The sequence below is a fragment of the Salmo trutta genome, chromosome 28, assembly GCF_901001165.1.
Source record: "Salmo trutta chromosome 28, fSalTru1.1, whole genome shotgun sequence".
NCBI classification, from domain to species: domain Eukaryota; kingdom Metazoa; phylum Chordata; class Actinopteri; order Salmoniformes; family Salmonidae; genus Salmo; species Salmo trutta.
The window spans coordinates 35,913,373-36,033,814 of record NC_042984.1 but is presented as its reverse complement, the minus strand read 5'-3'; the positions used below and the strand labels follow the sequence as shown (position 1 = coordinate 36,033,814).

General features: G+C 42.0%; 1 protein-coding gene across 5 annotated transcripts; it reads right to left on the bottom strand.

The window, feature by feature from the left end:
• Positions 1–8,974: 8,974 nt before the first annotated feature.
• LOC115166121 (voltage-gated potassium channel subunit beta-2) lies at positions 8,975–108,500 on the bottom strand. Of its 5 annotated transcripts, XM_029719834.1 has the most exons (16): positions 108,305–108,500; positions 100,875–101,027; positions 100,495–100,548; positions 32,433–32,476; positions 32,119–32,156; positions 31,406–31,485; positions 30,604–30,648; positions 22,400–22,444; positions 19,880–19,923; positions 19,563–19,649; positions 13,941–14,026; positions 13,679–13,799; positions 13,068–13,162; positions 11,976–12,096; positions 11,446–11,534; positions 8,975–9,408 (listed from the first exon to the last, which is right to left on the bottom strand). In XM_029719834.1, the coding sequence occupies exons 2-16, from the start codon at positions 100,949–100,951 to the stop codon at positions 9,319–9,321; spliced, it is 1,116 nt and encodes a 371-aa protein (XP_029575694.1). In that variant the 5' UTR covers positions 100,952–101,027; positions 108,305–108,500; the 3' UTR covers positions 8,975–9,318. The 5 variants fall into 5 exon arrangements, with proteins under 5 accessions (XP_029575694.1, XP_029575696.1, XP_029575695.1 ...); XM_029719836.1 differs by lacking the exons at positions 100,495–100,548; positions 100,875–101,027; positions 108,305–108,500 and adding exons at positions 18,953–18,997; positions 76,028–76,881; XM_029719835.1 differs by lacking the exons at positions 100,495–100,548; positions 100,875–101,027; positions 108,305–108,500 and adding exons at positions 18,953–18,997; positions 46,285–48,755.
• Between the last annotated feature and the right edge of the window lie 11,942 nt (positions 108,501–120,442).

Genomic DNA, 120,442 nt, shown 5'->3' with positions numbered 1-120,442 from the left:
TGGGTTCATCCAAGATTTGTAGCAGACACCAATCGCACTCTAAGCGAGAATCATACACAGAGTAAAAGTAGCACATTTCAGCTGCTTCTCCTAAATTCAGCATTGGCTGTGTTTCAGTAAAGCTACATACAGAGAATTCTGTTGAAGGTTTTCACTTTCACTTAACCTTTTCAAAGGGCTCGTCCCGGATTTTAACCTGGGACCTCTCACACCCGAAGCAAGAATCATACCCCTAGACCAACGAGCCACTTGCTAACGTATATAAGGCATTACTGATGAAAGACGACAGGTAACAGCCAATCTGTCTCTACAGGAAACTTTTTTTTAGGGATGAGATGTGGTTATTTACGTTTCCGAACTTTGAAATAGCGGGTTCATCCAAGATTTGCAGCAGACACCAATCGCATTTTAAGTGAGAATCATACACAGAGTAAAAGTAGCAAATTTCAGCTGCTTCTCTTAAATTTAGCATTGGCTGTGTTTCAGTAAAGACACATTTGGAGAATTGTGTTGAAAGTTCTCATTTAAACTTGTCCTTTTTAAAGTGCTCTTCGGGGTTTTGAGCCCGGGACCTCTCGCATCCGAAGCGAGAATCATACCCCTAGACCAACGAGCCACTTTCTAATGTAAATCAGGCATTACTAATAAAAGACGACTGGTAACAGCCAATCTGTCTCTACAGGAACCTTTTTTTTAGGGATGAGATGTGGTTATTTACGTTTCTGACCTTTGTAATAGCGGGTTCATCCAAGATTTGTAGCAGACACCAATCACACTCTAAGTGAGAATCATACACAGAGAAAAAGGAGCACATTTCGCTTCGGGTTTGAGAGGTCCCGGGTTCAAATCCCGGACGAGCCCTTTAAAAAGGACCAGTGAAAGTGAAAACCTTGAACAGAATTCTCTGAATGTGGCTTTGCTGAAACACAGCCAATGCTGAATTTAGGAGAAGCAGCTTAAATGGGCTCCTTTTACTCTGTGTATGATTCTCGCTTAGAGTGCGATTAGTGTCTGCTACAAATCTTGGATGAACCCGCTATTTCAAAGTTCGGAAACGTAAATGAAGTCTTCTCATCCGTAAAATAAAAGTTTCCTGTAGAGACAGAATGGCGGTTACCTGTATTTAGGAGAAACAGATGAAATGGGCTCCTTTTTCTCTGTGTATGATTCTCGCTTCGGGTGTGAGAATTCCCGCGTTCAAATCCCGGACGAGCCCTTTGAAAAGGACCAGTGAAAGTGAAAACCTTCAACAGAATTCTCCGAATGTGTCTTTACTGAAACACAGCCAATGCTAAATGTAACCACTTTTTAAGAGAAGCAGCTGAAATGTGCTCCTTTTACTCTGTGTATGATTCTCACTTAGAGTGCGATTGGTGTCTGCTACAAATCTTGGTTGAACCCGCTATTACAAAGGTCAGAAACGTAAAGTCTTCTCATCCATAAAAAAAAGTTTCATGTGGAGACAGATTAGCTGTTACCTGTTGTCTTTTATCAGTAATTCCTTATACATGCTATAAAGCTTGTTGGTCTAGGGGTATGATTCTAACTTTGGGTGTGAGATGTCCTGGGTTCCAATCCCAGATGAGCCCTTTAAAAAGGACCAGTCTAACTGAAATTCTGTACATAAATTCTCAGAATGTGTCTTTACTGAAACACACACAGCCAACGCTAGATTTAAGCAGTATTTAAGAGAAACATCTGAAAAGGGCTCCCTTATCTCTTTGTATGATTCTCCCTTAGAGTGCGATTGGTCTCCGATTCAAGTCTAGAATGAGCCCGCTACCGCAAAGGTGAGAAATGTAAATAATGTCTTCATCATACAGTCGAAGTCGGAAGTTTACATACACCTTAGCCAAATACATTTAAACTCAGTTTTTCACAATTCCTGACATTTAATCATAGTAAAAATTCCCTGTCTTAGGTCAGTTAGTATCACCACTTTATTTTAAGAATGTGAAATGTCAGAATAATGGTAGAGAGAATGCTTAATTTCAGCTTTTATTTCTTTCATCACATTCCCAGTGGGTCAGAAGTTTGCATACACTCAATTGGTATTTGGTAGCATTGCCTTTAAATTGTTTAACTTGGGTCAAACGTTTCGGGTAGCCTTCCACAAGCTTCCCACAATAAGTTGGGTGAATTTTGGCCCATTCCTCCTGACAGAGCTGGTGTAACTGAGTCAGGTTTGTAGGCCTCCTTGCTCGCACACGCTTTTTCAGTTCTGCCCACAAATTTCCTATAGGATTGAGGTCAGGGCTTTATGATGGCCAATCCAATACCTTTACTTTGTTGTCCATAAGCCATTTTGCCGCAACTTTGGAAGTATGCTCGCAGTCATTGTCCATTTGGAAAACCCATTTGCGACCAAGCTTTAACTTCTTGACTGATGTCTTGAGATGTTGCTTTAATATATCCACATAATTTTCCTCCCTCATGATGCCATCTATTTTGTGTGCACCAGACCCTCCTGCAGCAAAGCACCCCCACAACATGATGCTGCCACCTTCTTGCTTCACGGTTGGGATGGTGTTCCTTGGCTTGCAAGCCTCCCCCTTTTTCCTCCAAACAAAACAACGGTCATCATGGCCAAACAGTTCTAATTTTGTTTCATCTGACCAGAGGACATTTCTCCAAAAAGTACGATCTTTGTCCCCATGTGCAGTTGCAAACCGTAGTCTGGCTGTTTTGGAGCAGTGGCTTCTTGGAGCAGTGGCAGTGGCTTCTTCCTTGCTGAGCAGACTTTCAGGTTATGTCGATATAGGACTCGTTTTACTGTGGATATAGATACTTTTGTACCTGTTTCGTCCAGCATCTTCACAAGGTTGTTTGCTGTTGTTCTGGGATTGATTTGCACTTTTCGCAAGAAAGTACATTCATCTCTAGGAGACAGAACGCGTCTCCTTCCTGAGCGGTATGACGGCTGCGTGGCCCCATGGTGTTTATACTTGCATACTGTTGTTTGTACAGATGAACTTGGTACCTTCAGGCGTTTGGAAATTGCTCCCAAGGATGAACCAGACCTGTGGAGGTCTACAATTTTTTTCTGAGGTCTTGGCTGATTTCTTTTGATTTTCCCATGATGTCAAGGAAAGAGGCACTGAGTTTGAAGGTAGGCGTTGAAGTACATCCACAGGTACGCCTCCAATTGACTCAAATGATGTCAATTAGCCTATCAGAAGCTTCTAAAGCCATGACATAATTTTCGGGCATTTTCCAAGCTGTTTAAAGGCACAGTCAACTTAGTGTATGTAAACTTCTGATCAACTGGAATTGTGATACAATGAATTATAAGTGAAATAATCTGTCTGTAAACAATTGTTGGAGAAATTACTTGTGTCATGCACAAAGTAGATGTCCTAACTGACTTGCCAAAACTATAGTTTGTTAACAAGAAATTTGTGGAGTGGTTGAAAAACTAGTTTTAATGACTCCAACATAAGTTTATGTAAACTTCCGACTTCAACTGTACATAAAAAAAGATGTTTACTATGTACACATGTTGGCTGTTAACCATTGTCTTTCACCAGTAATGACTGGCACATCCATTAAGTGGTTTGTTGGTCTAGAGGTATTATTCTCACTTTAGGTGTGGGGGCCAGCCGTAATAGCCGTAATCGAAATCTGAATTGTAGGGTAAGCAGCTGGATTGTAGGGTAAGCGATATGACAACCCCTCATATTTATCAGCCTGGCTTCTCCCTGTTTGCCCCTTTTGGACTTCAGCATTATTCTGTCTCCTGAATGATTGAAATCTGACAGGTGCAAACGTTATACAATTTACATTAACGAAACTCAGCATTATCGAATCGGCCCATTCTCGCGCACTCCACAATAGCTGCTGTTATCATTAGCTAGCTAACGTTAGTTAGTTCAGTCCAGTCCAATGACGCTTCATGTTCAAGTGATATTTAAAGAAATAATTCACAAGCTATAACAGCAATAGAAAGGCCAAGCTTACTCGAACGGACATACTGTTAAATAACAAACGATAACATAGCTACTGTACTATAGCTAGATAGGTTAGTAATGGAAAGGGGGGAAGTTACGTTAATGTTAGTGTGCCGGTCAATGTTGACTTTTGCCAGGTATTTCCTTCCAGAATGAATCCTACTTTTGAACCACCCGATCCTCCTGGGGTAGTTTTGCTTGGCTGGCAAAGTGATCTCTCATGTTTTCAAGGTTTGACATGACTTATTAGTTTCTTGTGAAGATGATTGACGATGAATGAGCTAGCTGGCTTTACACGCGCCTTATTTGTGATTGGCCAACATTTGCATATAATTAGCATTTTGTTATTTGACACATGAAAGAGTGTTATTTGACATGTATCTTTTTTGACATTCAAAGACCCAAAATGCATCCTATACTCGATATTCTAAAGGCAGATTCATTACCTTTACAACCATTATCCGTCTTGGCCTTCAGAGAAGACTTTTGAGTCTTTGTAGAAGTTTGTATTGGAATGCTTTGAATTTAAAGATTAAATTATCTCATTTAGCCAATGTAACCACTCACTAATGTAAACACTCTTAACCATACAACATTTAAAAAAGCTGGATGTTTACATTCGGACAATATGCTGTATTTGTATCAACTTTAGCTAAAGAATAGTGTCATAGTGGGTGCCCATGCGATATATAAACAGTCACTTTTCTGTCTGGTGTACTGGAAATCTGGACACTCCATCAATCTTGGCAGCCTGTGTTGTGTTGTGAGCAAAATGTTACATAATCAAAATGTAATTTACAAGGGCACCTTGGTCAAGAGACAACATTAGCATTGTATTTTGATATGAATTGAAATTGAAAATGAACAAACTCATTTACAATCTGATATTTTTGTCCCTTGTTTCATTATCACTTTTTTCTCCAGATTGGATATGTTTACGACTAAATATAAACAATTCAAACCGCTTTGACTATCTTTGCTTTACAAACTTGATAATCTTCAATGGGAACAAATTTCCACACAGTCAATTCATGTTCTGTATGAAGTCAATACATTTATTTTTATTTATAGCATTTATTTTAATACTTATACGTTCTCAAGTTGTAAACACAATTCACCTAAAGTCTGCTTCAATCACAATTCAGTAAGCAATGCTTGTAAAATGAACAGAAGATAAAACAAAGGCAGAAAGTGATAGCTAACAGCCATACAGTATATACAGAATTTAGATTATATACAGTACAGAAAGAATCTGTGAATCCATTATGTATTTTGACATTGCAAATGTACAAATAGCTAGCAGTTTACTATATTACAGATTCCTATACTGCACAGTATTTGTGTGTGTAAAAAATAAGACCATTAAAATAGCTTGTCAATTAGTCCCTTTACATGAAATGCGCAGTAGCGTACTCTACTTAGTTGATTATGTTTGCTCTTATCTACAACATAATGTGTGTCTTCATAGCGTGCCTTAACTAGATGCTCGGGCTGCATTTACTTGTGACTGACCAGCATTCCATCAATCTGCAAAGGATAGAAATGTTATATAATGTAAATGTACTTTAGAACACACCCAAAGAGAGTGATCCGTGGCTAAATAATCACTTTTCATTGGATGAGGCTCACGCATAGCTTGGGTGCCCATCTCTTTCTCCTGGCACCCAGGCTAGCTCCCACACACTCCTTTACTTAATGTTTCTAAGTGACAGTCTGATGTAGAGATGCCTTGTGCAGTAGCTCCCTGGGACTAGGTAGAACCAGGCCTGGTGACCACAAACTCAGAGAAATGCACATGCAACAAATATTTTGTTGTCCTGCCAAAGTCAACATCAGAGCACAAAGGACGAAACATAAGAGATCAGTGTTGGTTACTGGCATACACACACATACACAGGATCGCACTCATGAACATATGCACACACTCACACACATATGCAACAGTACAATTTGAGCGGTTACAGTATATAACCTGTCTTTAAAATAAGATGTTTCCAATTTGTTGCTCAGTCGTGAGCTTTGGTGAAAGCCAAAATCCTTACAGGCGAGGCCTTAGATACATAATCTAAGCATACAAAACATAGGTATGTTACATGTAAAACATAGGTATACAACTCTAAAAAAGCTGTATGTTTACAACCAGACAATATGCTGTATTTGTATCAACATTAGCTAAAGAGTAGTGTCATAGTGGGTGCCCATGCAATATATAAACAGTCACTTTTTTTGTTTGGTGTCCTGCAAATCTGGACACCCCATCAATCTTGCAGGTCTATGTTGTGCTGAACTACGGGCTAAGTTATCCTGGAAGTACATCCATCAGCCTACCTTAAACTATGATCAAACCTAATGCTCAAGTTCCAGTCATTTCAGACCCAGTCATTTATTTCAGTAACTGGTTGGGCAGCAGAGTTGATGTGGGCCAACTATCTCAGTGTCACAACTCTAATGGGTATAGATACTTATGCAAACTGGAGGGTAAGGTGTTACAAAATTGTATTTACTGTAGACTTCACTGTCTTGTTACTAGATGGTATCATACCATCGACCATCCACTGCCATAGTTAGAGCATGTCGTTATAATGACACGATATCTTGCCAAATTGAAATGACATGATCAAATCCAAATATTTAACTCAAAATATTAAGGTGAAGCATGGATCAGGTTTTAATACCAATTGTAGACAGGATGGGTGTTTTCTCAGACAACAAATATCAACGTCAATGCTGCCACTGATGTTTTATGACCTGAGGGTGGCGCCAAAGACCCAACAAAGATACTCCTGAGGTTTGCAGCATTGACTGAATGAGACATGTCCCTCTCTCTTTTTCTCTATTTCTATCTCTATCTCATTTAGAATGAGATACAGCCAGTGTGTTTAGGTCACAAATGCTTTTGAACATTGTTTTAGAATAGGGACACAACATCATTAGGCAGAAAATGCAACATTGCAAACACAGAAAATACTATGTTTGCAGCTGTGTTTCCCAAATATCATGTTCCCACATCTTCAGTGACAGAGGAAAGGAGACTAGGCTGCATGAAAGCGTTCCTAAATGAATCTCAAGCGACGTTGAGACTGAAATGAAAACAAACCGCAGACACTCTAACTGGCAAAAACCACTTAGAAGTCTTGAGTGTTATACAGTACAGTAATATGTGTGTTGGGGTGTTCTCTTTGGCTTTAGACGAGTGAACATGTCTCTTGTCCAACTACAGCAGTGACCACGACCAGGTAAAGTGAGCCACACACACACTAATATAACTGCCCACTGGACCTTCACTATTTCGTAGCTTTGTCTGCTCACAGAAAGCATTTATGAAACTGGAACATTACGCTTTCATCAAACATATATATTTTTGGGAAGGGAGAAGTAGTTTTTGGTGGTGCCAGTTTGTTCTGTTTTGTGTTACATAACTTCATAACACAGGAAGCTGTTTTTAGCACTCTGGGAAAATTGCATGACCAATCCCGGGACCCTGTCTTCTGCGATACAGAGAGTAAAACGTTAAAAACACTTAACCTGTCACGAATCACACCGAAGGTGGCTCCCCTGCCTGCTCGGGCGGCGCTTGGCGGTCGTCGTCACCGACCTACTAGCCGCCGCTGATCCCTTTTTCCTTTTCGTTTGGTATGTCTTATTGTTTGCACCTGTCCCTCATTTGGTCTTTTGATTTTGGTTATTTAAGCCTGGTTAGCCCGCCCAGTGTTGTGCGGGATTATTTTAGCGTCAGGTTGTACTTTTGTCGTTGGATGTGCTGGCGATTTATTACTTATTATTAATTGCATGCTGTGCACCTGTTTTGGGCACTTGGCAATTTTCCCATGCCGTTTGTGTTGACGTTTATCGTGTTGGTTTTTTTGTTCAAATAAACACGAAGTTCCGTACCTCTGCTCTCTGCGCCTGACTCCTACCACCACTCCTAGCAACACTGTGACATAAGCTGATCCAGTCACTATAGGATGTGACAGAGTTTTGAGGCAAGGGGTTTTCTCACTGAGTGCTCTCTGAAAAGCCATTACTGTACATGCCTGGGAGGGCTGCCCTCTTCACACTGAAGCAGAGGGAGGGAGTGTGTGTGTAAAGATATAGAAGTGAAGAAATACAATGAATAGGATAGACACTGCCATTCGGTAGGCTTACAACAACAAAAAACACACAGACTGGCAGATGTACAGTCTTGTAGCTAGGTGAAATTCAGAAATAACTCACAATGGTCCAGGCTGTAAACTGAAGAAAGAGTGGCTGCAGGCAAGTTCTCAACTTTTTGCCAGTTGAAAAGATGGCAGCCCAAGTTGCCTTAGCTGAATGGGTGTGATTTAACCATACTAACTGTTTAAGTGTTAAGTGTTCAATGTCCTTTTTTCAACTCATCATCAGAGTAGTGGGACACATGCCCTTTATATCAGATACAAAATCATGTCCACTCATCATTCTATTTCTATTATCTACGCATGGAATAGTATCAGCTTTGGTAATCTCAACAAAAGTTATCTTGTTCAGTTCAATGCCACCAATGTATTATCTATTTAAAGTTTCAATTTGTAACTTTTTGGGCGACCTGACCAAATTCACATAGAAATGTGTGTTAAAGATCTGTCATTCTCATTGAAAGCAAGTCTAAGAAGCGGTAGATCTGTTCTATGCGCTCCCATTCTTAAGTTTTGTTTTGTGTCTTACTTTCGGTTTTGCACACTAGCTTCAAACAGCTGAAAATACAATATTGATGATTATGGAGAATATACTTCACAGCGGTTTAGATGTTACAGTGATTCTCTATACTATACTTGCTTGTTTTGTCATACATACAGAAATTAAGCGAACTATATGAATTTTTGTGATTTTTGTGATTTCTGCACAGTGCATCTTTAATGGAGTGCTGGATCAATTCATTTTATGGGACCTATACAAGACAAAAACCTTTTCAAAGGGGTTCTGGATTCTGATCCTTTTCAATCAAGAATCTGTTATAGAATAAATAGTTTATGAACGTGCATTTAAGGACTTGCTGTGGGTCCCATCTATTTTTCTAAATAATAATAAGATGGTCAAGCAGGAAATTATGGCAAGGCAGACCTGTGACTTTTTGTGTTTTCCCCTTAGAGCTGAAATAAATGTGTTTTTTTACGCTGAAGCAAATGTTTCAATGAAATGGTGAATACAGTTCCTTGGATGGGAAATGTCTTCAAGTCTTCTCTAAAATCTTTGGGTTGGGAGAAAGATATATATATATATATATTTAGATACTCTGTGGTTCAATGGCTATATATTTCCCATGGTGCCTGGTGTCTTGTTCAACTGAAGCTGGTCGCAGACGAGGAAGAAGGTAGATGCTGACCTCCGCCCAACAATGTTCCTCAGGCAGCCTCTAGGATCTGTAGTCCTTTTTACTATAGGGCTTGTTGCCTAGGATACTATCCATCTCGTGAACGATGGAGGATGACAACTTTGGAAGAACCTGTGAGAGAAGGAGAGTGACATAATGAACACAATGTCCCCATTGGAATTCAAATTCAAATACACATGTTATCAAATCCATGTCAACAATAGTAAACAAATACAAGCAAACAGACTATTACCCCAAAGGGAAATATTTCCCAATAAGGTAAAACATTTAATTGAGCCACAATGTAAAAAAACAAAACAACAACAAAATGTTCTGGAAATTAAGCAGATGTCGCAGATGTACAGTGCCTTTGGAAAATATTCAGACCCTTTGACTTTTTCCACATTTTGCTACGTTACAGCCTTATTCTAAAATTGATTAAAAAAAAAAATGTGCCTCATCAATCTACACACAATAACCTATAACGGCAAAGCAAAAACAGCTTATTTTTTATGTGCTAATTATTAATAAAAATATAACAGAATATTAATAAAAATATGTTCAGACCCTTTACTCAGTTCTTTGTTGAAGCACCTTTCGTGACTTCTTTGGTATGACGCTACAAGCTTGGCACACCTGTTTTTGCAGAGTTTCTCCCATTCATCTCTGCAGATCCTATCTAGCTCTGTCAGGTTGGATGGTGAGAGGTGCTGCACAGCTATTTTCAGACCTCTCCAGAGATGTTAGATTGGGCTCAAGTCCGAGCTCTGGCTGGGCCACTCAAGGACATTCAGAGACTTGTCCTGAAGCCACTCCTGCATTGTCTTGGCTGTGTGCTTAGGGTCGTTGTCCTGTTGGAAGGTGAACCTTCGCAGCAGTCTGAGGTCCTGAGTGCTCTGGAGCAGGTTTTCATCAAGGCTCTCTCTGTACTTTGCTCAGTTCATATTTGCCTCAATCCTGACTAGTCTTCCAGTCCCTGCAGCTGAAAAGCATCCCCACAGCATGATGCTGGCACCACCATGCTTCACCGTAGGGATGGTTCCAGGTTTCCTCCAAACGTGACGCTTGGCATTCAGGTCAGAGAATCTTGTTTCTCATAGTCTGAGAGACTTCAGGTGCCTTTTGGCAAACTCCAAGCGGGCTGTCATGTGCCTTTTACTGAGAAGTGGCTTCTGTCTGGCCACTCTACCATAAAGGCCTGATTGGTGGAGTGCTGCAGAGATAGTTGTCCTTCTGGAAGGTTCTCCCATCTCCACAGAGGAAATCTAGAGCTCTGTAGGAGTGACCATCAGGTTCTTGGTCACCTCCCTGACCAAGGCCCTTCTCCCCCGATTGCTCAGTTTGGCTGGGCGGCCAGCTCCAGGATTAATCTTAAACATTTTCCATTGAAGAATGATGAATGTGTTCTTGGGGACCTTCTATGCTGCAGAAATGTTTTGGTACCCTTCCCCAGATCTGTGGCTTGACATAATCTTGTCTCTGAGCTCTACGGACAATCCCTTCGACCTCATGGCTTGGTTTTGGCTCTGACATACATTGTCAACTGTGGGACTTTATGTAGACAGGTGTGTGCCTTTCCAAATCATGTCAAATCAATTGAATTTACCACAGGTGGACTCCAATAAAGTTGTAGAAACATCTCAATGATGATCAATGGAAACAGGATGCACATGAGCTCAATTTCAAGTCTCATAGCAAAGGGGCTGAATACTTGTGTAAATTAGGTATTTCCATTTTTCAATTTTAGTACATTTGCTAACATTTCTAAAAACGTTTTTCTCTTCGTCATTACGGGGTATTGTGTGTGTTTTTTTTAAATAAGGCTGTAATGTAACAAAATGTGGAACAGTTGAAGGGGTCTGAATTCTTTCCAGGTACTGTATTTACCACTTAGAGGCAATGCTCGTTTAGAAGGTCTTTCTCAGTGTGTGGAGAGAGAGGGAGAGCATGTGTATGTGGTATGTGAGTAAGTATCCATAAGTATGTGTGAATGTGAGTTCTTGCACACCTGGGTTCACACCCATTGTGTGTGCGTGCGTGCGTGCGTGTGCGCGTGTGTGTGTGTGAAAGAGAGAGAGAGAGATCATGTGTATGTGGTATGTGAGCAAGCATGCATAAGTGCAGTATATGTGAATGTGAGTACTTGTGTGTGGAGTATTCACTTCTGACCTGTATTGCTGCTAGATTCTCCATCAGTTGGTCTGTGCTGGAGGCCCCCAGTAGCACAGAGCTCACCCCTTCATTCCTCAGGCACCATGCTGTGGGAGGGAACAACCACACAGGAAAATTAACAATGTGTGTGTGGAAGCACAAAGCACAGTGAAGGACTGAAGAAACACACACACGTCCAGTGCAACTAAGTGACTTCAGATGAGCACAAAGACTCATTCTCAGACACTGTGACGTTAAGCTGAACTAACACATCAAAGATTTGACTACCAGGGACTTGAGCAACCTCCCACTTGAGGTCCTACTAGACAGACAGACTATTGACGACAGTTAGCTCATTTTCTAACTCTGGCAATTTGACATTGTTGTGAACACTGTTAGATAGATTGCATAAGTCAGACTGACTGACGGACAGACCGCTTTACTGACTGACTAACACGTTGGAGCTCAAAAGACACAGACACATGGATGGCTGGACAGGTCAGACAGACAGACAGAGAGAAAAAGAGAGAGCGGCAGGTGTGTGTTACCGATGGCGAGCTGGGGCAGGGTGCAGCCCAGTCGCTCGGCAATGGCCTGCAGCTCTTTCAGCTTCGCCTGCTGACGGCGCCCCTCCTCACTCAGGATCTTGTCCTTCATCCACTGGTAGCCCTGTCACAGCACAGTACACACACACATGCGCGCACACACACACACACACACACACACACACACACACACACACACACACACACACACACACACACACACACACACACACACACACACACACACACACACACACACACACACATACACTCTCGCTCAGGACTACTGTATCCAGAAACCTCTGGGGTGCAGAGATGCCTTTCTGTGAATGGCTGAAAGTCATACATTTATCATACATAACGCATCCAGTGTGTGTGGATCTCTCACCAGTGGCAGAGCAGATGTCTGCTATGTGAGTGAACTACACAGAGACTGTAACTGACTGCCTCTGGTTATCGCACACACACAGCTACCCTCTGTCTTAGACCTTGGTTCTGTGCTTCCACATTTGTGTGCTTGAGTGGACTTAAATAGCCTGTTTCCACCAGTGGAGTGTATGACATAGGAAATCAATGGCATAGACCCCTTCATTGGAGGATTATTAAGCCAAAGATATCACTGAACAGGAGGAGAGCTATAGACAGCATGGTACATCACACATACTGTAGAAAGAGCACTGTGTGTGTGTGTGTGTGTGTGTGTGTGTGTGTGTGTGTGTGTGTGTGTGTGTGTGTGTGTGTGTGTGTGTGTGTGTGTGTGTGTGTGTGTGTGTGTGTGTGTGTGTGTGTGTGTGTGTGTGTGTGTGTGTGTGTGTGCGTGCATTTGTGCGTAGGTGTGTAGAATCTCCAAGGAATGTTCAACTGAAGCTGGCCCATATACACCGAATGGCTTTCCTGACACTCTCAAAAGTCCCCAATCCTCAATTGACACGCATCAGTACAGAGGAACGTCCTACAACAATGTCCTATCAGGATAAACCGTTGTTAGCAGAAAGGAAGGTGGCAGAGTGGCAGGACAAGAAAAGAACACCAACTACAACAGATGTGGGCTGGAGAGGATAAGGCATCAGTCACTCGTCAAGGGTCAAAGGTTACCTTTAGTGAGGCCCGTGAGTACGGGGGTACCCCACTATCGTACTTCCCTGAGATGATCCCACACGCCAGCGGAGACCACGTCATGGCACCCACACCTGCACAGAGACATCGGGATCATATTCATTAGTGCACACCATAGCAAAACGTTTTGCAACGGAAAACGAAAACAAGCGTTTCTTATTAGACAAGTTCAGGTAGGCCCTCTATGTTTCAGTCCTTTTTCTTCCATTTGGTGCCTAATGAATACCCAGCTTTACCGCCATTATGACTTCCAAGCCTTGGTCTTTATGTGCCTTGACAAGCTACTTGGACTGAGAGCATCTCCTAAGAGGGATTCATTCAAAATACAAATACTGTATATTAGCTACATTACAATTATCACAACTTTTGGCTAGCATTAGCCACATTACCAAACATGAATAGCAGCACATGGAGTATGTTTGTGGCAAAAATGGCAGACCTCAGCTCTTTCAGGATCTACCCTTATTAAACGCTGGAACAATAGAGATGGAAAGAGGGCACACCTATCTTTTATCGTTGTAGTAAGTGCATCCTCTATCCACCTTTATGGGTCAAACCGAAGGGAGGCAGACGGTTGCTGTGTAACTTACCTATTTTGTGGAAGAGCTCGGGAAGCTGCACCTCCACCTTCTCCCTCTGGAACATGTGGTACTCAGCCTGCTCACATATAGGGGGTATCAGGTTGAACTGCCTGGCCACCGAGTACGCCTCCTATAGGACAGACAACGAACAGCAGCAAACAGGCTCAGGGACGAACAATGTAATATCGTAACAATACAGTGATGGGAATAAGTAATTTATTATTTTGTGTAATCCATGGTTTAATCGTGTTTCAACCGTTTTCCAACTCACCATGATCTCCATGGAGCTCCAGCGCGACGTTCCCCAGTACATGGCCATCCCCTGGTTGATCACATGGGTCATTGCCCGCACCGTCTCTGCCAATCAAAAGATACCATTCACCCATTGGCCCCGACATTGGAGAAGAGGAGTGGTGGGAACAGGTGAGATTAAGAGAGAGGGTGGAAAGGTATTGAGGAGAGGGATATATGAGAATTGAAAGAGAAAGAGAGGATAGAAGGAAAGTCCACATAGAATTTTGGACAAAGGGTAAAAGCACAAAGGAGCTACCTGGTTAATGTACACATCAGTTTAAATAATGAGCAGTGAAACATATGGGAAGAAAAGGATACTATGTCATTCCTTTTTGGAGTCAATTGACACATTGATTTTCTTTTTTTTTTAGGCTTTTGTTTTGATTTGACACACAAAAGGTTTTACAGTCACAAATCAGGCAGTCAAATACCAATTTTATCTGGGCAAAACAACACTATTCATGCCAGAGTCAAAATACAGTAGGGTCAATCCAAAACCTGGAGTTTTCTTCAAAGCTTTTCATGCTACTTTTATATAAGAAACATTACATTTTAAATAACAGGCTGTTTTAAAAGCATGTTTTAAAAAGAACAGCTCTGTGGGAAAAAAATACTGTAAATCTCATAATCTGGCAGCACAATTTAATTTTAACATGTCATGCTGTCAGATTATAATGAGATTTTCAGTATTTTATGTTGCCCCTATTACTATGTAATTACAGTTATAACTGTAGTAACATAGTAATTACATAGGTGTTACACTGTAACTATATGTAATAAGGTTGTAGCGCTATCAGTTATTACACAATTGGCACAAGGAACGTATAATTAAACATCCAATTGCTGAAGATTGTGTTATATGTTATTACACATTTTCTTGTTCCACTATGTAACTAATGTTTTGTAATTACACGTTTCAGCCAGCATTTTAAAATGTTTACTAATGTAGCTAGCTCGCTAACTATGCACTGTAGTTAGCTAGCTAGCTACATTAGTACATTAGTAAACATTTTAAAATGCTGGCTAGCTCCTTTACCACCCTTTGCTTGTATGCTTTACTTACTAGTTAGTACATTTGACTAATTTTATTTATTTGAGTCTGAAATGGGAAATTGAATTTTAATGGTTTGAATAGGAATCTTTCTGAAATCCTTTAAATAAAAGCCAAACTGAAAACTTTTATCCTGTCTCCTTATTTCTCCTGATTAGCCTATTGTCTGCAAAAGTTATTACATTGTAACTACAAAGTTATCAAAAATGTCACTTCACTTTACATTAAGTTGCTTGCTCCTGGGTAAGTACATTGTAAATACATGTATATAACCCTGGTATTAGATGTGGATTCGATGGTACAAGGTCAGCTTTTGGTTCGAGTTATTAACATGGTAATTCACAGGTGACTTTCAAACATGTAATTACAAAACATGAGTTACATAGTGGAACAAGAAAACGTGTAATAACATCAGTAATTACACATGTGGAATAACCAAGTAGGCCATCAGACTACTGAACATATTTGCACTGACTCCACACAGCCAACCCTTACACACAAGCACACATACAACCACCTATAAACACACACAAGTGCATACATACACACACACAGACACACACACACAGACACAGTCAACACTGCTGCTCTAGTATATATTATTTATTCAACAGCGCGACCAAGATACTACCCATTTTATATTTGTAAATACAGTTGTACTTGACATAGCACATTCATTATCTATACTGTAGATCCTATTGTGTACATATCTGGCTATTACTATGCATAATAACTCTTATATTACATGTTCATTTTTAGAAACTGTTCAAACCTCTTATTATTACTTTTCTCTCCGCCGCCACCTGTAGCGTCAAACCGTAAAATCTACCGATACCAAAACAACTTTCAAACGTGTAGGCTCACCATCTGCAGTGCACTTGAAAAATCTTTTCACACTACAACCATACTTCCATAAATCCCAATGCATTTCAATGGCCATAGACTTGAATGGTAAAAATGTAGCCCTTAACTAGAAACGCCATTCAAACTGTAAAATGTGCAGACTTGTCTGGAATAGGTTGCTTGTATTCAGCGTTTTGATACCATGTATACTTTCTGAACTATCACTGTTTTAATGGTGGTACCTAGGCTTAAATGGGAAGTATTTGGATTCGCCAATACTCTTCAACCGTTAAATATACCAACACCAAAGCAACTTTAAAACGTGCAGACTGGCATTGGTACTATTGCTTGAAGAAAACGTTTTGATACGAATGATACTTTTCATACTACAACCATATTTGCATAAACCAAAATATATTTTAGGGGCTATAGACTTTAATGGAAGAAATACCGGTCGCTGCTAGTTTTCATCGGTTTAAGCTAGAAACGCCATTCAAACTCAAAAACGTTGACACCAATCTGGAATAGTATGCTTGAATACAGCTTTTTGATACAATTTATACTATTTGAACTATAACCATTTTAAATGTCCATAAAAGCTCTATAGGCTTTAAAGCGAAGAATTTGGATTAGCCAATGCTCTTGACCATTAACACTACAAACACCAAACCAAATGCTGACATGTACAGACTGACTCAACTTAGATTGCATGCCAAAAGATTGTTGATGCTCTTTGTACTTTTGGAACTATAACAGTTTCACATTTGCATAAAAGCTACATAGACTTCAAAGGCAACATTTGGATTTACCACTGCTCTTGAACCATTTCAGCTACAAACACCACCCCAATGTTGACATGTGCAGACAGACTCAACTTAGATGTCTTCAACACCGTTTTTTGATACCATTCATACTTTATAAACTATGAAGCTTGTCGTATCCCCATTTATTTCAATGGCGGAATGCAGGCTTCAACATTCTAAACTGAAATAACTGGCACAAAACTTACAGAATGTTCCAACTAAAACATTGAGAGATTAAAAATACATGATATGGCTTATGATGATATAGTACTTTAGCCTACTATACTAGCCTACTATACTAGCCCACTATAACCCACTATAATAGTTCCACACCTACAAACCACTCCAAAATAGGTCACTATAGCTAACACAGCCTATGAAAACACTATTACTACCATTACTACTACTACCATCACTACTGCCGTCACTACCACTAATACTACTATTTCACAACCATAAAGAATTCAAGACTAGCAAGCACACCACATTTACTTCAGTAAATGTCCTTTTGTAGTTGATATTGATTATTGAACTGCAATGTTGTGGGAGCTAGCACACAAGCATTTCACTGCACCTTTTATACCTGCTGAACATTTTATTTTATTTGAGATATAACGCTGACATATGAAGAGAGGAGATTAGAAAAAAACTAGCCAGTTTTAAAATGATGTGTTTTAGAACAGCTGACTAAAGATGCGCATTCAGATAAAAATAAACTCTGAGACAGTTACCACTTGTAGCAAGGTGTTGTAGCAAACAAGTACCATGAAATACATGCACCAGAAATAGGGCACACTTTGTAACTTGTCAGAGATATATCAGCAAGCTAGGCTAGCTAGAGCAAAAAAGTTGGCTAGCTGTCTGCTAAGCTAGCTACCTACCTGCTTGGCTAACACAGAACGTCAACATACTGTTCTCTGGTTGGCTAAACGGACCAGTCTCGTCTCAAGTCTTTAGCTAAGTTTTGACAGGTTGAATTCTCTAAACTCCAGCAGCCGAAATTAGACATTCTAAAACTAGACCATTCAGATCAAGCAAACTTTGTTCGAAAACTGCATAAAAACATATTGTCTCGGCTGTTATAGCTGTACAGGCTTTAACTGTTGAATAGAGAAAAAAAAGGAAGATTTGTGAATAAGGCTTCAGTGGCTCCAAAACCATCATCTAGCCTGGGGTATGTATTCTTTCCCTCCTATGGCACATATTGGAGCAAGTTTTTGTTCCAGCCAAGTATAAAACCTATTCTACCCATTAACTAGTATTTAATCAAGACTCTGATTAGTATAATTGGGATACTGCTTGGCTGGAACAAAGCCCTGATGGGTTGCATGCTCAGGCAAGAGAGACACACTGCAGTCAAGACAGGGTTCACAAAGGAGGCTGCAGCAGCACCAGCAGTGGCCATCTTGCAAAATAAAAGGAAACCAAGCCAGTCATAGGAGAAATGGGAGGGATGAGTGATGCCAACGACAACATTAATGGTCAGGAGGGGTTTGGCATGGGGTACGTTGGCTTTCACAATGTTTTATGACTACTGTAAAGGTACACGTGGCTTGGTACACCTCATATCCTGATTCTCTTTCTATATGGTATGGAACTCTACATAATTGCCTTGATCTGGCATAAGTTACAGTTGGAGAGAGCGAGAGAGCGAGTGAGAGAGAAAAGAAACAGAAAGAGAAATAGAGATAGAAATAGAAAGACACCAAACTGAGTCAATCAAAGGATTCTGGAAGGATTACATCCTATTTTGGTTACAATTGTCAACCGGGGAGAGAATGGACATCTTTAAGTGACATTTCTTCCAACAACAAAAAGTGGAAATTGCTTTTTCAAGATGACTGAAGCTGCACACATTGGCATTATTGGCATTATAAGCCCAGAAACAGTTTATTTATTTCTGACAACTAAACATATCGGTTATACTGATGAACTGATGGAGAAAACATGAGAAAAAAATGCTTTGAAGTGAAAATGAGAAAGGAAACAAGTTATGGATTTTTCTTTTTTTACAATGATTGAGGGATCCATGAAATTCTGTGAATTTCTCCAAAATGTACTTACAAGATGTAACGTTATCAAGTATGAATCAAACAGTCACTCAATCTACTACAGTAGACCACCCTTTTTTGCTAGCACTACGAAAAGTCCAACATTTTATGGATTTAAAGGGGATTTTGAATGGTAGGATAACGGAGAGAGAAATACTTTTATCAAGTCACTGCCATAAAATGCCTTTCGTTTAAAGGGGTGTTGATTGAACACTTTGTTTTGACTAAGGGTACCATGTACCTTCTATGATGAATGTCTTGGACTTTGAGGTGTGAAATGGGTCTCCTGGTGACAAAAAAAAGAGAGTGAAGACGTTGACCAGTCTGTGAATGAAATGACATCTGGAAGTATACATAAGGGGCAGCAGGGTGGGAGCCACAGCCCAATACAGCGAGCCCCATCATGCACTGACTGAGCTCAAGTTCACAATGCTTTACTGACCATTTCAATCAGTGACAGGAATAGAAATTTGTCATCCATTGCCCATGCCCCTGTTCGGTAGGTTTGTGTTTAGACAATCATATATTACTGCAGTTGGTATGCAAAGAGGATGTTTGAGCTGTCAACTGTGTCCTATCTCTACATCTAGGATTTGAAAAACTTAGACTTATGTACCCAATAAAAGTAAATGTAACCTTAAGGTCCAAACCATAGAGCCATTTATCTGTCTGTAGATAATATGTACGCATGAGACTCTAGCCTGACCGAACATTATTACTGCACCGCTGCATCACTGGATGCAAGGTGGTCTTTTTATGGCAAGAATATGTCACGGTGCAGCAGATACTCAGCACTGAACATACCACAGACGAATGTAAACAAACAGCATTCAAAGAAGAGTGCTGCCTACCTTCCATAGGTGTGTTGGGGTCCGGTCTGTTTGCGAAAACGACATCCACATACTCTAGCTGCAGTCTGTCTAACGATGCCCTTAGTCCTGCATTATATAGGGCAAAGACCATCAAGATAACGGTAATACTTTACATTAAAGCCTGAATCCTGTTTGTTTTTAATGCTCACATTTATGCACTGTATATACAGTATGTACTGAATCTAGTGAATGACTGGATTGGATCCAAATGTCATATTGATATCCTGCAAGTATATAGGCTACCACACTGTACATGTAATAATAACTTAGTATAAAAGTGACTAAAAATGGCTTACCTTCGATGATATGTTTTCTGGACAACCCTCTTTCTGTTTCTGCTCTGAAAAGCAAACAACAAGGATATAAAATCATGACGTTTAACAACTCCGTGCTACAATTCACAGTTTCACATGTCATACTGTAACTGATACAGTACAGATGTTCACTGTATTCGATCCATATTTGTGTGTTGAATGTGAGACATATAGATAGATAGAGGGCACACTTGACACACAGCATGTTTAAGCAGGGGCAGCATGTGCCCTCTATCCATCTCTATGATGCAAGACGTATTAACGTATTAAAGTTGAATTGGTGCCTCCTGTCAGTGCTAGGCAAGTCCATTAAAGCAGCAATTCTTAATCGAAACATTGACTAAGTGTTCTCCCTGCAACTGTTTCAGTAAAACCTGAGGGATGGGGCTGGAGAAATCCAACCACTCTCAAATCGATAGACTACGCAATGGATGCAAGGACTGACTATCCATGTTATCAAAATCATAGTTTTAACCATGTTTTTAGGCTATACAGTGGTTGTTTACATTGACTTTTTTTTACAAACATTCGAGTGAAACAAACTTATATTTTGAGTTCTGATGGGGTTTATAGATATAATGCATAAATTGCCCCGGACCTCTCTTATAGATATAATGCAAATCATTTTATAACATTTTTGACATGCGTTTTTCTGGATTTTTTTGTTGTTATTCTGTCTCTCACTGTTCAAATAAACCTACCATTAAAATTACAGACTGATCATTTCTTTGTCAGTGGGCAAATGTACAAAATCAGCAGGGGATCAAATACTTTTTCAGGGGGCGATGTTAGTCTCATGGACGTTACCCTGGCGTCCGAGCTGGGTAACCCCACTTAACCCCTCTCCATTCCCATGGGTGTTAGGGCACTGGACGGGCGCTCTATAGGCCGGGTCACCCACCAGACCATCCCCGTCAACCTACGACTGTCGGGGAACCACAGCGAGACGATACAATTTCTGCTGGTTCCCATGGTATTGGGATTCTCTTGGCTTCAGGTAACACAATCTCTCCATTGACTGGGCTACTGGTGCCACCGTGGGCTGGAGCCCGTCCTGCCACACTCATTGCCTGAAGTCAGCTCTCCCTGCCCCGGGACATCTTCCTAGGAAATTGCCCGGACCTCTCTGTCAGCTCCGCAAAGTACCAGGACCTCCGGGAGGGGTTCAGTAAGGCCCGGGCCACTTTGCTCCCACAGCACCGACCGGTATCCAAGAAGGTCAAGCCTGAGGTGCTGGCACGCCGCTATAGTGCCGCGGCTACACCTCCGGAAGCCGAGACCTTTCCCCCCCGCTCCAAGACCATTAGCCCCTCTGTTGTTCATCCTCTGTTGCCCCGTACCCGCTGTATTGTTCCTACCTTTTCTGTGTCTAGAGTCAAAACCATGTCTGACTGCCCCTTGTCTTCTGTTTCTAGGCCCATCCCTCCCCCCGTGTCATTGATGGCCAGCCAGCGTACACGGTGAGATGCCTCCTGAGGGTTTGACCACGGGGGCAGGGGTTTCCAGTACCTGGTTGACTGGGAGGGTTATGGCCCGGAGGAGAGGTGCTGGGTTCCCGCTAAAGACATCCTGGACCCTTCCATTATCGCCGACTTTCACCGCCAGCACCACAGTCAACCAGGTATCCACCCAGGTGGAACACCAGGTGTCATCCCTAGAGGGAGGGGTGTACTGTCACGCCCTGATATGTTTCACCTGTCCTTGTACTCATCTCCACCCCCTCCAGGTGTCGCCCATCTTCCCCACTTATCCTCTGGGTATTTATACCTGTGTTTTCTGTCTGTCTGTGCCAGTTCATCTTGTTTGTCCTGTCAGCTTTTGTCTTTTCTCAGCCTCTCTTTTTCTTGTCCTCCTGGTTTTTGACCCTTGCCTGTCCTGACCTTGTACCCACCCGCCTGACCACTCAGCCTGTCCCTGACCGTAAGCCTACCCGCCATCCTGTACCTTTGCTCCACCCCTGGATTACTAAACTCTGCCTGTCCCTGACCCTGAGCCTGCCTGCCATCCTGTACCTTTGCTCCACCTCTGGATTATCGACCCCTGCCTGCCTCGACCTGTCGTTTGCCTGCCCCTGCTGTTACAATAAACATTGTTACTTCACATAGTCTGTACTTGGGTCTTACCTTGATACCTGATACTCATGAGGCATTTATACGTTATATTCTTCAAGAATCAATGGGTACATATCATTCATTTATAAGTCCAAAAATGGATGCAGCTACTAATGAATACCCTTTTAATTGGTCCTCAGTGAAAAGGGCATTCTCATAGGAGGGTTCGACCCCGTTTCCTTGTAGGAAAACAATTAAAAGTCATACAGCCTCAATACTGCCTCTAACACAGTAACACACACACACACACACACACACACACACACACACACACACACACACACACACACACACACACACACACACACACACACACACACACACACACACACACACACACACACACACACACACACACACACACAGAAAAAGGCTCCAGTATAATACATACTTTCCTCCCCAGAATATCTTGGTGGTGATGACCAAAGTGGAGCGCCTGTAAGGAGAGAGACGTGTATGAGGGACAGGTGCATGGTGAGCATTCTGACTTGAAAATGGGAGATCCAGTGCATTATGTTATAACTCTTCAGAATGATTTAATTATAATTCTTCTGCACTTAAAACCTCTCTGGGTTATGTGGGACGCACCCTATTCAACAGCCAGTGAAATAGCAGGGCGGCAAATTCAAAACAACAAAAATCTCATTATTCAAATTTCTCAAACATACAGCTGTTATATCCCATTTTAAAGATACACTTCTCGTTAATTCAACCACATTGTCGGATTTCAAAAAGGCTTTACGGCGAAAGCATAACATTAGATTATGTTAGGACAGCGCCGAGACAAGAAAAACCACACAGCCATTTTCCAAGCTAGGAGAGGTGTCACAAAAACCAGAAACACAGCTAAAATTAATCCCTAACCTTTGATGATCTTCATCAGATGGCACTCATAGGACTTCATGTTACACAATGCATGTATGTTTTGCTCGATAAAGTTCATATTTATATCCAAAAACCCCATTTTACATTGGCATGTAATGTTCAGAAATGTTTTGTCTCCCAAAACCTCCGGTGAATGAGCACATCAATTTACAGAAATACTCATCATAAACGTTGATCAAATATTCAACAGTTATTCAAAGAATTATAGATACACTTCTCCTTAGTGCAACCGCTGTGTCAGATTTCAAAAATCTTTACGGCGAAAGCAAATTCCGCAATAATCTGAGTACAGCGCTCAGATATTAAAACAAGCCATACAGATACCCGCCATTTTGGAGTCAACAGAAATGACAAAAATTACATTATAAATATTCACTTACCTTTGATGATCTTCATCAGAATGCACTCCCAGGAATCCCAGTTCCACAATAAATGTTTGTTTTGTTCGATAAAGTCCATCATTTATGTCCAAATACCTTTTTGTTCGCGCGTTTAGTCCACTACTTCAAATGCAGGAAGTGCGTGCAAAATGTCACGACGAAAAGTCTAAAAAAGTTCTATTTACGTTAGTAGAAACATGTCAAACGATGTATAGCATCAATCTTTAGGATGTTTTTATCATAAATCAGTAATATTCCAACCGGACAATTCCAATGTCTTCAAAAAAGAAAAGGAACACAGCTAACTCTCACGTGAGCGCGTGCCTCTGAGCTCATGTCATTTTCTCACTCATCTACTTCCAGGAGCTCTTATTCTCTCCCCATTCACAGTAGAAGCATGAAACAACGTTCTAAAGACGGTTGACATCTAGTGGAAGCCTTAGGAAGTGCAAAATGAACGCTAAGTCACTGTATACTGTATAGGCAAGCACTTGAAAAACTACAAGCCTCAGATTTCCACACTTTCTGGTTGGATTATTCTCAGGTTTTTGCCTGCCATATGAGTTCTGTTATACAGACATCATACAGACATCATTCAAACAGTTTTAGAAACTTCAGAGTGTTTTCTATCCAAATCTACTAATAATATGCATATCTTCCCTTCTGAGCCTGAGTAGCAGGCAGTTTACTACAGGCACGCCTTTCATCCGGACGTCAAAATACTGCCCCCTACCCTAGAGAAGTTAAGTCCCCTTGGCCCCAATGACGATTTGACAGAAAAACAATTAATTCTGAACCTATTTCATCTGGTGTGTTATTTTCTTACTTGCAGTAATTAATTAATAGTAATTGTTGACTGATTATGTAACTGATTAGGTAAACAAATAAAAAGCAAAAAATAAATAGCACTTTTTATGAAAACCTTGATTCCTGCTGCTGCCTCTTATGATTACCAAACAGGAGAAGAGCTGTAGGCTTTAGCAGGGTACTTCTTCAGAAGTGAGGAAGAAGCCTGTTTGTTTCCCCTCAGCGCTCCCATCCAACGCCATTGACTACCCGGCTAACCCTGCAGGCTAGATAGAGCTAGCGTTAAGTGCACTTCACCATTCATAAAATAACAAAATGCAGGAGTAACAAACAAGTCTGGCCACTAGCAATCGCCTTCATCCTCCCTTACAAAGAGCGAGTCTAGCTGCTGAGACAGAAAATGTTTGAAATTCGAGAGAGAGATTTGACAGGTGCGGCGGACTAGACACTGGTGTTGCTGTATGCTCAAGACAATGTGTTCAGTGGAATTTAAATCAGTGTTTCAGTTAGTTGAACCCCCCATTTTCTTTTCATTCACATAAGTATTCAGACGCTTTACTCAGTACTTTGTTGACGCACCTTTAGCAGCGATTACAGCTTTGATTTTTCTTGGGTATGAAGCTACAAGCTTGGCACACCTGTATTTGGGGAGATTCTCCCATTCTTCTCTGCAAATCCTCTCAAGCTCTGTCAGGTTGGATGGGTAGCGTTGCTGCACAGCTATTATCAGGTCTCTCCAGAGATGTTCGATTGGGTTCAAGTACGGGCTCTGGCTGGGGCACTCAAGGACATTCAGAGACTTGGCCCGAAGCCACTCCTGCGTTGTCTTGGCTGTGTGCTTAGGGTCGTTGTCCTGTTGAAAGGTGAACCTTCGCCCCAGTCTGGGGTCCTGAGCGCTCTGGAGCAGGTTTTCATCAAGGCACTCTCTGTAATTTGCTCCATTCATCTTTGCCTCAATCCTGATTAGTCTCCCAGTCCCTGCAGCTCAAAAACATCCCCACAGCATGATGCTGCCACCACCAGGTTTCCTCTAGAAGTGACACTTGGCATTCAGGCCAAAGAGTTCAATCTTGGTTTCATCAGACCAGAGTATCTTGTTTCTCATGGTCTGGGAGTCTTTAGGTGCCTTTTGGCATACTCCAAGCGGGCTGTCATGTGCTTGTTACTGAGGAGTGGCTTCAGTCTGGCCACTCTACCATTAAGGCCTGATTGGGGGAGTGCTGCAGAGATGGCTGTCCTTCTGGAAGGTTCTCCCATCTCCACAGAGGAACTCTAGAGCTCTGTCAGACTGACAATAGGGTTATTGGTCACCTCCTTGACCAAGGCCCTTCTCCTCCGATTGCTCAGTTTGGCCGGGAGGACAGCTCTAGGAAGAATCGTGGTGGTTTCAAACTTCTTCCAATGATGGAGGCCACTGTGTTCTTGGGGACCTTCAATGCCGCAGACATTTTTTGGTACCCTTCCCCAGATCTTTGCCTCGACACATGGCTGCCTCGGAGCTCTACGGACAATTCCTTGTCCTCATGGCTTGATTTCTGCTCTGACATGCACTGTCAACTGTGGAACCTTATATAGACAGGTGTGTGCCTTTCCAAATCATGTCCAATGAATTGAAATTACCACAGGCGGACTCCAATCAAGTTGTAGAAACATCTCAAGGATGATCATTGGAAACAGGATGCACCTGAGCTCAATTTCAAGTCTCATAGCAAAGGGTCTGAATACTTATAAGGTATCTGTTTTTTATCTTTAATAAATTTGCAAACATTTCTAAAAACCTATTTTCGCTTTGTCATTATGGGGTATTGTGTGTAGATTGCTGAGGATTTTTTTTATTTAATTCATTTTAGAATATGGCTGTAATGTAAGAAAATGCAGAAAAAGTCAATGGGTCTGAATACTTTCAGATGGCACTGTAAGTGCAGAGATGACATGTATTTTTTCCCTTGCCTGTTTTGAGACAGGTGCATGATAATGGTCCATTCTAAATCAAAACGAATTTCACACATATGTTATTTAGTATATGTAAAGACAAGATTAAATCAAGAATAGTCTGATGGGTGACAATATTAGTTTATCACTTGTGAATTATATATTATCACTTATCAATTATGCAACAAAGCAAGAAACAATGCCCTTTTTGTATGAGTTTTTGTAATCATAGTCGCACACCTCATGTAGCCTAGCCCATAGGCCTATATGTTTTGATAAGGTTTGTATCACAACTAAAGTGGACAAATAATGTCTTCAAATGAAGCACATTAATCTGCTTTACAACGGGTGTAGAGCCTAACTGGCATACATAAGCAGGGCGTGAGTTTGAGGTTTGGGAAAGATAATTATCACCATAAAAATGCACCTTTATAATAAAATCATTACAAGCATAATTGCATTTGTGGTCACTTTTAATAATGGTGTTTTCAGCTAATGGAACATTTGCGCTTATAGCCTACTACCATGTGCGCATTGCTGCGCTTATAATGTGAAGAAATAGCCTAATAGTTTATTAACATTTTAAGTTAAATGTTCTGATCTGTTGCATCAGCCTCATTGCTAGTGGTTGTATTTATTTGGGATTTATCGCACCCCACAACTGTACCAGACTATGCTTGGAATATTTATTTCTCGCACAGAATATAATAGGTCTACTTTTGTACTATGGGGGATAGTAGATTAACATGGGTTAGTGCTTTTGCTGTTCGTTAGGCCTACTCATCTTTTTGTTGCTGACGAAAAGTAAATGTGGACAGTTCTTCCAATATCTTCAATATGCACCTCGGAATTGGATAAGGACGCATGCAGTTGCGTCCCGGATGTGTCTGTCTTCACTTGTAGCTTGTGAGAAAGACCCGGTCACATGAAGGAGAGCAGTGTGAGTGAGATGAGAGGTGCTTTCGGAGCAGGCAGCACTCAGGGAGAAGGGCTGCAAAAGGCATGTTTTTTTTAGGGTGCATTATGGCCACACAAAGTGGATGCCGCCGGGAAATTCAAGGCATTATCAAGTGCTTCTCAAATTGTGAATGAGAGACTGAAGATGTGTGTACAGCCTGCACAAAAAAACTAAGCAGAGCTCATGCCTTTCAAGCTACTTTTTCAAATAATCATTGGAGTCGCATCATGCAGCCTTACAATGTATTAAAAATCAAAACATATAGCCCAACGTTTGTAGAACAACTAAAGTTACATTAATAACTCTAAAGTAAGCATATAGGAATACCTATTTGTTTGTTAACCGCTCAACACAGAATGCATGTGCTCACTCCCTCCAATCTTTGGAGAATATATCATTTCTATTTTATTCAGCTTTCTTCAATTGTATTCTTCATACTATAAATTAATATAAAATAATGGCATGGAATTCTAAGCAAATCTTGTCGGCTAAATGAACTGATGTAGCTCACAGCCATATGGCATAGCCAGATCAGGACCTAACATAAGGACAACTCAGAGTATGCTATTCTGTTCTTCTGAAATAGACTACATTTTCTTCATATCATGTTTCTTTAGACCTGTCTAAAATAAATAATGGATTTATTGTGAAGGTGTAGGCTACATTACATGGATTTATTAGACTTTTTAAAATGTAAATGTTCCAAAGGTCTGCATCAGTGGCTTGTAGGCTATGTGTTTATGTTAATTAACCCAATCAACGGATCAGAGAATTAATCTAGTTCTGAAAGCATAAGCTACAGCTAGCTAGCACTGCCATGCATACAATGTGATGACTAGAGAGAGAAAAGAGAGAGAAAGACAATAGTTGAACAGTTTTGAACAAATTACTTTCTTCAAAAATGAAGGAGAAGCAAGAGAGAGAGAGAGAGCTATGTTGTTGTATTTTTTCACTTTCACTTGCTTAGCTAGCGAATGCAGCTAGCTAGTTTAGTCTACCCAATACCTGGCTCAAACAGACAGGGATGCTGTGTTACCTAGCTGGCTATGGCTATCCAACACTGGAACTTATCCAAGTCAAGGTAAGCTTTTGTTTTTATTGATTTCTTGCCAACAGGGCCCGCTGGTGTAACTGCTAAACTGCTTGCTGACTGTACACTGTACTGCATGATTGTAGCTAGCGGGTTTACTAATGTGTTAGTTCTAGAAGCTACAGTGGCTTGCAAAAGTATTTACCCCCCTTTCCTATTTTGTTGCCTTACAACCTGTAATTAAAATGGATTTTTGGGAGGTTTGTATCATTTGATTTACACAACAAGCCTACCACTTTGAAGATGCAAAATATTTGTTTTTGTGAAACAAACAAGAAATAAGACAAAGAAATTGTAAACTTGAGCGTGCATAACTATTCACCCCCCCGAGTCAATACTTTGTAGAGCCACCTTTTGTAGAAATTACAGCTGCAAGTCTCTTGGGGCATGTCTCTATAAGCTTGGCACATCTAGCCACTGGGATTTTTTGCCCATTCTTCAAGGCAAAACTGATCCAGCTCCTTCAAGTTGGATGGATTCCGCTGGTGTACAGCAATCTTTAAGTCATACCACAGATTCTCAATTGGATTGAGGTCTGGGCTTTGACTAGGCCATTCCAATACATTTAAATGTTTCCCATTAAACCACTCAAGTGTTGCTTTAGCAATATGCTTAGGGTCATTGTCCTGCTGGAAGGTGAACCTCCGTCCCAGTCTCAAATCTCTGGAAGACTGAAACAGGTTTCCCTCAAGAATTTCCCTGTATTTAGCACCATCCAACATTCCTTCAATTCTGACCAGTTTCCAAGTCCCTGCCGATGAAAAACATGGGATGGTGTTCTCGGGGTGATGAGAGGTGTTGGGTTTGCGCCAGACATAGCGTTTTCCTTGATTCCCAAAAAGCTGAATTTGAATCTTGTCTGACCAGAGTACCTTCTTCCATATGTTTGGGGAGTCTCCCACATGCCTTTTGGCGAACATCAAATGTGTTTGCTTATTTTTTTCTTTAAGCAAGGGCTTTTTTTCTGTCCACTCTTCTGTAAAGCCCAGCTCTGTGGAGTGTACGACTTAAAGTGGTCCTATGTTAAGATACTCCAATCTCCGCTGTGGAGCTTTGCAGTTCCTTCAGGGTTATCTTTGGTCTCTTTGTTGCCTCTCTGATTAATGCCCTCCTTGCCTGGTCCGTGAGTTTTGGTGGGTGGCCCCCTCTTGGCAGGTTTGTTGTGGTGCCATATTCTTTCAATTTTTTAACATCCGTGTGATGTTCAAAGTTTCGGATATTTTTTATAACTCAACCCTGATCTGTACGTCTCCACATCTTTGTCCCTGACCAGTTTGGAGAGCTCCTTGGTCTTCATAGTACCGCTTGCTTGGTGGTGCCCCTTGCTTAGTGGTGTTGCAGTCTCTGGGGCCTTTCAGAACCGGTGTATATATACTGATATTATGTGACAGATCATGTGACACTTAGATTGCACACAGGTGGACTTTATTTAATGAATTATGTGACTTCTGAAGGTAATTGGTTGCACCAGATCTTATTTAGTGGCTTCATAGCAAAGGGGGTGAATACATATACACGCACCACCTTTCTGTTTTAATTTTTAATTTTTTTTTGAAACAAGTTATTTTTTTTCATTTCACTTCACCAATTTGGACTATTTTGTGTATGTCCATTACATGAAATCCAAATAAAAATCTATTTAAATGACAGGTTGTAATGAAACAAAATAGGAAAAACGCCAAGGGGGGTGAATACTTGTGCAAAGCACTGTATGTTGTCTATGATGTTAGCTAATACGGTGACAACGATGTAGGCTGTGAGTAGCGTTTAGCAGTTATGATATGAATGATTGGTTTGGAAAAAAAATGTCGCCTGGTCACAGACAGCTGATGTGTCCACAAGCGAAGGGAAAAGGTAAGAGGAGGAGAGCGCGTAGATGTGAGAAGGAATTATACAACGTGTAAAGTGATCATGCTGTTCATATGTGGCTGCTATGAAAGTGAATTGTGTTTGCGTGTGATCAGGGATGTATTCATTCCGTCAATTCTATTGAAAAAGTTTCTTGAACGGAAGCAAACGGAACAAAACGGGGATAAACATACATTCATTTGTCCAATAGGAACTCTCATTTGCAACTGTTGGACTAATGATTAGAACCTAGATCAGCTAGATGCAAGCAAGAGTGTGCAAGGTGGTGTTGAATGTGTCACTGTCTATCACCTTGATTACTTAAAATTCTGTCTTGACCTGTGCACCTACGTTGTAAACTTTCATTCATAAGCTAGGTTGTAGCAACCTCATGATGTTTATAGGACATTTTTTGGGATCATGTAGTAGCCTAAACCTATGGATGTTACACTGAGCTGGGTGAATGGAATATGAAAGACAGTCATCCAATATGCTGTAATAGAAATAAGGCCATGCTCATAAAAAAAAAATATATATATATATATATATATTATAATTTCCAACATAGATGGCATTAGCAATAATTTCACACGCACACACACACACACGCACACACACACACACACACACACACACTGGGGCATGCGTGAAAATTGCTCTGGATGACAACAAAAATCCCATAAAACTCTACGCACCTCCAACCTTTCTTCTTGATGATGTTTCCCAATACGACCTCTGCCCTGGAAAAGAAGAACAACAAATTCTTACAACCATGGGAAGTTTAATGAATACCGCTCTTTGGATGTTATTGACAAATGGTGCATGAGGGAAGTACTGAGCACAATTTGTGAAATAGGAGAGCAGTGGGGACTTCTGGTCTATGAGGTCAAGGCTAATGAAGCAGGCGATTTACTGAAATGTGACAGCAGAGAATAATGCTCTGTCTATCGCTTTTTCAGACTTTTTTCAGTCTCTCTCTCTCACGCTCTCTCTTTCTCTCTCCAAAAGGACATTCTCAGCATGTGAAAGGGAAGGATAGAGGGAGGATTGGGTCGAGGACACTGCATCTCTCTGGCTGTTGACAGATGTTACATCTCTGCCCCAAGGACCAATGTGTTCTCCATGAATGGCTCTTATCATTTCCCATCAAGCACATCTTCCTCTATGTGACAGCTCTTATCAAACACAGCTTTGTTAGTGTGTATTTATGGTGTGTGTACTGTATGTGGTGTATGTGTGTTATCAGCAATAATTTCACACACGCACACACACACACACACACACACACACACACATAATGCAGTTGAAGATGTTCTTATGCAGTTGGAGGGGATGGGAGTTCAACCACGCTCTGAAGCTACAGTGACCTCAAAGTGGTTAGCCACTGAGGCCCAGTAAAACAGACGGAGATGGAATGGAAGAGTGGATATGTGTGTGTGGTGTGTGTGCATGTGTGTCTGCACGTGCGTGCATGTGTGCGTGTGTGTGTGCACTCACTTCCCTGCAGCGTAGACCTCCGCTGTGTCAAACAGATTGATTCCGTTCTCATAGGCCAATGTCATTATTTCCTCCGCCATCTACAGAGAGAGAGTGAGAGAGAGAGAGAGAGAGAGAGAGAGAGAGAGTTGACATGGGTGTCTGTGTCTGTCTAATAGAAGGTCTGAAAAGTGAAAAGGCTTTAGTTGATTAGCATAAAGCAATGACACATGGATAACATGCGCTGTGCACACACTCACCTCATACGCTGCTGCTACTGTCTATTATATATCCTTGTTAAGTGCCTAGTCACTTTACCCCTACCTATATGTACAATACATATCTACCTCAATAACCTCGTACCCCAATAACCTTGACTCGGTACTGGTACTCCCTGTATATAGCCATGTTGTTTTTACTAATTATTGTTAGTCGTTATTCCCTGTGTATTTATACATTACCTCATGTCACTATTTCTATTTTACATTTTATTTGTATCTTTAACTCTGCATTGTTGGAAAATTACCCGTAAGAAAGAATTTTCACTGTTAGTCTACACCTAAAATCTGATTTTAATGAATATAATAATCAATCAAGCAACTAAACTGGATATTGACAGGTAGATTCATGGTTGAATTAGGATGTCACTCTAATATCGCACATATTGACTCCACTATGTCACATACACTGTGGACATGGAGAATGGATGTTGTGAGTATGGAGTCTCCGCCTACCTCATCAGTGATCTGTCCTCCGAAGGTAACCCACGTGCCTGTGGAGAGTAGAGAGTGTTAGAACTCTATGGAGTGGTTTCTCGGACCCAGATTAAACCTAGCCCTGAACTTAAAATAATTTCCCATGGAGATTCTCCCTTTCGTTTGCTTTTTACTCCAGGACTAGTTTTAATCAGTGTCCGGGAAACTGCCCCTATGAGTGCGTGTGTGTGTACGCGAGCAGCCATGCATATGCGGAAGTCCATTGTCTGCAGAGAATGTGGTGAACATACGAACATGACATTGAGTTCAATTGAATGGATCATCACACTCACCTAATCCCAGGCAGGACACCCTCAATCCAGACTTGCCTAGGTTTCTGTCAAAAAAGAGAACATGTTAGGCTGTGAAAAATGACTTCACTGACCTGTGCTGTGACAGAAGGAGAAGAGGAATAGCATGAACTGGAGATTCTCCATCCCAAATGACACCCTATTCCCTATATAGTGAACTCCTTTTGACCAGAGTCCTATGAAATACTATTAGCAATAGGTTTCTATATATTGGTTTCTATGGTTGATTTATGTCATATATCACACAGTATATAAATGGAAACACATTGATTCTCTGCAGACTTCTCAACAGACCGCTAGGGTAGTGTCCCATGTGTTCAGATCAAAGCAAGGATGAACAACTCAGGGTCCAAGAGCAGCTTTCTGCTATCTTCTGGTTGAGATAGAGATCTGACAGTGAAGTCCTATAACTGCAGCTACAGCAGAAGACCCAGTTATTTCACTGCAATTGTGAAAGATACAAATGCCTCGTGGATATGCCACGGGGACAAGATTACTCAAAGCATCGTGTCTGTGTGTGTGAGTGATATAGAGATCCCCCATAATCCAGTGCTCAGTGTCACTGAGAGGGCCTTTGCTCCTAACACATCCCTGGATACAGAGGGGGGTGAGTGAGGGGTAGGGGCAGAGACTGGCCTCAGGGAGTCAATTGGAGATGAATATGTGGCTTTTGTTTCCTGATTCTCTGGGTTGCCGAGCTCTTTCTCTAGCGCCCACAACGCCAAGGCCGCAAAGCAATGCTTCTCTACATACACCTTTCCTCCTCCCCATGGTTACCGTGAAGCACATAACGACCAATGTTGCTATGAAAAGGACTGGGCAAATTGATTGATTGATGGTTCCGATGGCTCAGTTGGTCGGAGAGTAGTGCTCACAACACCAAAGTTGTGGGTTCAATTGCCGGGCTACATCCCACATAGGCAACTGAATACTTTGGATACAAACATATGCTAAACATAGAGATGGAAAGAGGGCACTCCTATTTCTGTGAACACTCTACCCATCTCTATGCTGCTAAGGACTTAAGGACTGTTCAGTAGCTCTGGTGTTTTCCTATGGTGTTTTCGGCCAACTCAATGGCCACCTGAGATTGGAAGGTTTGGGGATTCGATCCCTAGTCATACGTAATACCCGATGCCTCTTTACTTGGCACTCAGCAATAAGGAGATGGATTAGGGGTATGGCCCTGTGATAGACCAGCTTCCTGATTTGCTCCATTGTTGGTTATCTCGACGAAGTCATGAGTAACACATAAACCCTATAAAGAGGCTTATGGAAAAGTGGTACTGTGGAATCAGAGTTCATGCAGTCAGTCATAGGGAGACTCAGCTTGCCCTCACTCAAGCCCCATGGTAAGTAAGGCAGCTGTGTTCATTAAGAAATTCACTTCCCCAACACATTTCTTCATTAGCCCAGCATATGACTCAACGCTACTGGCTGTGCTCAGGTCGAGTGTCTCGGCTTGTATGCATTGAGCAGCAGATACAGCAAGCTCATACACTGACAGAGACCACACACATACACTATATATACAAGAGTATGTGGACACCCCTTCAAATTAGTGGATTCGGCTATTTCAGCCACACCTGTTGCTGACAGGTGTATAAAATCGAGCACACCGCCATGTAATCTCTATAGACAAACATCGTCAGTAGAAAGGCCTTACTGAAGAGCTCCGTGACTTTCAACTTGGCACCATCATATGATGCCACCTATCCAACAAGTCAGTTCGTCAAATGTCTGCCCTGCTAGAGCTGCACCGGTCAACCGTATGTGCAGTTATTGTGAAGTGGAAATGTCTAGGAGCAACAACGGCTCAGCCGCAAAGTGGTAGGCCATACAAGCGCACAGAATGGGACTGCCAAGTGCTGAAGCGCGTAGTGCATAAAAATGATCTGTCCTCAGTTGCAACACTCACTACCGAGTTCCAAACTGCCTCTGGAAGCAACGTCAGCACAATAATTGTTCGTTGAGAGCTCCATGAAATTGGTTTCTATGGCCGAGCAGCCGCACGCAAGCCTAATATCACCATGCACAATGCCAATCGTTGGCTGGAGTGGTGTAAAGCTCGCCTCCATTGGACTCTGGAGCAGTGGAAATGCATTCTCTGGAGTGATGAATCACGCTTCACCATCTGGCAGTCAGACGGACTAATCTGGGTTTGGCGGATGTTAGGAGAACGTTTCCTGCCCCAATGCATAGTGCCAACGGTAAAGTTTGGTGGAAGATGAATAATGATCTGGGGCTGTTTTTCATGGTTCGGGCTGGGCACCTTAGTTCCAGTGAAGGGAAATGTTAACGCTACAGCATTAACATTCTAGACGATTCAGTGCTTCCAACTTTGTGGCAACAGTTTGGGGAAGTTCCTGTCCTGTTTCAGCATGATAATTCCCCCCATGCACAAAGTGAGGTCCATACAGAAATGGTTTGTTGAGATCGGTGTGTGGAAGAACTTGACTGGCCTGCACAAAGCCCTGACCTCAACTACAATGAACACCTTTGGGATGAATTGGAATGTCGATTGCAAGCCAGCCCTAATCGCAAAACATCAGTGCCCGACCTCACTAATGCTCTTGTGGCTGAATGGAAGCAAGTCCCCGCAACAATGTTCCAACATTAGTGGAAAGCCTTCCCAGAGGGAAGAGGGGAGGCTGTTATTGCAGCAAAGGTGGGACCAACAACATATTAATGCCCATAATTTTGGAATGAGATGTTCGACAAGCAGGTGTCCACATACATTTGGTCATGTAGTATATAAACATACACAAATGCATACACATACACACCACAAAAAAAGCCTCGTACTCAGACATCACATACTGTGAGTCACACATGCACGTACACGCACACACACATCGTAAAACATCTCATACCATGACAGAGACCAGTGTTGACTCTTAGTTAGCAAGCTGTGCTTCTTGAATATGTAGAGTAATTGGGTTGAGTGTGTGGTTATGCAAGATTATTCAAGTGCCTTCGTAATGTATAGGGTGGAGAGATATGTGTAATGAGATATGAGAGGGTCATTATTATGAGAAATAAGATACAAGAAAGTGTAAGGTATAAGCAGTAGATATACAAGAAGGTAATGCTATGAGAGCGAAAAAGCTTATCTGGGTATGATAAGACAAAGAGTGGATGTTAGTTTTGCGAGAGCTACCGCAGAGGGGAAGCTTTATTTCACTGTTATTTATACAAGTACAGTACCAGTCAAAAGTTTGGACACACCTACTAATTTCAGGGTTTTTCTTTATTTTTACTATTTTCTATATTGTATAATAATAGTGAAGACATCAAAACGATGAAATAATCATGTAGTAACCAAAAAAGTGTTAACAAATCAAAATATATTTTATATTTGAGATTCTTCCATGTAGCCACCCTTTGCCTTGAAGACAGCTTTGCACACTCTTGGCATTCTCTCAACCAGCTTCCTGAGGTAGTCACCTGGAATGCATTTCAATTAACAGGTGTGCCATGTTAAAAGTTAATTTGTGGAATTTATTTTCTTCTTAATGCGTTTGAGCCAATCAGATGTGTTGTGACAAGGTAGGGGTGGTATACCGAAGATAGCCCTATTTGGTAAAAGACCAAGTCCATATTATGGCAAGAACAGCTCAAATAAGCAAAGAGAAATGACAGTCCATTATTACTTTAAGACATGAAGGTCAGTCAATGCAGAAATGTCAAGAACTTTGAAAGTTTCTTCAAATGAACTCGCAAAAACCATCAGGCGCTATGATGCAACTGGTTCTCATGAGGACTGCCACAGGAAAGGAAGACCCAGAGTTACCTCTCCTTCAGAGGATAAGTTCATTAGAGTTTCCAGCCTCAGAAATTGCAGCCCGAATAAATGCTTCACAGAGTTCAAGTAACAGACACATCTCAACATCAACTGATCAGAGGAGACTGCGTGAAGCAGGCCTTCATGCTCGAATTGCTGCAAAGAAACCACTGCTAAAGGACACCAATAAGAAGAAGAGACTTAGTTGGGCCAAGAAACACGAGCAATGGACATTAGACCAGTAGAAATCTAGACTTTGGTCTGTGAGTCCAAGTTTACGATTTTTGGTTCCAACCGCCGTGTCTTTGTGAGACGCACAGCAGGTGAACAGATGATCTCCGCATGTGTGGTTCCCACTGTGAAGCATGGATGAGGAGGTGTGATGGTGTGGGGCTGCTTTGTTGGTGACACTGTCTGTGATTTATTTAGAATTCAAGGCACACTTAACCAGCATGGCTACCCCAGCATTCTTTAGCGATACTCTATCCCATCTGGTTTGCGCTTAGTGGGACTATCATTTGTTTTTCAACAGGACAATGACCCAACACACCTCCAGACTGTGTAAGTGAGAGTGCTGCATCAGGCCTGGCCTCCACAATCACCCGACCTCAACCCAATTGAGATGGTTTGGGATGAGTTGGACTGCAGAGTGAAGGAAAAGCAGCCAACAAGTGCTCAGCATATGTGGGAACTCCTTCAAGACTGTTGGAAAAGCATTCCAGGTGAAGCTGGTTGAGAGAATGCCAAGAGTGTGCAAAGCTGTCATCAAGGCAAAGGTTGGCTACTTTGAAAAATCACACTTTTTTGGTTTTACTACATGATTCCATATGTGTTATTTCATAGTTTTGATGTCTTCACTATTATTCACTATTATGTAGAAAATAGTAAAAATAAAGAAAAACCCTTGAATGAGTGGGTGTGTTAAAACTTTTGACTGGTACTGTAAGTCAATTAAAAACAAATTCTTATTTACAATGATGACCTGAAGCAAAGGAACTAGGCTCCCATTAGTAGGCACAGCAAGTACCAATGGAATTCCACCCCCAAATATCAAAGCCTTCTTCCAATCTCAGACCCCCCCAATATTTCCCATTTCCTCATTCCTTTTAGCTTGGCTACATCCTTAAATGGGCAGTTTGATAGAGTTCACATCCACCTACAAGTACAGAATATGGACAGAAAGAATAAATGAGCTCCAATGCTGAAAAGTTACACAGCTTGACCTTTAAAGGTCCATTGCATAACATTTCCACATTCTTACATATGTGTAGTGGTAAAGGGATGACATGACATGAAAAAAAACAACATCTGAAGCTACGGTATATATTTGCTTGTTTACTGGGGAGTGGCAGGTTGGGCCACCTCCAGTGTATACAAACAAACAGTAGTTCTTTCTCTCTCTCTCACCCCATACTTATTTATCTCTTACTGCCGGCAGTGTTATCAAGCTGTTGCCTTGGCCCCAGTATCAGTTAAAAGAGGGCTGGATAGTGCAGAGCATTTAGCGTTTATCACAGGAGGTTGGTGGCACCTTAATTGTGAAGGACTGGAGCGGAATAAGTAGAATGGTATCAAATACATCAAACACATGGTTTGATGCCATTACATTTGCTCCGTTCCAGCTATTATTATGAGCCGTCCTCCCGTAAGCAGCCTCCACTGGTGTTAACGTAATCACTTCTTAAAGCTAGAATCCTTAATTGAAACAATAACAAAGCGGATCTGTCACGCCCTGATATGTTTCACCTGTCCTTGTGCTTGTCTCCACACCCTCCAGGTGTCGCCCATCTTCCCCAATTGTCTCCTGTGTATTTATACCTGTGTTCTCTGTTTGTATGTTGCCAGTTTGTCTTGTTTGTTCAAGCCTACCAGCGGTTTGTATCTCAGCTCCTGCCTTTTCCAGTTTCTCTTTACTCACCCTCCTGGTTTTGACCCTTGCCTGTCCTGACTCCGAGCCCGCCTGCTTGACCACTCTGCCTGTCCCTGACCCCGAGCCTGCTTGCCGTCCTGTACCTTTGCTCCACCCCTGGATTACTAAACTCTGCCTGTCCCTGAGCCTGCCTGCCGTCCTGTACCTTTGCTCCTACTCTGGATTACCGACCCCTGCTGGCCTTGACCTGTCGTTTACCTGCCCCTGGTTTTACAATAAACATTGTTACTTCACACAGTCTGTACTTGGGTCTTACCTTGATCCTTGATCACCCTGCCTCTGTTTCTGTAAAAATTGATGGGAGGGATGGGCCTGGAGAAATGTAACCGCTGTCAAATTCATAGACAGAATTATGGATGCAAGGACTGACCATACATAATGTCAAATTATAGTTTTAACCATGTTTTGATGCTATACAGTGTTATATACATAATATTCATATACATTATTTACAACCATTAGAGTAAAACAAGCTTATATTTTGAGTTCTGATGGGGTACAGCAGTTGAACTAAGCTCAAGAGGTATTTATAAATTGTATTCTTCAAGAATCATTGGGTAAATTATTAATTTATAAGTCCACAAATGGATGTAGCAACTAAGGATTCTAGCTTTAAAGCAGCACTTTCAATCTCTTTTTCTGCCCACAGTGAGCAAATAATGGAGAATAAATTCCTCCACCACAATGGTGGACAGTCTAAATGAAACTAATTTCTTCAGTCTGTCTTACTCTCTTTTCTTGCTCTTATCTCTTCATTTTCCCTCTCATCCTCACCCGCTCACCAGCTCACCATGACTATCTCTGGCTGTCAACCTCTCCAAAGCTCTGTCGCTCCCCTCGCTCTACCTCTCCCATCATTCTCTTTACCACACGTTTTCTGCCTTTGTTTCTCACTCTCGCCCTCTTTACCTCTCTCAACTGCTGTCCACTCCTCGACGATGTCACCAAACTGGTGTTGAGCAGCGGGCAGAGAGATGGATAATACACATGAAATGAAATCAAAGGCACATCATGAAATCAAAGGCACATGACTTTAGTGTCTGTGTGGGGCCCAACGTAGCTCTGTAGAAAGTACCTAATGGATCTGAGGAAGCACTTACACAAGGTTATGGGGACGTTATGTGTGTGTGTGTGTGTGTGTGTGTGTGTGTGTGTGTGTGTGTGTGTGTGTGTGTGTGTGTGTGTGTGTGTGTGTGTGTGTGCAGGGATTTTTCTGCATAGAAAATGCTTGGGCTGTATTTTAACAATCCTAACGCAATGGTAAATCTTAGTGCTGGTGGTAGCACAAAAGGTCCTGAGGTGTGTCAGAAATGTTCACTGCGGGAAGTAGGAGCGCAATAGCTGGCGGTTTTGCGAAAGGGCTGGGTTTTGGTCAATAAATAAAGTCTAGGTGTGACGAGGACTTGGCCACTCACTGGCCAATCAACGCGTTTCATGGCTTAATTCTGCATGTCATTAGCTCAAATTCTGTGGGTTATTGACAGTCTGTTGTCATCAACTCCAATTCGACTGGGGGCACGGATTATTCTCGCCATACTCCATTGTGGATTGATTTGATACTAGAGTTTATTAAATAGCATAGGCTACAGTAACGATTTATAGCAACAATAAAAAACACAACAGTAGGTTTGGAGTGATGGCAGTCAACACTTTATAATAACTCCACGTAATAATGCATTTATAATGGATAGGTAAAATAGTTTAATCATAATTTATTAATCCTTAATAATTTGTTAATGTTAGTAATGTTATTATTCACACATTTATAAACAACTTTTAAAGGATTTAATATTGATTCATAAGAAATTAGGTCCTTATAATCCATTTACTAATCATTAGTTAAGTCTTTTTGCATGGCCTCATGCAAAGTGATGGTTATTTGTACTTTATAAATACTTCTCCTCTACCCTGCAACTCTTTCCCAGGTTCTTGGTGTACAAGGTTTCATTACCCTAACATATGGAATTGTTTAAGACGGCCATACCATGGATCATTTGGGTATTTGATTTTGAATTTTAGGAGCCATTTAGGGTAAACATCTTTTTTTTTTTTACTTTTTGGGGGGATATAATATTGAATTTGGCAGTTTACTACTATAGCCTATCAAAACGCCTTGAATAACACATTCTTAAATTGCAAAAAAGTCAGTCAAAAAATAAATCATAAGGAATAAGGTTTTGAAGTGTCTGTCCTATATCTAGGTGATATAAGAAAACTCAGGAAAAAGTTTTGGGGGACAAATACAGTGCCTTCGGAAAGTATTCAGACCTGTTGACTTTTTCCACATTTTGTTAAGTTACAGCCTTATTCTAAAATGTATTAAATTGTTTTTTTCCTAATCAATCTACACACAATACCTCATAATGACAAAGCAAAAACAGGGTTTAGAGTTTTTTTGCTAATTTATAAAAATAACATTTACATAAGTATTCAGACCCTTTAATCAGTACTTTGTTGACGCACCTTTGGCAAAAATTATCTTCTTGGGTATGACACTACACGCTTGACACACCTGTATTTGGGGAGTTTCTCCCATTCTTCTCTGCAGATCCTCTCAAGCTCTACCAGGTTAGATGGGGAGCGTTGCTGCACAGCTATTATCTGGTCTCTCCAGAGATGATCAATAGGGTTCAAGTCCGGGCTCTGGCTGGGCCACTCAGGAACATTCAGAGACTTATCCCGAAGCCACTCTTGCGTTGTCTTGGCTGTGTGCTTAGTGTCATTGTCCTGTTGGAAGGTGAACCTTCACCCCAGTCTGAGGTCCTGAGAGCTCTGGAGCAGGTTTTCATCAAGGATCTCTCTGTACTTTGCTCCGTTCATCTTTGCCTCAATCCTGACTAGTCTCCCAGTCCCTGCCGTTGAAAAACACCCCCACAGCATGATGCTGCCACCACTATGCTTCACCATAGGGATGGTGCCAGGTTTCCTCTAGAAGTGACGCTTGGCATTCAGGCCAAAGAGTTCAATATTGGTTTCATCAGACCAGAGAATCTTGTTTCTCATGGTCGTAGAGTCTTTAGGTGCCTTTTGGCAAACTCCAAGCGGGCTGTCATGTGCTTTTTACTGAGGAGTGGCTTCCGTCTGGCCACTCTACCATAAAGGTCTGATTGGTGGAGTGCTGCAGAGATGGTTGTCCTTCTGGAAGGTTCTCCCATCTCCACATAGGAACTCTAGAGCTCTTTCAGATTGACCATCAGGTTCTTGGTCACCTCCCTGACCAAGGCCCTTCTCCCCCGATTGCTCAGTTTGGCTGGACGGCCAGCTCTAGGAAGAGTCTTGTTGGTTCCAAACTTCTTCCATTTAAGAATGATGGAGGCCACTGTGTTCTTGGGGACCTTCAATGCTGCAGAAACTGTTTTGGTACCCTTCCCCAGATCTGTGCCTCGACACAATCCTCTCTCGGAGCTCTACGGACAATTCCTTCGACCTCATGGCTTGGTTGTTGCTCTAACATGCACTGTCAACTGTGGGACCTTATATAGACAGGTGTGTGCCTTTCCAAATCATGTCCAATCAATTGACTTTACCACAGGTGGACTCCAATCCAGTTGTAGAAACAGCTCAAGGATGATCAATGGAAACAGGATGCACCTGAGCTCAATTTCGAGTCTCATAGCAAAGGGTCTGAATACTTATGTAAATAAGGTATTTCATTTTTTTATTTGTAAGAAATTTGCTAAGATTTCAAAAATCTAAAATCCTGCTTTGTCATTATGAGTTATTGTCTGTAGATTGGTGAGTCATTCGTTTTATTTAATCCATTTTAGAATAAGGCTGTAACGTAACAAAATGTGGAAAAAATCAAGGGGCCTGAATACTTTCCGAATGCACTGTATGTTGTGATAAAATCAAATAAAGCAGTCCTATTTTCTCACTTTGAAATCATGGGTAAATGCAGACCAAAAGAGTCAATGATGATCCTGGCCATTCTTAAAAACATGCTGAAAAACAAGAAAAAAGACTGGTTGACCTCACGATCCAGACGAATCCAGTCAATAACTAAATGGTGAAATTCTTACACCTTACTAAGTAGCATTCACAACAACACATGCACACACACACACACACAGAAGGATGCATGTGTCAAGGCTTTCGGAAGGATCGGACCAATACGCAGCGTGATCGTAGTTCCACATCTTTTATTCAGTCGTGAAACTAATGCAATAAACCATAAACTTGAAATACAAAAACAAGAAAGCCGTGACGCAGAGCAGGCATACACTACTCACAAAATTAATCACCCACAAAACACAAGTGGGACAAACATCAACTTAAATATGGCCTCCAATTAGAGACAACGACTACCGGCTGCCTCTAATTGGAGGTCATGCCAAACAAAAAACTAACCTAGAAATACAAAACTAGAAACTAAACATAGAAATACAAAAACGGACAAACACCCCCTGTCACGCCCTGACCTACTCTACCATACAAAATAACAACTTACTATGGCATGAACATCCACACATGCACACAAGCAAACACAGACACACACACTGTATGTGTGGTACTACTTTGCATAATTAACATGGTTTAGTTATTTTATCTGAATTGACAGTGAGGACTAACAGTAGAACTTGGCTGGCCGGCTCTTCAATTAACCTTTCATCTATTTATAGTGGTAGATGACCAATAGGAACATAATGATCATCATCATCCTCATAAACGTAATCACAGCTCATTAAATGTGTGTGTGTATGTGTTTGTGTGTGTGTGTTACACAACATCCCCCCTGTACTCCCTGACCTAAGTAGGTAAAGATGGCATCTGTGAATAATTAATATTTCAATATTTAATCAAAGTTAAGGTTAAGTATGTAGCTACAGTATCAAGCATCAAACCGTTCAAGTGATTCAATTAGGACTTTCTAGACTGTCAGATACAATTACAAAAACGTCTACCCATTTCACAGAAAAATTCAAGACACAATACATATGAAAAACATACTGTACTATAACAATTCTCTATGAGAGGGGAATAGTATTAATACAAAACAATAATATTTAGCATTTGTCTGAAGCCAAAAAGACAGGAAATTCAAATGAGCATCAACAAGCAAATTTGATCTATGCACTAACAAGGTTTTTCAGCATAGTCAGCTTTGACACCTGATAAAGTACTGTATCTTTTTGATACGTCACAGCTCCGAACATAGAAAAGGACACATAGATCAAGACACGATGCATTACTTTGAATGAGAACGTATGGTCTGTAATATTACTTCTATTATGTCTCATATTTTTCTCCTTCAACAAAGATGTTAGCATGTTATCATTTGCCATTTACCCCCTGATGATTGCATTAATTAATTTTGAATGTAATCATCAAAGATTAAATTAAAACCAATCAATAACACCTTTCTTGGATATTCAAACGGAAGTTGATGGTCCTAGTGAATCTTTCTCTGTGATAACTTCCTGACTGATGTCTTGAGATGTTGCTTCACTATATCCACATGATTGTCCTTCCTCATTATGCCATCTCGTTTGTGAAGTGCACCAGTCCCTCCTGCAGCAAAGCACCCCCACAACATGATGCTGCCACCCCCGTGCTTCACCGTTGGGATGGTGTTCTTCGGCTTGCAAGCCTCCCCCTTTTTCCTCCAAACATAACGATGGTCATTATGGCCAAACAGTTCTATTTTTGTTTCATCATACCAGAGGACATTTCTCCAAAAAGTACTATCTTTGTCCCCATGTGCAGTTGCAAACTGTAGTCTGACTTTTTTATGGTGATTTTGGAGCAGTGGCTTCTTCCTTGCTGAGCGGCCTTTCAGGTTATGTTGATATAGCACTCATTTTACTGCGGATATAGATACTTTTGTACCCGTTTCCTCCAGGTCCTTTGCTGTTGTTCTGAGATTGACTTGCACTTTTCACACCAAAGTACTACGTTCATCTCTAGGAGACAGAACGCGTCTCCTTCCTGAGCGGTATGATGGCTGCGTGGTCCCATGGTGTTTATACTTGAGTACTATTGTTTGTACAGATGAACGTGGTACCTTCAGGTGTTTGGAAATTGCTCCAAAGGATGAACCAGACTTGTGGAGGTCCACAACATTTTTTCTGAGGTCTTGGCTGATTTCTTTTGATTTTCCCATGATGTCAAGCAAAGAGGCACTGAGTTTGAAATACATCCACAGGTACAACTTCAATTGACTCAAATGATGTCAATTAGCCTATCAGAAGCTTCTAAAGCCATGACATCATTTTCTGGAATTTTCCAAGCTGTTTAAAGGCACAGTCAACTTAGTGTATGTAAAGTTATGACCCACTAGAATTATGATACAGTGAATTATAAGTGAAATAATCTGTCTGTAAACAATTGTCGGAAAAATTACTTGTGTCATGCACAAAGTAGATGTCCTAACCGGCTTGCCAAAACTAAATTTGTGGAGTGGTTGAAAAACAAGTTTTAATGACTCCAACATAAGTGTATGTAAACTTCCGACTTCAACTGTATGTATTAGAAATGACAGTGCAACATTAAAGTCATTTCAGGACACTTCAAATGTGTAATGTCAGCAATCAGTAATATTGCTTGTACTGAAAGCTTTAACAAGGGTACAGTAACATACACAGTATACTGTACATGTATATTCTGTCTATAGTCAGAATACATTAAACACATTTCAGAGATTCCAACCTACATCATAGACTATGTATCCCTAGACTATGTATCTGAGATGGACTACTGTGGCTGAATTAGGGCTGAGGGGTGGTGTGTGTGTGTGTGTGTGTGTGTGTGTGTGTGCGTGTGTGTGTGTGTGTGTGTGTGTGTGTGTGTGTGTGTGTGTGTGCGCGCGTGTGTATGCGTGTGTGCGTGTGTGTGTTAAGGTTAGGTTAAGGGGTAGGATTAGGGCTAGGTTTAGGGTTTGGTGGTAGGGAAAATCAAAATAAAATTGTGGTGAAACATTTTTACTCCACGAAAAGTCCTGAAATTTCACAAAAATGTGTGTGTGTGTGGTGAGGAGGATGAGATTTAGCTAGGGGTTTTGTGTGACTCACAAATTCAATAGAGGAAAAAAGACAAAACACACAACTGTCACTAAAAGTTAAAGGGCGCTTTATCATCAAAGCCACCTCCAGCTCCACCAGAGCTTAATGACAAAATGCTCGATCCCTCAGTCTTTACCTTAAAAGTAAAATGTAAGAATTTTAAGCTCTATTTCCACTTCAAAGTCTAATTCATTAAGACTGATAGCGCTAATACCGTTCTGCTCGTCTCATTCATAGCAGTATAGTAGTGACGGGGAGTCGTTTGAGCTGTCAGCTTCCTTTTACTGCTGATTACAAGCTTCAGCATCAGGATGAACTGCTGTAATGTCACTAGAACTTTTATTACAAGTACAGTTCTATTGAATCCATCACATAGCATGCATGATTCTAAACATTTCTCCCAAAGGTGTATAATAATTGTGTGTCAGGAAAGGTCTTAAAGTAATGATACTAGCTATAGACTAGTTTTAGAGTATATCATCCCACTTGAATTCAGCTAAAAACGTATTCACTCTCCACTTAGTTGATTGGCATTAAGTTGATTATCCGTCTTATTCATTTCACAGTCAACACTATAATGAGGTCAGAGAATAATGAGAAAGGTAATAGACAGAACTATGAGCAATATTCCATAGCCCCATTACAATCAGTCATCCATGAAATCCGTTCTCTCTCTTTCCTGCACAGCCATATACACGTGCACCAGCACATCAGAGAGCAAGGTAATGTCTCAAACTATTCTACACACTTGAACAGAGAGACAAGGTCTCTTCCACTCATGCCTGCCATTCTTGCAAGGTTGCAGGTCTCGTCATTACAATTTGTACAGACAGTATCTTACGCTCTTGCTAAGGTACAGGGTCAGGGTGTCATATCTATACATCCCACTCTTGACAGAACACAGAGAACTATTTCACCCACAGATGGTACAGTATTGGGGTCTGGGGCCATATGTATCAAGCATCTCAGAGTAGGATTGCTGATCTAGGATTAGGTGCACCTAGTGTTGTGATCGAAAAGGCAAAACTGATCCTGTCAGCACTCGTTCTCCAAGACGCTTCATGCATATGGCTCCCCAGCTCTTGTCCAGGTGCATGCATGGGGTCTTTCCTGGACTCCTACCTATACTTCATGCCAGTGCGTATGCTCTGGTCGCTGGACGAGGGAATGTTGACGGACAGCTGTCCCAGGCTGCGGGCCACCATGGCCACAGCGCGGAACTTGTTCTTGGTGCTCAGACTGGGGCTGTTGGAGTTCCGTTGGTTCAGACGTTCCTCCGTGGTGCGTGTCACGCCACCGCCACGGTGGTTGTCCGAGCACACTAACGACACCTGCATGGTGGTGACCCAGTGATGATGGCCCTGTAGGGCAGCTTAGACTCGACTCGGACGGAAAATAAGCACTCAAACGAGCTTGAGGAACCCACTGAAGGAGAAGACAAAGATGACAACAGAGAGGAAGACCTTCCGAGTCGGGTTGTCAACAAGCAGTTAGCATCCTGTTTCAAGTCTTAGCCCACCTCCCCCAGAAGCACAGGATGAAAGAGAACAAACTACTAGCAGTTGAACTACGAGTTCGATACTGCGTGGCAAACTGTCCGGCAGCGCAGAAAAGAGAGGTGGTCTGCTGCAGCTCAGTGTCCAGTATGTCCACAGTATCCACTGTGGCTTTCAGAGGCAGAGCAGTGACAAAAACAGACTTTTCAGATTCAGACTGTCCGATCTCAAGAACAATCTACTAGTGGTAGTAGTTTAGGAGATAAAGGAGATTCAGACAGAGAGTAGACTGCAGCAGCTCAGTGTCCAGTGTAGTCCAACTCAGCGCAATGATGTGTCTCCCCGTCTGGAAGGAGCACACGCCACAGAGAGAGAGCGAGTGAGCGAGAGAGCGAGAGATCGCCTCAACTATTCTGTTCTGGATCAGCTAATGCTCCTCATTTCACAAACGTACACTGATCAGTAAAACACACACTTGCCCCCTTCCTTCAAGCAGATTTCAGAGAGTTCGTAAGATACTCATTTCATAATTAAATTGGTTCTTTTGCTTATTTTTCCTCCCTACCTCTTTCCACATTAATTCATTCCATACTATTACTTTTATTTTCCCAGGTAAAAAAAAGGCATTCTCATTCACATTTTCGACAAGACTATTGTTTTAGATTATTGTTCAGCTGCTTCGGTACAGACAGACACTATCAATGTCAAACCCTGTGTCCTTTCCTCTGCTGACTACAGTGGAAGGGGGTGAAAGGTGAGGACAGGTTGAAAGTCTAACATATCCAGACTCTGTTAGCACAGGAACAATGCTTGTTATACAACCTGACCTGCATCAAATTAGGAGCAGGTGAAGAGCAATGGACATCAGCAGTTCCCAACATTGTCAAATGAATTACCAATTTTTTTCCATTGACCCAAAGTCAATGAAAGTCGTTTTCCCTCACAATTTACATGGCTTAATGATTAATGCAGCACTTAACATCATTGACATTGTGATTCATGAAGAATGCATCTCGGCCTCCTTGTTTTTTCCTTTTTGTGTTTTGAGTGTGAGTATTTACTGAACTCTACAACAACAAATCAATTCTCTCACGCACCGGTCACCATTCATTTTCGCATGAGCACAGACCCTCATACTGCTTTTCTATTTTGCGTTAGAGAAATAGACATATACGAAAGAGAGATGTCAGCGAATGTCAGCGAACTCAGTCAACCCCTGATTTCAACCCCTGAGACATGCACTGCTTTACTGTAGCTTACAACGAAGGGCAAAATACCCTGTTGAAAAGCCACTGCCCATCAAAAGAGAGAATAAAGGGGGAGTGAACGGTCAGGACTAAAATTAGGGCCATGCATATTGAAACAAAATGTGAACCATCTGGTTGGCTTTTACTCCCTCAGAGCTCCATCCAGCTCCATCACTCCCCTATAGTCACTGGAACTGTATTCATCAAGTGTCCCAGGAGTAGGAGCGCTGATCTAGGATCAGATCCCCTGTGTCCATGTATTCATTATGATCTAGAAGTCCAGGTCCCCTAATCTAAAAGCTCAAACTGATCCTAGATCAGCAAATATACTCTGGAACACTTTGTGAATACGGGTCCAGGTCACCTAATTTAAAAGGCCGAAATGATCCTAGATCAGCACTCCTACTCTGAGACGCTTTATAAATATGGGCCCTGGAGTACTGCATCTGGCTCCTTAGGGGCTCCTTAGGGGATGACTTAACTATGATGTGTGTGCGCGTGCGTGCGTGCGTGTGTGTGTGTGCGCATCTACTAAGACCAATGACATCTCCTCTCTTCCCCTCTCCTCTCCTCCTTTCTTGTCTCCTCCAATCTCCACCTCTTTAAAATGTTACAATTAGCTCATCCTAAAGCATCCCTCCCTGGATCAAAGTTTTCATTGGATGGCACCTGTATAGTTAGTACACACCACTTGGAAGAGAACAGACCTCAGCAGGAGAGCTGTGTGTGTGTGTGTTTGGTTTAACTGTCCTCACAAAATGATGGTAAAACAAGGACAATTCTGAGAAGAAGTGGGGTCCGCAGGTCCCCTCAAGGAAAAGGCTATTTTAGGCTAGGGGTTAGGTTTCAGGTTACAATTAGGGTTAGGGGTTAGGATTAGGGTTAGATTAAGGGTTAAGGTTAGGGAAAATTGGATTTTGAATGGGAATCAATTGTTTGGTCCCCACAAGGAGAATTAAAACAAACTTGTACGTGTAACGGTGACCCTTACACTCCTCTTGTGAGAACAGAAAAGGATATGTGTGTACACTGTGTACAGTATAATATGTGTTAATGTGTCTGTTAATGTGTGTATCATGGAAAATCAGCCTCCACACAGGCGGTAGGTATGCGTTACACCCAGCAGTGACTTGCAACTGACATCTCTACAGGCAGAGGTGTAGCTATTCCTGGATCAGCCTCTAGCTAACTGCTTCCTAACAGGGTTCCTAGGCAAGCTACCCCCCTCCACACACACACACACACACACACACACACACTCTACACTATTTAGGCGGTCACATCTGCCTCTGTGTGAGCACAGTCAATGTCAGCCAGCCAGACAGACAGAGCAGTTAGACTCTAACTGATGGTGCCAGTTGAAGATGGAACAAGTTAGATTCGGGTTCCCACTTGGTTCTGAGTGACGGGCCAATCACACACACACACACACACACACACACACACACACACACACACACACACACACACACACACACACACACACACACACACACACACACACACACACACACAAAGGCATGTCCCCCATGTTTCTGACACACAACCCAGTCACATAGACTGAGAGATGTGTGAGTGGGCTGAGGGGAGCTCATCTCCTCTGGCCTCAGTTTGCAAGACTGACTGGCTGCCCTCTTTGTAACTGCACACGCATGTGTGCGCACATCCGCATGCATGTGTGTTAACCACACTCGACAGTGTGTGTTTATCTTTACCCAACAGACAGAACTTCTCACCCACACTTAAAAACATGATGCATGTTAATCAGCTACTGCGTATGCTGTCTGAGGAATACTGTCAATAGACCAAATACAGTATTTATTTATGCAGTATTTACGCAGCCACAGCATCACATTCACATCCTAGCCATTCAACCAAGACCTCCAATCCTTAGATTGCCCCTCAATGTCATACTCTGCACCTCAATGGTTCTTGACTACTCGTTTGCAGGCCTTTCAAAGTGCTAATCCCAGATTGTTCTCTGCTTTCTGCCTCTCTGTACTTGAAACACGTCTGGAAGATTTAATCTGTCAAGGCCTCACTCTTCGGTTCAGAGACTTAGCATCCCCAGTTTGGTAAGCTGGTGAAATCATTTTAAATCCCTCAATAACGTTCAAAGGGTTCCCCTCGTGGCCAATCTCTCACTCACTGCTTTTCTCTAAGACCCATTTTACATACACGTAGTTTTGAAACCGGTTTTGAAGATACTTATCATGCACGTGGAGGTGGTGGACAAGGTGTGCTTTTTCACCCACCCAAAATAAATGGCAGAAAACTGCCATTGACACATACATGAACACGCACACACACACGCACACACACACGGTCATCACTCCTTTTCTAAAACAAATAATAATGCTAACATATTTACGCCTTTTCACACTGCATTATTTTAGCCCAGAGTTATCCTTAAAGGGATAGGATAGGATAAATTACGCCCATTATGTACTTCCCCAGAGTCAGATGAATTTGTGTATACCATTTTTATATATCTGTGTACGGTATGAAGGAAGTTAGAGGTAGTTTCACGAGCCAATGCTAACTAGCATTAGTGCAATGATTAGCAGTCTACAGTAGCAACTTGCATGCTAGCTGTTCCCATAGACTTCCAGTCATTGTGCTATATGTTACAATATACTTCCAGCCATCAGTAGGTCCTATGATTAAGTGTAGTCTGGCCCAGGGGTGTGAAGGTGAACGGAAAGGCTGGAGCAACGAACCGCCCTTGCTGTCTCTGCCTGGCCGGTTTCCCCTCTTTCCACTGGGATTCTCTGCCTCTACCCCTATTACGGGGGCTGAGTCACTGGCTTACTGGTGTTCTTCCATGCCATCCCTGGGAGGGGTGCGTCACTTGAGTGGGTTGAGTCACTGACGTGGTCTTCCTGTCTGGGTTGGCGCCCCCCCCTTGGGCTGTGCCGTGCCGGAGATCTTTGTGGGCTATACTCGGCCTTGTCCCGGGATGGTATGTTGGTGGTTGGAGATATCCCTCCAGTGGTGTGGAGGCTGTGCTTTGGCAAAGTGGGTGGGGTTATATCCTACCTGTTTGGCCCTGTCCGGGGGTTTCATCGGATGGGGCCACAGTGTCTCCTGACCCCTCCTGTCTCAGCCTCCAGTATTTATGCTGCAGTAGTTTATGTGTCGGGGGGCTAGGGTCAGTCTGTCACATCTGGAGTATTTCTTTTGTCTTTTCCGGTGTCCTGTGTGAATTTAAATATGCTCTCTCTAATTCTCTCTTTCTCTTTCTTTCTCTCTCTCGGAGGACCTGAGCCCTAGGACCATGCCTCAGGACTACCTAGCTTGATGACTCCTTGCTGTCCCCAGTTCACCTGGCCGTGCTGCTGCTCCAGTTCCAACTGTTCTGCCTGCAGCTATGGAACCCTGACCTGTTCACCAGACGTGCTACCTGTCCCAGACCTGTTGTCCCAGACCTGCTGGAACCCTGACCTATTCACCGGACGTGCTACCTGTCCCAGACCTGCTGTTTTCAACTCTCTAGAGACAGCAGGAGCGGTAGAGATACTCTCAAAGATCGGCTATGAAAAAGCCAACTGACACTTACTCTTGTGTTACTGACTTGTTGCACCCTCGACAACTACTATGATTATTATTATTTTACAATACTGGTCATTTATGAACATTTGAACATCTAGGCCATGTGCTGTTATAATCTCCACCCGGCACAGCCAGAAGAGGACTGGCCACCCCTCATAGCCTGGTTCCTCTCTAGGTTTCTTCCTAGGTTTTGGCCTTTCTAGGGAGTTTTTCCTAGCCACCGTACTTCTACACCTGCATTGCTTGCTGTTTGGGGTTTTAGGCTGGGTTTCTGTACAGCACTTTGTGATATCAGCTGATGTAAGAAGGGCTATATAAATACATTTGATTTGATTGCGCTAACGCTAGTCAGGTGTACCTGCTCCAAAACTCCGGTAATTTTTATCCTATAGCTTGTTCTCCATTTTCTTTTTAAATAGGGAACCAACATGTTTTCAGTACTTTTATTTCCATGACTGATCAAAACAAATGTTCTCATGCTCTCTTTTGTCTCACTGTAGAACAGATAGTGAGCAAAATGTTTGGAACGTCAAATCGCAATAAAATTACAGTATCGAGCCACAATAAATATTGAATCGTGAGAATTGCAATACATATCGTATTGGCGCCCAGCCATACATCAGAATGTGCAAGTGTGACATTGTTTAGTCCTGGACTAAAATCTCTCTTAACCTAGGACCAAGTGCAGTTAGAACATGACTAGAACTCTCAATCATCTCAGTCATCCCTTCTTCCTTTTGATGTAAAGCTTTAATATACTAATTTCGATGTAGCATTCAACGCTAGCCATTTGTGAGTTGAATGCAGGCTCCCAGCTAACGATAGCAGTCATTGCGACAGTAAATCTGATGAATTAATAATGAGCGCCTTGACTGCAGAGCACTGGGAGCACCACTGGGGAGCCTGCAAAGATGGAGAGGAGAGTTAAACAGTCTTCTCTCTCGCCTCATTCTGCAGACTGTCTGCTAAATATCTCAAATGTAAAATGTGCATCTGTGTATTTAAATCAAAGGGCCACAGTCAAACAAACAATATTCGAGATGAGCAGTCCATATCTTATAAGACATAGTAAGACACTGCAGTATGCCTAACCAGTTGGAAAGTTGAGAAATTGGTCTGAAAACATTCCTAACGAAGGGTCATGTCCATGGTCAGATACTGCATGCAATCCTGTTTTATATTATTTTATATCCGTTTTAAAAATTACAGCCTACATTTCCCATCCACCCTGTGCAGAGCCTAAAGGAGCTCTGTGCAGATGTTGGTCTTCTACAGTGCAAGGCAGGTCATGAGAATGGCTGGAGGGGGAATTCAATATTAGTCACTGTGACTGGAACTAGCGTGCTACTATAACATGGTCTGTCCCAGTGCTGTCCCAGTGCTGGCCTATGTTCCTTTATCCACAGATGCTGACGCAGTGTTCCTGCTCAAATCACTTTATTTTCCAGGCCAGTTTACATTAATGTGAAATTAAGTCATACACAAACAGACGAGTGCACATACCACATACGTACAGAGACACACATAGAGATACAGGCCCGCACATGGCCCGCCAAGATGTGCACACACACAGGCACATATACACATACAGACAACTGCACACACACACACACACACACTATGGTCTTCACTCCTGTTCTGAAACAAATAATAATGCTAAAATACTTTACGCCTTTTCACTCTGCATTATCTTAGCCCAGAGTTATCATTAACCCTGGGCTAAGGATACAAACACACACACACACACACACACACACACACACACACACACACACACACACACACACACACACACACACACACACACACACACACACACACACACACACACACACACACACACACACACACACACACACAGTGGGAGGGGTGTGCATTGCTGCCTCACAAATTCAGGCAGGGACAGAAATAGCCTTTCCTCTAAAGGGGCCGGGGGAGAGTTGGGGGAAAACAATGCCAGAAATGCTTGTCCTCTTCGCTGGGTTTAAAGAGAGCAGCTTCATTCACTTCAACAAACACACACACACGCACACACTAGGGCTGTGACGATCATGGAATTTTGGGTGACGTTTTTTTTTTCTTCAGGCAAATGACCACGGTCATCGTTACAATTCTTTTAAATACAAGAAAAATACAAAAATGTTCTCCTCTCCTCTTAGGCACGCTTCTCCTCTCCTCTCTGCTGTTCTGCTAGCCTAACAGCAGCAGTAAACAATCTATCATGCGGAGCAGGCATGCACCTACTCAACGTTTGCTAACCTATCATGGATATTTCAATATATTTAACATCACGTAAAATGTATTTCAAATACATGTAGGTATATTTGCATCTTTGCTCAAATGCATGTAATGGCTGACAATTCCAGAAATGCATGGCTGTGACATCTAGTCTACAGGGTGGCTAAAGCGGTTCCTAATTCGGCTTCTTAAATTACTCTTTGCATATTGATCAATGGAGATAATGTTTTGGCAATGATATAATTTAAATTGTGATGACTGAGTAAAACATCTATTTTTAATTTCACCTAATTTTAACATTCTCTCATAAAGAGCACATGTTTAACTTTATAAAAAACATGTTTTCCCATTTCTAAAGAAAAAATAAATACTATGGTAAGTGCCTGTCTTAATTAAATAATGATACAAATATTTTAGTTTACATCGATTTAAACAAAAACTATACATTGTACAACATTCCACAATATGTCAATGTGTAGGTCTAGGTCTTGTGCTTCGAATAAGTGGTTTTACACTTAAAAAAAATATTAACGCAACATGTAAAGTGTTGGTCCCATGTTTCCTGAGCTGAAATGAAAGATCCTATAAATGTTCCATAAGCACAAAAGCTCATGTCACGCCTACTCCCGCTCCCTCTCTCCAGCGCTTGACGTTGCCGGTCTACTAACCACCGGTCCTGGAAAACAACCCTTATTACACACATCTGCTCCCCATGATTACACACTACTGCTCCCCAGCATTACGCACACCTGCTCCCCATCATTACGCACACCTGCTCCCCATCATTACGCACACCTGGACTTCATCATCACCTTGGTGTACCTTTATTTAGCCCTCAGTAGCCTTAGGCATCAGGCAGTATTGGTTTGTTTTCATGTCCAGTACGCATCGCGTTTTGATCATTTGCCTTGCTTCATTGCACCTGCTCATTGACTCCCTGTGTATACGTGACAGAATACTGCCTTGCATTATGGAAGCAGTAGAGGAAAAAAATATCTTCCAGAAGGTCAAGGAACAGGGTCATCTACTCCACCAACACAACGACCAGCTGGCGCAACTGGGTACGGCCATGGAGGAGGTCCTCCACGTTCTCCACCACCTCGACCCCACCAGCGAGACTCTCCATACCCCCATCAAAGGGCCTCTTACCACGGGTCGTCAAGGTGAGCCAGTCCCCCAGCCAACCCAGCAGTCCGCCCAGGTCAGCGATGACCTACTGTCCCTTCAGGAGAAGTATGACGGTACATCAAAATGCCGTAGCTTCCTACTCCAGTGCTCCCTCTATCAGACAGGAGCCCCCACCACCGAGAGGTCCCAGGTTGCCACTGTAATTTCCCTGCTGACCGGACGGGCGTTGGTGTGGGCTACGGCCATCTGGGAGAGAGGAGAGGAGGAGCTGGGTTCCTATGAGAGGTTCATGGCTCTGTTCAGGGCGGTCTTCGACCATTTTCCAGAGAACAGAGAGGGAGGTCAGCGACTTCTCCAACTCCAGCAGGGTGCCAGCACCTTTCGGACTGTGGCAGCCTCTACCGGATGGAATGAGCTGGAGCTCCCCAATTTCTTCTGGAAAGGACTGCTCGAAAAGGTCCAGATGGAGTTGGCATGACAACCTATCCTTGGACGCACTCATCGCTATGGACATCCGTCTGGATAATCTTCTTCGGGAGTGCCGGTGCCCACCTCGCCACTCGCCTCCCTCCTTTGGCTATCCTGAGGCAGAACCTGAACCCGTGGAGATAGGGGACACAACCTCCTCCAGGCATAGCGGCGTCGCCGGAGACTGCTAGGGCTCTGTCCCTAATTGCGGCCAGGAGGGGCTTCAGCGGTGTCCGGTGTGTCCCAACCCAGAGTCCACTAGGGCAGATCTTCCGTCTCCCAGGGTCGGTGTGAGTATTCCATCATCATCGTTTTCCGACAAACCCTTTCTGGTTCCAATTTCACTGGCTGGCTGTCCCTCGGGTGTTGTCTCTACAGCTCTAGAGGCCCTCGCCTCCTCCCTGAACATAACTTCGTACCTCCTCTCCTCTCCTTTTCCGGTCCAAGCCCTGGATAAGCAACCATTGGGATCCAGCACAATCACAGACATCACAGCACTACTCACCCTCACCATGGGACCCATGCACCAGAAAAGCCTTCTTTTCCTCATCATTATCGCACCCGTACACAAAGTTATCCTTGGCCATAGAGAGTAAGAGCACCTCCTCCCAGCTGCCCACTGCACTGAGGCTAGGAAACACTGTCACCACCGATAAATCCACAATAATAAAACATTTCAATAAGCATTTCTCTACGGCTGGCCATGCTTTCCTCCTGGCTACCCCAAACCCAGCCAACAGCTCCGCATCCCCTGCAGCTACTTGCCTAAGTCTCCCCAGCTTCTCCTTCACCCAAATCCAGATAGCAGATGTTCTGAAAGAGCTGCAAACTTGGACCCGTACAAATCAGCTGGGCTAGACAATCTGGACCCTCTCGTTCTAAAATTATCCACCGCCGTTGTTGCAACCCCTATTACCAGTCTGTTCAACCTCTCTTTTGTATCGTCCGAGATTCCTAAAGATTGGAAAGCTGCCGCAGTCATCCCCCTCTTCAAAGGGGGTGACACTCTAGACCCAAACTGTTACAGACCTGTATCCATCCTGCCCTGCCTTTTTAAAGTCTTCAAAAGCCATGTTAACAAACAGATCACTGACCATTTAGAATACCACCGTACCTTCTCCGGTTCGGTTTCCGAGCTGGTCATGGGTGCACCTCAGCCATGCTCAAGGTACTAAACGATATCATAACCGCCATCGATAAAAGACAGTACTGTGCAGCCGTCTTCATCGACCTGGCCAAGGCTTTTGACTCTGTCAATCACCGTATTCTTATCGGCAGACTCAACAGCCTTGGTTTCTCAAATGACTGCCTCTCCTGGTTCACCAACTACTTCTCAGATAGAGTTCAGTGTGTCAAATCGGAGGGCCTGTTGTCCGGACCTCTGGCAGTCTCTATGGGGTACCACAGGGTTCAATTCTCGGGCCGACTCTTTTCTCTGTATATATCAATGATGTCGCTCTTGCTGCGGGTGATTCCTTGATCCAACTCTACGCAAACACCATTCTGTATACATCAGCCCCTTCTTTGGACACTATGTTAACAAACCTCCAAACGAGCTTCAATCCCATACAACATTCCTTCCGTGGCCTCCAATTGCTCTTAAACGCTAGTAAAACTAAATGCATGCTCTTCAACCGATCGCTGCTCTTTTGCACACCAGTATTTCTACTTACACATCATCATCTGCACATCTATCACTCTAGTGTTAATTTGCTAAATTGTAATTACTTCGCTACTATGGCCTATGTATTGCCTTACCTCCTTACCCCATTTGCACACACTGTATATAGATTTTTCTATTGTGTTATTGACTGTACTTTTGTTTATCCAATATGTAACTCTGTGCTGTTTTTTGTTGCACTGCTTTGCTTTATCTTGGCCAGGTCGCAGTTGTAAATGAGAACTTGTTCTCAACTGGCCTACCTGGTTAAATAAAGGTGAAAAAAAAACAACAGAAAAAACACATACACATACACAGAAATTGCTTCTCCTTTCCAACAAACAGCCCAGGGCACCCATTAGCCAGATAGTTCTTCTCTTATGGCCTCAAATGGCTTTTCAGCCTTGTCCTCACCAAGTTCCTTGGTTTTATAAGACAGACCTGGTGGGGACAGTGCCATCTGTGTTACTGAAGGAAGAGTCTCCTGTGATTCCTTTACACAGAGGTATTAGGCTATCTACTGAGGGAATACAGTTCATGGTCAAATGTTGAATGAATGATGAATGAACAAATTCCTGGTTTAGGTCCCGGCCAGACAGCAATGTTGTCAAATAAAGGATCTCAGTGTCTTCTAAAAGATTAATCTACATTGACGAACAATCAATTAAGTTTATCCACTCAATAACCTTCTTTCTTCTCATTCAACAACTCCCCAACATCAGAGGCTAGCCTCATTGACAACAGTAAACTGATTTAACTCCGAATGTGTCAATCAAATAGCTGTCAATCAATATCAAATCAGTAATTGTGGCAGTCAAAAACAGACAAACGTTTACAGACAAAACCCATCACCTGTTCCTATTACCGGGGAAACTAGAGTAGAATGGATTATAACATAGCCAAGTCAGCCAAATCTGACATTATGTTTTTATTACCATGGTACGCAGTCTACACTCCTATTGGCTTGTATCAACTCATGTTCCTTAAAATATGTGGTGGATCTGTGTAAAAGAGCTCTAACATGCAATGTGAGACCAAAAATTGCTTGAAAAAAATCACAAGAAACAAAAACATTTTGAACCTCTATTGGCTTTTTATGTGGATGTTTTGATTCATTACATTACTATTTGGAGGAGGAGGAACAGTGTATATGTAGATGTTTTGATTCATTACATTACTATTTGGAGGAGGAGGAACAGTGTATATGTAGATGTTTTGATTCATTACATTACATGACTAGTTGGTGGAGGAGGAGCAGTGTATATGTGGATGTTTTGATTCATTACATGACTATTTGGTGGAGGAGGAGCAGTGTATATGTGGATGTTTTGATTCATTACATGACTATTTGGAGGAGGAGGAACAGTGTATATGTAGATGTTTTGATTCATTACATTACATGACTATTTGGTGGAGGAGGAGCAGTGTATATGTGGATGTTTTTATTGATTACATGACTATTTGGTGGAGGAGGAGCAGTGTATATGTGGATGTTTTGATTGATTACATTACAATTTGGTGGAGGAGGAGCAGTGTATATGTGGATGTTTTGATTCATTACATTACTATTTGGAGGAGGAGGAGCAGTGTATATGTGGATGTTTTGATTCATTACATTACTATTTGGAGGAGGAGGAGCAGTGTATATGTATATTGTTACATAGGAGAAAAGGTCTAAGAGAATCCGTCCAAATTTAATTCGGAATATTTTCCCCAGAGGCCAATCCACCATCAAAAAAAGAAGAAATAAAAAGAATGGGAAATGCAGCAGGAGCTTTTAACTAAAGAGCAGAAAAGAGGAGGACCTAAACTCAGCAAAAAGAGAAACGTCCCCTTTTCAGGACCCTGTCTTTCAAAGATAATTCGTAAAAATCCAAATAACTTCACAGATCTTCATTGTAAAGGGTTTAAACACTGTTCAATGAATCATAAACAATGAATGAACATGCACCTGTGGAACGGTCGTTAAGACACTAACAGCTTACAGACGGTAGGCAATTAAGGTCACAGTTATGAAAACTTAGGACACTAAAGAGGCCTTTCAACTGACTCAAGAAAAACACTAAAAGAAAGATGCCCAGGGTCCCTGCTCATCTACGTGAACATGCCTTAGGCATGCTGCAAGGAGGCATGAGGACTGCAGATGTGGACAGGGCAATAAATTGCAATGTCCGTACTGTGAGACTCATAAGACAGTGCTACAGGGAGACAGGACGGACAGCTGATCGTCCTCGCAGTGGCAGACCACGTGTAACAACACCTGCACAGGATCGATACATCCAAACATCACACCTGCAGGACAGGTACAGGATGGCAACAACAATTGCCCGAGTTACACCAGGAATGCACAATCCCTCCATCAGTGCTCAGACTGTCCGCAATAGGCTGAGAGAGGCTGGACTGAGGGCTTGTAGGCCTGTTGTAAGGCAGGTCCTCACCAGACATCACCGGCAACAACGTCGCCTCTGTCGCTGGACCAGACAGGACTGGCAAAAAGTGCTCTCCACTGAAGAGTCACAGTTTTGTCTGACCAGGGGTGATGGTCGGATTTGCGTTTATCGTCGAAGGAATGAGCCTTACACCGAGGCCTGTACTCTGGAGTGGGATTGATTTGGAGGTGGAGGGTCCATCATGGTCTGGGGCGGTGTGTCACAGCATCATCGGACTGAGCTTGTTGTCATTGCAGTTAATCTCAATGCTTTTTTCGTTACAGGGAAGACATCCTCCTCCCTCATGTGGTACCCTTCCTGCAGGCTCATCCTGACATGACCCTCCAACATTACAATGCCACCAGCCATACTGCTCGTTCTGTGCGTGATTTCCTGCAAGACAGGAATGTCAGTGTTCTGCCATGGCCAGCGAAGAGCCCGGATCTCAATCCCATTGAGCACGTCTGGGACCTGTTGGATTGGAGGGTGAGGGTTAGGGCCATTCCCCCCAGAAATGTCCTGGAACTTGCAGGTGCCTTGGTGGAAGAGTGGGGTAACATCTCACAGCAAGAACTGGCAAATCTGGTGCAGTCCATGAGGAGGAGATGCACTGCAGTACTTACTTAATGCAGATGGTGACCACACCAGATACTGACTGTTACATTTGATTTTGACCCCCCATTTTTTCAGGGACACATTATTCAATTTTTGTTAGTCACATGTCTGTGGAACTTGTTCAGTTTATGTCTCAGTTGTTGAATCTTGTTATGTTCATACAAATATTTACACATGTTAAGTTTATTTAACAAACACAGTCGACAGTTAGAGGACGTTCCTTTTTTTGCTGAGTTTACATGCACACACACACACACACACAAGTAGATAGGCAGATAGACTAGTAACATACATTACATTAGTAGCGGATGAGGTGAATCACTGCCACCTACTCACAATGCTGGCCTAAAGCACCTATAGAAAGTACTGAATAAACGCAATCTATTATTATCATCACTATTATTCAAATTCAATGGAAACGTTTAATTCAATAGTTTTTCAAGTGTTGAATAATGGATTTCAGCATTGTTAAGTTCAACATGATGAGTCATTGGGACAAAATAAGGCCAACTGGATCTTGATGTTACTGTATAATAACTCGTCATCAGTGTCATAGGCGGTAGGGCAGACGTTGCTGGTGCATAGCCTTTTTAAAAACTCACCAAAGTTGGTTAAACAATTCTTGCTGCAGTGCTGTATGTCATTTCAAATCACTTCTAAGCATAGAGCAACATTAGAAGGAGTACTTGTCTTTAGATCATGCTACAATTTTAACACTTTAGATAAGTAAAAGCACTGCACTGAGCTGATGCCTAAAGATACCCATGTTAGCCCCCAAATACAACTCTGTTTACAACTCCAGGTAAAAAAAAAACTGTGGAATGTTTCCACATCAGTTATTAAAGACATCAGTTTCAATCTAAGAAACAATGGAACTCAATATGAATCTACTGTATGTGTGTATTCATTTGCAGCTGAACATAAGTGGAAATGTGCTGCCATCTGCTGGACTACAGTGCCATTGCAATACGCCAGACCAGTTCTCAATGAGTATGTTTACATGCGCACTAATAATTCGATATTAAACTGATTATACAATTTCAATTTAAAAACTGTAAAATGCTGTTTGGGGAACTGCAAAAATGACCCCAGCCATTATCACACTGGTTGCTATAACTCGATCTATAAACACATAGCCCATTAGCTATACAATTAGCCGCTACACGTTAACTCACATTAACTCAGCACCGGGAATAAAAACTATAATTGAATACTTACAGAGGGATCTGTTAGCAGAAAAAGTATTTTATTAACAAAAGGTAAACAAATATGTTTGCTTAGCAGTACAATTTTGTTTAGCAGTTTCACAGCGAATTTCCTGCATTTCTACACATTTTGCCACGACTTATTACATGTTAATATGATATCTGAGTGAGAGTGACTAACAAAATCAATGGGGGACCACTGGATGTCAGGACCCCTTGGCACATGCCCTGCGTGCCTGTTCGGTAATTCGGCAATGATTACTACAAGTTTACTGTGGATAGCTGGTTAGACTAACTCAACTGATTTAACAATAAAACAAATATGGTTGGAATAATACTGTGAAATTGGATAATGCCCTTTTAATGTAAGAGCTGTTTGAAAAGATTGCCTGCCATTTCAGCCTCTTTTTGTGGGATGGAGTTTTGGCCTACCATGGTCACCATGTGGTCAATTAGTTAATAGACCAATAGGAAAGAGAGTTCCAAACCTCTCTGCCAATGACAGCACATTTTCAGTTTTCCCCTCCCCAATTAGACCCCTCCCAGATAGTCCTAGCAAAATTATTGCTTGAGAAATGGCCCTTTGCTAAGAAGCTATTTTAAGTATTTAATTGTTACCCAGAAATTATTTAATATTGAGATAAAAATGGCTGCATTGGGCCTTTAACTGACATTGGCTAATTGAGTGGCTGCTAACTACTACACACAGCCTATGTCATTGTCACTATATTAGCTAACGTCATAGTCAACATAGCTAATAGAACTAACATTAACGTGCTAATAAACCCACTACAATCATGCAGTACAATTACAAGGGCGGGCCCCGGTGGCAAGTTAATAAAAAACGAAAGAGTTCCAGTGTTGGATAGCCTGAGCCAGCTAGCTTACATAAATTGCATTCCTCTCTGTTTGAGCCGGGAGTAGGCTAAATTAGCTTGCTGCATTAACTAGCTAAGTACTGTAAGTGAAAGTGAAAAGAATATAACTCTCCCTGCTGCTTCTCCTTAAGTTTTGAAGAAATGAATTTGTTCAAAACAGTTCAACTATTGTCTTTCTCATGCTGCAAGAGCTCTGATACATCTGTATATATAGTGTATGTGGACACCCCTTCAAATTAGTGGATTTGGCTATTTCTGCCACACCGTTGCTGACAGGTGTATAAAATCAAGCTCACAGCCATGGACTCTTGAGCAGTGGAAACGCGTTCTCTGGAGTGATGAATCATACTTCACCATCTGGAAGTCCGACGGACGAATCTGGGTTTGGCAGATGCCAGGAGAACGCTATGTGCTCCAATGCATAGTGCCAACTGTAAAATTCGGTGGAGGAGGAATAATGGTTTGGGGCTGTTTTCCATGGTTCGGGTTAGGCCTCTTAGTTCCAGTGATGTGAAATCTTAACGCTACAGGATACAATGACATTCTAGATGATTCTGTGCTTCCAACTTTGTGGCAACAGTTTGGGGAAGGCCCTTTCCTGTTTCAGCATGACCATTTTTATTTTTTATTTTTTTTATTCCACCTTTATTTAACCAGGTAGGCCAGTTGAGAACAAGTTCTCATTTACAACTGCGACCTGGCCAAGATATAGCAAAGCAGTGCGACACAAACAACACAGAGTTACACAGGAATAAACAATGTACAGTCAATAACACATTAGAAAAAGTCTATATACAGTGTGTGCAAATGGCGTAAGGAGGTAAGGCAATAACTAGGCCATAGTAGCGAAGTAATTACAATTTAACAAATTAACACTGGAGTGATAGATGTGCAGATGATGATGTGCAAGTAGAAATACTGGTGTGAAAAGAGCAAAAAAAGTAAATAAAAACAATATGGGGATGAGGTAGGTAGTTGGATGGGCTATTTACAGATGGGCTGTGTAGAGCTCCAGCGATCGGTAAGCTACTCAGATAGCTGATGCTTAAAGTTAGTGGGGGAGATATAAGTCTCCAACTTCAGCGATTTTTGCAATTCGTTCCAGTCATTGGCAGCAGAGAACAGGAAAGAAAGGCGGCCAAAGGAGGTGTTGGCTTCGGGGATGACCTGTGAGATATAATGAATAAATTGGCTACATTTCTCTAAATGGACAATTCTGTGAACTGTCTTGTGCAAGTTTTAAATTGACACAATACCTGTTGGCAAAGGTGTCCGCTGAACATGACATGCAGGAGCTTGCAGAGATTTGTAGTTTTACATGATGTCTAGTTTGATGCTAAACAGCATTTTTGAATCTGAGAGTAAATAGAGCAGAATATAATGATAAAAGTCACAACACAATGCCACAGTTGTCTTAAGTTGAGGGAACGTGCAATTGGTATGCTGACTGCAGGAATATCCACCAGAGCTGTTGCCAGATTATTATTATGTTCATTTATCTACCATGAGCCGACTCCAACAAAATGTTTGAGAATTTGGCAGTACGTCCAACCGGCCTCGCAACACATGTAACCACGCCAGCCCAGGACCTCCACATCTGGATTCTTCACCTGTGGGATCGTCTGAGACCAACCACTCGGACAGGCGATGAAACTGTGGGTTTGCACAACCGAAGAATTTCTGCACAAACTGTCAGAAACTGTCTCAGGGAAGCGCATCTGCATGCTCATTGTCCTCACCAGGGTCTTGACCTGACTGCAGTTCGGCGTTGTAACCAACTTCAGTGGGCAAATTCTCACATTTGATGGCCACTGACACGCTGGAGAAATGTGTTCTCATGAACGAATTCCGGTTTCAAATGTACCGGGCAGATAGCAGACAGCGTGTATGGACACTTTGGAAAAAAGCATTTTAATTAATACTTTCAAGGGATATCTTCTGGGCCCACATTGTACATTTTGTTGTATATGTCTGTTACCCAAAATGAATTAAATTCAATGGCATCGTGTGGGCGAGCGGTTTGCTGATGTCAAGTTGTTGCCCCATGGTGGGGCTGGGGTTATGGTATGGGCAGGCATAAGTTACGGAAAATGAACACAATTGAATTTTATTGATGGAAATTTGAATGCACAGAGATATGGTGACGAGATCCTGAGGCCCATTTTGTCGTGCCATTCATCCGCCGCTATCACCTCATGTTTCAGCATGATAATGCATGGTCCCATGCCACAAGGATCTGTACACAATTCCTTGAAGCTGAAAATGTCCCAGTTCTTCCATGGTCTGCATACTCACCAGACATGTCACCCATTGAGCATGTTTGGGATGCTCTGGATTGATGTCTACGACAGCGTGTTCCAGTTTCCGCCAATATCCAGCAACTTCGCACACCCATTGAAGAGGAGTGGGACAACTCTATGGCGAAGGAGATGTGTCGTGCTGCATGAGGCAAATGGTGGTCACATTAGATTCTGACTGGTTTTCTGATCCACGCACCTACTTTTTTTTTAAGGTATCTGTGACCAACAGATGCATATCTGTATTCTCAGTCAAGTGAAATCCATAGATTAGGGCCCAATTAATTTATTTCAATGAATGTATTTCAATTTTGTGGCCCCCTTTCAACCTGCATTGATATCAGAAGTCTGATGGTACTATAATTCAGAAATTGTTGAATGTTGCGCTTATATTTTTGTTCAGTCTAGTTAATTTAGCCATCAGACTTCTGATACCAATGCAGGATGAAAGGGGACCATAAAATGGTGAACCGTTATTAAAAGAAATGATATCAAAAAGTATTTTGAAAATACAATTTACAGCTCTCGGAAATATCATTGGAGTGTAATTCAGCCCAGTGTAATAAAAATTACAAAATACTCAGCAGTAATTTAAATACATATTTCAAATGCATGTAACAGAAATACTGCCCATATCTGCTAGCTACCTAGTTTAAATATTATCAGTACAGTCACAGCAGCATAACATTTTATTAACACTTGATAGCACTTGATTTAGCCTACGTCATCAATATTTGGTCTGGTTGGTTGATACGCACAGCAGAGAGAGGCAGGATGTGGGGAGCTGCACATGTGTCAGGGCAGCAGCAACACATGTAGTCTACACCCTAGTTCAAGGTATACATAGCTGATTCAAATAACCAACTCATCATCAAGCTTTGATTATTTGAATCAGCTGTGTAGTGTTAGGGCAAAAACCAAAACGTGCAGCCAGGGGGCCCAGGACCGAGTTTGGGAAACCCTGCTTTAGCTAACCACCATACTAAAATATCCGCACAAGCTACTGGCCAGCCAGCCATATATTATCAGTTAGAAATGGTGGGTTGTATTATGAAGTTATTATTTGATACGAGCATTAAAGATAAATCACAATCAGTAAAAGAAATTGAGCTAGTTAACTAGCAGATTTACATCAATCATCAACATCAATGATCAGCTGAACTTTTCCCGATGTCAATCATGTGTTTAGGAGACACTGTAACTAGCTTGCTTATAATATGTGATGATGAGTCAGTGTGTTGTTGCAGAAATGAATAGGCCTATGCTCAAAAATGTAAACATTTTCGCTACAGAGGCATTTGTTATGTTAGGAATTTCAAGATATGAATTATAAAAGTAAAAAAAAACATCAAGCGGTGGGTGCCATTTTTATTTTGAGACCCTGAAAGGTCTGTGCACAGCCCTGGTAAGCACTGCTTTGTATCGGACAACCATCAATGTAAAACCTTAAGAAATTGAAAAATTATGAGGAAAAACAATGATCAAGACTTGACCATTCTTTGCTTTGTCTGACTGTAAATAACATACTTTCAAGAAAAGGAAAAACCAGAGCATCTTTGTAAATAAATACATAATGAAAATTTAGTGAAGGAAAGTACTCACATAACAAAGTTTAACTGCATCTTCCCATGACACACTTTCACAAGTAAGGAGAAACAAAAAGGCACGACTGCCATCAATTATACATATCATTGTGGAGCCGATGACAGCATTCGATATATACTTAGCACTTGTGATAAAGCTCCAATTACACCCAGATGAGTTGATAACAGAAAGTAATTATAGCTTAGTGGGGGGAAACTTCAGAGGACGGCCAACAAACTACTCACCAGACCTGGGTTCAAATACTTTTTGAAATCTTTTACATACTTTATGCATTTGCTTTAGCCTGCTTGGAGTGCCAGATGGGCGGGGTGTGTCATTTTGTGACTATTGCATTGGTTCCATTGCACCAGACAAACTGAATCAGGCACAGCGAAATAATTTGAAATAATTTCAAGTAGTATTTGAACCCAGGTGTGCTACGCACAGGCCAGGCCAAACTCCAGTCAGTCAGAGAGAGCCATCTTCATAAGCAATTTGGCCTGAGTAACTCGAGAGCACAATGACCTGTCACACTCAAGCGATTGCTCACAGAAGAAGACAACGAGTCACGGGGATCATGGGATGTCATGTGTCATACAGTCATGTGATATCCTCGAGTCTATTCTGCATGGCTTCAGGTCAAAACAGCAACTGTCTTTCGATCAATCACCAATTGTGTGGCGACAATGACTTGTGAACAGTGACACTCGAAGTAACTGATCTCTTATTTTGAACAGAGCTGAAAGTAGTTTACATTGCTTGTGATGTCCCCAGAGTACATTCCTTTAATGCACTGGTTCTCAATCCTGGTCCTGGGGATCCCAAAGGGGTGCACATGTTTGTTTTTGCCCTAGCACTACACAGCTGATTCAAATGATCAACTCGTCAAAAGGCTTTGATGATTTGAATCAGGTGTGTAGTGCTAGGGCAAAAACAAAAATGTGCACCCCTTTGGGTCCCCACGACCAGGATTGAGAAGCACTGCTTTAATGAACGCTTGACATGATGGGTTTTTGATCATTTGTCATCTTACGCTCACAACATAATAGGGTCAGCTGACACCTCTGGTGATTATGTGACTCCAGCCGGTCCCAGTTTGCTCCCTCCCCCTTGGCCCTAAACCCATCCATATTTGCAGATGTGCACAGTGAAAGTAATATATTGTGGAAGCTCCACCACTACACTGCTTACACCTGTCCAGAATCTTCAGATCTCCAAACATATAACTGTTAAGGCAAAGGGGAAGTGGTAGGAAGTGAACTTGGATAGGTTGTAACTCTAAAGGGAATGCTGGATGAAACTCTGAAGTCGTGTTCCCATGCACAGACATTGCATGCATCAACAAATGGTTACGTTCCATGTCATCGACTGTGTAATCGACTGACAGATTTCTATAACATATGATGTGGTTATATGATACTTAAATTACCTATCCAGGCATTGTAAGATCTGGCAGGCATCAGCAACGCGTGGGCAGAGGAACGCACCCTGAAGCAAGTTCAGCTGCACTGAGGCAAGTTCACCTGATTTCCACAGTGGGTTTGGTTTATTTGTATCCTATCCTATAATGCCATACAACGCTCCAATGCTGTGCCGTCTATACTCAACAAAACATTGCCATGTAAATTCACATAATAGTCCTGTACGCAGTCTTACCCTCCCACATAATGAGGGTGTCTGCCAGGGTTGGGGTCTATTCTGAATTGAGTTGCGGCTTCCTCTTTAATTCCAATTCAATTCTTGAATAAAAATTTTCACTGAAAATGCAAAATGCAACAATTTCAAGATTTGACTGTGTTACAGTTCAAATAAGGAAATCAGTCAATTGAAATAAATTCATTAGGCCCTAATCCATGGATTTCGCAAGACTGGGCAGGAGCACAGGCATGGGTGTGCCTGGGAGGGCATAGGCCCACCCATTTGGGAGCCAGGCCCACCCACTGGGGAGCCAAGCCCAGCCAATCAGAATGAGGTTTTCCCCACTGAAGTGCTTTATTACAGACAGAAATACTCCTCAGTTTCATCACCTGTCCGGGTGGCTGGTCTCAGGCAATCCCGCAGGTGAAGAAGCTGGATGTGGAGGTTCTGGGTTGGTGTGGTTACACATCTTCTGCGTTTTTTGGTCCGTTTGGACGTATTGCCAAATTCTCTAAAATGACATTGGAGGCAGTTTATGGTAGAGAAATGAACATTCAATTCTCTGGGAACAGCTCTGGTGGACATTCCTGCAGTCAGCATGCCAATTGCATGGTCCCTCAAAACTTGAGACATCTGTGGCATTGTGTTGTGTGACAAAACTGCACATTTTAGAGTGGACTGCATAATGATCATGCTGTTTAATCAGCTTCTTGATATGCCACACCTGTCAGGTGGTTGGACTATCTTGGCAAAGGAGAAATGCTCACTAACAGGGATGTAAACAAATTTGTGTACAGCATTTGAGAGAAATAAGCTTTTTGTGCGAATGGAACATTTCTGGGATCTTTTTTTTCAGCTCATGAAACATGGGACCAACACTTTAGATGTTGCGTTAATATTTTTTTTCTGCATAATTTGAATTGGCCACACCTCACAGGAAGCAGAATGTGAATTGAATTTGAATCAAAGGAGGTAGAATTTAAAGAGCAACTTCCCCTAAAAACCAACTTCTCAGTAAGAAAGAAGCCTTTGTGGCATTGATATGAGACAGAAACATGTATTCTTCTGTCAAAAATGACGACAAAGTGTAAATATGATACTGTGTCGGTGTGGGTTCTATTCCGGCCCAAGCCCTTCTGGTACAAATAACGCAATCTCCCATTTGACTTGATGTATTAACACATTTCAAATATGGACAGTCCAGGATTATTTTACTCCCGATCTCAATAAGAAATGACCATACCAGGCACTTTTGGATAACATAAATAGTAAATAAATAAAATTATAAAAGTACAACATTAGTTTCCATTCATACGAAGTGTTGGATAAATTGTTACAGATTGGTCGTGGTAAATGAGGAAATACTTTATTTCTAGCCTGTTCAAAAAGGACTAAATTGTTTCGATTACAATACCAACATATCTTGACAGACTTTGGATGCAAGCAGCACTAAGTTAGAGAGGAAGAGGCGAAGCGAGAGGGCTCACTCTCGCCAAAATAAGTCCAGAATGAGTCCAATGTGTTTCTATGGGCTTAATATGCAGGCCTAAGCTTGTCGCCTGCATTCCTGCCTTTGGGACGACTACCGTTGTTAGGGTGGAGCAATGAGCATCTCGTCATTATTTACAGATCTGCGACTAAGGTAACATCGAAATCAATTTTTAGGGAGCGGTGATGATGTGACCAACAATGGTTGGAATTGAGATCAGTTGCGCAGGTGAATTTTGCGCATATTGATGGTTTAACGAGACATCAGTTGGCGATAATCTAGTGTCATCGATGGTTGCAATAGGCCCCTTGTTATTTAATTATATTCCAATAGGCTACATTTTGTAGGCTACCTGTTAGCCTATCAATAGTCACATAATGAAAGGTGTGAAAACCAATAATCTACTGTTTGTGTTTCCCTGGCTAAATTGTTAAATTGATTTGGGCCATCAGTTGATTGTAGGCCTCCAGTGTGGATGCTTGCCCACGTTTTATAGTAAGGCTATGTATAATTTGCGGAAGTGGGTAGAGTAATGAAAATCCGTACCTAAATAAAAGTACTGTTACTTAGATTGTAATTTACTCAATTAAAATTTGCCTTCTAAAGAAACTACTCAAGTAAGAGTAAAAAAGTATCCACTCAGAAAAGTACTTAAGTACTAGCTACACATTTTGTTTTTACACCTTATGGTAAACTGTGACAGAACAACTTAGTGCAATGGATTTGACATTCATTTATTATTAAAGCCTGCCAGCACCATCTTGCAGATGTCTCCCAGCACAGGTACTCTTCAATGAAGACTGACATCAAACAAAGTCCATAGGCTGTACAGTTTCAATGACGGTCATTCAATGTTGAATTAATATCTATCAATGTGCACAATATCATAAAGGTATATGGTACTCGAGACATTGGAATAATTTTACAATTTGAATAGCATTATTGCAAATTTATTTCAAGATATAATTTCAAGTACATGTGATGGTGAAAGCATACTAAAAAGATTTACACCAAGTATGATGTTACCTGTTCATTCTGAGTGAAAAATGTAAGTCAAACAGCAATCAATACCGAAATTTCACTATCAATCATGTTACTAGTACAGTACCAGTAAAGTTTGGACACACCAACTCATTCAAGAGTTTCTTTATTTTTACTATTTTCTAGATTGTAGAATAATAGTGAAGACATCAAAACAATGAAATAATAAATATGGAAACATGTAGTAACCAAAGCAGCCACCCATTGCCTTGATGACAGCTTTGCACACTCTTGGCATTCTCTCAACCAGCTTCATGAGGTAGTCACCTGGAATACATTTCAATTAACAGGTGTACCTTGTTAAAATTTAAATATGTGGAATTTCCTTCTTAATGCGTTTGAGCCAATCAGTTGTGTTGTGACAAGGTAGGGGTGGTTTACAGAAGATAGCCCTATTTGGTAAAAGGCCAAGTCCATATTATGGCAAGAACAGCTCAAATAAGCAAAGAGAAATGACAATCCATCATTACTTTAAGACATTAAGGTCAGTTAATACGGAAAATTCCAAGAACTTTGAAAGTTTCTTCAAGTGCAGTCGCAAAAACCATCAAGCACTTTGATGAAACTGGCTCTCATGAGGACCACCACAGGAAAGGAAGACCCAGAGTTACCTCTGCTGCAGAGGATACGTTCATTAGAGTTACCAGCCTCAGAAATTGCAGCCCAAATGAAAGCTTCACAGAGTTCAAGTAACACACACTTCTCAACATCAACTGTTCAGAGGAGACGGCATGAATCAGGCCTTCATCAAATCAAATCAAATGTATTTATATAGCCCTTCTTACATCAGCTGATATCTCAAAGTGCTGTACAGAAACCCAGCCTAAAACTCCAAACAGCAAGCAATGCAGGTGTAGAAGCACGGTGGCTAGGAAAAACTCCCTAGAAAGGCCAAAACCTAGGAAGAAACCTAGAGGAACCAGGTTATGAGGGGTGGCCAGTCCTCTTCTGGCTGTACCGGGTGGAGATTATAACAGAACATGGCCAAGATGTTCAAATGTTCATAAATGACCAGCATGGTCAAATAATAATAATCACAGTAGTTGTCGAGGGTGCAACAGGTCAGTACCTCAGGAGTAAATGTCAGTTGGCCATGTCATGTCATAGTCATATTGCTGCAATGAAACCGCTATGAAAGGACACCAATAAGAAGAAGAGACTTGCTTGGGCCAAGAAACACGAGCAATAAACATTAGATAGGTGGAAATCTGTCCTTTGGTCTGATTAGTCCAAATTTGACATTTTTAGTTTCAACCGTGAGATGCAGAGTGTGTGGTTTCCACCGTGAAGCATGGAGTAGGAGGTGTGATAGTGTGGGGTTGCGTTGCTGGTGACACTGTCAGTGATTTATTTGAATTCAAGGCACACTTAACCGCACGGCTACCACAGAATTCTGCAGCGATACTCCATCCCATCTGGTTTGCGCTTAGTGGGGCTATCATTTGTTTTTCAACAGGACAATGACCCAACACACCTTCAGGCTATGTAAGGGCTATTTGACCAAGAAGGAGAGTGGTGGAGTGCTGCATCAGATGACCTGGCCACCACAATCACCCGAACTCAACCCAATTGAGATGGTTTGGGTGAGTTGGACCGCAGAGTGAAGGAAGAGCAGCCAACAAGTTCTCAGCTTATGTGGCAACTCCTTCAAGACTGTTGGAAAAGCATTCCAGGTGAAGCTGGTTGAGTGAATGCCAAGAGTGTGCAAAGCTGTCATCAAGGCAATGGGTGGCTACATTGAAGAATCTAAAATCTAAAATATATTTTGATTTGTTTAACACTTTTTTTGGTTACTACATGATTCCATATGTGTTATTTCATAGTTTATGTCTTCACTATTATTCTACAATGTAGAAAAGAGTAAAAATAAAGACAAATCCTTGAATGAGTAGGTGTGTCCATACTTTAGACTGGTACTGTATGCAAATCAGACACATTTTACCATGGAATTAAATTAATGTCAATACATTTTTATTTTTTGCATTCTAGCTAAACCTAATCCTTTTCCTAACCTTAACATACTCCTCCTAACCTGCTATGTTAATTCTACTAACCGGTTACGAAAAGTACATTTTTGACAAAAGCTGTGTCCTTTCTAGACAAAACCGGATTTACCCTTCACCCTCCTTCTCTTTCCTTTCCACTTTGAAGGGTATTTTCTATTCTATTCTCCTCCCCCTTGGTTGTGCCTTTACAAGCTGTCAATAAAAAGACAAAAAAAAAACATAATTTCTTGTATATGGCACAAAAAAGTTTACTAAGATGATACACTGACAGAGGTGCTTATAGACCCATAAAAACAGAGTGACACACACACACACAGAGAGAGAGAGAGTGAAAGAGAGCAATGCATGGGAGAATGCTGCGGTGGACTGACCCGTTGTAGCTAGCTAACGTTAGCTAGATTATGGTTGACACTGCAGCTACGGTAGCTAGCTAGCTTAGCCAGTTTATTTAGTGGCAACCTATAGGTAACTAGCTATTGCCACACACATCTAATTAATCTGTTCACTCTTTATGCCAATGACAAGGTGGCTAGACAAACAGAGATCATATGGGGAGCTAAAAAACGGATATTAAACTTTTTCTCCGATTCTGGGTTAGCCAACGCTAGCTAACTAGTCATTTGATTTGCACTCCTCAAAACACAATTTCAACAGCAGAATTATATTTTAGAAATACTTATCTTACTCCAGAAATATATAACAATACAAAGGCAGAAGGTAATTAAAGTGCAACTTACCTTAGATTGTGTCTGGCTGAGAACCAAAGAACAAAAAAATCCTCAGAAATGACTTGAGTAAGAGTACAAGTACAGCCCAAAGAGTGTAAGTAGAAAAGTACTAGTTCCTCCAAAAATTCTAAGGTCAGAAATGGGTCGGATTCAAACCCATGCCAACGCTAGCATATGTGTGCCGTTGTCAGCAGCTGCTGGTGCTGAGATAAACATAAATACATTTTACCTAATGCTTGCCTTGAACATATGATAAAATAATTCATCTAAAAACATGGATTTACCCTAACAAAAAATATATCTACCCCCTACAAATATTGTCAATTTATTACAATCCACATAAGAATTCACAAGAGACGCGCTGTAGCCTGCACTTAGCTTACATAGGCTACTTGAACTGACACACAGTAGACCTCCAGTCTAAGTTATTGTATATCCTACAAACTCCCAGCTGCCCCCTGGCGGCGATTCTAAATATTAAATATCCTTTCAAATCCTCCTGCGCAAGATTATTTTCCTCCTGTGACAAAATTGGTCATATTAAGACCCGACATCTGTAACACCTCATGACAAAGACAAATACTGTTTGACATCTTTGAGTTGTAATCAAACTAATATTCGAAATGGTATGTGTATTCTTTGCATTAATATATTTTGATGAAATATTTGTCAAATTAACGAGATGTTCACGTCTCAGTTGAATTGGTTTGAATTCAATTCAACTTGTTTCAATTCAAATAAAATTCTAATTCTGCTTCCTGTGAGGTGTGGCCAATTCAAATTCAATTCAAATACATTGTTTGAATTTAATTAAACTCAGAAATTCCGAATTGACCCCAAACCTGGTGTCCGCTGTCAGGTAAAGAATGGTAACCATTGCCAGTGTATACACTCATATAAAACGTGTTGTTGAACAACACAATTTATGTGTAATGTCTACTCTGACACATTTTGTGTCACTTCCTGCAATTAATGTGTTAAAAGCTGAAAACCATACAACACACGCTAAATGTGCTTGATTATTGACCAATCACATTGCAGATCCGACGTCATTGTGCATCTAGGCCACGATCCCACACTGTGACCCACACGCAGCACACTATGGGAAGTTCAACTGACAGCCTGGAGTGAGCCAGCTAGCAGGAGGAATAAGAAACAAGAACAAGGTAAATGCACTCTTTATAAGAATAAGGTGTACATTTGATAAGGCTAACATTTTAGCCCTGTTTTATACAAATATTAAGTGTCTCAGTGAATTTGAACCTGTTTTCCTCCATAATGCACTGTAAGCTATAAAAATAAATAGAGTCGCACACTCAATATATATATATATATATATATCTATATATATATATCTATATATATATATATCTATATATATATATATATATATATATATATATATATACACCAATGTTGCGGCATCACTGTGTCTTCTTCAGGGTAATGTCATGAATACTTGAACATAATTAGATATTGTATATAATATTAGCATCAACATACATTATTGTTTAACTGTTTGCTAATATTATGTACAATATTGAATTATGTTTCCATGATAATAGCCTAATATATTCAATATGCTGTAAACTATTCAATGCTTGGTTAATTCTCTAAATAAGTATACATTTCTGAGGCGTCCCACTAAATGTATTTTAATAACTTGAATTAATAATTTTCTGAAGGTACTGGAATTTATCTAGACAGTTTGGTAGCTAGCTAGCAACATGACGGGTAACAGAGCTGCATGTGTCATCATTGTTGGCATCTGAGGTAAGTTCTCCTAGAACTTGTAAGGTTCTGTATCTAAGCTAGCAGTTGGCTAATGTTAACCAAAGTAACTTTTTAGTTCTCGTCATGTTTTATTGTAAAGAGATTTTGTGTTTGTTTGGTTTCCAGCCTGGAACTAGCATCCCTTCTCTGTGCGGTGTGCCTTGGCCTTCTGAACAGAGCAGCCCGCCAGTATTTGAACATTGCGAGGAATGACAACATTGCCATCCACCTGGAGGATGAGGGCCTAACCTGAGCAATTGACAAACTCTTCAAGCTGTACTGGGTTAGCAACTTATCATATCCTATCCAACTTCAGTCTGTTCTCCTGTATCACAGGTACAACATTCTGAGTTGGTCTCTCTGGACTGCATATCTAACTGACTGACATAATAAATAACTTGTTTGAGGTTTTTCAAGAATGATATTTAGCATGTACAAAATTTGTTTAATGTAAGATTCTGTATGTAGAGCAATGTATGAATTGAATAAAGGGCTATTGTTTTTCTACATGTCTTTCCTAGTCATTTACAGAATTGTAAATTGGATTTAAGTGGAATATAACACAACGTGTAAAAAAACAACATGTTTTTTGACACTCCCCTATGTCTAGTTAGGGATGACACATGTAAATTGGGTGAAAAAGAGACTCCATTCCTTTACGTTAACTTTTTGCAAATCCAATCAGTTTTCCACATTGATTCAACGTCATCACATTTTTTAAAATGACTTGGTTTTGGCCATTTAGTTGTTTGTCAATGGCAGAGCTGTCCCTAAGGCTTAACAGGAGAGAATCCTCTAATCCAGGGGAACAGACTAAAAGCTGAGCCCGGGCCGCACCCCGGTGTGCTCACACTCCAATAAAGACCTACTGCTATCAGGCACGATAATCCTTCCCATTGGCTATTTATGGATGCAAACTGTAGAGATAATGGACTCATTATACCTTCACAGCAAACTGCCACCTTTCATTCTGATAAATAGTTCCTTGAGATTGCCGTCATATCAGCAGTGTGTGGCTGATTCCCTCTGTCTTCTCTCTCAGGCTGTATACGTTATGGACAGTAGGCCTTGCTATGGACAGTAGAACAATCTACCATTCTGATCTCATACCTTGGGCCTGGCTTGAGGTTGAGGATAATCTCCACCCTTTTACCTGAAACTCATCCCAATCTCATTGCTAAACTTTAGCCCTTATCTTGCCAAACCTTTAAGAACTTCAACCTCAATATTATGCCTGCCCAAGGCCTTTAGCCCAGTTGAGGAGAGCTAAATAGATCGTATTTCCTTAGGTGCTGGTTTACTAAAGATGTGTTAGGACTGTACCTCATCTCTACCTCATCGCTAACCTGTGGCTCATGCCAGCCTCCCATCCCACTTCCCACTTAGCCCTTACCTGTACCTCATCCCGGTGGTGTAGGACACACACTCCCGCAGGGACACAGCGTTCATCTTCAGAAAGTCCTCCAGGTTCTTGAGCTGGGCAGCGGCACGTACTTCCCTCAGCCGCTGCATCTCGGCCAGCTGGTCACTGCGCTGCTGCCGCTCCTCATTATCCAGAACTTGCTCCGACAGGAAGCAGCTAAGGCCACTGCGCACGCTCTCGCTCATCGACGACAAGGACAGCATCTTACCCGTGCCAGAGTTGCCGGTGTTGCCTCCGCCGCTGCTAACGCTGCTGCTCCGTCTCATGCTGGCTACAGGAGGCCCCTGCCCGCCACTACTGACGCCACCACCGCTGCCAGCTCCATTGCCACCCGGCTTGGTCATCTGGTGGTCAGGGACACTCTGTTGGCGGCTCATACGACGTCCGGCCCCTCCATGCCCGTGCCCACCCCGCACCTCGCTCAGGCTGCTTTTGTGTGTGCCAAACATGCCCAGGCAGCACTGCCAGTGCCCACCCCGGTCAGAGACAGTATAGGTTTGCCACCCGAAGCAGTGTCGTCAAACGGACAGACAGGACAGACGGACTGTACGGATGCAGAGAGTGCAGTGCTGGTGCTGTGTGTGGCCACTGAGCCCCTGAGGCGAGGCGGAGGGGAGTGGGACAAAGCAGTGGCTTTAAATAGCACCTGTTCCTCTGCTCTGAGTGGGTGACAGGACAAAAACACCCCCAGCCCCATGCATCACGGCCTGTAATCAGAGCTGGCAGGCAATCCCCTCCACCAGCACCGCCACCTCTCCCCTCGCCCCATTGTGTAAGAGACACAAACACAAGGGCGCCATTTAAAACTGATATAGGGGCTCTTCCGGGGTGGGTGTGGTCCAGTAAGCAAGGTGAAACGTGTGGTGTTACTCGAGTGTGGCGCTGTCAGAAACTCTCTGGTGGCAGGAGAAACGTGTGTGGGTACAGTGGCATGCAAAGAGAATGTTGGGGGGAAGAGGAGGGCATAGCATTATGCCACCTCCAGCTGTGGCAGGAGGGAGTGAGAGGCAAGTTGAGTGACAACTCTCTTGAGAACTGGCCAGCACCCAATTATCTAAAGCTGTCCACTAACTTGGGATTGTGGGATTGTCAAAAAATAGACAGACAGAGAGAGAGAGGGTCGCTAGCCTTTTAATCAAATCAACTTTCAGACATGTCCGTCTTTGGAGAACTACATTGTAACACCATGTGTCAAAATACAAACTTCAACAGCAAATGCACAGGGCAATGCTTTTGGCCATTGAAATGTGAAGAAATGCTGTGTAAAATGTTTACAACGAGACCCTGCATGTAGCTCTCATGTTCAACCGTGTGTTTACATTACTACTCTCTTTCATAATTAAAGAGGTCACTATAGCTTCAGGCCCTGTGGAATGCTATTTTAAAAGACAAGTTCACTATTTTTAGATTCACATTAATTTTTTATTTAGTCATCCTTCTTTCTGATTCGTTTAAATACCCATTGCCTACTTCAACTATCGTTTGCCACTGCTTACCATAGAACAATGGTTGTGAATGTTTCACGTTTTGTATACATATCACTTCGAAGAAACATCAAATAATTGAGTAAATTTGAGGTGATATGGTCATTAATGTTGCAAATCTAAATGTTATAGTTATAACTGACTCAATTCCCTTCACAACAGACAATCATATCCATTCTACAAAATAGTGCCTAGTGGAATAACACCTCTTGCACAGTTTTCACATTTTGCTGGCTGAAATCTAAAAAGGGATATAATTAGACTGTTTCCCTACTTATCTACACAACCTACACCACATGTTCAAAGTGAAAGAAACATTATATAAAAAATATGTATTAATAAAAAATCTAAAAATGAAGTTGTCTTGATTGTGTATGACTTCACACCTCAGAGTTAATACTTGGTAGAAGCACCTTTGGCAGCAATTACACCTTTTGGAAAGCCATTCTGGTGTGTCTTTGGCTTACAAATTTGTGTAATTGTCCAGCTGAAAAAAAAAACTCTATCCCAGGGTTAGGTATTCAGAAGACGAACCTTTTACCTGGGCTTTGCTAATTTCATATGTATTTTTATCGGTCTCTGCCGATGACAAGCCTATCCATAGCGTTGTGCTGCCTCCACAATACTTGAAAATCCAGAGTGTTTTGAGAGATTCTCGAAAGGTATCAATTCTCGAGAGACATTACTGTAATGCCGGACAGTTGCCCCGCTCTAAGATGGCCAGTGTAAACAGAATTGTCTTGCTGAGCCCAACATTCATACAGTAAAAATACTAATAGCAGAGCAATGTTTCTGAAACAGCTGAAATGTATAGACGTGTGAACGACCACCTTGAATCGGTCTTACATTGCAAAATTTGAAATTGTGTTTTTTTACATTGGATGAAAGCAGAGACATAGCTACACAATGATATATCATACACTGCATTTGAGGAACAATGGGAAAGTAATTCTGCTTTGAAAGTTGATAAACTTGTAACCTCACTTTTGAGAAAATGGCATTTGAATGTTTTTGTACATACTGGAGAGCTCTTCTTTGTCTACACCCATTCAGCATTGTTCACACCCTCTTAAGCTTTAGCTCCACCCATCTCTTTATGGGTTGAGCAGAGTGTTCTGTCCTAACAGCAGTCAAGCACCTAAGCTAACTGGCTAACGTTGGCTAGCTTGCTAGCTACTTCCAGACACAAATGAGAGAACATTTCACTTTGACCATTTTACTCGCCCTAGCAGAGCTGGTTAGGCTGTTTTTATTTTATCCAGAGCGTTGGTGACTGCAACTCTGCTGCTGGCAACAATTTACATTTTTTTGCCAACGTTTACTGACACCGGCCATATTCAATGAGTGTTGAACATTCGTAAATTCTTCAGTTATTCTGCACTCACACTCAGATGAGAGCGCTCTGAAATCAGAGTAGATAGCCAGAGCCAATTTACCAGCTACGTCTATCAACAGTTGTCACAGTGACATTCTATTGAAATGGTTACTTGCATAGTGCAATCTTTTGTTAAGACATGTACAGTTGAAGTTGGAAGTTTTCATACACTTATGTTGGAGTCATTAAAAGTTGTTTTTCAAACACTCCACAAATTTCTTGTTAACAAACTGAAGTTTTAGCAAGTCGGTTAGGACATCTACTTTGTGCATGAATCAAGTCATTTTTCCAACAATTGTTTACAGACAGATCATTTCACTTATAATTCATTGTATCACAATTCCAGTGGGTCAGAAGTTTACATACACTAAGTTGACTGTGCCTTTAAACAGCTTGGAAAATTCCAGAAAAGGATGTCATGGCTTTAGAAGCTTCTGATAGGCTAATTGACATCATTTGAGTCAATTGGAGGCGTACCTGTGGATGTATTTCAAGGCCTACCTTCAAACTCAGTGCCTCTTTCCTTGACATCATGGGAAAATTAAAATAAATCAGCCAATACCTCAGAAAAAAAATTTTGTAGACCTCTACAAGTCTGGTTCATCCTCGGGAGCAATTTCCAAACACCTGAAGGTACCAAGTTCATCTGTACAAACAACAGTACGCAAGTATAAACACCATGGGACCACGCAGCCGTCATACCGCTCAGGAATGAGATGCGTTGTGTCTCCTAGATGAACGTACTTTGGTGTGAAAAGTGCAAATCAATCCCAGAACAACAGCTAAGGAACTTGTGAAGATGCTGGAGGAAACAGGTACAAAAGTATCTATATCCACAGTAAAACGAGTCCTATATCGACATAACCTGAAAGGCCGCTCAGCAAGGAAGAAGCCACTGCTCCAAAACCGCCATAAAAAAGCCAGACTAAGGTTTGCAACTGCACATGGGGACAAAGATAGAACTGTTTGACCATAATGACCATCGTTAGGTTTGGAGGAAAAAGGGGGACGCTTGCAAGCTGAAGAACACCATCCCAACCGTGAAGCACGGGGGTGGCAGCATCATGTTGTGGGGGTGCTTTGCTGCAGGAAGGACTGGTGCACTTCACAAAATAGATGGCATCATGAGGTAGGAAAATTATGTGGATATATTGAAGCAACATCTCAAGACATCAGTCAGGAAGTTATAGCTTGGTCACAAATGGGTCTTCCAAATGGACAATGACCCCAAGCATACTTCCAAAGATGTGACAAAATGGCTTAAGGGCAACAAAGTCAAGGTATTGGAGTGGCCATCACAAAGCCTTGACCTCAATCCTATAGACAATTTGTGGGCAGAACTGAAAAAGCGTGTGCGAGCAAGGGGGCCTACAAACCTGACTCAGTTACACCAGCTCTGTCAGGAGGAATGGGCCAAAATTCATCCAACTTATTGTGGGAAGCTTGTGGAAGGCTAACCGAAATGTTTGACCCTGTCACGTCCTGAACATAGAGAGCCTTTTATTCTCTATGTTTGTTAGGTCGGGGTGTGACTAGGGTGGGTAATCTAGGTTGTTTTATTTCTATGTTGGCCTGGTATGGTTCCCAATCAGAGGCAACCGTTTATCGTTGTCTCTGATTGGGGATCATATTTTGGCAGCCATTTCCCCACTGTGTTTTGTGGGATCTTGTTTTGTTTTGTGTAGTTGCCTGTGAGCACTCCAGAATGTCACGTTTCGTTTGTTCTTTATTGTTTTCTTTGTGCGGTTCACTTCAAATAAAATGTCAAACTGATTTCACGCTGAGCTTTGGTCTGAATGTTCTTACGATGATCGTGACAGACCCAAGTTAAACAATTTAAAGGCAATGCTACCACATACCAATTGAGTGTATGTAAACTTCTGACCCACTGGGATTGTGATGAAAGAAATAAAAGCTGAAATAAATCATTCTCTCAACTATTATTCTGACATTTCACATTCTTAAAATAAAGTGGTGATACTAACTGACCTAAGACAGGGAATTTTTACTAGGATTAAATATCAGGAATTGTGAAAAACTGAGTTTAAATGTATTTGGCTAAGGTGTATGTAAACTTCTGACTTCAACTGTAGCTAGTTAGCTAGGTAAACAATGAACCTTAATCCCAACTCATGACGTTACGACCCTGTATGAATCCAAAGGTAACTAAGCAACCAGGTTCAATGTTAGCTAACGAACATAAGGCTATAACTAGCAAAGCAAATGGCTCTGAGATACGAATAATAAGATCATACACGTAACGTTAGCTAGCAAGCCAGCCAGTTAACGTTAGCTAGCTAGCTAACAGTATGCTTTAACTTCAAATGAAAACGACTTTCTGTCTAAATATTTTAGACTTGTTTTATTGAGTTTTCACCTGTTACATTCTGAAAATTGTCTTTAAGATAAGCTCATGCTGCCCTGAGCCATCATCCAGGCAAGAAGCATGCAACAAGAAGTTGATCAACTTATCAGCAAATTATCAACATTTTCAATCGCAATTTTGCTTTTACCTCATCATAACATCCATAATATTGATCAAATTAGGTAACTTTAATACGCTGAAAAGGTACTTTTCTATTCGTATGAGAGGAATAAACGTTAATGTTAATGTAGCATAGCTAGCTAGCTGTGTTATTATTTTGCAAGCTACATTTAATGTGTGTATGAATGAGAAAATCAAATCAAAGGTGTAGACCTTACAGTGAAATGCTTACTTACAAGCCCTTGACAAACAATGCAGTTTTAAGAAATATACCTAAAATAGAAAAGAAAGATTAGAATAAAATATAATTTAAGAGCAGCAGTAAATAACAATAGTGGGGCTACATACAGGGGGTGCCGGTACAGAGTCAATGTATGGGGGCACCGGTGTCAAGGTAATTGAGGTAATAAGTACATGTAGGTAGAGTTATTAAAGTGACTATGCATAGATAATAACAGAGAGTAGCAGCAACATAGAAGGGGGGGGCAATGCAAAAAGTCTGGGTAGCCATTGACTAGCTTTTCAGGAGTCTTATGTCTTGGGGTAGGAGCTGTTTAGAAGCCTCTTTGACCTAGACCTGGTGCTCCGGTACCGCTTGCTGTGTGGTAGCAGAGAGAAAAGTCTATGACTAGGGTGGCTGGAGTCTTTGACAATTTTTGGGGCCTTCCTCTGACATCGCCCGGTGATGTACAGGGCCATACGCACCACCCTTTGTAGTGCCTTGCGGTCGGAGGTCGAGCAGTTGCAATACCAGGCAGTGATGCACCGGTCAGGATGCTCTCGATGGTGCAGCTGTAAAACCTTTTGACGATCTGAGGACCCATGCCAAATCTTTTCAGTCTCCTAAGGGGGAATAGGTTTTGTCGTGCCCTTTTCACGACTGTCTTGGTGTGCTTGGACCATGTTAGTTTGTTGGTGATGTGGACGCCAAGGAACTTGAAGCTTTCAACCTGCTCTACTACAGCACTGTCGATGAGAATAGGGGCGTGCTCAGTCCTCCTTTTCCTGTAGTCCACAATCATCTCCTTTGTCTTGATGACGTTGGGGAAGAGGTTGTTGTCCTGGCACTACACGGCCAGGTTACTAAACTCCTCCCTATAGGCTGTCTCATTGTTGTCGGTGATCAGGCCTACCACTGTTGTGTCATCATCAAACTTAATAATGGTGTTGGAGTCGTGCCTGGCCGTGCAGTCATGAGTGAACAGGGAGTACAAGAGGGGACTGAGAATGTACCCCTGAGGGGCCCCCGTGTTGAAGATCAGCGTGGCGGATGTGTTGTTACCTACCCTTACCACCCGTCAGGAAGTCCAGGATCCAGTTGCAGAGGGAGGTGTTGAGTCCCAGGGTCCTTAGCTTAGTGATGAGCTTTGAGAGCACTATGGTGTTGAACGCTGAGCTGTAGTCAATGAATAGCATTTTCACATTGGTGTTCCTTTTGTCCAGGTGTGAAAGGGCAGTGTGGAGTGCAATAGAGATTGCATCATCTGTGGATCTGTTGGGGCGGTATGAAAATTGGAGTGGGTCTAGGGTTTCTGGGATAATGCTGTTGATGTGAGCCAAAGCCTTTCAAAGCATTTCATGGCTGCAGATGTGAGTGCTATGGGTCGGTAGTCATTTATGCAGGTTACCTTAGTGTTCTTGGGCACAGGGACTATGGTGGTCTGCTTGAAACATGTTGGCATTACAGACTCAGACAGGGAGAGGTTGAAAATGTCAGTGAAGACACTTGCCAGTTGGTCAGCGCATGCTCGGAGTACACGTCCTCGTAATCCGTCTGGCCCTGCGGCCTTGTGAATGTTGACATGTTTAAAGGTCTTACTCACATCGGCTGCGGATAGCGTGATCACACAGTCGTCCGGAACAGCTAATGCTCTCATGCATGTTTCAGTGTTACTTGCCTTGAAGCGAGCATATACGTTTTTTAACTCGTCTGGTAGGCTCGTGTCACTGGGCAGCTCTCGACTGTGCTTCCATTTGTAGTCCATAATAGTTTGCAAGCCCTGCCACAACCGACGAGCGTTGGAGCCGGTGTAGTACAATTCGATCTTAGTCCTGTATTGATGCTTTATTTGATGGTTCGTCGGGGGGCATAGTGGGATTTCTTATAAGCTTCCGGGTTAGAATCCCACTCCTTGAAAGCAGCAGCTCTACCTGTAATCCATGGCTTTTGGTTGGGGTATGTACGTACAGTCACTGTGGGGACGACGTCCTCAATGCACTTATTGATGAAGCCAGTGACTGATGTGGTGTACTCCTCAATGCCATCGGAAGAATCCCAGAACATATTCCAGTCTGTGCTAACAAAACAGTCCTGTAGTTTAGCATCTGCTTCATCTGACCGCTTTTTTATAGACCAAGTCACTAGTGTTTCCTGCTTTAATTTTTGCTTGTAAGCAGGAATCAGGAGGATAGAATTATGGTCAGATTTGCAGGGCGAGGGAGAGCTTTGTATGCGTCTCTGTCTGTGGAGTAATGGTGGTCTAGAATTTTTTCCCCTCTAGTTGCACATTTAACATGCTTGTAAAAATTATTTAAAACTGAGTTAAGTTTTCCTGCAATAAAGTCCCCGGCCACTAGGAGTGCCGCCTCTGGATGAGCATTTTCCTGTTTGCTTATGGCAGTTTGCAGCTCGTTGAGTCCGGTTTTACTGCCAGCATTGGTCTGTGGTGGTGGTATGTAGACAGCTACGAAAAATACAGATGAAAACTCTCTAGGTAGATAGTGTGGTCTACTCTACCTCAGGCGAGAAAAACCTTGAGTCTTCCTTAGTTATCGTGCACCAGCTGTTGTTTACATATATACATAGGCCCCCGGCCCATGTCTTACCAGAGGCTGCTGTTCTATTCTGCCGATAGAGTGTATAAACCAGCCACGACTCGGTGGAACATAAGATAATACCGTTTTTAATGTCCCGTTGGTAGGATATACGTGCTTTCTGTTTGTCCCATTTATTTTCCAGCGAGCCGGACGGAAGGCAAAGGCAGATTAGCCACTGATCCTCACAAGGCACCCTGATCTGGGCCTGGTCTGTAGTATATCTCCCCCGTCCGACTCATTGAAGAAAAACTCTTAGTCTAATCTAAGGTGAGTAATCGCAGTTCTGATGTCCAGAAGCTCTTTTCAGTCATAAGAGACGGTAGCAGCAACATTATGTACGAAACAAGTTATGAACAATGCAAAAAAACTAACAAAAAAGCATGGTTGGTTAAGAGCCGATTAGACGGCAGCCATCATCTCCGGCACCATCTTTGTGAAACCGTACATGCTTCTGAGTTGTTACATTATTCAAGAGTAGAATATAGTTTGGTTGAATTATTCATGTCACACCCTGATCTGTTTCACCTGTCCTTGTTTCCAGAACCTGCCGGGCCTTTCTCTCCCAGTGCTCCCTCGTTTTCAAGCTGCAGCCTTCTTCATTCCCCTCGAACCACCTGAGGATAGCGTACATCATTACGCTGATATCCGGGAGGGCACTCGCCTGGGCCACGGCAGTGTGGGAGCAACACTCCGCCGTCTGCCTCTGTCTGGAGGTATTCGTGACGGAGGTGAGAAAAGTTTACAAGGCTCTGGTGTCCGGGAGAGAAGCTTCCCGGAAGTTACTCCAGCTTCAGCAGGGCACCCTCAGTGTGGCAGACTATACAGTGGATTTCCGCACGCTAGCAGCGGAGGGTGCCTGCAACCCAGAAGCGTTGTTTGACACATTCCTGCATGAATTATCGGAGGAAGTAAAGGACGAGCTTGCAGCCCGGGAACTACTGATGGATCTCGACTCACTCATAGCTATAACCATCCAGATCAATGGACGGCTACGGGAACGTAGAAGGGAGAAGAGGTCTGATTGAGGTCCCAATCGCTCACTCAAGGATCCCACCTTACATCTGATGAACTCTGGAAGTCCCCGGCGTCTACGCCCCCAAGAGGACCCGAGCTTACCTGAGGTCCTCCAAGAGACCTAGCTCATTTCTTGGAATGAGTACTCTGGTGGGTCTTAAGGACAATTTTGCTTCTTCCCCTACTCGCCCCCCTCTCCATGGCACACTCCTGTGGGGCAACCAGTCCAAGTCTCTCCAGATACTCATCAAGTCGGGGGCAGATGTGAGTCTCATGGACGTTACCCTGGCGTCCGAGCTGGGCATCCCCACTCAACCCCTCTCCATTCCTATGAATGTTAGAGCGCTGGATGGGTGCTCTATAGGCCGGGTCACCCACCATACCACCATTTCAATCTACGAGTGTCGGGGAACCACAGCGAGATGATCCAATTCCTGCTAATTGAGTCTCCGCAGGTTCCTGTGGTATTGGGATTCTCTTGGCTACAGCGACACAATCCCTCGATTGACTGGTCTACTGGTGCCATTGTGGGCTGGAGCCCATTCTGCCACACTCATTGCCTGAAATCAGCTCTGCCTGCCCCGGGACGTCTTCCTGGGGGCTTGGAAATTGTCCCGAACCTCTCCGCCATTCCCACAGAGTACCAGGACGTCCAGTAAGGCCCGGGCCACTTCGCTTCCGCAACACCGACCGGTACCCAAGGATGTTAAGCCGGATGCGCTGGCACGCCGCTATAGCCCCGCGGCTACACCCCCAGAAACCAAGACCTTTCTCCTTTCTTCAAGATCATTAGCCCCTTGCTGTTCGTCCTCCGTTGCCCCATACTCTCCATATACTTCCTACTTTTCATGTGTCTAGATGTAAACCCATGTCTCACAGCCCATCTTCTTGTTTGTCGAGTCAACCAGCGTTTTGTCTCAGCTACTGTTTTTCCCTAGTCTCTCGGTTTCTTGCCCTCCAGGTTTTGACCCTTGCCTGTCCTGACTCTGAGCCCGCCTGTCTGACCTCTCTGCCTGCCCCTAAGCCTGCCTGCCATCCTGTACCGTTGCCCACTACTCTGGATTATCGACCCCTGCCTGCCTTGACCTGTCTTTTGCCTGCCCTGTTGCTGTAATAAACTTTGTTGCTTCAACACAGTCTGCATTTGGGTCTTACCTGAAACCTGACAATTCAAGAGTGTAGCTAATATGTTTTAGAAGAAAATTTGCTTGCATTGTTGACTAGTTTGCAAGCTTACTGGCTAGTCAGTGGCTACTGTGAGCAAGAATGTCACGTTGCCAGCCATAACAAAAGATAAGGCAAGGATGTCATGTAAATTGAAAAGTTTATCTACATACTATGTAAATTGAAATCTTGTGGTTCTGCCTCTCCTTAAATGTTTGTCAATGACAATAGGCACTTACCGTAAAACTTAAATTGATTGCCTGTGCGTTTATTTGCTTAAATTACTGAACACAACAGACGCTTATTAGAGACAGGCTTCTATTTGAGCCAGGCGTCTATTTCCTTAATGCACACAGTTTTGCTTATTTTCATAGTTAATTATTTCATTCCAGCATTCACTTCCAGTATTTTAGTCGATTTCTGGGGGTTTGTTTACTGTTTTTATGCTTGCAAGTTAGCTAGCAGTTCTCAGCTGTTAGCAGCCAATGGCAAGAAGTTTCTTATTGGCAATAAAAACAGATGATTGCCATAATTTTTTCAAGTCATTACAGAATTATTTAATTTAACAAATTAAACAATAAACCTTGTAAACAATTAATGGTAACCCCGTAAACAATTCATTTAGACCCAGCGTTTATTTGAAACTGGTTTATTTGCTGAAATGTGTGCCGTTGCCCGGAGACTCAGCGTTTAATGGAATTTTACGGTATTCAAAATGATTCACAGCTATAATTGCTACCTAAGGTGCTTCCACCAAGTACTAACTCTGGGGTGTGAAGACATAAGCAATCAAGACATACATATTTTTTTATGAAGAAACATTTAGATATATTTTTCTTTCACTTGGAGAAAGTGGAGCAGGTTGAATAGATACATGGAAATCTTTTTTAATTTAATTCCTTTTTAGGTTTAGTTTTAAGGCAGCAAAATGTGAAAACTTTGCAATGGGTGTGTAGACTTTCACTAGACACTGTATCTATCGGAAAGTTTTGTAATGTTGCACATTTCTGAACAGGCCCCACATCAAATATGCTGTAAACCATCAGGACTGTTCACACCTCCTCTGATACAGTACATAGCATGTAAACACTGAACTAGAGAAAACACTACACTCGCCATCCACACCAAATCTTAACGGAGGACATACAGTACAGTAATACCTCTGGGTCCAGGCACAATCTAAATGAAACAAACACATATGTTGTACGATGTCCTTTTTCAAACAAATCTAGAGCATCTTTGTGTTTCTCCCACCATGACAGTCAGCCTCCATCTTCCCGACTAGCAGCCAACACAAGCCCCTACTGAGCCACGGGAAAGAATCTACTAAATTTTTCAACAGCCTCCTCTCCCTATCCCTTCTTCATGACTAAGATAGAAAACAGCAGCAGCTAGTCTGCCATACTGGCTGACTGAGGACTTGCAGCAGTAGTCATGCTGAAGTCAGTGTCCCAGGAGCGGGAAATAAATCGATACATCCATCCTCCCCTCCACCACCCTGCTCTCCCTACCCAGCATGCTCTTGTCCGGACACAGGGTCCCACACACAGTCCAGGCCATGGGCAGCATTTCCATGCAGCATCCACCCCTTCCCTTCCTCCCTCCCTCCATCCCTCCTCCATCCATTCTTCCCAACATTAGCTTGTGTGAGGCTAGCACTTACCCTGTTCCTGGTAGGGGGCCGACTCATGTAGGGGTTTTGCACCACGCTAGCGCTAGTCATTCAGACGACTGATGGTGGCCCGAACTAACAAAAATGAAGATCTCTTGTCACCGCCCCAAAAGAGACAAGAGGAAGAAGCGCAGAGGAGTCAAGCTGCTATACTAATTGTCCAGGACAGTTACAGCAGTTACAGTGGTGTGCCAGCCACTGAGCAACGGACAGCACTACACCCCCACCTTTTCCCCCTCCTCCGCCCCTCACCATGACATGTCAGACAGGAAGTGCTTTTTGTGCCTATCAGAGGACGCCTTACTGTTCTACAAACACCAGCAAAATAATCCCACAAGTAAATTATTCAGGTCGCTTTTGCACTAAAAGCTTTTGATTGTCTGAACCACTAGAAAGTCATTTTTTGTCTGTTCCGATGTATGTGTGTGTATATAAAATGTAAAACACACCCTCACTGGCTCCATGCATACTAAGGGGCTAGAGGAGGATAACCTACAGATAAGGGGCGAATAACATAATTTGTAGGACTGCATTGTCCATCTCTTATGAGGGGCCAATGATTAAAATCGTATCAAAGTGTTTAATTGGATGTTGCATAGTTAGTTGTGGTCTGTGGGCACAGAAGGTGTGTGTGTGTGTGTGTGTGTGTGTGTGTGTGTGTGTGTGTGTGTGTGTGTGTGTGTGTGTGTGTGTGTGTGTGTGTGTGTGTGTGTGTGTGTGTGTGTGTGTGTGTTTGGTTTTACTATCCTTGTGGACCAGAATTCCTCACAAGAATGGTAAAATAAGGAACATTTATTTTGCCAGTCCCCACAAGGAAAAAGGCTATTTTAGGCTCAGGAGTTCAGTTTAGGGTTAGAATTAGGGCTTGGGCTAGAATTAGGAGTTAGGGTTAGGGTTAGTGTTAGGGGTTAGGGAAAATAGAATTTCAAATGGGAATCAATTGTTTGGTGCCCACAAGGATAGTAAAACAAATGTATGTGTGTGTGTGTGTGTCAGTCACATAACGCCTTGGCCATAAACCATCTTCCTTCCATCCATCCAACAAGGTTGGAATTGTATAAGCAATAAGAGTCCATTTACCAATCAGTGATCCACTCAAGGAGAAGAGGAAACATTCAAACACATTGTACTAGCTCTTCTTTCATACTGAAATCACTGTCCAACTTCCCATCAATACAAAGATAGCCATCAACGTTGTACCACTTGGAAGTACAAAAGCATGGCTGCATAAAGTCTGCAGTTCCAACACAGTGTTTATCCACACAACTAACAGGACCAGGTTTGTCTGAAAATGGTCCTATCTATTATTTAGGATCCACCATTTGCCAGCCATGTCCCAGCCAACCCTAAATAGAAAACTCTGATATCCATTGGTTTACTGCTTGGTACTTTTTAATGGGGTCTCTAAGTTCGCTGTTGTCGGAATGTGTCAGTTTGTAACATCCCAGTGCTTCCCACGGGTAGAGGGTAAGGAAAACGTGTGTGTGTGTGTGTGTGTGTGTGTGTGTGTGTGTGTGTGTGTGCATGCTCCATGGGTACCTGCTACCCCCTGGGCCGTTAGTCAATTCATATTGATTGGAAAGACTAGCATAGTTAAAAGCAATATAATAGCTCCACTTTGCTCTCCGATAGGCTACATGTAATTTTGCCATATTGCATAGATGTCCAATCCTCGGGGCAATGTTTGTCGACAGTGCCTAAGGGTTTCATTGGAATCAAAGGGGACACAGGTCATCAGAGATAATGTGGTTTTACATTGTGCTTGAGATATGTATACATATACATATGCAGTACATATACAGGTAACTGCCAAAATAACGGAAACACTAACATAAAGTGTCTTAATAGGGTGTTGGTTCACCACGAGCAGCCAGAACAGCTTCAATGTGCTATGGTATAGTGTCTGGAACTATATTGGGTGGATACAACACCATTCTTCCACGACAAGTTCCATCATTTGGTGTTTTGTTGATGGTGGTGTAAAAAGCTGTCTCAGGCACCGCTCCACAATCTCCAATAAGTGTTGAGATCTGGTGACTGAGACACAAACGCGCACGCGCACACACCCTTTAAACCCATATGTTCCTTCGAAACGCCTCTTTCAAAGTCACTGAGAACTCTTCGTCTAGCCATGGTAGCCAAAAGAATGGGCAACTGGTCATTTTTATACATGACACTAAGCATGATGGGATGTTAATTGCTTACATGTAATTAACTCTGGAACCACACTTGTGAGGAAGCAACTGCTTTCAATATACTTTTTTATCCCTTATTTACTGAAGGGTTTCCTTTATTAAGCAGCTACATGTAAATGTGTTTGACATACAGTACCAGTCAAAGGTTTGGACACACCTACTCATTCAAGGGTTTTTCTTTATTTTTACTATTTCCTACATTGTAAAATAATAGTGAAGACATCACAGCTATGAAATAACACATATGGAATCATGTAGTAACCAAGAAAGAGTTAAACAAAACAAAATATATTTTATATTTGAGATTCTTCAAAGTGGCCACCCATTGCCTTGATGACAGCTTTGCACACTCTCGGCATTCTCTCAACCAGCTTCATGAAGTAGTCACCTGGAATGCATTTCAATTAACAGGTGTGCCTTGTTAAAAGTTAATTTGCGGAATTTCTTTCCTTCTTAATGCGTTTGAGCCAATCAGTTGTGTTGTGACAAGGTAGGGGTGGTATACAGAAGATAGCCCTATTTGGTAAAAGACCAAGTCCATATTACAGCAAGAACAGCTCAAATAAGCAAAGAGAAATGACAGTCCATAATTACTTTAAGACATGAAGGTCAGTCAATACGGAACATTTTAAGAACTTTGAAAGTTTATTCAAGTGCAGTCGCAAAAACCATCAAGTGCTATTGATGAAACTGGCTGTCATGAGGACCGCCACAGGAAAGGAAGACCCAGAGTTACCTCTGCTGCAGAGGATAAAGTTCATTAGTTACCAGCCTCAGAAACTGCAGCCCAAATAAATGCTTCACAGAATTCAAGTAACAGACACATCTCAACATCAACTGTTCAGAGGAGACTATGTGAATCAGGCCTTCATGGTCGAATTGCTGCAAAGAAACGACTACTTAAGGACACCAATAATAAGAAGAGACTTGCTTGGGCCAAGAAACATGAGCAATGGACATTAGACTGGTGGAAGTCTGTCCTTTAGTCTGATTTTTGGTTCCAACCGCCGTGTCTTTGTGAGATGCAGAGTAGGTGAACAGATGGTCTCCGCATGTGTGGTTCCCACCGTGAAGCATGGAGGAGGAGGTGGGATGGTGTGGGGGTGCTTTGCTGGTGCCACTGTCTGTGATTTATTTAGAATTCAAGGCACGGGCCTCCCAAACTAGAAATCCTAGTTCGAGTCCAGGCTCTGTCGCAGCTGGCCATGACTGGGAGACCCATGGGGCGGCGCAAATTGGCCCAGTGTTGTTAGGGTAGGGTATGGCCGGCAGGGATCTTCTTGTCCTATTGCATTCTAGTGACTCCTGTGTCGGGTCGGGCGCAATGCACGCTGACACGGTCGCCAGGTGTATATTTTGATTTGTTTAACACTTTTTTGATTAATACATGATTCCATATGTGTTATTTTATAGTTTTGTTGTATTCACTATTATTCTACAATGTAGAAAATAGTACAAATAAAGAAAAACCCTTGAATGAGTATGTGTGTCCAAACTTTTGACTGGTATATATACTGAGTGCACAAATCATTATGAACACCTTCGTAATATTGAGTTGCACCACAAGTTGACTCCATTTTTCCCACAGTTGTGTCAAGTTGGCTGGATGTCCTTTGGGTGGTGGACCATTGTTGATACACAGGGTAAACTTCTGAGAGTGAGAAACCCAGCAGCTTTGCAGTTCTTGACACAAACCGGTGCGCCTGTCACCTACTATCATGTAAGGCACTTAAATATTTGGTCTTGCCCATTCAAGCTCTGAATGGCACACATACGCAATCCATGTCTCAATTGTCTCAAGGCTTAAAACGTATTCTTTAACCCGTCTCCTCCCCTTCATCTTCACTGATTGAAGTGGATTTAACAATTGACATCAATAAGGGATCATAGCTTCCACCTGGATTCACCTGGTCAGTCTATTTCATGGATTTCGCAGGTGTTCTTAAAGTGGAACTGACAATGTTTGAACTACTTTGAAGATATGAAACAAACAGTATCGTGATATTGCCAAAAATATTACATTCCTAGTTTATGCTACAAAACCAACTTTATAAGTGTTTTTTAAAAATAGGTTATATTTTTCTTACAACTACATGACGTACAGTAAGGCATTGTTATCAAACTAGAAGGACACATATTAATGCATGATTAATATAATTCACTTACATATTTCTTGGTAGTCCTCAAACAATTGCTAATTAAAGGAGGTAAATCACAGCTGGCCTGCTACATTGTTTGTTGCCTCCACCCATTCGGGATGCACTATTTCAGTTTCAATGACTCAATATTTTGAACAAAAACAGACGACTGTAACTAAGGCTGGTAATGTCAATGCAATGAAACTAGCAAGGGCACTGACCACAAGACAGTCATAACATGCCTAATAGGCTAGCGCACGTGTCAAACACAAGGCCTGCCGGGTGAATAGGACACACAAGCGAGTATAAATTAGTCAGAAATTCAGTAATCTACATTATGAAATTACAGCCTGATGCGCTTGCATCAGTAAATGCGTGCAGCGGAGGGAAAGACACATGCCACAGTCCTAGCTGGGCTACTAAAATGTTGCAGTCTGGCTTCAGTTTTTAAAGCTTGACAATGAATAAGCAAAAAACTAAACCTGCAACAAAACACCATGCAGAGGAGAAACATGAAGGCCTAGTGCAGCAATATTTGAGCAGCAGCCTAGTCCGGCTACTCAACTACAAGACTTTTTGAGTGCACCTTACAGCATTGCTGCGTCAAACCGCACCGGTGATCCATGCTGTGCAAAAAAATGAAGTTTAAATGTTAAAACAACCTATAGCTACGTTTTTGTTATTTGGAGATATTACATATATACATATAGTGCACTCAAAATATATACACTCGGAAAGGATTCAGACCCCTTGACTTTTTCCACATTTTGTTATGTTGCAGCCTTATTCTTGAATGGATTAAATCGTTTTTTTCCTTAATCAATCTACACACAATACCCCATAATGATCAAGCAACAACAGGTTTAATTTTTTTTGCAAATGTATTAAAAATAAAAAAAGATCTTACATTTACATAAGTATTCAGACCCGTTACTCAGTACTTTGTTAAACGTCGTTATAGGGACAACATTTGGCTCAGACACGAGACATATGTGGCAGGGTCTACAGACAATCACGTCGCAGACACCAACGTTTTGCTTCCGGACAGTCTGAACATCTTCTTCGCTCGCTTTGAAGATAATACAGTGCCACCGACGTGGCCCGCTATCAAGGACTGTGGGCTCTCCTTCTCTGTGGTCGATGTAAGAAAGAAATTTAAGCGTGTTAACCCTCGCAAGGCTGCCGGGCCCAGATGGTATCCCTAGCCGCATTCTCAGAGCATGCGCAGACCAGCTGGCTGGTGTGTTCAAAGATATATTCAATCTCTTCCTATCCCAGTCTGTTGTCCCCAGATACTTCAATATGGCTACCATTGTCCCTGTACCTAAGAAAGCAAAGGTAGTTTAACTAAATGACTATCGCCCCGTAGCACACACCTCCGTCATCACTTAGTGCTTTGAGAGACTAGTCAAGGATCATATCACCTCCACCTTACCTGGCCCACTTCACTTTGCTTACCACACCAATAGATCCACAGATGATGCAATCGCCACCACATTGCACACTGCCCTGTCCCATCTGGACAAGAGGCATACCTATGAAAGAATGCTGTTAATTGACTATAGCTCAGCATTCAACACCATAGTACCCTCCAAGCTCATCATCAAGCTCGAGGCCCTGGGTCTGAACCCTGCCCTGTGCAACTGGGTCCTGGACTTCCTGACGGGTCGCCCCAGGTGGTGAAGGTCAGAACAACTACTCCTCTTCGCTGTTCCTCAACACTGGGGCCCCACAAGGGTGCGTGCTCAGCCCCCTCCTGTTCTCCCTGTTCACCCATGACTGCGTGGCCAAGCACGTCTCCAACTCAATCATCAAGTTTGCAGACGACACAACAGTAGTAGGCTTGATTACCAACAATGATGAGACAGCCTACAGGGAGGAGGTGAGGGCTCTGGGACTGTGGTGCCAGGAAAATAACCTCTCACTCAATGTCAACAAAACTAAGGAGATGATTGTGGACTTCAGGGAACAGAAGAGGGAGCACCCCCCTATCCACACCGATGGGACCGCAGTAGAGAAGGTAGAAAGCTTCAAGTTCCTCGGCGTACACATCACTGACAAACTGAAATGATCCACCCACACAGACAGTGTGGTGAAGAAGGCGCAACAGCGCCTCTTCCACCTCAGGAGGCTAAAGCAATACTGTTGTCTAGCAATACTGTCAAGGCCAGTTGTATTGCTTCTTTAATCAGCACAATAGTTTTCAGCTGTGCTAACATAATTGCAAAAGGGTTTTCTAATGATCAATTAGCCTTTTAAAATGATAAACTTGGATTAGCTAACACAACGTGCCATTGGAACACAGGAGTGATGGTTGCTGAGAATGGGCATCTGTACGCCATTGTAGATATTCCATACAATAATCTGCCGTCTCCAGCTACAATAGTCATTTACAACATTAACAATGTCTACACTGTATTTCTGATCAATTTGATGTTATTTTAATGGATAAAAAAATGTGTTTTCTGTCAAAAACAAGGTCATTTCTAAGTGACCCCAAACTTTTGAACAGTAATGTACACTGGAGTTGCTTACCAAGACAACAGTGTATGTTCCAGAGTGACTTAAATCTACTTCAAAATCTGTGGCAAGACCTGAAAATGGTTGTGTAGCAATACTGTCAATTAATATTTCTGTATTTTATTTTCAATAAATTTGCTAACATTTCTAAAAACATGTTTTTGCTTAATTGCTATGGAGTATTGCATGTAGATGGGTGAGATATTTTTATTTATTTAATCAATTTTGAATTATGTCTGTAAGACAACATAATGTGGAATAAGGGGGTGATAAAGGCGTATGAATACTTTCCGAAGGCACTGTACCTACTGTATATGTACTGAGTATACAAAACATTAAGAACACCTGAGTTGTGTTCGAATACTCATACTAACTGCACTAGCCGTACTATTTGTAACGTGAATTGAGTATATCGTATGCTTATTAGTCATAGTATGGATATAGTTAGTATTCCAAAAGTTCCCGGATGTCGTACTAAATTCTGAAAAATACGAAGTATCTATGCAGTGGATACTTTTTCTGTGCTTTTAGGGCCCATAATGCAATTCTTCAGAAAATGGGCGTGGCTTTACAACATTTTCAGATTTGAAGAAAATGGCAGAAAATATGTCCAACGACAGCGGATACAAATTTATTGCTTTAACTAATTATGACAAATGTTCACAACATGTTGATCAATGTAATAAAGTAATGACTTTTCAAATAAGTTACACGTTATGTTGGCTGACAATTTGTTAACTACGCTATCCTTATGAACCGCATAGCTTTACAGCAGTATGTACCAGTATGTTAGCTAGTTACCTAACATTAGTTGGTTACTAATATATCAAACTTGCCAGGCAGTATAATAACTACCTAACTAACTACCTAACGTTTATTGACTTGATTATTCACATCATTCTCAGCTAAGTGGTATAGTTGTTGTGCGTTTCAATGGACATTGTTAATTCTGGCTATCTACTCCGATTTCAGAGCACTCTTGTGCAGAATAACTGATGAATTTATGAATGCTCAACACCCGTTGAATATGCCCGTGTCAGTAAATGTTGGCAAAAAAGTATAATTAAATCGTTGCCAGCAGCACAGTTGCAGTCATCAACGCTCTGGATAACATGAAAACTGCCTAACCAGCTCTGCTAGGGCAAGTAAAATGATCAGAGTGAGGTGTTCTCTCATTTGGGTCTGGAAGTAGTTGGCTTGGGTGCTTGACTGCCGTTGAACACTCGGATCAACCCTACTTTTCGGCCAGAGCGTCCAGTGTGTGCTCTGAATGCTCCGAGAGCATGAATTTACGAATGGACAATCTGACAACCCTCTGGATTTACAAACGCCCAGAGCGCACTCTGGCAATTAAATGTACAAATGCACACAAAACCGGAAAATGTTTAGCTAGTCATTTGTTATGCTAACAAGCTAGCAAGAGGTTGCATAACAACCACATCAATTTCCGGTAGACAGGCAAAGCTCTAGTACGCTCAACTGAAACGATACCCTTCGTTTACAGTATACTAAAATTAACTAATAGTATATCTTTTTTTATTTTACCAGGCAAGTCAGTTAAGAATAAATTCTTATTTTCAATGACGGCCTAGGAACAGTGGGTTGACTGCCTTGTTCAGGGGCAGAACGACAGATTTGTACCTTGTCAGCTCAGGGATTCAAACTTGCAACCTTTAAGTTACTAGTCCAACACTCTAACCACTAGGCTACGCTGCCGCCCCAGTACGTAACATATACTCATTAACTTGTTATGGATAGGGGGCAGTATTTTCACGGCCGGATAAAAAACGTACCCGATTTAATCTGGTTATTACTCCTGCCCAGAAACTAGCATATGCATATAATTATTAGCTTTGGATAGAAAACACTCCAAAGTTTCTAACACTGTTTGAATGGTGTCTGTGAGTATAACAGAACTCAAATGGCAGGCCAAAACCTTAGAAGATTCTGTACAGGAAGTACCCTGTCTGACCATTTCTTGGCTTTCTTTGCCATCTCTATCCAAAACAGGGGATCTCTGGTGTAACGTGACATTTTCTACGGCTCCCATAGGCTCTCAGAAGGCGGCAGAACGTTGAATGATGACTCTGCTGTCTCTGGCTGAAAAACAGTAGCGCATTTGGATAGTGGTCGATCTGAGAACAATGAGACTGGTGCGCGCGTGCACGAGACGACTCCATGTTTACATTTTCAGTCTTTGAACGAAAACAACGACTCCCGGTCGGAATATTATCGCTTTTTTACGAGAAAAATCGCATAAAAATTGATTTTAAACAGCGTTTGACATGCTTCGAAGTACGGTAATGGAATATTTCGAATTCTTTTGTCACGATACGCGCCAGGCGCGTCACCCTTCGTTACCCTTCGGATAGTGTCTTGAACGCACAACAAAACGCCGCTATTTGGATATAACTATGGATTATTTGGAACCAAAACAACATTGGGTGATGAAGTAGAAGTCCTGGGAGTGCATTCTGACAAAGAACAGCAAAGGTAATCCAATTTTTCTTATAGTAAATCTGAGTTTGGTGAGTACCAAACTTGGTGGGTGTCAAAATAGCTAGCCATGATGGCCGGGCTATCTACTCAGAATATTGCAAAATGTGCTTTCACCGAAAAGCTATTTTAAAATTGGACACTGCGATTGCATAAAGGAGTTCTGTATCTATAATTCTTAAAATAATTGTTATGTTTTTTGTGAACGTTTATCGTGAGTAATTTAGTAAATTCACCGGAAGTGTTCGGTGGGAATGCTAGTTCTGAATGTCACATGCTAATGTAAAAAGCTGGTTTTTGATATAAATATGAACTTGATTGAACAAAACATGCATGTATTGTGTAACATAATGTCCTAGGAGTGTCATCTGATGAAGATCATCAAAGGTTAGTGCTGCATTTAGCTGTGGTTTTGTTTTTTGTGACATTATATGCTAGCTTGAAAAATGGGTGTCTGATTATTTCTGGCTGGGTACTCTGCTGACATAATCTAATGTTTTGCTTTTGCTGTAAAGCCTTTTTGAAATCGGACAGTGTGGTTAGATAAAGGAGAGTCTTGTCTTTAAAATGGTGTAAAGTAGTCATATGTTTGAAAAATTGAAGTTTTCGGATTTTCGAGGAGTTTGTATTTCGCGCCACGCCCATCATTGGATATTGGAGCAGGTGTTCCGCTAGCGGAACGTCTAGATGTAAGATTAAGTATGTAGTATACAGTATGTTAGTATGGGTATTCGAACACAGCTCTGCTCTTTCCATGACATAGACTGACCAGGTGAATCCAGGTGGAAGCTTTGATACCGTATTGATGTCACTTCAATCAGTGTAGATGAAGGGGAGAAAACAGGTTAAAGAAGGATATTTAAGCGTTGTGACAATTAAGACATGGATTATGCATGTGTGCCATTAAGAAATGGGTAAGACAACAAATGTAAGTGCCTTTGAACGGGGTATGGTAGTAGGTGCCTTGTGTACCGTTTTGTCAAGAACTTCAACACTCCTGGGTTTTTCACATCTGTCATTCTCATTGAAAGCAAGTCTAAGAAGCATTAGATCATTTCTATATGCATTGTTTCTATGCTTCCCATTCTTAAGTGTTGTTTTTACATATTTTACTTTCAGTTTTGTACACCAGCTTCAAACAGCTGAAAATACAATATTTTTGGTTATGGAAAACATATCTCACAGCGGTTAAGATGGTACAATTATTCTCTACATGTCTCTCGTTTCAGGAAACAGGAGCGCCATTTGAGCGTAAACTTTTTTTTAATCAAAATGCAATTTTGGGCAGTAATGCCTTCTGGAACATGTGAACTTTCATGTGCCTTAATAACAAACGTGTATGCCATCTGTAAATACGAATAAAATTTTTAAATTACGAGCCTAGTTGGTTTAGCCACAGAAAGGAGGCAACCTTCCCACATGCCATGATTGTCTGAGATAATGATTGGAATGGACATGCCGAGAGATGAGTTCGGATTGGTCTGCCATGAAGCACGCTTCTGTCCAAAATATGAGCTGGTCAGTATGTGTAGGTAATCGTTTCTAACATGGCTTTTTTGAAAGATATCACATAGTAGAACTGCATAAGTGTTGCTCTCCACTTTCTGGAGGACGGAGTTTTGAAATCAGTGAAATTAGAGTATGATAGCTAAGGAGATGGAGAACATTCTGGTGTTTGATTGCAAATATGCAGACAGAGTCGAAAAGAGAACACACAGAAGGCTGTTGTATAAAACACCTGTCTCCGGATTACAACTTCAAACTAAGGGCAACCACGGCATCCGTGACAGAGAGGGAGAAGCGTCCATCCATGTATATGGGTAAGAGAGTCTAGCTAGCTACATTTTCAGATATTATACATTTGTAATTATGTCAGAAAGTCATTTTCATTTAAAGTTTAAGTGTATTGTTAGCCAGCTAGCTAACATTCCGTGTATGATCTGTGTGGTAATATTATTCATATTATTGTTTAGCTAGCTAGCTTTATGTCTAAACAATAGCAAGTAACTATTTCAATAGAATGTTTATGATGTCACTGTGACAACTGTCAATAGACGTAGCTGGTAAATTCGCTCTGGCTATCTACTCAGATTTCAGAGCACTCTCGTCTAAGTGTGCAAGAGCGCAGAATAACTGACGAATTTACGAACGCTCAACACCCATTGAATATGGATGGTGTCAGTAAACGTTGGCAAAAAATCGTCACAAAATGTTTGTCAGCAGCACAGTTGCAGTCACCGATGCTCTGGATAACATAAAAACAGCCTAACCAGCTCTGGTGGGGCAAGTAAAATGGTCAAAGTGAGCTGTTCTCTCATTTGTGTCTGGAAGTGGCTAGCAAGCTAGCCAACGTTAGCCAGTTAGCTTAGGTGCTTGACTGCTGTTGTTAGGTCAGAAAGCTCGGATCAACCCTACTCCTCAGCCAGAGCGTCTTGTGTGCGCTCTGAACACTCCCAGAGCAAAATGCTCTGAAATTACGATTGGACAATCTGACAATGCTATGAGTTTACAAACGCCAAGAGCACACTCTGGCACTCCAAATTAAATGTATGAACACACCCGTAGTATAAACCAGCCGTTAGTCTTGAAATCTTTGGATGCTTAGTACATAGCCTCACATGTGAATCCTTAAAGAGATGGGTGGGGCTAAAGCTTACGATGCTGAACGATGCTGAAAGGGTGTAGACAAAAAAGAGCTCTCCAGTAGGTACCAAAACATACAAGGGCCATTTTCTCAAAAGTGAGGTTACAAGTTTATCAACTTTCAAAGCAGAATTACTTTCCCATTGTTCCTCAACTGTAGTGTATGAAATACACTTTTCTAGCTACGAGTCTCTACATTTATCCAATGTAAAAAAAAAAACATTTCAAATTTTGCTACATAAGACCGAATCAAGCTGGTCGTTCACAAATTAATTTTAGCAACCAGGAAATGGCAGAGCAATTTCTGCATAGTGCATCTTTCATATTTTATGAGCTGGTTCCACAGGCATACCACTGTGGTTCATTGACCGAGGACTGACAGAGAATATGACTGTATATCCAGGGAGGAGGGATATAGGACAGACAAATTGTACCTGTAGTACTGCAGCTGTCGCTTGCTGGGACTCCCATGGCTCCCATATCGAGCACTGGAGAGAAAAATAGAAATATAGCGAGCAGGAGCGAGAGAGCATTGTCCAAGCAAGCAAGAGAGATGCAAGGCAACCTACAAGTAATACAAGGGTAAAATAAAACAGAACTACAGCACTAAGCCAAATTTCCCTGCTGCTGTGAGGCTGTAATTTTTCAGCCATACATGTATGGCTCCACCTAGTGTTGATTCTGTGTGTGTGTGTGTGTGTGTGTGTGTGTGTGTGTGTGTGTGTGTGTGTGTGCGTGTGTGCGTGTGTGCGTGTGTGTGTGTGTGTGTGTGTGTGTGTGTGTGTGTGTGTGTGTGTGTGTGTGTGTGTTGTACCTGTAGATCATGCCAGGGGATGCATGCTGTTTATGGGAGAGGCGCGCCGGCGAGTCCTGGTTGGATTCAGGATACATGAGGTCACGAGGAGGGGGACGTGGCGGGATGGAACGCCTGCTGTGGGGTCACGCTCTCACCTATGACCTCTTACCTCTGTGGACAGACAAGAAACGACAGGGTAAGACTGAACTTGCTGGGTTTAGAGAATGTATGGTGAGTCTTCCATAAAGTCTTTAAAATAAATACAATATCTGAAACTAGATAGTGTTTCCAGAGGCTTCAGCGCTCTCAATTTTATATTGTTCTATAGTGCCTCCTAGAGTCTGCTAAGAGGTTTTCATGACAATGTAGGGTATTTTGAAGGGTTGTAGCTGTCACATAGTGTTTATGTGGGGTGTGCATCACCATTTCAGAGGGGGAGAAGCATTAGCCTAAACCCTTCATGAAATTAATTTCTGAAGTCAGACTGGGTTATTTTAAGGGTTTCTGCACATAGTCAAAGGGAAATAAGTATTGGTAAGATGTTTGCCTATCTGATAGTGTTTCTAGAAGCATCAGAAGTGCCATTACTTTTATAATGTTCTACGGACAAACCCTCCAATAGATGTTGCTGTTCTCTAACATACCTGACCATGCTCAATCAGAACAAAGCAAGCAAATCACTTTAATAAAAGTCCCATTTCATTATTGCTTTTTACACATTTCTATCGGCAAAAAATCATCCCCCATCCCTGGATTAAGACACTGTGGATTCATTTTCTGAACCAATCTACTTAAAGGCCAGTGTTCTCTCTGATTCTGTCCCCCCGTTGGATTCTATTTCCCCTAACTCTGTTTGAAAAGAAACGGTAAGGCAATATTTAAAAAATTCTACCAAATGTTGTCGGATCATTGATATAAACACAATCGGATGTCGGATATGATGTGGTGTCACTGTTAGAGATTTGGTTCAGATCCAAAAATGCTTATCCAAATGCAAGGAGGGGGCCATGGCTGTTGAATAAAATGGCCAACTCGAAAGACTAGTCACATTTTCACTGTATTAGTGAAGGTCATGTCCTACAGTATCATACACTGAGTATGATAAAAAAAATACAAAATGGACACTGAAACCCACAGTTTAAATAAAATCCACTGTAAAACCAAGAGAGTTGTTCACCTTCCAGGTCATAGATAGAGAATGTATGGTCAGTCTTTTGGGCTCCTGAGTGGCACAGCGGTCTAAGGTACTGCATCACTACAGTCCCTGGTTTGATTCCAGGCTGCATCACATTCGGCAGTGATTGGGAGTCTCATAGGGTGGTGCACAATTGGCCCAGTGTCGTCCAGGTTTGGTTGGGGTAGGCCGTCATTGTAAATAAGATTTTGTTCTTAAATGACTTGCCTAGTTTAAATAAAGGTAAAAATATATTGGCCTCAAGCCACTGTTAAAGGAGGGCTGGTGCGTGCTCTGGTGTGGTTTCTGTGGCTGAAGTGCATCAATGTTATGACTCATTACCCTCAGCATTGTGAGGGAGCGGTCATGGTAAAGCAGGGGCAGATCATGTGAAGGTGACTCCAAACTCCCTCCTCCAACTCATTGAGATACAGAGCAGGGCTGGCCACAGCAATAATGGCTGCCTACTAGCCATTGAGCAGTTTCTGGTAGATATTCTGTAGTCTGGCTGATACCAAACTCAAAATCCTCCTGACTTCAGTCTGGAAAGTCTGTTTTGATGTTATGCCTTGATAATGAAGGGGGCTGTGCTTTTACTGGTTGATTCTCCTCCATGTCTTTCTCACTCAAACACCCATAAGCACAGCCACACATGGCCCCCTTCCGTCACAACTGTTGGATTTTCAAATCCAAGCAACGAGAGGTCTCAACCCCCCCAGGAAATAAAAAACATTTTGAGAGATCCAATCAATGCGTCCGCTCAATTTCTGAGCGAATATTGCATTAACAAACGACCTCCTTTCCAGACAAGTGATTCACAGCTCTTGCTCGGGAAAAGAGACACTATACAATTAAAAATAGTGCTCCATCTACTGAAAGTACTGTATTACACAGGCACCATAGTTCACATATCTATTTCAAATTCAGATTCTTCTTGCCAGCTGGACATTGTCACAGATGACTAATGCTGAATCTGAATATTGAAATGTCGGATGTGTCTGAAATGGTACCCTTTTCCCTAAATGGTGCATTATCAGAGCCCTGGTCAGAAGTAGTGCACTATATACAGTATGGAAAAGGGTGCCATTTCAGACACATCCAACATTTTTATTTTCACTTTCAGCATTAGTCATCTTTGACAATGTTCCTTTCTAAATCGTCATGAAGAATCGGTTGGCAAGAATAATCTGAATTTGATATAGATATGTGAACTATGGTGCCCGTGTAATACAGTACTTTTGGCCAACTCTGCATTTAATCACGCAAAGGCATCATCGTCCATTGAATATAACATACAATAGGCCTATTAGTTGATGTCACTGTACAAACAGTAGATGGACCACTTTTTTATTATTATATAAGTCGTAAAACGGAGGAAAACAGACCGAAACAGGGAGGGAGAACCTGAACTTGTTTTCCTTTTCCGTAGCAAAACTTTTTGCTACGCTGTGTACTAATGAATGCAACCATAGTTTTCCCACTGTCATAGAGTTTCACTGTTAAATCCGTCCCTTGCCCTTGGTCTGATAAATCAGCCTAAAACCGCTGGTGTAATTGGAAATGTATACTCCCTCGATCTAAGAATAGAAGTTCATTAAAAAGTGGAAAGGTCTGACTGAATCCAAGAATAACAGATTACAATAGGACGCTGAGCAGGGAGAATGGCAACCAAGAGGGACATGGACCAATTCAGACTATATGGCCCAGTCCAAAAAGAACCCCTTGCCCCCTAGGCACTTGAATAGAATGTAAAATAATTTTAATGTATAAGCAATATGGGGGTTGCTCCACCTTTTCCCTCTGATAGGCTGGGTGAAATTTTCACCAAATTGCTAATACCTATACAATCCTTTCAGATGAGTAGAAATTGACTGCCAACATACACATGGAATTTGGTGTTGAAAATGTAGTGCATAGCTGTAGGCATTACACTAAGCAGTAACCTGGTTTCTACTTTAAAAATACATCGATCCCAGATGCCCTCTCCATTTTTTTCCTGCCTCCCGTGTGTGTGTGCGTGTGTCTTTATGCGTGTGTGTGTGTGTGTGAGAGCGTGTGTTTGTGCTGACGAGGAGCCCAGGGAGGCCAACCTGCTCCTGCCTCTTGTACCCCGTCCTTGTTCCAGCTAAGGAAGCAGAGAGCCAGCCAAGAAGAATTTTCCTGGCACCAAATGAAACACGACAGAAATGGTGCCATAAAACAAGTGAAGAGTCTGAGTTCCACCGTTCCTGTAACTTTTTGAGCCTAAATAGCAACTGAAACAACCCACCACAGCCCTCCGACTGCAGCTGCCTTTGAACCAAACACAAGCCATGATTGTGGATCAACAACTCCCAAGAGCTAGAGACCAAGAGGTGAGACGGGAAGGTGTCCAACGTATCCATAGTCAGCAAAATGCGTGCTTGCTCTCTGAAGTCAGTGTAGCATGAGGTGATATGACATGTAGAAACCATAAACTAAAGCTCTAAATGAATCTCCAACAGGTAGACTCCAGTTTTTCAAACAAAAAGGGGAATAGAAAGAGGTAGAAAGGAGAGATGGCAAAGGGAGGAGGAATACATTGACTAACAGTGTATCGTGGAGCAACACATGGGGACTCTGCAGCTTTCTCTCAGCCAATGACAACTCATCTGGGACAAACTCCAACCAAGTGGATGGTCGGGTGTCCGCAGCTGGCTTCCGAAGGGAGAGGACATTTGATGTATCACCCTCAGCTCACATTTCTGCTGTCTCATGCCATCATCATCGGCTTTCAGCAGCAGGGAGGGAGGGAGGGAGGCAGGGAGGGAGGGAGGCAGGGAGGGAGGGAGGAGAGGTGTTGGAGAGACAGAGTGCTCACTTTGCAGCTATGCCTGAAGTGACACTGATGGGAAAGACTAGAGCCTGGTCACACAGGTATGCAGCTACAGTATAGAGAGGAACTAGATTGTATAGTTGATACAATCCCAATCAGCAGACAATCTACGACTAAATCATAATCTGGTCATGTGTGGCTCAGTTAATAAAGCATGGCATTTGCAATGCCAGGGTTGTGGGTTTGATTCCCACGAGAGACCAGTATGAAAAAGTATGTACTCACTGCTGTAAGTCGCTCTGGATGAGAGCGTCTGCTAAATTACTCAAATGTGTGATGAAAATAAATTGCCTACTGAGTGACAATATATGAAACCAGGAGAAAAAAAGACCACAATATATTTTTTTATTTTTTATTTCAATATTTATTAATATTGACAAATATAAACATAAATATTGAAAAAACTCAACTTTGGATTTGGATTATTTTTCAATATATTGTTGAACATAATATACTCTATGGTCAGATGAATGTTTCAGAGTGGGATCTCGGCTAGTTTTAAAGTTATTCTATAGAGAGAAATTGGTATAGTAGGCAATGTAACCAATCACAGCCCTCCTGTATCATCGCACATCCTGAAAATTACCAGCAGATGACGGCCACTTTGAATTCAATTTCACATTCACTCTGTTGGTAATGCCTACAAACTGGATCGTAACTCTTAAAGTAGCAGAGATTCCATTTTGGAACTATGATATGCCTGTACAGTATATTTTGCTCAGCAATACACTGAAAAATAATCAAAATCCAAAGTAGAGTTTTTTCAATATTCATGTTTATATTTTTCAATATTCATAAATTAATGTATATTCATAAACAAGTCAACATCCACAAGGCCGCAGGGCCAGACGGATTACCAGGACGTGTACTCTGAGCATGCGCTGACCAACTGGCAAGTGTCTTCACTGACATTTTCAATCTGTCCCTGACTGAGTCTGTAATACCAACATGTTTCAAGCAGACCACCATAGTCGCTGTACCCAAGAACAGTAAGGTAACAAGAGGCTTCTCAACAAAGCCATAAGACTCCTGAACAGTTAATCAAATGGCTACCCAGACCCCTCTTTTACGCTGCAGCTACTCTCTGTTTATTATTTATGCAATCACTTTAACTCATGTACATATTGCTATTGTTATTTTACTGCTGTTTTTTTATTTATTATCTGTTACTTTTAATTTTAATTTTAAATTTTTTACTGAACTCTTATTTTTCTTAACTTCTTAAAACATTGTTGGTTAAGGGCTTGTAAGTAAGCATTTCACTGTAAGGTGAAATACCTTACAGTGAAATACCTGCTGTATTCAGTGCATGTGACAAATACAATTTGGATTGATTTGATTTGAAGAGAACTCCTGGACTATGAAGGCAGAGAGGAGAGGACCTTCAGTTGTGCTACCTTTCTGTAACTACACATTTACAACAAAATGTGTAAATTGTTTAGCATCACCTACAATAACCAAACCTAGGCTTGCATCAGGTTTGTCAGTGTTCTTTTTTCAACTTCTTTTCTCTGAATGATATCAGATGGATTTCTATAACTGAGCAAAAAAGGCTCTCATTGATACATTATGAATCTATGGGTCCAGAAGTGATTTTGATTTTTAGAGAAAAAGACCAGACCAAGACACTGATCTTGACTGAAGGTCTCCATCTGAAGCCCATTTGTAATTGGGCTATGTTTTTATCTCATCCTCCTTCTCCAATGTTCCTCGGACCATCAATCTCCTTGCTCTGAGTAAACCATTGTGACTATTTAATACTGATCGTGATTCCGTTTCACAATCGTCAATATTTAATGGTGTTAACTCAGATGGAAACAGCAGGATATGTGACACCAGATGCAAAGCCCTAAGGGGTTGGGAGGGTATTAGTAACAATTTTGAAATGGCTGTTAGAAGGTTTCTAGGAAGTTAGAAGTTTGCTATCATGGAGTTTAACAAAATTGCCAAATAACCAAAGCATGGCTCATATTCACTCTAAGAATAGAACATTTGGAGAATGTAGGTTGCTTCAGATACAAATCAAATCCATTGATCCAAATTGTATTACTCAGTTCCTACTTCCAAAAATAATAATAATTAATAATAATCATTATTATTATGATAATTTATTTAGTTCCTTTCGGGTAATTTGTCTTGCATCTCAACAAACCACCGCACAGCATCACCACATAAGTGCACAAATACATAATTCACAAGCAATAACTTCAGCAGACAACACAGGAATAGCGTTTTCTACTATTACTGAGGTAAAATAATGTTGCGATAATTATTTGACCCAAATAGCCTATAGTAAATGGTTGCTCCTTTCACAGGACAGATCCGTCCCCTAATATTTGTCATAACCCAGTCAGTCTGTAGAGCCCCAGGTCAGAGGGCACTTAACATACGATCCAGAGAGGGAGGGAGCAACGCCCTGCAACAAGTCACGACCCCACTTCCTGACATCATCGCTGGACACATGGTGTCAACGTTCAGAGAACAGCGCTGTAAGTGTGCAGAGCATAATGATCCACTTCTTAGCTGAACTGAGGCAGCTGCGCCAAATACGCTTGCCCCAGGATTAAATGATTTATGTATCATCAAACAGTAGATAAACAAGCATCTCATATGCAAAACAGGAGCATGTATGGTACAAAGTTGTGTATGACTAGTAGTCATACTTCTACTCGTATTTTTAAATCTGTTGCTAATGCTTGGTCTATAATTGCTGAGTCAAGAATTTGGACCATGGTAAAAACATATTTTGATCAATGGATAAATGTTGTTCTCTAAAAGCGTATTCAAACTCACAGATCCAGGACACTCGCTTGTATTCAACAGCTTACTGCACCAAACAATGCAACAGTCACAAACCCAGTTTTGGAATGAATCCCAATCTCACATGCAATGCCCCCCATTGAATGCGCAAAAACAAAATACTCTAGCTAAACACTTCAGTAATTTGGCAAGAGCAGATTGGAGTATTAAACTGCTTGTTTAAGACTCAGCCAACAATCTTTGACAAGGCAAAGTCTGCAAAAAAAACTAGTTTCATAGCCACGGAAACTGAAAGTGTCCTCTAACATGCATCAAACTGACACCTAAACCATATGCAGAAATTAAGAGATATCTCAAAGAGGACATTCACTGAAGATGACTGATTTCTACTGGTGGCAGACCATCGCTAGTGAGGCAATCGTGCAGTTAACCTTCAAGTCTGGTTTGCACAGCAAGAAAATATAAATATGTTAAGATGATATCATCGACTGCTAGAGACCACTGCAGCCCTGCAATGATACTATACAGCAACCAGCCATAATGCACATTCAGCATACCGGTATCTGGTCTACTCTGTGCTCCAGCACAGTGCTACTGCATGCTATTAGACTAAAACAGAACACTAGTTATTGAGCAATGTCATTGAGCTTCAGTACCCACCTTTTTCCTTTACCAATGCCCAGTTTAGCTAACCCCAACCTGGCTCAGACGGTGGAGATGATGGGTGGTGATGGAAGGGTAAGCAGAGATCTCTTTTAGAGAGTGAGAGAGGGACAAAGACAGAGAAAACTGGGGGATGCTGGTGGCTAGCCTTCACTTGCTGTATTCTTCCCTGCAGTGTCTGCTTTTGCGCAACAGCATATCGGGAGTGAGGGGGGAGAGAGAAATTATACCGCGAGAGAGATAATGAGATGAGTAAAACTCAGAGAGTAACTGAGAGTCATAGTGGAGGAGCATTCCCTCTTTCTCCATGGTGCAGGCACCGACACATGCACACACTTCGGCAATAACAGATCTACTATAGAAACTAGACATATATTAACCTGACAATATATTCAATCAAATGATACAATATACATTATCCACTGGGCAAAAACTGGTTGAATCAACGTTGTTTCCACGTCATTTCCACCAAAAAATTCAATGTGATGACGCTGAATCAACAATTTTGTATTTCTTTCACCTAAAGCCAATGAAATGGTGCATTTTTTTGTTGAGTTCAAGTTGAATTCACTTTAGTTGACAACTCAACCAAATGTAAATCAAAACTAGATGTTAAACCGACATATGTGCCCAGTAGGAACCTTTTGACTCTGGGAAGTATCTTGAACCTCAAGTGATTGTTCTAATTTTGTTCGTTGTGTGACAGACATGGTATCAAACCCAGGTCCTCTGCACACCTCAAGACAATGCTGCTCATCATGCTAGTTCCTCTCCTAAGATTCTGACACACTGGCTCAAAGTAAAGTTAGTCTTGCCACACAAAGTGAATGGAAGTTTAAATGGGACCTGTCACCTCTCAAAGCAGGGTCACAAAAAGGGAGAGGAGCACTTCTTCCAGAGAGGCTCAAGTTTCTGTCACAGAGGTGTATATGGTCACACTGTATTGCGGGGATTTTTCCATCAGACTCAAACATTCAGCACTTTGCTGAAACTCTGCCCAAAGGTCATCATTATCAAAGGAAAGGACTGCTGCCATGAGGAAAAACACTAGCTTGGCCATTCCCTCAAAAAAGTATGCACCAATAAGGAACTTTTGACACCTCAAGGGTGTCTATCTCTGTTGCACAATAATACATTTTCAATTGTATTTCTAATTGTTTGTTTCCAGCTCTGATATTGGGTTTATAACTCAACTGGGCACATGCCATGCATCAAGAAAGTAATTAGTTACCCTTGCTTGCCAGGCTGTAGCGATACTATAGTCTGGTGTGTTGGGGGACAGATGTCACAACCTGCAGTGTAAAAGACTCACCGTGCTGAGCAGTGGAGGCTCCTCAGAGGCTACACTGAGGCTACACAGATAAAACTACACCAAATATATACACATCACCAAATCATTTATTAAAGCACACTGTTTTGCAATGAAGGTCTACAGTAGCCTCAACAGCACTCTGTAGGGTCACACTATTGTGTAGCCGGAGGACAGCTAGTTTACGTCCTCATCTGGGTACATTGACTTCAAAAACAAAATCTAGGAGGCTCATGGTTCTCACCCCCTTCCATAGACTTACACAGTAATTATGACAACTTCCGGAGGATGTCCTCCAACCTATCAGAGCTCTTGCAGCATGACATTTTGTCCACCCAATCAAAGGATAGGAGAATGAATCTAGTACTTAAAGCATAAGCTACAGCTAGCTAGCACTTGCAGTGCATACAATCTGTAGAGTAGAGACAAAAATGGAGAGAAATAGAAAAATAACTATTAATTAAAGAGCAACAATAAAATGACAGTAGCAAGGCTGTATTCAGGGGATACCAGTACAAAGTCAATGTGCAGGAGAACAGGTTAGTCGTGGTAATTGAGGTAATATTTACATGTAGGTGGAGTTAAAGTGACTATGCATAGATAATAAACAGAGAAGCAGCAGCATAAAAATGAGGGGGTCTTTGGCAATTTTTAGGACCTTCCTCTGACACAGCCTGGTATAGAGGTCCTGGATGGCAGAAAGCTTGGCCCCAGTGATGTACTGGGCCATACGCACTACCCTCTGTAGTGCCTTGCGGTCAGAGGCCGAGCAATTGCCATACCAGGCAGTGATGCAACCAGTCAGGATGCTCTCGATGGTGTAGCTGTAGAACTTTTTGAGGATCTGAGGAGCCATGCTAAATCTTTTCAGTCTTCTGAGGGGGAATGGCGTTCTCGTGCCCTCTTCACGACTGTGTTGGTGTCTTTGGACCATGTTAGTTTGTTGGTGATGTGGACACCAAGGATCTTGAAGCTCTCAACCTGCTCCACTACAGCCCCCGTCGATGAGAATGGGGGCATGCTCGATCCTCCTTTTCCTGTAGTCCACAATCATCTCCTTTGCTGTGATCACGTTGAGGGAGAGGTTGTTATCCTGGCACCACACTGCCAGGTCTCTGACCTCCTCCCTATAGGCTGTCTCATCGTTGTTGGTGATCAGACCTACCACTATTGTGTCATCGGCAAACTTAATGATGGTGTTGGAGTCGTGCTTGGCCATGCAGTCATGTGTGAACAGGGAGTACAGGAGGGGACTGAGCACGCCTGAGGGGCCCCCGTGTTGGGGATCAGCGTGGCGGATGTGTTGTTACCTACCCTTACCACCTGGGGGCGGCCCGTCAGGAAGTCCAGGATCCAGTTGCAGAGGGAGGTGTTTAGTCCCAGGGTCCTTAGCTTAGTGATGAGCTTTGAGGGCACTATGGTGTTAGACGCTGAGCTGTAGTCAATGAAAAACATTCTCATGTAGGTGTTTCTTTTGTCCAGGTGGGAAAAGGCTGTGTGGAGAGCAATAGAGATTGCATCATCTGTCGATTTGCTGGGGCGGTATGCAAATTGGAGTGGGTCTAGGGTTTCTGGGATAATGTTGTTGATGTGAGCCATGATCAGCCCTTCAAAGCACTTCATGGCTACAGACGTGATTGCTACGGGTCGGTAGTCATTTAGGCAGATTACCTTGGTGTAAGGACTATGGTGGTCTGCTTGAAACCTATTGGTATTACAGACTCATCCAGGGACAGGTTGAAAATGTCAGTGAAGACACCTGCCAGTTGGTCAGCGCATGCTCGGAGTACACGTACTGGTAATCCGTCTGGTCCTGCAGCCTTGTGAATTTTGACCTGTTTAAAGGTCTACTCACATCGGCTTTGGAGAGCGTGATCACATAGTCGTCCGGAACAGCTGATGCTCTCATGCATGTTTCAGTGTTGCTTGCCTCGAAGTGAGCATAAAAGTAATTTAGCTCTTCTGGTAGGCTTGTGTCACTGGGCAGCTCACAGCTGTGCTTCCCTTTGTAGTCCATAATAGTTTGCAAGCCCTGCCACATCCGACGAGTGTTGGGGCCAGTGTGGTATGGTCCAACTTAGTCTGGTATTGATGCTTTGCCTGTTTGATCGTTCATCGGAGGGCATTGCGGGATTTCTTATAAGCGTCCGGGTTAGAGTCCCGCTCCTTGAAAGCAGCAGCTCTACCCTTTAGCTCAGTGAGGATGTTGCCTGTAATCCATGGCTTCTGGTTGGGGTATGTATGTACGGTTACTTTGGGGACAATGTCATCTACGCACTTATTGATGAAGCCAGTGACTGATGTGGTATACTCCTCAATGCCATCAGAAGATCCCGGAACATATTCCAGTTTGTGCTAGCAAAACAGTCCTGTAGCTTAGCATCTGTGTCATCTGACCACTTCCGTATTAAGCGGGTCACTGGTACTTCCTGCTTTAGTTTTTGCTTGTAAGCAGGAATCAGGAGGATAGAGTTATGGTAAGATTTGCCAAATGGAGGGCAAGGGAGAGCTTTGTACGCATCTCTGTGTGTTTAGTAAAGGTGGTCTAGAGTTTTTTTCCTCTGGTTGCACATTTAACATGCTGGTAGAAATTAGGTACATTTCCCTGCATTAAAGTCCCTGGCCACTATGAGTGCTGCCTCTGGATGAGCATTTTCTTGTTTGCTTATACAGCTCTTTGAGTGTGGTCTTAGTCCCAGCATTGGTTTGTGGTGCTAAATAGACATCTACAAAGAATATAGATGAAAACACTCTTGGTTAATAGTGTGGTCTACAGTTTATCATGACATACTCTACCTCAGGTGAGCAAAACCTAGGGACTTCCTTAATATCACATTTTGTGCACCTGCTGTAATTTACAAATACACACAGACCGCCACCCCAGGCAGCTGTTCTATCTTGCTGATGCACCGAAAACCCAGCTAGCTGTGTGTTATCCATGTTGTCGTTCAGCCACGATTCGGTGAAACATAAGATATTACAGTTTTTAATGTCCCGTTGTTTGGATCATCTTGATCGGAGCTCATCCATTTTATTATCCAATGATTGCACGTTGGCTAATAGGACTGATGGTAGAGGCGGATTATGCACTCGCCATCGGATCCTTTCAAGACACCTGGACCTACGTCCCCAATATCAATTCAATTTCAATTTATGGGCTTTATTGGCATGTGAAACATATGTTAACATTGCCAAAGCAAGTGAAGTAAATAATAAACAAAAGTGAAATAAACAACAGTAAACATTACACTCACAGAAGTTCCAAAAGAATAAAGACATTTCAAATGTTATATTATGTCTATATACAGTGGTGTAACAACGTGCAAATAGTTAAAGTACAAAATAAATAAAAATAAATATGGGTTGTATTTGCAATGGTGTTTGTTCTTCACTGGTTGCCCTTTTCTTGTGGCAACAGGTCACAAATATTGCTGCTGTGATGGCACACTGTGGTATTTCACCCAGTAGATATGGGAGTTTATAAAAATTTGATTTGTTTTCGAATTCTTTGTGGATCTGCATAATCTGAGGGAAATATGTGTCTCTAATATGGTCATACATTTGGCAGGAGGTTAGGGAGTGCAGCTCAGTTTCCACCTCATTTTGTGGGCAGTGTGTACATAGCCTGTCTTCTCTTGAGTGCTAGGTCTGCCTACGGCGGCCTTTCTCAATAGCAAGGCTATGCTCACTGAGTCTGTACATAGTCAAGCTTTCCTTAAGTTTGGGTCAGTCACAGTGGTCAGGTATTCTGCCACTGTGTACTTTCTGTTTAGGGCCAAATAGCATTCTAGTTTGCTTAGTTTTTTTGTTAATTTTTTTCCAATATGTCAAGTAATTATCTTTTTTTCTCATGATTTGGTTGGGTCTAATTGTGTTGCTGTTCTGGGTTTTGATGAGGAGGTGAGTAATCGCTGTCCTGATATCCAGAAGCTATTTTCGTTCATAAGAGACGGTGGCAGAAACATTATGTACAAAATAAGTTACAGATAAGCTAAAAAACACACACAATAGCCAATTGGTTTTAAGAGCCCGTAAAACGGCAGCCATCTCCTCCAACGCCATCTCATGTGGTGAGAGCATCTGGTGCAGAGTCTGTTGGGCAGTGCTGGCAGCATGTGCTCTGCTTGGCTGAGAACAAGACTCATAGGCTTGGCCATGTTGCTATCTAGCTAATAATAGAGATGCCTGACAAACATGCATAGGCTTTTCAGGTTTTCATTTTGGTGTTGGTAATCCAAGATATTGCTTCAGGACCTCTTGAGCGCAACCTATTTAAGACACTGACTATCACCCTGACATTAACATCTTACTTAATAAACTTCCATGAGACCATGGCATCACATTGAACTGAGACCAACAAATTTCAACATTAGCACTGGAGTCAAACGGCTCTCCAGCTGGGCATGAGGTTTCAGTTTTAGGTACCTGGGGCCTGTGTAAATGTAAATATTGAGATTTATAAACTTGGAGCACACCATACATACACATTTCCCGTAATAAATCAGACCTGTCGTAACACTGCGCTCGCGTGAACTGCATTATAACTCTGCCTAAAAATGGCCTATCATTCACCTTTTATGGTGACAATAGAGCCCTTATTTTCTATATACTTTGGATGTATTGCAATTAGGCTATGACAATATTTAAAGGAAATAGCAATGCATGGCGAACTTGATCAAATGTCTTTGGAGGTGTTGGAAGAATGTTTTATTTTGCAGGGACATTTGCTGTATCTGACCATTTCTGAAAGACAACAACCATTGCAAATTGAATACAATAACATTTTGCATTATCTTTTTCATGAACCTAAATATGCTGCACTGCCCGTGATTCCGAAACATTGTCTTCTCTAAAAAAATTTTTAACTACAGTAGGCCTACACACTTCAGTGCAAAATATCAACTGACTGTTAAATTATACTGTAAGTTATAATTATAATAGCCTATCAAATAGACCCAATTAAATAAGAGGTGTGCATGGTAGAGGTGTACATCCTACTTTGGGAATATGAACTCATCGTGTTCTTAAAAAGTGAGGAATTTAATCTGCAATGGTTATGATACAGCACATTTGGGAAGTATTCAAACCCCTTGAGTTTTTCAACATTTTGTTATGTTACAGCCTTATTCTAAAATCGATTTAAAAAACAATCCTCATCAATCTACACACAAAACGCCATAATGACAACGCAACAATAGGTTTTTAGAAAGTTTTGCAAAAAAAAATGAAAATATCACATTTACGTGCGTTTTCAGATCCTTTACTCATTACTTTGTTGAAGCACCTTCGGCAGCAATTACAGCCTTGAGTCTTCTTGGGTATGATGCTACAAGCTTGGCATACCTGTGTCATGACGCTAGCACTCTAGCAGAAATGTGACCCCCCTCTCTCCTGTTAGGAGGGAGCAATTTTATGACATTAACAACCACGTCATAAATTCAGTGCAGAGACTCTTCTCTCCCTGACCATGCAGTATGGAGAGAGAGAGTTTCACAGTAAAACAAAGGAACTCTCCTGCCAAATACTCCTACCTCCCCGAATTGGAGAATAAAACATTATTCCTAATTTAGAGAATGTGGAAACGGTCGGTGGAGAAGCCATCTACGACCCTGTCCGTTTTGTTTCATGTTTGTTACCTCATGAAAGACAATACAGCCACATTACCCTAACTCTCTTTATACAGGTTCCTCAATTATGAGGCTTGCATCTGAATGTTGGATAAAATATTTAACGAAGTATAAGAATACTTTTGAAAAGATAATGTGATTTAGTCTTTTAAAATGAAAATAGTTTGTTTTATGGTAACTTGTGCCGTCAGTTACCACACCCAAGTGAACAGGCATTGGTTGGAAATGATGAAACAACCCCTTTTCCACTCCAGAATAAAAGCCCCGTGACGAAAAGTCACCTCAGTTCCAAATACCAACTTGATGACTTGTCCTCAAGTTTAAAAAGGGCTAAGTCTAATTTCAACTCTACAGGCCAGAAAACGTGAGAGCTTGCACCTCTGAACTATTGATCACTCAAGAAGAAGTGAGTCCTAGACTACAGCCTGACAGACTGCAGCTGGAAAGGTAACAAATCTAGTAAGAACATTAACCAACGCAGATGAACATCTCACTCCACGACGACCTGGTAGAATCTACAAAGGACAATGGCGACCTCGACTGGGCAAACCAGAGCCTCACATCACCAGCTCAATCTTAAATACTGATTACATTCCTTTATCCGAACGAGCGATGGTTAAAGTGCATATGTATTCATATTTATGCGAGAATAGCTTCCCATGTCCGATAGACACCCATGTTCCTTTGTATTCCTCCGCACCCCCGCTTTTCCTCTGTAAATCTATTGTGTTATAACCAAACTGTTTTGTTTAGTCCCGTGTGGCTCAGTTGGTAGAACATGGTGTTTGCCATGCCAGGGTTGTGGGTTTGATTCCCACGGGGGACCAGTACAGAAAGAAAAAAAAGGTATGAAATGTATGCATTCACTACTGCAAGTCGCTCTGGATAAGAGTGTCTGCTAAATGACTAAAATGTAAATGTATATTTACTGTATAATGTATTGATGTTTGTAGGCTACTACGTCTGAATAGTGTAATGTAAAATTTTGGACAAACCTTGTATAAAATATGTTGAACTTTTAAAACAACATCATGCTTTCAATGTTATACCCACTATCAGAAAAAATATACAATAGCCTGGGCAGCACCTCCTACTGGAGAATTGATCTATCTACAGATACCCTTTGGTCTCCCATCAAAGGTTTTACCAAGCCCAGCCTAGCTATAATATTTGTTTCTGACTATTACCAATGTGCTATAGGGAGAACAATTGTTGAGATATCACTTAAAAACTAAATAGATTCACTGTTACTTCCGAAGTCAATCCAAAGGGTAGGTTTAACAGAGCAAATTAAATGTGACCATAATTTATCAATCATCAATGCTGCTATTTAGGCCAACAGTGCCTTCAGAAAGTGTTTACACAGCCTGAATGTATTGATTACATTGAGATTTTTGGTCATTCTGGCCTTCACACAATACCCCATGATGTCAAAGTGGAATAATGTTTGTTTTTTATTTTTACAAATTAATTAAAAATGAAAAGCTGTAATGTCTTGAGTCAATAAGTATTTAACCCCTTTCTTATGGCAAGCCTAAATAAGTTCAGGAGTAAACATAATAATAAGTCACATAATAAGTTGCTTGGACTCACTTTGTGTGCAATAATAGTGTTTAACAGGGTTTTTGAATGACTACCTCGTCTCTGTACCCCACACATACAATTATCTGTAAGGTCCCTCAGTGGAGCAGGGAATTTCAAACACAGATTCAACCACAAAAACCAGGGAGGTTTTCCAATGCCTTGCAAAAAAGGGCTCTTATTGGTAAATGGGTAAACATTTAAAAAGCAGACATTGAACATCCCTTTGAGAATGGTGAAGTTATTAATTACACTTTGGATGGTGTATAAATACACCCAGTCACTACAAGGCGTTGGTCCTAACTAATTTGCCGGAGAGGAAGGAAACCGCTCAGGGATTGGTGACTTTTAAACAGTTACAGAGTTTAATGGCTGTGAGAAAACTGAGGTTGGATCAACAACAATACTAACCTAATTTACAGAGTGAAAAGAAGGAAGCCTGTACAGGATACAAATATTCCAAAACATACATCCTGTTTGACACAAGGCACTAAAGTAATACTGTAAAAAAATTGTTAAAGCAATTAACTTTTTGTCCTGAATACAAAGTGTTATGTTTAGGGAAAATACAATACAATATATTACTGACTGAATACATTACTGAGTACCACTCTCCATCAAAGTCATTCCAAAGGGTAGGTTCAACAGAGCAAATGAAATGTAACCATACTTTATTAATCTATGAGATATGAATAGCGATTTGCTTTGCATTCTGTTTTGAGATATATATGCTATCAGTGAAATGTAGCCAACAAAATTAGGTTGCCATAGCTACAAGCTTGGTGAACTGACTGACATTTGCCCGCCAAATGCTAAGCCTTCTTCAGCACTTGCATCCAACTATTCGATCCTACAGTTGAAATTATTATTGATATTCATGTTCCTGTAAGATTCCTATGTCACAGTTGCTGTATGTTTTTCAAGCAGTTGTTTTCAGAAATGTGTCTATTTCCGAGGCTCCCCTTGGTGTCATCTAGGCCTACTACACGCGCTACAAATTTCACCTCCGAATGACAGGTTAGTCAATAAAAGTTGCATAATCCTATAAACCAATGGCTGTGAAAAGGAAGGTCTAATACAGATTATGCTACAGCACTGTCTTTGGCTACAGCCTTCAATAGCCTCAGCTTGATGATAGCCTAGAACGAATGACGGCACGTTGAAGGTATAGAAATCCCTAACGGGCCACTGAGTAGCATAGCCTACAGTCTATTTTATATAGGCTAATAGCCAAAACTCCTTCACAACCCTAATAAGATTTTTCTTCTTGATAATTCTTTCACTGTTTATATCTATGTAAACCTATTAAAAGTGTAGTCCTCCCAGGGTCACAGTTATTGTAATGAGTTGGTGTCCTCTAGAGGAGAAGTACACTACCCACTGGGCACAAACTGGTTGAATCAATGTTGTTTCAACCTAATTTGTCAACATATTGTGCGTGGAATCTACGTGTAAAATACTCTGGATTTGAATAAAAGTTTTCAACTGTTGTTTTGAGGTTGAAATTTCAACCACAGGATTATGTCATCATTGTAACCAATTTTCAACATTGACAAACCTTGTATAAAATATGTTGAATTTGTACTTTTGAAACAATGTCAGAGCTTCAGCGTCATATCCACTATCAGCAAAAAACAATAGGCTGGGCAAAACTTCCAACTGAAGAGTTATTCATCTACAGCTATTCATTCATTTACATTTACATTTAAGTCATTTAGCAGACGCTCTTATCCAGAGCGATTTACAAATTGGTGCATTCACCTTATGATATCCAGTGGAACAACCACTTCACAATAGTGCATCTAAATCTTTTAAGGGGGGGGGGGGGGGTTAGAAGGATTACTTTATCTTATCCCAGGTATTCCTTAAAGAGGTGGGGTTTCAGGTGTCTCCGGAAGGTGGTGATTGACTCCGCTGTCCTGGCGTCGTGAGGGAGCTTGTTCCACCATTTGAGTGCCAGAGCAGCGAACAGTTTTGACTGGGCTGAGCGGGAACTGTGCTTCCTCAGAGGTAGGGAGGCGAGCAGGCCAGAGGTGGATGAACGCAGTGCCCTTGTTTGGGTGTAGGGCCTGATCAGAGCCTGAAGGTACGGAGGTGCCGTTCCCCTCACAGCTCCGTAGGCAAGCACCATGGTCTTGTAGCGGATGCGAGCTTCAACTGGAAGCCAGTGGAGAGAGCGGAGGAGCGGGGTGACGTGAGAGAACTTGGGAAGGTTGAACACCAGACGGGCTGCGGCGTTCTGGATGAGATGTAGGGGTTTAATGGCACAGGCAGGGAGCCCAGCCAACAGCGAGTTGCAGTAATCCAGACGGGAGATGACAAGTGCCTGGATTAGGACCTGCGCCGCTTCCTGTGTGAGGCAGGGTCGTACTTTGCGAATGTTGTAGAGCATGAACCTACATGATCGGGTCACCTCCTTGATGTTAGTGGAGAACGACAGGGTGTTGTCCAGGATCACGCCAAGGTTCTTAGCACTCTGGGAGGAGGACACAAGGGAGTTGTCAACCGTGATGGCGAGATCATGGAACGGGCAGTCCTTCCCCGGGAGGAAGAGCAGCTCCGTCTTGCCGAGGTTCAGCTTGAGGTGGTGAACCGTCATCCACACTGATATGTCTGCCAGACATGCAGAGATGCGATTCGCCACCTGGTTATCAGAAGGGGGAAAGGAGAAGATTAATTGTGTGTCATCTGCATAGCAATGATAGGAGAGACCATGTGAGGATATGACAGAGCCAAGTGACTTGGTGTATAGCGAGAATAGGAGAGGGCCTAGAACAGAGCCCTGGGGGACACCAGTGGTGAGAGCACGTGGTGCGGAGACAGATTCTCGCCACGCCACCTGGTAGGAGCGACCTGTCAGGTAGGACGCAATCCAAGCGTGGGCCGCGCCGGAGATGCCCAACTCGGAGAGGGTGGAGAGGAGGATCTGATGGTTCACAGTATCAAAGGCAGCAGATAGGTCTAGAAGGATGAGAGCAGAGGAGAGAGAGTTAGCTTTAGCAGTGCGGAGAGCCTCCGTGACACAGAGAAGAGCAGTCTCAGTTGAATGCCCAGTCTTGAAACCTGACTGATTAGGATCAAGAAGGTCATTCTGAGAGAGATAGCAGGAGAGCTGGCCAAGGACGGCGCGTTCAAGAGTTTTGGAGAGAAAAGAAAGAAGGGATACTGGTCTGTAGTTGTTGACATCGGAGGGATCGAGTGTAGGTTTTTTCAGAAGGGGTGCAACTCTCGCTCTCTTGAAGACGGAAGGGACGTAGCCAGCGGTCAAGGATGAGTTGATGAGCGAGGTGAGGTAGGGGAGAAGGTCTCCGGAAATGGTCTGGAGAAGAGAGGAGGGGATAGGGTCAAGTGGGCAGGTTGTTGGGCGGCGGCCGTCACAAGACGCGAGATTTCATCTGGAGAGAGAGGGGAGAAAGAGGTCAAAGCACAGGGTAGGGCAGTGTGAGCAGGACCAGCGGTGTCATTTGACTTAGCAAACGAGGATTGGGTATTGTCAACCTTCTTTTCAAAATGGTTGACGAAGTCATCCACAGAGAGGGAGGAGGGGGGGGGGATTCAGGAGGGAGGAAAAGGTAGCAAAGAGCTTCCTAGGGTTAGAGGCAGATGCTTGGAATTTAG

Coding starts and splice junctions, on each gene's coding strand:
- LOC115166121 (XM_029719836.1), bottom strand. CDS start 76,506: ATGTTTGGCACACACAAAAGCAGCCTGAGCGAGGTGCGGGGTGGGCAC. Junction 14,027..18,952: donor CAAGACATTCATCATAGAAG/GTACATGGTACC, acceptor TTTGATTGGCAG/AGACGGTGCGGGCAATGACC. Junction 13,800..13,940: donor GGAGCTCCATGGAGATCATG/GTGAGTTGGAAA, acceptor TCTGTCCTATAG/GAGGCGTACTCGGTGGCCAG.